The sequence below is a fragment of the Ovis canadensis genome, chromosome 13 (genome assembly GCF_042477335.2).
Source record: "Ovis canadensis isolate MfBH-ARS-UI-01 breed Bighorn chromosome 13, ARS-UI_OviCan_v2, whole genome shotgun sequence".
In the NCBI taxonomy this organism is placed as follows: Eukaryota; Metazoa; Chordata; class Mammalia; order Artiodactyla; family Bovidae; genus Ovis; species Ovis canadensis.
In genome coordinates this window covers 69,157,180-69,294,074 of record NC_091257.1, presented here as the reverse complement: position 1 = coordinate 69,294,074, position 136,895 = coordinate 69,157,180, and the positions used below count along the sequence as shown (strand labels likewise).

General features: G+C 58.8%; 7 protein-coding genes across 16 annotated transcripts; 2 read left to right on the top strand and 5 right to left on the bottom strand.

Moving 5' to 3' along the window:
• Positions 1-15,440: 15,440 nt before the first annotated feature.
• On the bottom strand, positions 15,441-58,426 carry KCNQ2 (potassium voltage-gated channel subfamily Q member 2). Of its 5 annotated transcripts, none has more exons than XM_069548890.1 (17): positions 58,131-58,426; positions 42,996-43,086; positions 41,836-41,962; positions 41,371-41,546; positions 40,412-40,537; positions 38,593-38,703; positions 37,964-38,059; positions 35,343-35,437; positions 34,288-34,317; positions 31,242-31,310; positions 30,297-30,326; positions 26,183-26,236; positions 22,559-22,782; positions 22,090-22,198; positions 21,573-21,704; positions 16,905-17,028; positions 15,441-16,172 (listed from the first exon to the last, which is right to left on the bottom strand). In XM_069548890.1, the coding sequence occupies exons 1-17, from the start codon at positions 58,424-58,426 to the stop codon at positions 15,441-15,443; spliced, it is 2,622 nt and encodes an 873-aa protein (XP_069404991.1). The 5 variants fall into 5 exon arrangements, with proteins under 5 accessions (XP_069404991.1, XP_069404990.1, XP_069404992.1 ...); XM_069548889.1 differs by lacking the exon at positions 26,183-26,236 and adding an exon at positions 19,564-19,671; XM_069548891.1 differs by lacking the exon at positions 26,183-26,236.
• An 11,791-nt stretch (positions 58,427-70,217) lies between these two features.
• EEF1A2 (eukaryotic translation elongation factor 1 alpha 2) lies at positions 70,218-78,151 on the bottom strand. Its single transcript, XM_069546695.1, has 8 exons — positions 77,942-78,151; positions 76,413-76,633; positions 74,685-74,864; positions 73,938-74,234; positions 73,420-73,570; positions 72,126-72,382; positions 71,281-71,515; positions 70,218-70,623 (listed from the first exon to the last, which is right to left on the bottom strand). Exons 2-8 carry the CDS (start codon positions 76,554-76,556, stop codon positions 70,496-70,498), a joined length of 1,392 nt encoding a protein of 463 aa, XP_069402796.1. The 5' UTR covers positions 76,557-76,633; positions 77,942-78,151; the 3' UTR covers positions 70,218-70,495.
• Positions 78,152-92,287: 14,136 nt separating this feature from the next.
• PPDPF (pancreatic progenitor cell differentiation and proliferation factor) lies at positions 92,288-94,083 on the top strand. Of its 3 annotated transcripts, none has more exons than XM_070289254.1 (5): positions 92,288-92,585; positions 93,052-93,132; positions 93,347-93,424; positions 93,506-93,602; positions 93,686-94,083. In XM_070289254.1, the coding sequence occupies exons 2-5, from the start codon at positions 93,078-93,080 to the stop codon at positions 93,801-93,803; spliced, it is 348 nt and encodes a 115-aa protein (XP_070145355.1). In that variant the 5' UTR covers positions 92,288-92,585; positions 93,052-93,077; the 3' UTR covers positions 93,804-94,083. The 3 variants fall into 3 exon arrangements, with proteins under 3 accessions (XP_070145355.1, XP_070145356.1, XP_069402795.2); XM_070289255.1 differs by having other exon boundaries at positions 92,307-92,903; XM_069546694.2 differs by having other exon boundaries at positions 92,425-92,647.
• Positions 94,084-94,352: 269 nt separating this feature from the next.
• PTK6 (protein tyrosine kinase 6) lies at positions 94,353-102,063 on the bottom strand. Its single transcript, XM_069546692.1, has 8 exons — positions 101,834-102,063; positions 100,049-100,170; positions 99,625-99,785; positions 98,985-99,138; positions 98,223-98,384; positions 97,025-97,206; positions 96,146-96,299; positions 94,353-95,960 (listed from the first exon to the last, which is right to left on the bottom strand). Exons 1-8 carry the CDS (start codon positions 102,061-102,063, stop codon positions 95,773-95,775), a joined length of 1,353 nt encoding a protein of 450 aa, XP_069402793.1. The 3' UTR covers positions 94,353-95,772.
• A 633-nt stretch (positions 102,064-102,696) lies between these two features.
• Positions 102,697-110,518, bottom strand: SRMS (src-related kinase lacking C-terminal regulatory tyrosine and N-terminal myristylation sites). The gene is made up of 8 exons (XM_069548885.1): positions 110,157-110,518; positions 107,573-107,694; positions 107,252-107,418; positions 106,297-106,438; positions 106,055-106,213; positions 105,450-105,631; positions 105,196-105,352; positions 102,697-104,960 (listed from the first exon to the last, which is right to left on the bottom strand). Exons 1-8 carry the CDS (start codon positions 110,516-110,518, stop codon positions 104,767-104,769), a joined length of 1,485 nt encoding a protein of 494 aa, XP_069404986.1. The 3' UTR covers positions 102,697-104,766.
• On the top strand, positions 110,328-114,398 carry FNDC11 (fibronectin type III domain containing 11). Of its 3 annotated transcripts, XM_069548888.1 has the most exons (3): positions 110,328-110,419; positions 110,735-110,783; positions 113,315-114,379. In XM_069548888.1, the coding sequence occupies exon 3, from the start codon at positions 113,318-113,320 to the stop codon at positions 114,317-114,319; it is 1,002 nt and encodes a 333-aa protein (XP_069404989.1). In that variant the 5' UTR covers positions 110,328-110,419; positions 110,735-110,783; positions 113,315-113,317; the 3' UTR covers positions 114,320-114,379. The 3 variants fall into 3 exon arrangements, with proteins under 3 accessions (XP_069404989.1, XP_069404988.1, XP_069404987.1); XM_069548887.1 differs by lacking the exons at positions 110,328-110,419; positions 110,735-110,783 and adding an exon at positions 110,965-111,176 and having other exon boundaries at positions 113,315-114,398; XM_069548886.1 differs by lacking the exons at positions 110,328-110,419; positions 110,735-110,783 and adding an exon at positions 110,965-111,236 and having other exon boundaries at positions 113,315-114,398.
• A 2,908-nt stretch (positions 114,399-117,306) lies between these two features.
• On the bottom strand, positions 117,307-136,668 carry GMEB2 (glucocorticoid modulatory element binding protein 2). Of its 2 annotated transcripts, none has more exons than XM_069546631.1 (10): positions 136,413-136,668; positions 129,857-130,021; positions 129,465-129,562; positions 128,786-128,913; positions 123,453-123,556; positions 122,992-123,149; positions 121,147-121,218; positions 120,742-120,879; positions 120,315-120,437; positions 117,307-119,899 (listed from the first exon to the last, which is right to left on the bottom strand). In XM_069546631.1, the coding sequence occupies exons 2-10, from the start codon at positions 129,985-129,987 to the stop codon at positions 119,241-119,243; spliced, it is 1,611 nt and encodes a 536-aa protein (XP_069402732.1). In that variant the 5' UTR covers positions 129,988-130,021; positions 136,413-136,668; the 3' UTR covers positions 117,307-119,240. The 2 variants fall into 2 exon arrangements, with proteins under 2 accessions (XP_069402732.1, XP_069402733.1); XM_069546632.1 differs by having other exon boundaries at positions 129,898-130,021; positions 136,413-136,572.
• Between the last annotated feature and the right edge of the window lie 227 nt (positions 136,669-136,895).

Sequence of the window (136,895 nt, the reverse complement as noted above, 5' to 3'; positions counted from 1 at the left end):
AGGATGGCCCTGGCAGAGGAGAGGCTCTCCATGTTCTAAAAAAACTTGGAACCCCAAGTATTAGGCAAATCCTGAGCCTCACTTGTTAAAGACTTGAAAATCTAGGTCCAGAGTGAGGGGTCCTTCGATTGTCTGTTCTCTTGTTCTCTGGAATGAGGGGTCTCCAAGGTCACAGGCTGCGCTCCTGAGGGGAGTGAAGAGCCCCAGAGCCCCCGGAAGGGGACATTCAGGCTGGAGTGGGGTCTCTGAGCCAGGCTGCTCCCCATCTCTGCTTCCGCGCCCGCAGATCATACTTCCACCTAAAGAAATGACTTGGCAAACCAGGGTGGGCAAGGCGGGCGCAAGGGGATACTGGTGATTAGGGCTCCACGTCTCACCTTCCCAGCTAGTTAGCTGTGATGCCCCTCTGCCCACAGCAACCTCTTCCCTGTCTCCTGGGGAGATGCCGGAGGTTGAGCGGCAGCGAGTGTTTGCAGATTCTTTATCTCCAGTTCCGGATTGCGGGTGCTGCCTCTCCAGCGAGCCTGATGCCTGATGCTGGGATCCGTGGGAGACTGTTGACTCAGAGAGAAGAGATTCTAACAGAATTTCTCCTCTGGGGGTTGTGACTTCTTGAGAGGCAGGCGAGGCTGGGGGAGGACGTGCCCCAGGACGGGCTCAGAGCCGGTGCTCGTCAGCCATATGTGACAAGGGCATAGAGTCACAGCAGTCCCTTCCCAAGGACACACCCAGAGGCTGATCGGGGTGCACCCATCACTGGGCCCAGACACACTGGCATCCACTCCAGGCTGCCCACAGCCAGGCCTCGTCCAGCTTCGATTCTCGCCGCCTCCACCCAAGGGGTCTCCCTTCCTGACCGTAGCCACAGCAGGATGCTGGACACTTTCCAGGGACCACACAGACCAGGACACTTTGGGACACATCCCAGAGCAGGACCCCTCCCCATCGATCATCCAAAATCTGGGACGAGCTGGTGGGGGCCTTGATGGGGGCAAATAAGCGACTTGAGGTTGCTCCCAGTGGACCCTGGCTGTGACCTAGGCTGCACAGACCCTTCCCCCGTGGGGGTGGGTGAGGAGCTCGGTCCCTGGACAACCCAGTTCCTCGGTGCTTGCCTGGTTGGCCCCCAGGTGCCCACCCTCTCCAGCCCAGTTATCTGCCTGGGATCCCACGTGCATGGCCACGACTTTCTCTGTATGCCCAAACCAGGGAGAAAACAACCGCCTGAGCCCTAAGACTAGCTTTGCTGAGAGACGTTCAAATAAGCAGGTTCCTGGTGCTAGGTGTGGATCAGGATGAGTAATCCCACGTGTGGGGGTTTCTCCTTCATCTCAGAAGCTTCTCACTTGCCCAGAAGGACACGCTTCCCCTCCCACCTCCTCTGAGCCCTGCTGGGCTTGGAAGCTCATTCATCTTTTGACACCTAGACCCTCCAGCCCCATCCCCCAGCTCACTGTTTCCATAGCAACATGCAGGTGCCTCCGTTGGTCACAGCTCATTGGACTGTGAGCTCTTTGAAGGTGGTGGGCCCTGACCTGGCTTACAAGAGCAAGGAGTTGGGGGGCTCTGTGACCCTGAACCCCCTCCCATGCAGTCCAGAGAGTGAGCATGGGTGCCAGCACTGCCTACTGGGAGCCTCCGGGCCTCTTCCGTCCTGCCAGTGACCTTGTTTATTCCAGAGTGGTTTTGATGGGCACCTGAGGTCCAGAGAGAGGGACCCTTCCCCTTTGCTACAGTGAGGGGTGGCATGCTGACCAGTGACAGCTACGCCCTCTTCTAGGAAGCCTCACAGGAGACAGAAGTCACTGCTGGGAAAGGTCCCACCTGGCCACATCCCTGAAGGAGGAAGGCCAGGTGCTGGCCTTGTGGTGCTGGGTGGGTCCTGGCCTCCCTGTCACCCAGAGCCCCCCTAGACTCAAGGATAGGACATAGCCCATTATCTGCTGCTTCAAGCCAGGGGAGGCTGAGAGTAAGAGGGGACTGGGGCTGGCCAGGAGAACTTCCAGAGCAGCTGGCTTTCCCCCTCTGGTGGGCTTTCCCTGCAGAGCAAGATGCCTTTCTTCCACCGCACTCTGAACATGCCCAGGGCCCAGCAGAGGGGCCAAGACTTGGGGAGGAGCACACCTCAGCAGGAGGCTGCCGGGTCCTGAGTAGGGTGGGCACAGCGGCAGTCCAGCTGTGGCCACCGTCCTGCTGAGCCAACCAACTTGGCAACTGATAAAATTCCCAGGGGGCCTTTCCTCGGGGTATTTGAATAATGAGGATCATCAAGGGTCGAGGATCATTTCAAACACACACAGGTGCTACATTTCAACTTTCCTTTCAACTCAGTGGGGCTGTTGGAAGGAAAGATGAATAAACCAGAGATTAGGCCCTCTTGGCCTTGTCAAGATGGGGAGGCCGAGGCGGGGGCTGCCCCCAGGACTGGGGCTCCCACCTGGCTGGAGCTCAGGCCCTGTTCACAGCAGGTGATAGACCTTGGTCCTGGATAACAGCCCTGGGTGACACAGGCAGCGGGTGCTGGGAAGGACCAGGAATCCCCCATCTGCCCCCAGGGAAGGCAACTCCCACTGTGAGGGGCTCCAGGACCCGACAGATCCTGCATTCTGAGCCCTGGTTCCCAAATTGTGCATGGGCAAGTGGACCCATGCTCCCTACCCCATGTCACCGTGGGAGCTGTCACCCAGGTGGCCCCTCCCACTGGGACAGGTGGTCTGCCCTTGTCCTGGCACCTACCCTTCCAGTGAGGGTCTTGTGGCCCTGGATGCCACATGCCCTGCCCTGGCCCCTGGGAGCAGGTGGGTGACAGGCAGGCCTCAGAGCTGTGACACACCTGTGGTTTCCGCATCACTGGTCCTGTCAGTGCCTACAGGGCTGTCTGACAAACAGAGGCCTCTCTCAGCCAAATTTTTTAAAAAGACACATAAAATATTTACCTTCCTGCTGCTGAAGAAAATGATGCATTTTTGTGTCCTCAGCAACCATACCCACTTCAGCCCTGGGACACAGACCCAACAAACTGTTTTCTGAGGCGCCTGCCTGACTGGGGGCCCCACCCTTGGTGCTCACCCCACAAGTACGGGTTTTCACTGCAGGGTCGGCCCTGCTCTTGGTGCTGTGTTTCCTCCGTGGTGAAATAATTGAAGATTTGTTTGGTGTTTTTAAATACAAATCTAGCCTGTGATGCCTGTAACTGCTTCCATAAAGAGCATCACAGAGAGCTGGAATTAGGAAGGCTCTCTCATACCCACTTCACACCCCCGCCCATCCCCCTGCCCAGCCCTCTGCACATGTTAAAGACATTGAAAGTGAAAGTGAAATAGTCACTCAGTCGTGTCCTACTCTTTGCGACCCCATGGACTATACAGCCCATGGAATTCTCTAAGCCAGAATACTGGAGTGGGTAGCCTTTCCCTTCTCCAGAGGAATCTTCCCAACCCAGGGATCAAACCCAGGTTTCCCGCATTGCAGGCAGATTCTTCACCAGCTGACCCATAAGGGAAGCCTTAAAGACATTGAACTTGAGGTTAAAGTCTTCATCAAAGAAAACTCCAGGCCCCAGGGCTTCTCTGGTAAATTCTAGTAGGTGAGCAGTGTTACGCAATCACTTTCTGAAGGAGAGGACATACTCCCACCAGTTCCCCGGTGACTCCAAAGCCAGGACCCTGCAGAATGAGGGCACCGTCTGTCATCACGGGGATCCAGCCACAGACTCAGAGGGTAACACGTCACCTCCATTCAAGCTCAACACAGGATGCAAAGCTGGCTAAACACTCAGAAAGTATTCAGTGTAATTTCGCTGGTTAACAGATGCAAGAAGAAAACCCTGTGATCATCTCAATAAACTCGGAAAAAGCATATGGCAAAATTCAGCAGCCACCCCGATGAGAAGTTCCCGATCACTAAGAAGAGACCTACTGCCCACGCTGAGTCCATGCCAAGTCCACAGCATCTCCACGCCATCAGCAGTGCACAAACACAGCACTCCACGAAGGGAGGCAGCAGGCAGCTCCCTGCTCTCCACCTGCACCCACGGAGGCCACACTCTCTCTGCCGCAGACCTGTGTCCTGAGTGCACTGTGATCCTGTGGTTGCATACCTGTGGCCACACAACAAACTACCCCAAAACCCAGTGGCCTCAAACAGTGGCACCCATTTATCACCTCACACAGCCTCAAAGGCCCGGAATCTGGATAGGACGCAGAGGGGTCAAAGATCTCAGCCAGAGGCTGGTGTTGGCACAAGCTGTGGGCCGAGCACCCTACGTGGCCCTGGGCAGACTTGGCTGGATCTGGAAGTGAGGGTTCCTGCGAGAGGAGCACCCTCACCACTCCGGTATTTTCTGTGTGGCGAGAGCATGGGGGTTCCCAGCCTCCAAGGGGCCTAGGAGGAACGTCTGGGGTGAGGGTCCAGGGCAATCCCTGGATGGGCAGGCAGCCCCTCCTCCCCTCCAAGAGGGATCCCATCCCCAAGGAGGCCACAGTCAGACTGTCAGCAGCGTACATGGGTTCCCTCCAGTCCGGGGGTGGGTTTCCCCCTCACAAGAGGAGGAGCTCGGGCAACTGCCCCACAGGTCCCACTCCCTGGGCTGATTCTGCAGGACCAAGAGGGGTCCCCAGGGGCCTGAGACCCCTCCCACGCCCAGCTGGCTCCTCCAGCTCCCTCACTCTGCTGTCTGCAAGTTCTGAGTCCTGAGGGGTGGCCCAGGTGGCCAAGGGGGAGGTCCACAGCCCCTGAGGTGGGCACAGGCTGGCAGGGAGCCAACTGCTTAGACTACATGGACCTACCTCCTTCTGAAACCAGCCTGTGGCTCCTTCGGGGTGGCTCTCAGAATTCATGGGAGCTGTGCTAGTGTCAGAGCCTGGAAGCCCACTCTGCCGTCTCCCCAGAGGGCCTTCTTTCTCGCCATCTTCTTGCACAACTCCCTCCGACTCGGAACCTCTGGCCAGGCCCTTTAGCTCCTCCAAGCCATGTGGCCCTCTCCTAAATCAGGAGGGGGCTCTAAACGCAGGCCAAGCTGCAGTGGAGGACAGACTCCCAACAGGCGGACTTGTTCTGGGAGAGGAAGGCTGGGAGCTGGGCCTTCTTGGGGTGGGAGGTACTGGGCTCTCAACAGGGGCTCTGTCCAGGCCCCTCCCACCTGTAAAGTTTTCATCTAGCCCTGCTCTGCCCACTCACCTAGCTTCTCTCCTGAGGAAGCCCCTCCCTCCCACCCCAACCCCCATCAGAAGCCTGGGGAGAGGCGAAGCTGGGGTCACAAGGCCCCGTCCCCCTGGCCCTTGTCTACAAGACGGGCGAGCCTTCCTGGCCCCGGGTGGGCAGGCACCCATTCTCCGGATGCAGGCACAGCGCAGCAGCGCCGGGAGTGTGGAGGGATGGTGCGCCCTGTGAGGCTTGGATGCTGCAGGGAGCGTGCTCCTGGGCTGGCTGGAGCCAGGGGGTGCCGGCATGTGTGGACGCCGGGATGAGAAGAAGGGAGCCACCCTGACCCGAGGCAGGTGACGTGGGACTTGGGCGCTAAAACAGTGAAGGGGCAGGTGCGCTGGGGCTTCGCCAGGGAAGATGGCCCCAGGACCAGGGCCCCTGGACTCCCTTGTTGGGGAGCTGCCGGGGGCCGGGCGGGCAGCCGTGTCCTGAGGTCAAGGCGGAAGCAGAGGTCGAGTGGAGGACCAGATCTGTGTCTAGGTGGCTGGGCCCTGAGCCTCCCCGGGCCGGGCAGGTGGGGTGGACCACAGGCAGCGATGCGGCAGATGGGAGGATTCAGTCTGAACCCGCCAGCCGCCAGAAGAAGTTAACAGAAACCAATTCCAATGCAAATGTCAAACCCACCCTGTGATGAAAAATTAGCAGCTCTGAATGTCAAGGAGGGAGTCCCAGCTCTGGCTGTCTGGCTCCAGTGAATGGCGTGGGTGGCGGATAGGGCTGAGCTGTTTTCTCCAGCTCCTGGGCCGGGGGCCGATGGAGGAGGTAGCTGGATTGGGGCTACTGTTGGTGCAGACTGACCACTGGATGGTCAGAGCACCATTGTCCTCTCAGTCCCTCTCCCAGGAGTCCAGCGGGTCCCTGAGTGGCTCAAGGGCTTAGTCACGCCTTCTCCCCTGCCTCCCCACAAGGCAGAGAACAAAGGATGCATTAAGTAGGTGCTCCATAGATATTCTTGGCCGCGTGAGCACAGCTCCTGTGAGCATGAGTCCTGCGCCCAGCGCCCTCCTGGTCCACTGGCCCATGGACACCCTGGACAGGTCCCACCCAGGGTCACTCCAGGTAGGAAGGCAGTGTCCCAAGCCACCCCCTGTGTTCCCTGCTCCCAGCCTGGCCAGGTTTCAAGGCCATGCTTGAAAACTAAACATTTTCCACCTAAAAGTGTCTGAGAAGCACAGGCCATGTGCCATCATCACCAGCGAGTCCTCCTTCTGCACGTGCAGAAGTAAAACGCCAATTGCTTGAGTTAAGCTGTTTCATCTTAAATTGAAAAAGAAATGACATTCTTGCAACTTGTAAAAGCAGATGCTGGCTGCTACAGGGCGGGGTTTCCTGAGGACCAGCAGTGTCTGGATTTGGGGCCTTTCCTGGTGTCAGACCCCAGTGAGTCTGCAGGGACTCAGGCACCCAGGCTCAAGAAGCTGGCCCTGGAGAGATGGGAGGGCCTCAGAGGAAGAGACCCATGGTGGGAGGACAGAGGGGGCTGTACACCACCCATGGGACACAGGTCTACACGAGGGAGGGGCCCAGAGGCTACGAGGAGAAGGCAGGAGTGGAGGTGGCCCAGAAGGACCATAAGGATTGGGGAAGAGCCATGGAGGAGGGAAGGCATGGGTGGTCACCCCTCCCAGAGGTACAGATGTGAGGGGGAGATTTGGACTTTTCCTTGCTGGCACTGGGGGGCCCTAGAAGGGTTCAGAGCAGAATGCTGCCAAGGACAGAGGGGCAGAATGCAGAAGGAGAGGGCACAGTCAGCCAGGCAGAGAAGACTGAGGACTCGGTGAGGGGGGCTCACATCTGCCCTCACACAGAAGAAACTTCTGGGCCTGCCCTCCACTGGGACAAGCATAAATGTGCAGCTTTTAAGCCAGCAGCCTGGTGGGCTGGTGTGGACAGCTGTGTCCCACAAATCCCCATGCCACCATTTGAGGTGCAGTCTGGGGGCTCCCAAAACACCAGGCAGTGATGACGGCTGGGTCCCTGCTCAGAAACCCCTCTTTCCCATCCATGAAAACCCTGAACTTCACCCAAGTCTCACCAGATCTTAGAGCCCTGCCCTGAAGCACCAGCCTCGGGGATGTAATAATGTCTGCAGACAAGCCCAGCATCCCTGCCTGCCTCCTGTGTTCCCAGCACAGGGCCTGAGCTGAGCTGTGTTAGGAGAAGGTCAGGGAGATTTGCTCCGTCAGCTTCCGGAAAGGGAGCTGGTGACAATAGAAAACTTGCTCTGGGCAGCAGCTTTTAACGGGAGACAGCTTCCAGGTCTGTCCATGGCTCCCTCCCAGGTCTGTGTCTGTGGCTCCCTCCCTGGGTTTCAGCTACTTAGGCAGGGCGGCGGGATGGTCTCAGCACCAGACATCCCACTTTGGACTCCTTGAGGGTCCAGGGTCAAAGCTTGCCCGGGGCCTGCTGTACCTACGGTCCATTAGGACCACTGACCCAGGATTGGATTAGGCTCTGCCTTGAGACAAAGATGCTTGACAAGCCAGTAAAGGTAGGCTGTGATCACCCATGGAGCTGTCTGACCTCTAACCTCATGCACACAGTGGCATTTCTGTCCCTACCGTCTGTGCTCCAGTAGCCATAATGAAAAGTCAGGCTTCATAAGTGGTGTCCATGGTCTGGGTTTCAGGCTCCCTGAGCTCAAGGCCGTGTCTGCCTCATTCTTGCTGCTCCAAGGACTGACACAGACCTGTTTGGTGAATGAATGAATACCCGAATGAATGAATGAGTGAATGAATATGTGAGTGAGTGAGTGAATGAATGAATGAGAGAATGAATGTTTGAATGAATGAAGGGCACCACTCCCAGAGAAGCCTTCAGTCTTGTGTGCTAAGTCACTCCAGTCGTGTCCGACTCTTTGCCACCCCATGGATTATAGCTCATCAGGCTCCTCTGTCCGTGGGATTTCCCAGGCAAGCATACTGGAGTGGGTTGCCATTTTCTCCTCCAGGGGATCTTCCAGACCCAGGGATTGAACCTCCGGCTCTTACATCTCCTGCTTTGGCAGGTGGGTTCTTTACCACTAGCACCACCAAGTCAAGTCCAATTCCGAGAACACCACCTCATGGTCTTGGGATCCCAGGAGCGGCAGGTTTGAGGGTCCAGGCAGGACTGTGGCTGCAGCCACCCCAGCTTCAAGCCCTGGATTGCAGAGCAGTAGAACAAGCACCAGGCAAGTCAGTAGACACAGGGACCCAGGCCAAAGTGTTTGGATGGAGCAGTGCCTCCTACTGTCCTGAGGCCTGAGGGCCTGGCTAGCATCCTAGCCTCTCCCCATCCAGCTTACCAGCCCTCACCCCAAGGAGCCCCCACAGCAGGAGCCCTTCCTTGAACCCTCAGGACCTTCCCCACGTGCCACAGAGTCCAGGGCCAGGCCTGGGGACGTTGGTACAGCGGAAGCCACCAGTCAGCCTTTCCAAGTTGAGGAATGATGGTCCGTGGGAGCTGACGGGGATGGCTCCCCAGATGGGCTCCGTGTCCCAGAGCTCCAGGCAGCTCTCCTCCAGGTGAGTGCTGCCACCTAGTGGCACCAGGATGCAGAGGCCCTGGGGCCCAGGAAGGGCTAGAGGGGTCATCCATCCTGGAAGGGCTTAAGGTTGGGCAGAGGCTGGACACACCTAGAGGCTGGCATTCCCCACCAGCCTTCCTACATCCATGCCTGCGCATGGCATCTGTCCACCACACGTCCTGTCACTCAGTCACCACAGCCTCCTCTGACCCTCCAAGGCCAGCACTCACACGCTGGGTCCCCTGCCCGCTTCACCTTCAGGCAATAAGAGGCGCCCCGCGTGCTAGGAACCCTGGTGGAACATGAGTCACAGACAGGGGCATGTGATCAAGGGGGCATGTGAGCTAGTGGGGGGGCTCATAAGCCATCTGGAAATGCACCACGGGACAGGGGGGACATCATCTTCCTACCCCCGGAGGGCTTGTCCAGGTGGGTGGAAGGGGCAGAACTGCGGGGGAACAAGATTTCAGGATGAGGGAGGGGCCAACGGACCGGGAGGTGCCCAAGTGGCCCTGTGGCGGACAGGCAGTGGGTGAGCTGGTGGACAGCAGGTGCCCACGGCACCCTTGGACCAGCACCCCTAGGAGGGAGAGCAGGGCCCCCAGGGGTCTGCTATGACCCCTTGTCTCTAGAGCCCTCTCCTCTGGCTCTAGCAGACAGGCAAGGACACAGCAGGACCCGGGTGGGTGAGCTGGGTGGACACAGGTGAGAACAGAAGGGGACCCTGCGCCTGCAGGCAGGAATCCAGCTGCACCTAGACCCCAGTTCTCCCCCAAACCCAAGGCTACCCCAGCCAGAACTTTCTGGAAGTCTCACAGCACAAAGGCCTCTGGTGAGTGGCCTGGGCTTGCCAGGTCTCTCCCTAAGCCCCTGCTGCAGAGCCAGGTCACCTGGGAACAGGCTGCGGAGGCAGCCGTCAAGGCCTGGTCACTGCCTCTCGGTCCATTGTCCTGCTGAGCTGCTCTTCCTACTCAGCTGACCCCCAGGAGGGTCCAGCGGAGTGGAAATTCCAGAGGGCAGTGGGCAGTATAGTTGAAAACACAGGCTCAGCTCGCCGCCACATCTCAGACCCACCTGCAGCCCATTCCTCTCACAGAGAGGAGGTATGGGGGCAGCGAAAGAGCAGGTGCCACGCCCGGCAAGAGGGCCTGGGGGACATCAGAGTCCAGGCAGGGAACCAATGGCGAGTTCTGAGTCTCCACTCACATGCAGAGCACGCACCTGAGAAAAGGGCCCCCCACACACACAGGCGCCCGCCCAGCATTTCGAGGGCCCGCTCCCAGGACTCCTGCCACTCCCAGTGGCAGAGAGAAGGGCCAGGTGGGAGGCTCGATGGACTCAGACCCCAGGCCTGGGGTCATGAGCATGTCTATTGTCTGAGCCACCAGCTTGTCCCCCACCGTTACACCAGTGACAGGACACTGACTGGGCTCAGTGCCCTGACCTCGGAGGGTGCAACCCCACCTAAGCCCTGTCACTGGCCAACAGCCCCGAGACCCGAGGAAAGAGGCCACACACTGTCCAGGTTGAATCACTGTGTTTTACTAAGTGCACAGGTCCACTGGGCATCCGACTCCTCCCCGTGGCGCTACAGCTTCCCAGAACCTCCCACGTGTGTCCCTGACACCAGATCGCGCACCCGCCATCCCCAGGCAGCCTGCACTGGGCCCTCCGGGGGGCACACACATCAGCCTGACAGTGAGTGCAGTCAGTGAGTCTCAGCTGGTCCGTAGAAAACTAGATTCTTTCCCTGGGCGGCTGTCCCTGGAAAACGGACGGCACGCAGGTCACCTGTCACGGGGGTGACAGGCCCAGGAGCAGAGGCCCGGCTGTGCTGCAGGGGCGCGGGCGCGACGGTGCTCGTCAGCACTGAAGGCATCATGACATATTCTTTGGAGCATGAACATGAACAAAAGTGCAAAGACAGCCAAGACAACAGCGCAGACAGGGCCGGGGCCGGGCCACCTTAGGAAGGCGTGGAATGGGGGCGGGGTCCCCAGGTGGGCGGGCAGGCAGAGCCCCGCAGGAGTCATGCCGTGAGGTCCCCTACCCCCCTGTACTTGCTGCAGACCTGGGCCCGCGGACCCTGGATGGAGGAGGCGGTGGGGTCGCAGGTTGGTGCCTGGCAGAAGCCAAGGGGGCAGGGGGTGACCACGGTGAATTTTCGTCAACGTGCATTAAGGCAACAACTTTATGAAACTCAGACAGAGCTGGACGTGCAGCATTCAGCAAAGTCCACACACCTGCCCAGCAACCCCAGGACTGAGGGCTGCCCCCCAGGAGGGTCCTCGCCTCTCCCGGTGCCTGATCTGCCTGTACTGAGGGTCTCTCCAGACAGGGCCATCCAGTCACACCTCCATCAGGCAAGGGGACCCATGCAAGTGTCCAAGACAAGAGCTCCTCAAGACAGAGGGGTCTCTCCTCCCACAAGCATCTTTTTCATGCTCCCTACCTCCTTCCTATACTCTCCTCCCCCCAGAATGCCCTCCGCATCTGCCCCCATCCTCACAACCCCATCCTCACAAGTCAACAGAAGCCAACGAGCTGTGTGCCCCACTTGTGCAGCTCCAGGGGCTACAGTGTCCCACCCTGGGCAGCCGGCTTTCTAAGCCCCTTGGACAGAGGATAGGTGTAAGCCCCTGATCCTAGCACATCACCTCCTTCAGGAAGCTCCCGATCGTCTCTCCCACTTAGCACTTGGTACAGGCCCAAGTGGAGCTTGCCCTGGGGGCAGGAAGCAGCTGGCCTGGGATGGCCTGTGGCTCCCCTGGGCACTAAAAGCAAGTAGCCCGGCCCTGCAGGGCCTAACATTCATCCATACAAACAGGCAGCCTGGAGTTCTGCTCAGGGGTCACAGAGGGCAGGACTGTCCACATCACTGCCCAGGGCAGTGAAGACCATGCAGGGCAGTGCGACGCGAGGAACAGTGTCTAATTTGGAGCCATGCGTACTGGGAGTCATGAAGCCATCCTGCTGCTCATAACTCCCCACCCCGCTGGTGGCGGGGTGCCCTGAACCCTCCAGGTGGGGCCTCCCTGCCGAACCAGCCCTCTTCACAGCCATTTATTCTGGGGACTTCGGTGCAGAACCAATGTTGACTCTGCAGCAAGAAATCCGGGCCAACGCCTCCACCAGCGCCTGGCATGGTCTTGACATCGGGGGAGCATGGGAATTAACACCAGCAATCTTACAAAGGCCTGTCTGCAGTCCCCACCCTCCGGGGCCTCAGAAGCATCAGCAATGTCCCAGGACCATGTTCTGTCCACAAACAGCATGACGGTGTAGCAGAAAAGAGGACACTCCCCCCCACCCTGTGTTGACATCTTAGGCCCGTGACCACCGGGGTGCCCCAGCCTAAGGAAGGGAGAAGTTAAAACAAAGTGTGAAGCTGTGAGGAGCTGCTGTCTGGTGACCGCTCCAGCTGAGAGTGTTAATTAGAGGGCAATGGCTGGCTCTTCTCATGGGGTGGACTCCCTGGCGAATCCCCCCAGAGGAGGGTGGTGCCCCCCGGAGGGTGCCGTGGTCTCCCAGGGGCAGGGGCCCGGCAGGGAGGCCCCGGAGGGAGTCCCCTGCCCCCTGGCTGGGTTCCTTCATCCTCCACGGTGGCCATGGCTCATGCTGTCACAGAAGAGGGAGGTGTGGGGCAGAGAAGGGAGAGGGTCCTGAGGCTGGGTCACATGGCTCAGGAGGGCAGAGGGAGCCACCAGAGCCCCCACATTGTAGCTGGATGCCCACAGACACCAAGACCTCCCTGGCCCAGCCTAGGCCATCTTGGCATCTGGACAGCCTCCGGGGCAGCTGAGGAGGAGGAAAAGGGTAGGTGGGAACCTGCCTGGGCTCTGGGAATCCCCCTGAGGTGCTGCCCAGAGGTCAGAAGAGCGGAACCCCACCCAGGGTCAACATCCCAGGACTGTCTCCAACTCCTGAACTCACTAATTCCTATGGACTGAAGCAGGAAGAGCCACAGCGAGTCAGACAAGGCATCTGTGCATGGGTGGGTAAGTGTGTGTGCACATGGGTGTGTATGCTTGTGCATACATGGGTGAGTGTGTGCACTCTGGTGTGTCTGGGTGAGAATGCATGTGACTCTGTGTGCAGGTGCTGTGTGTGTGGGTATGTATGCATGAGTGTGTATGTGCTGTATGTCTGCAGGCATGAGTGTGAGCACAGGCATGTGTGGAGCTGGGGGAGCCGCGTGATCAAGTAACTGAGATGCTTCTCTTGGGAAGCCCCTACCACACGTGCAGTGGGGCAGGGTGGGCCCACAGCCACGGGTCACCCAGAAAGTGCACCGACTTGCCTGGAATGCCAAGCACTCTCCTGCCATACCTCCTGAAGGTGGGGGCCCTGGGGCAGCAGATGGACATAGAGGAACACATGTTACTTAGGCCCCTGACAAGGAGCCTCTACCCCATCATCTCCTAAAACTGCACCCCGAAACAGTCCCCCAAGCAAAGATGGGGGACAGGATTTCATGGAGGAGGCGTCACAGACTCCTTGCTGAGCACAGCACGTGGAGAGTCGGGCCTCAGCCCCTCCTGTTGCAACCTCGGAGGCCCTCCCATTAGTGGTCCTGGCGCCAGCATCTGGCTTAGCAGCTCTGCAGACCAAGCTAGCCTCTCTGGTCACCAGGGACCCACAGCACAGGGCATGCGCGTGATGGGACATGTACCTCTCTCCAGGGGCCAAAGGCCCCTGCTACCAGGCCAGGGGCCCAAGCAGGCCAAGATCCGACGGGGGTGGGTCCCTGCAGCTGGCAACCTAAATTGAACCCTTCCAGAGCCAGAAAGCAACAACTGGGGGCTGGAGTGGCTGTGGATGCACTTGGTCCAGGGGCTAGCCTGTTTGTGCCCTGTCGGGGCCCTCCAGCTGGGGCCTCTCTCTCCCAAGATGGGGGGCAAAGGGCAGCTCCGCCCTCACCCAGAGGAGCTGCCACTTGCCGGGGTCTCTTCACACAGTCAACACTAAAGAGGGGCTTTGCTCACCACTGAAGGTCTGAGGTGGAGAACATGAAGCGGGCACAGAGCAGACACGCTGGGTGGGGGGGGGCCAACGAGGCACCCCCTGCCCCAGGCCACATGGAAGATCCCACAGCCAACCCTCCCTGGAGACTCGGGGGAGGCATCCTCATGCCTTGGCCCTGAACACAGACCACGGTTCTGACTCCGAGCTCGGGTCCTCCTGCACTGGGCCAGCAGACAGGTGCACATGGCTGGGACCTGGGGGTCCTGGTGTAGCGGGGGGTGGCACGCACAGAGGCTGCAGTAGACACTGCTCCCCAGGGATCTCAGAGGCCAGGACCTTAACAGCCAGGGGCATTCAACCCTCAGACACTACTTTCAAAGTCCTTCCCGGAGAGCAAGCACAGTCTCTCACTGACCAGGATGGACGGAAGCGTCCTGAGGAGACAGCTCAGGCTCTCCCTGGACCTGATATTTCAGGGGAAGTCACTACGTGGTAGGCTTTGCAGACCCAGCCCTGGTGCACAGGAAGGTCACTGCCTCAGAGGGCACTAGGTGTCCAGGCTTGCTGTCCTGTCACCCCAAATGCCAGATGCCCCTGCACACTGACAACTGGGGGCCCAGGACGGGGTCCACTCTGCCTCCTGGGGTTGGACTCCTGGCTCAAAGCGACTGCCCCTCAGGCTCAAAACGAGAAGGATGGGCACCACTGTTTCCCAGGGCCCAGGGAGGGAACAGGCATCACTGATCGCAAGACACCCAGAGGTCACAGTCAAGGGCTGGTCAGTGAGGAGAGTGGGGGTGATGGTCAGCCTAGGAGGGACAGGAGAGATCACCTACAAGGCAGCTCCTTCATCTCTACTGAAGGGTTTTCCCATTGGCTGAAGCATCGTCCAGCGGGGGTGCTGTTGGGGGGCTGATGGGGGACAGGTGAGGCAGGGTCCCTGGAGGACAGCGAGCAAATCGACTCACCACAACCGGCCCAGTCAGGACCCCAGAGCATGAGCCCAGCCAGGGGGCACCCTAGCCACTCAGCACTCCTCCCTGCAGGCAGGTCCATATCACAGCGCTGGCCACAGCGTGGTGACCAGTGTCCAGCCAGGGGAGAGGGGAGAGGACACAGGGGACACCCCCCAGCTTCCAGGTCTGGAAGGGAGACCCCAAGGACCCCCTCCAGGAGCCTATGGAGCCAGCCCCTCCCCACAAGAATCAAGTTCAGGAGGTCTGAGGCCACTCTGTTCTGGAGGGGGTCCCAAGCCTTGCCCCCATGCCCCCTTCAGGCCAGGGTCCTGAACGTGGGGCTGGCTCCTGTCACAGGACGCTCAGAACCAGGGGAAGAAGGCGACACTGACCAGCAGCTGTGGGTGGTACCCAGGATGATGGGGCAGGACAGGAATGGGGGCAGAGACAAGCCACACACCCTGGGCCTCAAAGCTGCTGAGCCTCACAAGGCAGATCTGCCCCTCGCTGCCACCCTGCCCCCAAAGAAGCCTGCACCTGGCCGCCAGGGGCCTATCCTCAGCCTTGACCCTGGCCTCTGTCATGCCCGGACCAATGGTCTGCAGAGTCCGCCGAGTGGGCACGGCCAGCCGGGCTGCCCCTTGCTGGAAAAGAATTTCTGCCAACCTTCAGTGCAAGAGACTGAGGGCCACACCTGTCCACCACCCTGCACAGGCACCCCTACTGCCTTGCTCTAAGAAAAGGGCCCCAGAGCATCTGCCTCGAGACCAGGAGGCCAGGAGTCAGGGGGAGGCTAGCAGGTGGCCTCACTTCCGGGGCCCGGCCCAGCCCATATCACCAAAGGGGCCCTCGCCCGTGGCGGAGCGCGGTGGGGGCCCGCACGGGGTGCAGAGGTCCGAGTCCGTGTCCGACTCGCCCTCCGCGATGTAGGGCCTGACTTTGGCGCACGGAGCGACCGCCGCGTAGCAGCTGTTGAGGGCATCCAGGTTCTCCTTGGACTGGGAGATGCTGAAGCCACTGAAGGAGCGCTCCAGCTCCTCGTGGTCCACGGATGGAATGGAGATGGATGTGTCACTGTCCCTCAGTGCGCCCTCGTGGGGCCTGCAGGCCGGGGCATCCTCCGGCCTCAGGAACTCCGTGCTGGCCCGGTGGCCCCCGCTGTAAGCGGACAGGGACCGCTCATGGGCGGGTGGCGGCGGGATGCGCACTAGCGAGCTGTGGTCCCCCACGGGTGAGGTGCCGTGGCCTGGGCGGGGGTGGCACTGCTGCTGCCACGAGGTGGAGGGTGGGCACTGGGCAGAGGGTGCAGGCGGGGGTGCCGCGAAGTTCTTCTGGCCCACGGAGCTGGTGGAGCGGACAAGCTTGATGATGCAGCCGCTCCGGCCACCGTGGTCCCGGCTGTCTTCGGGGCTGTGGTACGGTGGCGCCGGCTCCGGCTCCTTGGCCCCAAAGTAGGCCTCGGTTTCCGTCGGAGGGACACCCATGCGCTGCATGTAGATGTTCACCAGGAAATCCAGCTTCTTCTCCATGGACAGGACCTGTGGGAGGGGCTAGTGAGCCATGCTGGATGGTTCCCATGCTGGGGAGGGGGTTGGGGGTGGGGAGGACGGTCCCTGGAGGTGGGAAGGGCTGAATGCTTCTCATGGCGGGGGTTGGGATGCTCCTTGGAGCTGGGGAGGGCAGCAATGCTCCCTGGACAGGTGGGGACCCTAGACACTCCCCAGAGGTGGGGGGACACAGGAGGTCACCTACAAAATTGCAGAGGCAATAGAAGGCAGGACACCCCCTCCCCCGACAGCTCAGCCTCTGACTGCCCCCATCAGGGTATGTGGCCTCAGGGCTTCAGAGCATGGACACTCTTGCTTCTTTGGGCCACTCTGTGGGTTCACCCATAAAGCAAACTCCAGAGGGAAGGAATCACCCATTCCTCTCCTGAGCTCCCAGAAGCAGACCCTCAGCAAAGGGTCTTGTGTGTGGTTCCAGAGGACTTGCTCCCAAGAGAGTAGAGGAAAGTCAGACAAGGTCAGCCAAGTGGGGTGGAGAACGACCACGCAGGCCCTGCAGTAGCGCCCCCCAGGCAAGAAGTGAGCGAGCAAGCCAGTGCTTGGCCTGGGGTCTGTAGGCGCTGGCCAGCAGAAGGGAAGTGCCCCAGGCCTGGGAGTGCTCACGGGGTACCCAGGGTCCAGACACCAGAGCCCTCAGCTCCCCACAAGCTGGCGCACCCTCCCGCAGCAGCTGCACTGACACCACGGACCCCCAGCCTCTCCCACCTGCTTCTCCACCTTCCCCAGCCTCCCCATCATGCTGGGGTCCTCGGGCAGCTCCGCCTCCGCCGGGCCCTTGCCTCGGTCTTTGTCCGCCATCGCTGGGCCACGCCCCACGATCTGGTCCACTCTGCCGGAAGAGACCCACCCCGGGCGTGAGGTCGGGTGAGAGTGCCGGGGCCCAAGGCGTCTCCTCCTGGGCCAGGCCGCAGCCCCCAGTTTCAGGCTCCGGCTGAGCCAGAGCCGACTGAGGGCAGCGAGGAACCAGGACAGATAGACGCCTGGCGCCAGGTCCCTGTCCTGCTCTCTGCCACCCTCGGTGCCTGTCCCTTGACCGGCCCATCCCAGCGGGGCTGGCACATCAGCGAGGAGCAGAGAAGGAAGCCAGGGCCATGCACCCGCAGCTCCCCGCACCTTCCCCACCCCGACCCCCGCCCCCACCCCAGCTCTGCTCCTGGATAAAGTACCACTGAGGCCCCGCCCACCCGGGGGTCTGGAGGGGGCGGAGCTAAAGGTGGGCCAAGGGAACCACAGAAGCGCGGGTAGGGGGCAGGGGGCAGGGGGCGTGAGGGCTACGCTCCATGCGCCAGACGCGGGAGGGGACACACAAAAAAACACCGAAAACCGCCAACGCACAACCAGAAGGGACAGACAGAGCCACTGCCAACCAGAAGGGGTCCCTGTGCGCTCGTGCGTGTACATGTGTGTGCTTACTATGCATGCGTGTGCGTGCTTCCATGTATGTGCGCACACTTGTGTGAACGTGAGTGTGCCCTTATGTGCACACGAGTGGGGGATGCGGAACACAGCTGAGCTGGCCTCAAACAAGGGCAGCAGTCAGGAAAGCCAACAAGAGGGGAGGGAGGCCTCCTTCCTGGAGGGGCTTCTGCTTGACCACCGTGTGAGCAGGAACAGCCCCAGAGAAGGTCAGAAGGGGCCTTGAGAGGAGCAGCGTGGGTGCCTGAGTCGGAGGGGTGCAGCCACATGGACACTGGGCAAACACACTGGGGCCAGGGTGCGGCTGGCAGGACAGTGACCTGGGCACAGGCCACGAGAGCCTCATGGCCAAAGCCTCCTTCCAGGCTCCAGAGTGGGGAGGGCTGCCAGCCCCCCCAGAAGTGCCACTTGAAGCCACTGCCCCCTCCCCGGCTGCCTTCCTCATCCATAGCTGCCCTGATCGCCTGTCAGGACTCAGGGATCTGTCCTGTCTGTCGCAGGAAGCAGGAGGGGTCAGGCTTGCGTCAGCCATGGGGCAGCCTCCTCATGCTCCAGTGGGCATCATGCTTGATCATGCGGGGGGAGGGGTTTGGGGGGATGAAGGGCCCTCAGACTCCAAGCAGACGCTGTGGGGACAGAGCGGGAGGAGGGCTGTCTGGTGTTCAAGTGTCCACACAGTCCAGGCACGGGCGCTCAGCGCCTTCACCCCTGCCACATGACGGGCCATCCACCTGGCTGCTGCCCTGGGATCCTCAGCCCAGGGTCAGCCTGGGGGTGCTGCTGGTGAGTGCTCCCTGAGTCTGCACCACCCCCTCCCCTGGGCCTCGGTGAGGAGCTGGGCTTAACCCCTCGTGCCCAGTCAGCCCTTTGGCCCCGTCTTTGTGGGAGTCTGCATGTCCTCTGGCTGCAGTGGTCCGGGAGGCCTGGGGGCTCTGAGGGCTGGTAGGGCCTTCTCAGCCCCTGTGCCCTGCAGCGATGCCGGAAGGGCAGGCTGCTGTCTCGGGGCACAGCTTCCTTGGGGCTGTCCTCCGTGTCCTCTTTGTGGGACACAGGAAGGACAGGGGATGCGACAAACACTGTCTGGGCTGCCCTGGGTCAGTCCTGCTCCCCCAGAAACTCCTTTCGTATAGGAGAGCTGCCAGGCTGGGGTGCTGAGTACACTGACTCCCGGCCTCATGCAGAGAAACCCCAGCACACAGGAGTCAGACACCCAACTGGCCTTCAGGACACCCCTGGTCCTTTCTGCCAGCATGGCCAGGGTGCCTCTGCCCTCACCCCACAACCCTGCCCTGGGTGCTCTCTTAGACCTACTGGGGGCATCACAGCCATCATTTCAACTGTCCAGGGGAACAGGAAGGCTCCGATGTCTGAATTCACCACCAGTGACCCTGCTCCTGCTGCCTAACACCTACCTGCCCTCATACCCCACTCCTCTTTGACCAGGACCACCTCCTGCAGGAACCCTGACTGCGGTGACAACTAGACACAAAGCCCAGGGTTCTGGGGACCCCCTGGGCAGCCCACTCAGGTTGGGGCCTTTCCTAGTCACTCTTCACCAGACTCTAGAGGCCAGAGGACCTGCTTGGTCCATAAGCGGCACAGAGTGACCCACCGGCAGTGGTGCTAAGAGCCTGCATTGGTGCTCAGGCAGAGCTCCCGCAAGGCAGGCCCTCACGTCTGAACGCATCTGGTCCCTGGGGGGCTACCGTCTACTTGTGCCCAGGGAGTGCCCCAAAGAAGTCACACAGGTGTCACACAGCCTCCCCAGGACCACGCCAAGAGAAGCAGCTCAAGGGCCCCCGACCCAGCCTCCCGGGGCCTCAGAGGACGTCACTTTGTCAAGGACAGAAACAGCCCTGCATCCTGTTGGGCAGAGAGGGTGCTGCCGTCATGTGGCTGGAGCAAAGGGGACTGGCATTCCACACAGACAGGCGGGGCGTGTCCTGACCTAGGTGAGTACTGGGGTGACTCTCTCGGAGGGGCCGTGGGTCCTTTGCTGGGGTACTTCTTGTGCCGGGGAGTTGAAGGGGGTGGGGGGCCCACAATCATATCTATCCTGGCGAGTAAACAAGAAAAGAGACACCGGGAAAATGCATCGTGAAGCAACATGTCGGGGGCAGCAGGAACTCGCAGAGAAAAGGAGCGACCTGCTGAAGGCCGCCCTGACCCTGGAGCGCAAGGACTCTGAGCTCCAGGACCTTGGCACCGGGCGGGGCCACAAGCTTGTGGTGCCCCGTCTGCCCGGGCCAGTGTCCACATGCACGGGACACAAGGCAGCTGGCAGCTAAGTGCCAAGGGTCCCAGGAAGGACATGAAGACCCTGCCAGTGAGCGACAGACATCCAGCTCCTGCGGAGTGGGTCTGTCTCATCTGTTTTCCAGACAGAAAGGGAAGGAGAGGAGACCATCTAGGACAGAAGAGCCTGGTGAACAAAAACAGCTGCTGTGACGGATGGAGGTAGGCCACCCACTGGGACCCGGGGCGGCCTCTCACTCACACTTGCACACATGTGAACACACGTACACGCTCACACACTACACATACCTGCATGTTTGCATGCACTGACACATGTCCACACACCTGTGTACACATGCACTCTCACACATTATTTGCACGTGCACAACTGCATGGGCACACACGTTCACACAAACACACAGGTCTGCTCAATGCTCGAGGAGGACACTGAGCAGCTGAACTCCTGGCCCAAGCCTGTGGACAGGAAGGGTCAACCCCTGGCCCCACCCTAAGAGAGAGCTGGAGACCTAGACGGACCCTTCCCCTGGAATCTCAAGCAGAACCGGGCAGACACCTGCCGTGGGGCCAGAGGCTGGAGTGACCCCTAGTGCTGCCATGACCATCCAGACCCCTCCACGGCCAGGGCCTGGGCTTCAGGGCCAGAGAACTGGCAGCAGCTTCAGGGAAGGGGCCTGGCCAGCAGAGAGTGAGGCCCACGCCAGGACAGACCCATGACAGCCGTGGCATCACAGGCACCACAGACACGTGTGCTCGTTTGTGTGGACAGTGCGTGCTTCTCAGCACACGTGTACTCAGTGTGCATGTGTGTGTGCTGGCCTATGGGACATGTTTGTAGACATGAGGCTTAGGAAACAGTTATTTGTATATACGTGTGCCAACACGCATGTGCATGTGGGAGCAGACATAGTTCTGTGTGCGTGTGTGTCCGGGGTCCTCACTGCGTCTGTGTACATGTGTGTATGACTGACTCCTGGAGTGAACAAGCCAGAGACGGCAGCATCTGTGTGCGCCCTGCCCCGGCCACACCAGGCACCTGTCCAGCCCCATCGCCTACTCTGGCCATGGGAATCCCTCTGCATGGGGGGAGGGAGAACCTGCCCTCCCATTCTGGAAGAAAAGGTGCCACATGGCCTAACTGCTGCCCAACAGGCCCACGGAAACCTGCCCCTTCACCTCTCAACAGAACTACTCTCCCCAGCTCACATGGATACACATACATGCAAGGACACACACAACACACACAGATACATGCGTACACCCACACACTTCTGCAAAACATGTGTTGCACTCGTGTGCACACATGCACACGCATGCACTTTACACATACACACGTGTGCACATGTGTGCCCACGGTCCGCACACACGTGAGTACACGTGTGCATTCACAGACGTGCATGTGCACACATACACACATACATGTTTGCCCATCATGGCAAGGGCAGAGAGAAGAGACAGACAACAGAAAGATTCAAAACAGACCACACGAGGACACGGCAGAAAGCCCACGTGGGGCCAGCGTGGCGCCGGAGAGGAAGGGCCCAGACGTGGCAGCAAGCAGGGCCAGCCACTGTGTCTGCAGCCGCATCCGCCGCCACACCTCTGCCGGGAATGGGCAGCCCGCGCTGCACCGGCCCCCGAACAGCACCCGGTTTGGCCCAGAGGACCCGGCTCCGCACCCCAGGGTGGGGTGGGCCCTCTTGCCTGGACTGCAGGTTTTTGATGCGGGACAGCATGTCTAGGTGGCCGGCTGAGTACTGCTCAATCACATCCATCACGTCGTAGGGCCGCAGGCTCTCCTTGAACTTCCGCTTGGACACCAGGAACCGCATGACACTGGGGGAGTCAGACGAGGGGCTGTGAGCCCTGGGCAGAGAAGGGCCCACTGAAGGCAGCCCCCCAACAACCACCTAGCTATGGCCCTCCCAGCATCTCTAGCCCTATTGTCTGGGACACCCACCGCCCGTACTCCCTCCACCTTTGGGCCTAGCTGTGCCAAGGACCCTGTCCACTCAGGAACCCCCTGCAGCACCGCTCCTGCTGTCCATGGCACCTGGCGCCCGGGCACAGGCGATGGCCATAACAGCAGGTGCCTTGTGAGCTGCAGGGCCCGGGCTGAAGGGGTGTCCGCCGTGAGGCATCCCCCAGAGCCGTGTCTCCACCCTCGCCCCCCAGGCCCCGCGCGCACAGATGGCTTTGTGAGAGGCAGCCAGGTCCTCACCACACGGCCCGGATGCTGACTTTGAGGCCTGGGGTCAGATCCTCTGTCACAAACTCGCAGTTGCAGCTCTTATTATCGTCCACGATGTCCTCCCCTGGGAGACTTGCTTCTGGGTGGAAGGACATAGCCCGTGAGGGGCCGGGCAGCCCCCGGCGCTGTGGGGCCTGGTGCTCTGGCCCTGCAGTGCTCCAGCCCCCACTCCTGCCTTCTCAGCCTGCTTCCTTCCGCTGTGCTCCTTGGGGAGCGGCCACCATGAGAGTATAAGAGGGCATCACTGTACATGGACAGATGGGCAAAACGTGGTATGCCCACACACGGGACCCGGGGAATGTCTGCCCTAAGAGCAGGGCTGCACCGTCACCAGCGCCATGGGTGAGCATGGAGCTCGTGGTGCAGGACAAGCCCATGCAGCCCCACCTCCCGGAGCTCCAGGACAGCAGGCCTGCACCCCCAGGGCTGCCCAACCCACCTTCCGAGTTCTGCCGCGAAGCAGCACCCCTGGCCCGGAATGCCTGCCGGGCGCGGCCACGTTCCCCGAAGCTCCAGCTCTTGGGCACCTTGCTTGGACTGTCCTCCAGGCTCTGGTCGGCGCTGGGTGACCGGCGGATGGTCTGGGCCTGAGGGGACCCCTTGCCCTTGGCAGCCACGCCGCGGGGGCTGGAGAAGACACGGTCTTTCAAACTGACCTTCTGACTGCTCCCGCGAGAACCGACAGACGGACAGACACACAGAAAGACAGCAAGAGAGGTCACCCTGCAAAGAACACTCCAGCCCACTGGCTGCTGGCGGGTGGACGGGGCGCTGAGGCCATGGGGATGGGGAAGGAAGGTCACCCGGGTGAGTGGAGATGGGTCAGCCCTACCACAGACTCCCAGGGCCCACTGGGTGCTCAGCCTGGCCGGGGACCGGTCAGTGGACTCTGAAATCACTTTCAATTGCCACCCAAAGGTGCCTGAGCTCTTGCCACACTGTCCGGCCAGGCCTCCTTCTCCAAATGTCCTGGGCACCTCCTGAGGGTGCCCAGCCACTTCAGTGATTACCACACCTGCCCCGCCACCCTTGTAACTGCCCCAGGTCAGAAGGGTGAGGTCTGTAGCTGACCCCTGGGCCCCTCTGCCCAACCCTGGGGAGCTGCCTGGAGGAAGAGTTGCAGGGGAGGGGGAGGGGAAGCAGCACAGAGGCAAGGGTCTGCCCACCCCTTCTACCCAGGGTGGTACAGGCTCCCCCAAACAAGACCCATCCAGGAATAGAACATTCATGCTCTGGAGAACACTTGGGGTGCCAGCCGAGCCCTGGCCAGAGGCCTCAGGGAGGGGGCAACCATGGCCATCCAGCCACAGCCCCATAATGGGCTCCCTGCCCTCATCTCTTGGTAACCATGGAGATGGATCTGACACCCTGAGCTTGTCGGTTCTAACATCCTCCAGGCCTCATGCAGGAGACAGAAGCATGGTAGTCACAGGTCGTGGTAGTCACAGGTCAGGCCCAGGGCCAGGCGGCCACTCACTTCCTCCCACAGACCACCATCTGCCTGGAGGAGAGCGAAGTCCCTGTGAACTGTGAACCCATTCATGCCACCACACTGAGGGGCCACTGGACTTCCTGGCGTGGCCTCTGCATTGCCCTGGGGCCCAGGGCCTGGGGCCAGCCCACTCGGCCAGCCACCTAGCAGGGCCTCTGCTGCCCCTGGGAAGCAACCACCACAGCTGATCCCTCAGACAGCGCCAGCCCCATCACAGATGCCCTGGGTCAACCACCTCCCCTGACCTAAGGGGGACCCACAGCTGACACAGCGTCAGACGGCGCAGAGATGATGGGCCATGGACAAAAGACGGCCCATGGCCTGGTCCACCCAGCCCAGACACTGCAGTCCAAGCTGGTGCCCCCACCTTGCCCCCAGCCAGCTGAGACCCTCTGTGCTAGTTCTCAGGCCTGAGGCATGGAGCCCACCCGGAGGGGAGGTTCCCCCAGAGACTCTCGGTGCCCAGGGTCCCCTTGAGCACAGGAGCCAGGGCATTTGCTTGCTCAGGACACTAGCCCCAAGCCTGTAACTGCTGTGCCTGGCACGAGGCAAAGACAGGGGTGGGGGGCCGAGGGACCCCCGGAGCCAGGGCACGGGAGCCATTGTGCAGATAACCCTAGTCATTCCCAAAGGAGACCACCAGCTGGTCCAGGACAACCAAGAAGCAAGGGCCCCACCAAGCCCTTGATGGGGACCCCCAGCTGGACTTGCTGTCCTGTACATACCAGGGGTCCCTGGAACTTGGTTCCAGGCAGCTGCCTGCGAGGACAGAGCCACAGGAAGGAGCCTTCCCTGGCCTCGCCCTGGCCCTGCCGTCCCGTCCCTGACTCTCAGACTGCTCAGACCGGGGAGAAGCCTCCCGCTGGGGGACCATGGGTGGTGGTCTGGACTTTCTCAGTTATCACAACTCAGAGTCACAGGCACGCAGCCCCCCAACCACCCTGATCCTATGTCAACTCCAGGTGCTCGAGTGCCGACAGTCCTGCAGGAGTCAAGAGAGGCTCTCCCTCACCTCACAAGCCAAGGATGGAAGCAAACGCAGGGTGGGGCTCTGGCCGCCTGCCCCCAAGGAAGGGGCGGGAGGCTAGCCCACCCTCCGAGTGAAGGGCATTTACACGGGGCCAGATAGCAAGCTCAGGAAGGTCTGGGGGAGAAAGCAAGGCCCAGCCTCTCCTCTCCTGCCTGCCACCACCCCCATCCCCCATCCAAGGCAAAATCCCCAAAAAGAGAAGCCAGCCATCAACAAGGATAAGCGAGGGGGTGCCCCGGCTGAGCGCCGCTATACCCTAGTCTGCGCGGCCAAGGCCCAGCTTGGAGGGGGAGAGCCAGCATCCACCAAGAGAACCGTCTGGCCCACGGCTGGACCTTGGATGCCCAGGGAAGGTGAGGAAGATGAGGGGAGAGTTGTGAAACACACATAGCGGGGCCGAGCATGGCCTGGGCCCCTGGACCGGCTGTGGGCACCTCTGGCCCTTCCGGTTCCCAGGCAGCCTGACCACAGCCCCCGACCTGACAGGCCAACCTGTGGCCAGAAGCCCCCTGGACACAAGCTCTGGGCAAGCAGGACAGCTTCTACTGGGACCCCAAATCTCCCCTTGAAGGGCTGCAAGAGCCCCCCACCCCCGCAGGCCTTCTTCAGAACACACAGGCAGCACGGCAGGGGCAGGGGGGTCTACCCTCCAAGCCCCTCTCGGGGAGCAGGATTCGGAGCATGCATGGATGCAGGTGTGCAGGCATGCCGCCCTGGAACCCCGACCTGCTGCCCAGCCCCTCCCCACGCCCACCGCTCAACATCCCTGCTTCCGGGGCCAGCTCGGACCACATGCACACGATGACTGGTGAGTGCAGCTGCCAGCACCTGCGGGCCGCACGGGGCAGGGCGGGGCGGGCAGCAGTGGGCCCAGAGCAAGCAGGAGGACAGACACTTCCACATCCCCGAGAGCAGACAGGGCACAGAGAGAGGAAACGTGCCGGCAGTCAGGGAGCCCACTGGGCAAAGGTCGGCCCTTCCACCGTCCCGTTTCCAGTCTGCCCTAAACCAGGCCTGTACGTGGGAGGAGGGAGCCGCGGACCTCGGGCTTTCCGGTGCATCTGGTGTGCCAGGACCACAGGGAGCCCGGCACACACAGGACAGAGCCGCCTCCCGCGGGCGGGCAGCGGGTGGAGGGCAGCGCCCTCCCTTGCGTAGTAGAGGTGCTAGATGGCCCAGCCATGGGGAAGTCTCGCAGGAGAGCAATCAGACCCCGGAAGGCGCGCTTTGCGGGTTCAGACCCCCTGGCCGGCCCCTCTCCTGCTTGGAGCACAGCATCGTTGGGGCATCGTTTGGCTTGGGAGGAAGGAAGGGCGTTAGCACCGTGCCCCTGTAGCCCAGGAGGGCGCCTGGGGTCAGAGGCGGGCAGGGGCTCCACGAAGGGCTGGGAGGTGAGCTGCCAATCAGAATCGGGGCCTAGGGGGGCCGGACGGGCGCCAGCCTTTCCCTGGCGCATCTAGAACCTCTAATAAGCAGTGTTTGGAGCGGAAGGGGACAAGAGCCGTGCAGCAATGGTCGTCCGAGCGGCGTGTCCGCGGTACCTAGCGTGTCCTGGGCAGCATCCACACAGGGACTCTGCGCACCGTCTGCCTTTACTGGAAATGAGGAGAGGACAGTTAGTCCTGCGGGCGCTGGCGACCGGAGGGACCCCGGCCGGGCGCGTGGGCGTGGGGTGCGCCCGCCACAGATTTCGCATGGGAGAAAGAAGTGCGAGTGCGGAGGTCGCGCACAAAGTCCTCCGTCAGCCTGGAAGAGAAAATAGTCCCTATTTTTGGAGAGACAAAAAAATCTTTTTTTCCTCTCCAAAAATACCTTTTCCTTCCAGCATCTATTTGGGGCCATCTCTTTCAAAAGATGTATTATTTTTTGCTATATTCATGCCAACAAAAAAATAATACATGGGCTAAGGCTTTGCTGGTTCTACAGGGACAGGATTTCAGAAAGCTCACGTTTTCAGAGGAAAAACGTGCGAGTTTGGCTTCACAAACCAACCCAGACAGCGGCCTGATCAGAAGTGGCCCCCGTTTACCCAGAATGCAGTGGCCACTCTACCCAGAGGGGAGCCAAGGAGGAGGAGGCTTGGGGCCCCTGCACATGAAAGGGCCGGCCAAGGCCAGACCCTGGGTGAAGGCTATCCTGACCTGCGGCTAGCTGGTCAGGAAAGGCTGCCGGTGGTCAGCCTGCCCAAGACCCTCCACAAAGGCCAGAGCGAGCTGTGCATAAGAACCTGCACGTGTTGTTAGTTGATCAGTCATGTCCAACTCCCTGTGACCCCATGGACCATAGCCTGCCAGACTTCTCTGTCCATAGGATTCTCCAGGCAAAAATACTGGAGTGAATAGCCATTCCCTTCTCCAGGGGATGTTCCCGACCTAGAGATCGAACCCAGGTCTCCTGCTCTGCAGACAGATTCTTTACTGTCTGAGCCACAAAGCTTTTAAGCAGAAATGAAAAGAACCAGCAAGAACGTCAAGAAACCCTTCACTTCCCTGGGGTCTTGCTCTCTGCCTCCACCTTCAAAGTTGTTGCTTCTGAGATAGTGGCTCTCAAACTGCTGCGCCTGGAAACCCGGACACAGCCAACAGTGTTGACTCACAGTCACTTAAACACCAGTGGCACCTGCCACTGTCCCAGCAAGGATCTCCCCACATTAACACCAGCAAGCCAGGGTCGAGCCTCCTCAAAGAGCTCTCCCTCGGCTTCACCAGCCTCGCCCTCCGTGGAGGACCCTGCAAGCATGTGCGCTTCCCTGGTGGGACCTTCCCCAGTTACTTCAGGTTGTAGGAAAAAACTAACTAGAGGGCCACCCGGGGCAGAGGGGCACATCTTCCCAGGATTCAGACCACTCCCACCCTGGCCCAGCAGCTCACAGAACTCAAATTTAGGGCAAACGTGCTCTCCGCAAGCACACCCCTGAGGTAGCCACAGTTCCACCAGGGCCTGCCAGACAGATGAAGACCCTAAAGACTGGGACTACATGGCCAGTTCCTTGCAGGGGTCCCCAGGCCTGCACACAGAGCCCTGCCTTGCCCCGCCTGGGGGCTCCTCCCCCAGGAAAGAGCATGAGGTAGGATGGGATGTCTGCCCCCAGCTCTTTTGAAGGACCTCAGCCTTGAACAGATGAGCAGCCCAGCATTGCCCACCCACCATTTCCTACGTGACACCTCAAGCCTGGCTTCCACACACAGGAGCTTGGGGAGCGGCTCTCCAACTGCAGCGATTTCTTTAGTTTTAATGAAAATTTAAACAGCCTCACGTGGCCAGAGGCTCCTGCATGAAACCAGGAAGTCTGAGGGCAGGACAAGAGCAGGGGGAGGGGGACTGGTGGTGGCCCAGCCATCCCCCTGAACACTGCTCCTCTGCTTGGGGTGGGCAGTGAGGAGTCCCAACTCCAGCCCATCGCCTCTGGGCTCTAGGCTGGCCCTGGGGTTTCCTGCCCACATTCAGCCCGGGGGGGCCTGGGCTCAAGAGGGTGGAAGAGGTGCCCACAAACAGTCACCAACACCAGACTGGACAGACACGCACCCAAACACTGCACATGGCCCCCCACGATGAAGAGGGGGCCACACGGACGGGAGCAAAGCAGCTGGGGCGCAGGGGTTTCCCCAGGCACAGGAGTAGGCAGTCAGAAATGGGGTGGATCAAAGGGCAAGTCAGAGCCACACCCGGAGCAGCACAGCCCGAGACCCCCGCCTGCCCCCCCTCCCGCCCCCGCCAGCCCCACGCCTTGGTCTAACGCCCACACAACCACAGGGCATGTCCCCACCATGAGCCAGGACCAAGGGGTCTCCTGGCAGTGGAGGGCCCCCGCACCCACCCCGTCCACCTGCTTAGGGTCCCCTTGCCGGGCAGCCCAGGAACAGCCCACCCACAGGTGTCCAGGGCGGGACCCTTTCCTGCAGACCTACTGTGCACCGGGTGCTGCACAGGGGCTCCTGGCTGCTCCAGTCGGGGCACAGAAATGCCCTGGCTGAAAGGTATGCACCCAGGATAGGCCGGCCCTCTGTCCCAGGACCTCAGCCTCGGGCCCCCAGGGGAAGCCGCTGGTCACAGGCAGGGACACACGGACACACGGGGAGGGAGGGAGGAGCAAAAAGCGGGTTCGAGGAGGGGAGCCACAGAACGTGCCGGAGAGCCAGGGGGCTCCCGTGAATCCTCACCTGGAGTCCTGCTTTCAGGGTCAGCCACCTCATCCCCAAAGACAGAGCGGACGTGAAAGGGGCCCGAGAAGGGCAGTGACATGATTAAAGGCACTTGGGGGGGGCAGGCAAGATTTTCCAGATTGGGGGAGGGGAGGGCAAGAGAGGAGAGAGAGAGAGAGAGAGGCTGAGACGAAAGTTGTCTGGAGGGGAGAGGCACACAGGCGGCGAGCACAGGGAGCCGCAACAGGCCAGAGGGGCCACGCCGAGGGCCAGAGAGCGCCCACTGGGCAGAGCTGAGGGCAGCCGCGCCCACCTCCTCGGCCTCAGGGTCCTGGGGGCTCACAGGAGGGGCTGATGGCAGCACCAATGGGAACCAATGAAGTGGAGCAGTCTCGGGGCTCCCCAGACACCAGGCTTGCTGCTCCCGCTCCCTGCCCACCTGACCACAGCCCCGTGCCAGGCCCCTTGGTTTGTGCCCATGAGAACAGAGGTCACTGCCCAGGATAAAGCCACTCTGGTCTGGGATCTAAAGGGTCCTCTCTGCTGTTCTTTGGGCTGGTTGGAGGCAAAGCGCTGCTGATGTTTCCAGGTCAGCTCCAGTGGCCAACCCACTTCGGGGACTCAGGGGTGGGGTACATGTCCCCCTCTGATGGATGCTGAAGGAGGGCTCAGCCCAGTGCCTTCCCAGCTGAGCAGCCTTCAGTCCAGGAGGGCATGAACAAGCAGGCAGCATCTTTGGCCCATGGCCTTGGGGATGGGACTCCCCGTGCAGCTGTGGACAGGGCACCAGGGAACCCCTGAGCTCAGAGATACACAGCAGTACATGAGCAGGTTGGCGGTCACCAGACTCGAAAGCAGTGAATTGATCTGGCTTTCTTTTCAAAACTAGGAAGACAGCAGGGTGCTATCACCCTAACTCCAGCAGAGATCACCCCCGGGAGTCCTCATTTGGGGTCCCAGTCTCAAATTCACCTGAACCAAACAGAACTGCAGGGGCCTAGACAGACACGGGTAGTGGGGTACGGGTGCCCACCAAGGGGGTGTGAGGTGGGGCAGGAGACCCTGCCCAAAAGGAACCCTCTCCCACTCCTCCATCCTCCAGAAACCTCCACAAACCAAGACCTGCCAGGGTGGTGTGAAGACCTCCCCTCAGAACAGTGCCCCCCGCACTGCCTGACCCTGACCCGCAGTGTTTGGGGCACCCCGTGGTAGTGTCCGCCTGGGCCACCCTTGACTCAGAGTAGCCCAGACCCTGTGCCTGGAGCCAGTGGGACCGCTCCCCTGGAAGCCCCCCCACCTCCCGCCCAAGGGGCTGCAATCACAAGCGGGCAGACAGGAGCTGTCCCTGAGCTCGGGGGCCTGGAAGCAGGCACAGACCCAGGTGCCCACATCACCACCGGGCAGGGGTCATTGCACAGTGGCATCGGGGAGCATGCACAGGTCCCGCGGCAGCACGAGCTCCACGGGACACGCAGAAAAGAGCAGAGGCGGCAGAAGGCAGGCGGGCACTGACCTGGGAGATGGCTCCGGCTGGGGCTCCTTCCTGCAAACAGAAGCAGAGGATGTCAGAAGCCGGCCCAGCGGTTGGACCCCACGCAGGGCCGGGCTGATGCACAATGCTCCCATGGGCCAGGGCTGCATGTGAGGGGTGCAGAAACAGCCCACACACCCCCAAGAGCTCCCTGGGGGCCCAAGGAGGCAGGTCCTGGAGGGACAGCAAATCTGGAAGGGGTCACGAGGAGTTTTGAGACTGAGGGTGCTATGGCCCCATGTTTATGGACACTTGGTTTAATCAGCATCACCAATATTAACAAACTTTGAAAGAGGAAGTGTGAAGAAAGCTCTGGAGCTGTCGAATTCCACAGTCGATGCTCAGGACAGCTAAGGTCCTTCACTTAACCACATCCACGAGGAGTCTTCCAGATAAGGTCATGTTCACAGGCCCCAGGACACAGATGAATCTTTTCAGGGGGGCATCATCCAACCCTCTCCAGACGACCCACTGCTGAGAGCTCTTCAAACAGCCCTGGGCACTGGGCCCAGCAGGCATCCTCCCCTCCTCTCCCACTGGCCAGTCCGTGTCCTCGGCAAGCCCGTCTGTGTCAAGTGCTCCAGGAGTCGCAGGTTTTGTAGTCGTGAAGGAACCAGCAGGTGCTACCCACGTGTCTCCACCTGATGCTCCAGGGTTGAACTCTTCCTCTGACCTATGGCCAGAGCAGCAGCCTCCCCGCCCCATGTGGAGCACCACCCCCACCCTGTGCCCACCCCCAAACCAGCTGCCCTCAGGATGGGAGCCAAGACTGGTCAGCAACAGGGAAAAACTGCCAGCAGCACCAGGGCCTGCGGCAACAGGATGTGAACATCCTGAACCATCCAGGGCCTTAGCCCAGCCTGGGCACCCCTACTGGCCCTCATGGAACCATAGGGGATTAGAGCCGATGTGGATGCCCCTGCCCACCTGAAGGTAAGTCCAGACTTGCTCTTGAGGTTCCGCAGCAGCTCCAGCTGGTTGAGAGGCGGGATCAGTCTGCAGCAAGAGGACAGGTGAGTGAGCCCCCAACCCACCAGAGCCCCAGGGACCCCCATACCAACTCTCACCGGTGTCCACATCTCACATGGGGACACAGGCCATGACCTGTCACAGGCAGAAACAGGAGTAGATGGCGGCGGCAGACCCCTGGGGAGCCCATGCCTCCACCTCTGCGGCCCAGGCACTTTCTGTATTCCTCTGGGTTCACTTTCCCTGGGCACGTTGGCCCTGGGAGTGGATGGTGCCCAGGCCATCCCTAGAAGGGACGCCTATGTGGAGCAGGTCCCACAGGGCACCAGAAAATGGGGGGTGCCCCTCCCCCTTCCCAATCCCTGAACACCCCTTGGATTTGCAGCACAGTTGATAACGCAGCCCCCAACATCCTAGGACTCCCAGACCCTTCTCTCTCTGAGCCACTCTCTCTGCCAAAGCTGAGCAAGGCGGAGGTCCCAGGAAAGGACTGTGCTGGGCAGAGCCCGCTGGGCAGAGCCCACTGGGCGGCGCCCACTGGGTGGCTCCTGGGTAACTGGCCTGGCCCTACTCTGACCCCCATTTCCCAGATGGAGTCCCACCCACCAGGACAGCTGCATGCCTGGCCTGCCTGCCAATCCAGCATTCAGAGCTGTGGCCACCAGCAAGGAAGCCAGAGGTGAATCAAGTCCCTCTGGGATGCCAGGCAGTGGTCTGTATACATGGGAGGCTCCCGGGGAAGCCCATGCTCCCACCTCCAGCTGCAGGAGCCTCACCCAGAGACTTGGGTCCCCATGCTGTCTGGGGACACTTTTGTCCCTCCCCCTCCCCCACTCCCCACTCCCCACCCAGTTCCTGGACACTTTCAACCCTCAGCTTCCATCTTGCCCATCAGTCACCCTGTCAGCTTCCAGGCACTGGTCTCTCCTTCCCAACTCAGCCTCCACCTGCTCTGATACCCACCTGCTCTGTGACCCCCACTTTCTGTGAACTCCCACCTGCTCTGATACCCCCACCTGCTCTGTGACCCCACACTGTCTGTGAATGCACACCTGCTCTGACACCCCACCTGCTCTGACACCCCCACTGTCTGTGACATCCCCACTGAGCCCCAGGCCCCCAAACCCCATCCTGAGCCTCAGGCCTTCTTGACCCTGGGGACCCCTGACCCTCCCAGGCAACTGTGTCCAAGCCTCCCCTGGGCATCCTCACTCTGTCCCGCAGTACCACCATTCCCCACACACCCTGGCTCCAGCCCCTACCCACTCCCGACCCTTCCACGTACCCCATGTCCCCGCTCCCCGGATGCCCATCCTCCTCTGACTCATTCTAGTCCTTCTGCTCAGACTCCCCACTGTCTCCAAAACAGGAAGATCTCTGACCCCCCTGTACCTGCAGCCCTGACTGCCCACCAGTCAGTTTCCAACTTGGCTCTGGTCTCTTCCAACTCCTCCCCTGCCCAGCCATGCCCCTAGCACCCAAAGGAATGCCCCTCCCCCAGCCCTGCCCTGGTCATTGCCATCCCAGGGGAGCAGGTGTGGCCCCACCTCTCTGTTCCCTCTGCAGCCCCAGCCCCGCCAGGCCTGGATCCTGGGAACGCTTGCCCTCCTTTTTCCCCTCCCCACTCCTCTCCAAGGCTGTCCCCTGTCCTCTTAGGTCCAGACCAAGCAGGAGGCCTGGGCAGTTCAGTCGGCTCAAGACATGGGTACAGCAGAGTCCCAGGAGTGGACACTGGGGCAGAGCTGGTCTCCCCACCACCTTGAGCACCCACCATGGCCTGGAGCAGAGACCCCGGGCAGCTGGACCCAGTCAGCCCCCACACGTGGGTCAAGGGCAGGGACACGCAGTTAGGACGCCATGCCTTGGACACAGAGCGGCAGGGGACAGAACACAGACGGGCAAGGACGTGCAGGCACCACACACTCGAGGGCCACGCACACACAGTCCAGTCGTGGGGGACGAGGGTGCAGCGGGCGACGGGGGTGGGACACACGGGAGCGAGCAGTGTTAGTCTAGGGGTCAGCCGGCTGCAGAGGACACCACCAGTCCCCAAGGCTGGGGCTGGGCAGGGGTGTCTCCCCAGATGTCAGTGGATGTGGTGCTGCTGGAGTAGGTGAACCAAGGGGCTGCTGGTCTGGGAGGAGGCTGTCAGGGTCTGAAGCAGGGTCCCCCCACCTGGAGCCCCAAGAGTCCCGGGTCAGCAGCCGGGAAGGACACTGCTCCCTCTCCACCCCGCCTCTGGGGGAAGGGTCAGGCCCTCCTGCCTGCGGAGCCTGGCCCTGCCTGGCCCCCTCTTCCCTTCTGGGAGCAGAGGATTAACTCTGACAGGTTCCCACAGAGGGCACCAAGGGAGGATGAGAGAGCACCCTGCTCTGCAGGGCAGAGTACGGTGCCATCACTCTGAGGGGAAAGGCAGGGCCTACAAAGGGCACAGGGAACCCTTCCTGGAGCAGCTCGGCACCCCGGTCTAGACAGGGGAACCCAGGAAGCGAGCTGTCCGGTGCAGACACGGTCAGTGGGGCTACATGGATGGGCCACAGGACCCTCTGTCCACGGCCTCGAGTCTCACTCTCACTGCAGTGGGAAGACTTGGGGTTGGGGGAGTGGATGCAGACAGAGAGAGAGAGATCCCAAGCCCAGAGCAATCTGCCAGGACTGGGGGCTAACTGGGGGTGCCCCAAACTGGGACGGCCAATACCCCGCCTCCACTACCTCTGCACTGGGCACAAGTGGGGCCCCGGGGGCAGGGTGGAGGCGCAGGGGCAGGACCCCAGCCACTGAGACGGGCAGGAAGCAGAACAAGGGACAGAAAACACCTGGACAGACAGATCCAGCACAAGAAAGCAGCTTGGGGGGGCCGTCAGGAGAGGGGGCCAGGGGAGCGAGGAGGGGGCGTGTGGCTCCAGGTAGGGGCCACAGGCCGGGCAGGGCTGGCTCAGGGGTCCCAGGACAGTCCCCAACAGAACAGAATCACACCACACGCTTTCCGCCCATGCAGTCCTACCTGGAGGCCCCGTAGGTTTGAGTTTGCGAGCTTTCAAGTGTTTTTCACACACACACAAAGGGAAAGGAACAAAAGATTGTAAAAGAACGGGAGAAGAAAAAGGAAATGAAAAAAATAGTCAAGGAAAGTGGGGGAAACAACAGAACAAAGAAAATTAGCACGAGGGTCGGTCCTGCCTCAAGGACTGGGGACACGGGGCCTGGGGTGAGAGCGAGTGCCCTTGGGCCCCGGCACCCCAAGACTGAGTGTCCCCGAAAGTGCGGTGGGTCAAATGCTGGACAGGGGAGTGGGCAGCCCTGTCTCCCAGGTGACAGATCCCGGGAGAGGCTGGTGGGGACCTGCAGGAGGACTCTGCCCCGGTGAGGGCTCTGTTGGGTGGACACCCAGGGGCAGGTAAGGGGACTCTTCTGGCTGAGAGGACCCAGAGTTCAGCATTCACCGGAGGGCACCTGACCTTCATGGACTCCAGCCAGGCCCCTACCCTTCTCACCTCAGACCTCATTCTGACCCTGGGCCTGGCACCAACACACCCCAGGGGCAAAGCCTGGAAAGGTGCCCACTGTCCATGCGGCCCCCAGGACCCTCTCTCCCCCGCAGGGATCCTGGGGGTGTCTGCACCTTGTCCTGTTGGGGCCTCTCTGTAGTCCAGGGGTCTCTCCTTCCTCAACAGAGACTCTGGCCCTTGCTGGGGGTCAGAGGGTCAAGGTTATCCTTTTGCTTCTAAACACAGGGGCCCCCACCAGCGAGGCTGCACCAGGCCATGGTCCGTGGAAGCAGCCACATTTACCTCCGTGAGCTCAGGGGGCCGTGTCCACCAGACTCACACACTACAGCCCTGACAGCAAGGACACTAAGCAGGGGGCGGAATGAAGGTGAAAAATAAAAGCCGCAAACTATAAAACAGAGAACAAAGTTAATAAAATAAACCACACACGGTTCGTTTTTGAAAAGTACATGTTTTAAAGAAAAAGAAAAAGCAAACAAAATGATGAGCAACTGAAAGTGGGGATTCAGAACAAATGGGGCACACAGGCCACGTGGTGGGGCAGAGGCACCTGTACATGGGGACCGTCACCGTGCGCTCGTAGTACTGCCACGTGGAGTGCAGGTCCGTGCGCGACAAGTTGGTGGCATAGAACCTCCAGGCGGACTGTGGAGAGGACGGGGGTCAGGCAGGCGCTAGGGGCCCTCCCGCCTCTCCTGGGGCTTCGCCCCCACGCATCCCTGTGCACTGGCCTCTGGACAGCAGCCCAGTGTCACTCCCACCCCCATGGGCCACAGTCACCTCTGCAGAGTGGAGTTGGACCCAGCAGTGAGTCTGCACGGAACTCCAGTTCTTTCCCTTCCATTTGTCCCACCAAATGCCTGGCAGCCATCACTCGGCATCCTGGTCACCTTCCTGCCCTCCTCGGGGGACAGGAGGTGAAGGCCAGAGCCAAGGACATGGGCCACATCCTCCACTGTAAGGCTGAACCCCTGCAGGGCACAGGCCTGCCCCTTACACCAGCCTTGGCCAGGCCTGGCCTCTGCTCCCAACTCTTGTTAATCAGAGTAAAATACACATAACGTAAAACTCACCCTTTTAAAAGGGCACAGTTGATTGGCGCTAAGCTCGTTCCTGATGCTGTGCAAACGTCCCCTTGACAAACACCACACTTTCACCACCTCAAGACCAAGGGCCCCCAACCCACCAGCATGACTCCCCACTCCCTCCACCCCTGGCCTGCCATCCCTGATCTGCACCAGTCTCTGTGGTTCCCCACTCTGGACACTTCCTAGCAATAGAAATTTCAGTGCCAGGCCTCCTGGGTCTGGCTCCCTCTGTTTAGCACATCCCCAAGGCCTGTCCCTGGTGAAGCCCATGTCCGAGGCTTGTTCTTTTTAAGGCCAGACATATTCAAGCATGGGGCTTCCCAGGGGGCTCAGTGGTAGAGAATCTGCTGCAATGCAGGAGATGCAGGTGCAATCCCTAGGAAGATCCCCTGGAAAAGGAGATGGCAACCGACTCCAGTATTGTTGCCTGGGAAACCACATGGACAGAGGAGCCCGATGGGCTACAGTCCATGGGGTTACAAAGAGTCAGACACGACTGAGTGACTAAACAACAAGATTCAAGCTTGTGGACGGACCACATCTTCTCACCCTTTCACTGGCTGAGGCGGTGTTTCAACCTTTGGCTCCTGTGAATGGTGCCATTGTGAACACCTGCGTGAAAGTTTTTGGCTAAACACCTGTTTCCAGTTCTGTTGGGTGTTCACCTACGAGTGGGATTGCTGGGTCGTGTGACAGGTTTAACCTTTGGAGGAGCCACTAAACTGTCTTCTACAGCAGCCACACCATTTCACACCCACTCCCACAGCGACGTATGAGGGTTCTGACGTCACATCCTCATCAACACTTTTTTTAAATCATGACCCATCCTGGTGGACATGAAGGAATTTTGATTTGCATTTCCCCCGTGAAGAACGACGCTGAACATCTTTTCACATCCTTATAGGCCATCTGGTACATCTTCTTTGGAGAGATGTCTACTTAAATCCTTTGCCCATTTCTTAGTTGGGTAGTTTGTTTGTCATTGAGCTGTGAGTCTTTCATGTATTCTGGATACCAGATCGCTATCAGATATCTGATGTGCAAATATTTTCTCCCATCCTGTGGGTTATCTTTTCACTCTCTAAGGAGACAGTTCAAATAGTGCCCTTGGATGCACAAAAGTTTTTCTTTCATTTCTCGTGCTTTTGGTGTCATATCTAAGAAACCAAAGTCTCAGAGGCTGACTTCCTACCGCATGAAGTCAGGTGAGGTAAGCACTTACGGTCTTCTCCAGTCACTTCTGAGCCTGCGTTCAGTGCTGGGCGTGTGTGGCCTCGTGGAGCCCCCAGTGTTTGGGGTCCTTCCCTAATTCCTCCCCATCTCCAGCCCTCCCCCAGTAACTCGGAGCTTCTCAGAGAGGAGGGGGTTGCAGGAAAGTGCTGTCTGTTCAGGCCACGCTCCTTCCCTAACATTGTAACCACTGGGAGTGCTCTGACTTTGGTGTGGGACTATTGTCAGTGGGGGGGTGGGCATTTTTGTTCTTCTTTACACTCTTTTGCATTTAAAAGAAGCAGTCATTTGCAGTTCTCACAGTGAAAGACAGGTATACATATACACACAAAAGTAGGCTGCAGCCTGGGCAAGACAACATCTTTAAAAAAGAAAGCCATGTGAGGGACCAGGCCAGTGCCCAGCCTGTAGTAAAGGCCAGTCAATGCCAAAGGTCCATTGGATCCCCGGTACTTGGGAAGGGCTGCAGGAGCCTCAGCCCCTCGGGCAGCCTGTGCCTGGCCCGCACTTTCAGGTGGGTGGTACAAGCTGGGCAGCATGGACATGGCTCTGCCACCTACCTGCATGGGGGTCACTGAACCCGATCCCGCAAGTGCAAGGCAGTGTCGGAGCTGTGAGGGGACAGCTCAGGGGCACCAGTGACAGCCTGGCCCAGGGCCTATAGACTGCTGGCCTTGATGCTACCTGTGCCATAGGTGCCGGGCCACTGCAAGCAACTAAGCGGTTCTCAGCACAGACTTGAATTCCCCGACAGGAGACAAACATGCAGTGGGGCTTCGCTCCAACACCGTGGGCCCAGGCCAGAGGTCCCATGGGTCCATGTGGGGCCCACATGGGGGCTATCTGGACGCACCTGGATCAGACCTGCTGCGGGGTTCCGCCTCTTCTCAAAGTGCTTCTGACGGTGCTGCTCTTGAACTTTCAGGGCAAAGCCAGACCCCAAAATGCCCTGCAAGTCACTAGGGTCAGATAGCACCCGGGGACCAGAGCCCCCGCCACCTTGCCTGCACACTCCTGGCTCCCCCTTCTCGCCCCCACCCCCAGCCCCTAGTCACCAGGAGACAGACTGAGGGGCTTCATCCTCACAGGAGCCTGGCAGGGCCCACTCTGAACACATCTGGGCACAAAGGTTACCGTCCTTCCCATTCTGTCTACACTACAATGAGTGGGGTGTGAGGCCCGGAGTCTCAGAGAAGACCACCCGACAGCAGCACCAGCTCCCCCACGCCCTGCACAGCTGCAGGTGGAGGGCTAACAGGGCCCCCATGCCTTCTGCAGGAGACCTGCCAGAGACGTGTCACCCACAGCACCGCTCCTGGCCACAGGCACCCAACTGGTCAATCCCAGGGCTAGGAGGCGCTGGGGACCCACAGATGCAGTGAGAGGGGGACCATGCCCTGCCCCTTGTGACCCCAAGGAGAGCAGTGGTCACTGAGGAGGCCAGACTCCGTCCCCAGCAAAGGCAGGAAGGGCAGGACTCACGGCAGGAAGAGCGAAGAAGGAGACACCGATGAGGGTGAAGGTCGCTGCCAGGAGCCTCCCGTTCCAGGTCTGGGGGTACTTGTCCCCATAGCCAATGGTTGTCAGGGTGATCTGTGAACAGACAGCCCATCCTCAGCCAGACCTGGCAGGAGCCAGGGCCCCCTCCGAGGCCTCAGGGCAGCTGGACAGACCCCTGCCCCATGCTACCCACATGGGGCCCATGAGGCCAGGGTCACCCCCAGCCACCCTTCCCCGCTCAAGAAGCAAAATGAAACTCTCCAACAGGGGGTGGGGGGACAGAGTGTTCAGCCTCCACTCTCATTTTACACCTGAATTGGGCAGGGCAGGTTCACCCAGGAGGGCCGACCTCCAGCCGGACGGGCAGCCAGGAGGCTCCAACAAAGCCGGAGCCTGAGAGATGATAGGGCCAAGGGACCCTCTGAGGACGCTCAGGGGTCATCTGGGGGCCTTTGGAGGGGGGCCTTGTGAGCTGAGGCCAGAGAGGGAGGGGCTCAGCTGCCAGGTGGGGCATGGAATTGGGGCACCTCCACACACAGGGTCTCACGAACTTCTCCCTCAGAAGGTCATGTACTCCCCAAACAAGGGAAGACTTGGGGGCGTGGGGGGATTGCTGGGGGCTCGGCCCTCGGGGCCAGCATTCAAGGCCAGTGTTCACGGCCAGCATTTGGGAGGCCGGCTTGACAGCAAGGTGGTGGGGGGACTCCCCCAGTGCCCATGAAGCCCCTCCAAGGACCACCAGCCCACACAGAAGAACCAGGGCATCTCAAGTGGAATGGTTCCCAAGAATGATGGGGTGGAGCCAATCTCATCCCATCACAGAGCAGAGGGAACCTTTAAAGTCTTTAGTTCACAGAGAAGGGACTTCCCTGGAGGTCTCTTGGTCAAGACTCGGCAATGAAAGTGCCGAGGGCCCGGGTTCAGTCTCTGGTCTGGGAACTAAGACCCCCACACACCAAGAAACACAGCCAACAATGAAACACTAAAATAAAAATAAAGTTCACAGAGGAAACCCCCGGTGTAGGTGGGAAATACACAGAAGGGGTTGCCTGTCTGAGTGTCCAGCACCCCCAGAAGAGCTCACAAAGGAGAGGCACTCCGGCTCCCACCTGGGGGCGTCCATGGAAACATACAAGGAGGAGCCAGACGGAGGCCCTGGCTCGAGCAATTGGGGTCAAGGTCTGCGGGGCCCTCCGGAGGGCAGCCCAGGAAGCCTTTTCTTGGGAGAGGCCATTGCACCGTGACAGGAGAGGGGCCCTCAAGGGGCCCAGGAGGTAGGTGGCCGTGAGCATGGGCCAGAAGTTCACCAGCTCTGGATGGAGTCCCTCTCGTCAGGAGCAGCCTGGGAGGTTGAGTCAGGGGGTCTAGTTCCCCTTTTTCAAACTCTCCTCCATCAACATGACAGGCAGCACCGCCCCTTCCCCTCCACCACAGAGATCACACAGGTTGGTCAGCAGAGAAGGAAAGTGACCAGCCATGACTGGGCATAGGCTCGAAGGGCCAGGCTTCTTGCCACCCCACATAGACCAGTGCATCTCCCATCACGGCCCACCTGGGATGCCACCTCCATGTGGCATTCTGGTCAGAAGCAGCCAGCCGGTGGCCCCAGAGAGATGTCTCCAGCCAAGTCAGGCAGGAGAACTGAGGGTCTGCTGCCCAGGCCTGGGCAGTCAGGGGCACACCATGGGGAGGTGTGGGGGGATCTCAGACCATGGGCAGGAGGGACCCCAGGCAGGGCATGCCCGGCAAGCACATCCTTGCTGAAGGCCCTTCTCCTTGGCCCCAGAGGCCAGACACTCACCAGGCCCCACCAGAGTGCGTCCGCGTAGGTATCAAAGTGATCATTCTCCCCCTTCTCCGCCAAGTACACCAGAAATGAGGCCAGGATGAGGCAGAGGAAGCCAATGTACCAGGCAGTGACCAACTCCTGAAAGAGATGGCCATGTCACAGCCACCAAATTGGCACCCAGCCCAACCTGCCCAGGAGCACGGGGCCCCATCTGGCTCGAGGTTCACTGAGCTCTGGGTCCCCTGGGCTTCCAGGGCAGGTACGCCTCCCAAGAGCCGGCTGCAGAGTCCCCGGGAGCCCCAAGCCTGGGCAGACAGGAGAGGCAGCTGGTTTTCCAGCCCCAGCCCCAGCCCTGGGTGGTCCCACACCTGTGTACATCCTCACCCCTAGAGGATGGCAGGCAGGGATGGCCCAGAGCCGCATCCACCCAGGAAGGGAGTAGTCCTGAACGGCTGTTAGGCAGGCAGGCTGGAGAATGTTGGGCCTGCTGGGGCCCTACCCAAACTTCCCTGAGGCTGAGGGAGACTCCCACTTTGTCTTATCAGCCAAGGCCCAGCCTCGGGGCCTCAGACAGGAAGGACAGTGGGGAGGAGGCTGGGGGCCAATAAGCCCACCCACCAGCAGGACAGCCTTTCCGCACAGCCTGGCAGGGTGGGATCTGGGCTTGTGGAGCTCCTGGGAACACAGGTGGGGATTGGGAAGGACCTGGGACTGCTGCCACCTCGCAGGTCCCACAGCCAGTGGCCACCACAAGCCTCAGCTTAATGGGCAAGTGACTGGGGGATGGGCACTAATCCAGTACACCCCCCACCATGGAGCCAGCTGGTTCTGGGTGGGACCCAAGTGGACCAGGCCTGGCAGAAAAGCTGGGGAGACAAGGTCAAAGGTAAAGTCATGGGAAGACGCCCAGAGGAAACGAGGGGCTATGTCATGCCTGGCCAGCCCTCCCCACCCTGGCCTGGCGCCCTCACCTTGCTGTGCGCATAGACCACGGAGCCCAGCAGCTTCCAGGTGCCGCCCCGCCGGTCCATTCGGATCATGCGCAGGATCTGCAGGAAGCGCAGGCTCCGGAGCGCCGATGTGGCAAACACATTGCCCTGGGAACCAGCAGCCAGCACGGCGATGGATGCGATGAGCACCATGATGTCTGCGGGAGATGGCGGAGCTGGGGGGCGGGCCCTCTGCTGCAGAAGGGTGGCCCCCACCAGGGCTCCAGGAGGATGGACAGATGGACGCACACAAAGTGCCAGCATGGCCTGGTTCCACAGTCCACCCAGCCCAACCCTTCCCTAGGCACGGCCGCCCAGCACCTCATTACCCTGCACTCAGGCCGCATCAACCACGGGCTTTGATGCCAAGAGGGCAGGTGGGAAGAAACTTCCAGAAAGAGCTGGTCCTACATTTGTGCCTGCCCACCTACCCCCACTGGGCCTCACCAATCACACAGAAGGGCTTCCGGGCAAACTTGAGCCGCCCTCTCCAGCCGCGGTACCGACAACAGCAACCCGCAGCCCAGATCCGCACGAAGTACTCCACACCGAACACCACGATGGTCACGATTTCCTACGGGCAACACTGCAGCTGAGCCACTAGAGTGGGCGGAGGGCTGTCTTGCGTAGCTGGTGTGGGGCCCCCATCCTGTGTAGGTGGCGTGCATGCATGGACCTGTGTAGCCGGTGTGGGTGTGGGGTCCCTGTCCTGCGTAGCCACCATGAATGCGGGGTCCTGTCCTGTGTAGCTGGTGTGGGGCCCCGTTCTGTGTAGCCAGTATGAGTGCAGGGTCCCATCCTGTGTAGCTCTCATGCATGTGGGGTCCCCGTCCTGTGTAGCTAGTGTGGGGCCCCCATCCTGTGTAGCTGGCATCCTGTGTAGCTGGCGTGTGTGCATGGACCTGTGTATCCGGTATGAGTGTGGGGTCCCCGTCCTGTGTAGCTGGTGTGCGTGCAGGGCACAGAGGGCAGAGCTGATGGAGGGTCTCAGGTAACTGCGAATTTGGGGGGTGCTCTCAGGCCTGGGGCAGCTCCAGGACACAGGACAGGGGGGAGGAGGACCCCCTAGAGGTGCATCTGGATGCAGGATCAGTCTCCCTGCAGCCCTGCCTCCCATCACCAACAGCAACACAGAAATTACCCTGCAGTTGCCATGGCGCCCACCCCTACCCGTCACAGGAGTGCTGTGAGCTTCACAACCCCCACTCCACGCCCACATCTGCCGGGAAACACCCCACACTCCGAGGTGGAGGGAGCCACCAGAGCCTGCATGCTCCAGTGAGAACGGAAGGTGGGAAAGGGCAAAGGACCAGTGGGGGTGGGGCTGTCAGGCACTGTGATGACACAGGGTGGGAAACAGGCCGGGAACGGGGTGCTGGGGTGTGTGGGGAGGGGCCGGTGGAAACTGAGGAAGCTGCAGTATCACCAACGTCAGGAGGGGAGGCTGGGAGGAACTGAAGGGCTACCAAGAAGAACAGTGGGTGCCAGGAGGGTGGGGGTCCCTGCCAATGGGGGATGTGGAAGGTCAGACTAACAGGATCAAGGACAGGCTGCCGCCCGCGGCCTTAAGTGCCATCGGGCCCTCCGTGCCATCCTGCGGGACCCACCAGGATGTAGAGTGCACCCTCAGAGCTCTTCTCGTACTCCTTGATGGTGGAGAACACGGACAGCACAAGGCAGGAGAAGACCAGCAGGAACCTGGGGACCAAGCAGAAGGTGGTCAGCCAGGCCAGGCACCCAGAGCAGGGGACACCCGCCCCCCAGGGCTCCATGGCGATGACCAGCCTCATCTGCTCTCCAGGACACCCACCACGTGTCCCTTGTCTCCTCCCAGAGCTCTCGGAGCAGACAAGGGGCACTGTCTCCTGGGTCACTGGGCAAGTGCCACAGCCCACCCCCAAGCAAGGCACCCCAGGCACAGTCCCCCATCCCTGCCCACAACTGTCCTTGCTAGGCTCACAGGCAAACACTGCCTGTCCCCTAGTTCGCAGCGGCTTCACCCATGCGGTCCAGCATCCTTGACCACCAGAACACACCTGCAGGCAGTGTTGGGAGGGGGCACAGAGAACTGGTCAGTTTCCAGAACCAGGAACTGCTGGGCAGCAGGCGTCCAGCCAAAGGGGACAGGGTGGGGCTGGGATCCCAGGGAGCAGAGACCCTGAGGGCTGCTGACAGGGGTCTAGGGTTCCTGAGGTGCTCTCCCACTTTATCACCACCTGGGAAACCGCATGCACCCAGCTCCACCTTCCCCGGGCATCGAGACCACTGGCTTCCTTGGTGGCAGAGGTGGGGTGGGGAATAAGACCCTCAGAGCCAACACCACGTGGTCCAAACTCAGCCTGGCCACGGTGACAGTGACGTGGGCCCGGCCTGCCCAGTCTGGCCAGAATCACTGGGGGGTGCTCAGCGCCAAGGCCTACTGAGCCTCAGCCAGATCCAGGGTCACCTCTGGTGGTCCTGCCCACATGCCCGGAAGAGGTCTGGCAACAAGGCCCAGAGAGACATAGGCCACCTCCCTCACAGGGCTGACCCAGCCCCTCCTCAGACCACGGCCCCCTGAAGACAGCTCCATCATCGTCCCTGGCCCCATCCGTGTCCCTGGCTCCATCACCACCCCCAGCTCTATCTGAAGGCCGCTGGCACAGACAAAAGGCATGCGGGGAAACGGTCACATTTCAAAACCGCAATTAATTTCCTTTGCTCATTAGCCAATTTATTCAATTAGCTGAGCCCAGGGACAAAAATGTCCAGATGTCTCATGTGCCTTATATCCACAAATCTCTGCCCTCAACTCTGCCGGTGAGAAGGCACCCACATGCCCAGAGAGGGTCTGCCAGGGTTGGATGAGATCCCAGGGCAGTGGGTCAGGATGCCAAGCAAGGCCTGGGTGGTAGGAGAGACTGAGGTGGGTCGCCCACCTCAGACGGGGCACTGGAACCCAGTTCAGCTCAGGTACCGGGACTTGGGAGCTGGGGAACACACAACCCAGTGGGCTTCCCTGGGGAGGTGTCCGTCACACTGCAGGGTGAAGAGCTGGCGGGGCCAACAGAGAAGGGAAGGTGTTCCCGACAGAGGGAAGAGTAAGTGGGGTGGCCCTGGAGGGGGTAAGGGGTGGACAGTGAGTCTGGGACCCAGCAGAGGGCGAGTCTGACCAGACTAGAGATCAGGGTCCCCAGGGTGCCTGACGTCATCCTGTCGGGGAGGCAGGGCCCAGGGCCGCACCCACGAGCACCAGCTCCTTGTGCTGCAAAAGAACACTCCTCTAGAGAACAAAGAAAAGGCCAGCACTCTGGCTTCCTCAAGGTGGCTCTGCCAGCACCTCAGAACATTCCAGAATGTCCCCCTCTTCCTGGCAGACAGAGGCCAGGCTGTCAGGAGCCCCACCAGCAGCTCAGGAGACAAACCTGCAGCCCAAGGTGGGAACCTCACAGAGTTCTTCTCCCCTCCCCCAGAAAGTGCCGGCCACACTCCCAGTTTTGTTTCTGATGTTTTGGGACAGATGGCCACAGATGGCACCGCCAGGGGGTGCAGGGGAGGCAGCGGGACAGACGCTTGGAAAAAGGCTGGCACGCCCACTCGGCAATAAGGAGGAAGCAGAGGAGGGCAGCAGACGCCCCCAGGGAGCAAGCACCCCTTATACCGTGCTGCCAGGTCCAGGTGGGGTCCCCACAGATCTAGAGGGACACCTCCAAAGTGCAATGATGCCTCCGAAGTCCTCAGCCACTCGCAGGCAGCTGGCTGATGGGAGCACTTACTCCAGGCCTCTCCTGTCTGCAGGCACCTCAGTGACTGGTGGTCATACCCACCCAGCACCCAGCTGCAGCCTGGCACCTGAGACTTCCATCGCCCATGCCCATCTAGAGACAGGGAGGCAGAGGCCCCACAAGCCCAGGAGGGGGCTTTGCCTCTGGCCTCCTGGTTTCAGACACTGCATCCTTGGTGACAAGGGGCACTTCAATGGGGCCTGGCCCCCCACTGGAGCTGGTGGGGGTCAGGGGCTAGCTCAGATGCAGGTGCCGCCCTCCCACAGGACAACACGGGTAACTACCCCTACCCCTGTGGCCATCGCAAGGTGCCCACTGCAGTTATGCTGGGGCCCTGGGCACCGGGGCATCCTGGAGATGCTGGGGAATCTGAGCGAGGCCTTCATGACCTGGGTTCTGGCCTCCGGCAGACTCCTCAGAGCTGGCAGCTGTGTCTCAGAACTCCCTCTGCCCCACTGCTCCTCAGGAGAGGAGTTGCAGAGGTGCGGGGCAGACACCGCCAACAACACCGGGGCCCTGGGAGGCCAGCTGTGTCCTGGGCATTGACTCCCAGGCCCCAGAGTCTGCTTCCTCCCAGACAGACTGGTGAGCGGGTCCACCCCACCCCCCGCACACTGGGAGACCAGCCCGTCTGCTGCAAGGTTCAGCTTAATGCCCAGCACCATCCTGCACCTCTCCTTGCCACCTGACCAAGGCCCCAAGCCCTGGAGGAGGAGAGTCCTCACGCCCTCCAGCCCAGGAACTATCCAGGCTGGAGGGAAAGAAAGGAGCGGTGGCAGGAGGTGTCCACAAAGGCAGTACGTGGTGGCTAATTATGATAATGAATTCAATGTCAGGATGCTTCCCTGGCAGGAGTTGCCATGGAGACAAGCATCTTGAGCAGTTGGTCCCAGCCCCAGACTCCAGAGGCTGTGATGGGGGTCAGGCAAGGGGCGGGGCAGGCAGGCAAAGCGGACCTTGCTCACCACCCAGAGAGTGAGCATCAGCCAAAACCACCACAGCCCAGGTGCACGGCTGGGCCTGCACCACCCAGAGCACCCAGTCTACCAGCAGCCACAGCGGGGCTTGGGGGTGGGGCTGGCCCCAGCCCTGCAGGATCCGAAGCAACAGAAGAGACCCAAGGTTGGCCCCCCCTCAAGGTTGTCCCCGAAACCCAGACTCCCCCATCTCCAAAGACTGAGTCAAAAGGTAGCTGGGATTACTCACCTCTTTCTACATATTTAATGAGATAGGCGTACGTGCTCAATCATGTCTGACCCTGTGTGACCCCATGGACTACAGCTAGCCAGGCTCCTCTGTCCATGGGATTCTCCAGGCAAGAATACGGGAGTGGGTTGCCATGCCCTCCTCCAGGGGGTCTTCCTGACCCAGGGATCGAACCTGCGTCTCTTATGTCTCCTGCACTGGCAGGTGGGTTCTTTACCACAAGCACCCCCTGGGAAGCCCCTAATGAGATAACCCTCTCATAAGCAGGTGGCATGGTTGGGAGGAAAAATAGTTGCGTTGCTATCGCTCATTTGCTCGCCCCCAGGCCCCAGAGCTGGGAGAGGAGAGTGGGAAGGGGTCACTGACATTGAGCCCCACCCCCAGGCTGGAATCCACAGCATGTCTGCTATGCTCCAGGCACTCAACAACTGACAGACGAGGAAGGTGTGAGTCCATTTTACAGATGAGAGCACAGAGGGAGCACAGAGGCTGTGAAGCTGCTCACTGCAGCCGTGGGGGCCAAGCCTGAGCTCCCCTTCCACTGGTGGGGTCCCCAGAATCTTCCATTCTGTTAAGACTGTGCCTCCCTGGGGGCCGGGTGATCCAGGAGCCAGGAGAGGCCGGGGGAGGGGGAGCCACCAGTGTGAGGTCCCTGGGGAACCTCCCGCTGCCTCGTCCTTCAGGACTGCAGCCGGCGCCGCAGCCTGGAATCTAATTTCACTGCCTAATAAACTGCTCTGCCTCCAGGATCCACTGCCACGTCCAATCTCTGGGAGCAACAGGAAGCCTGGATTCCTGACAGCTGTTCAAGGTGCAAAGCAGATGCAGGGAACCACTCGTCATCCTGCCAGGGTTGGAGGGAGCTGGAGGTTCCACGCAGACCTCTTCCGTGGAGCCCGGGCCACCAATGGGGCAGCGCCCAGCCCACTGCAGCCCAGGAGAACAGAAGGCACTTGGAAGCACCACCTGAGCCTAAGGCCATGGGGGTGAAGGAGGTGGGCACTGGGAGCCTCGCAAACAGCATGAGCTCAATCAGCTGACAGGCCCCGACCCAGGAATCTCAGACCCTGGGAAGGTCTGGCTTCAGACTCAGCATTCAAGGCCTCTACAAATGACCTTGGCCTCCCTTGTCCTGGCCCCCAACGCCTTCCCCTGCTCCCTGCTGGACCAGAGGTTTCTCCACATCCACAGCAACCCCCACATCCAGCCCTCTCTCTCCCAACACGCAGGAAGGCATATTCGGGGGACCACTTATGCTCCACTGGCCAGTACCTCGGATGGCCCTTGTCCTCCAAAGCCTCAGCCACAGGGTGAATCTGGTGACCATCTGGTCCTACCCTTCCCAAGCATTGTCCCCTGACCACATACCAGTCAGAAGCCCCAGATTCCAAGGGACCCCCCCAGTACCCCCAAAAGAGTAGACATCTGTGGTGAAGCCCCAGGGGCTCCGGGAGCTACAGGAAGGGCTGTCCCCTGGGGCCAGGCCAGACAGGAAGACCCCTGGGGCCCTGGCAGGAAACCCACTGGCTCAGCACCCATGGAGGCCACTTCCCCAGCCCCCCCCATCTCGTCTCCAAAATGGCCGCTCCACACGGGACTACTCTCCACTAGTCACCTGTCCGCATCCAGACCCAGCACTAGACAAAGGCCCACCTGAGTGCCCTCCTCCATCCCATGTCAAACAGGTTTTGGGGTATTTTATGTTTGTGTGTTTATTTTAGCCACACAGCATGCAGGATCTTAGTTCCCTGCGTAGGGGTTGAACCCGTGCCCCTTGCAGTGGAAGCTTTCAATCCTAACCACTGGACGGCCTTGGAATTTCCCCTCCATCCCCCATCAGAGTCCACCCACCGCCAGCCTGCACACATGGATGGGTCCCCTCATCATCCCCAGCCTCCTTAGACACAACAGTGCCCACCAGGCTCACAGCCCCCATCAGGGGTCCTCCCTGCCAAGACCCCATGTTAGGCCTGCTCCACCAGACTCTTCCTCCAATGTGTCCTGACTGCAACCCACCTCTCTGTTCCCCATTCCCAGCACCCGACACCCCACCAAGACACCTGGAGGAGTGCCCATCTCCTCCTGCCAGCTCCCCTGCTCCAGGGCCTTTGCACGCTTTCCTCCACTGCCTGGCACTCTCTGCTGCATGCCCAGTGCAGGGCTACCCCCTCCTCATGCCCAGGTGCCGTGCTCAGCGTCACCTTCCGTAAGAGGCTCCCGCCTCCCTCCAGTTTCTCTCCTGGCGCCCCCGATCATCCTGGTGCTGGCTCTCCTCAACTGCTCTGCTCATCCGTTCCCTCAGTGTGCAGCCAGAACCCGCACACGGGGTGGGCCCACATCCTGACAAAGAGCAAGGTCAGCTCTAGCCCACAGCCTCCATCAGACAAGGCTCGATAGTGCAGACCCGCCAGTTTGGGAGCAAGGAGGCAAGAAGGGGCCACAGACAGAGGCCCAATGGACCCAGAGGCTTCTGAAGGCAGAGGGTGGGGGTCATGGGACCAGGAGAGTACGGCACACCCCACGGAGCCTGGCCACACATGAGTTTACAGGCGGCAAACGCATTCATTAAAAACACAGGAAATGTTTGCATGTGTTCACACAGAGCCATGAACTCAAGTGTTCACAGCAGCTCCAGACACCCCAAACTGAGGGGGACGCCCCACAGGTCATCAGCAGATGCACAGTGGGCAGCTGGCCCCTCTGCAGTGGAACATGCTTGGCCTTTAAGGGGCGCAAAGCACTGACCCAGGTCACAACCTGGATGAACCTTAACACATGACACTCAGTGAAGGAAGCCAGATGCAAAAGTCACACAGTATGTGATCTGCTCCCAAGAAATGTCCAGAACAGGAGCTAAGACCCCAGGGGCTGGAGGTGGGGAGACAGACTGGATGGGCTTGGGTGTCTTAGACGGGGACAAACATGTCCCAAGACCAGAGATAGCTGGTGGCTGCCCCTCACTGTGAACCCAAAAAACACCCCCAATTGGCCACTCTGGAGTGACTAATTGTACATTCTGTGAGTTTCACCTCGATTACAGAAGAAAGACGGGCAGGTTGTCAGGCTCTGAAGAAGCAGATGAAGCCCCATCCACGTGCTTGTGCCCAAGCCAGCCTTCTCACCTGGGCCTCAGCTTCCCTCTGAGAAAGTCTCAGACAGCCCACCCCTTCCCACACACTGCTTCCAGCACCCCTGCCAGCAGGGAACCTGACCCATCCTTAGAGGAAAGACACTGCTCTGAGGCCTCTGGGGGCAAGAAGGGCCCCAGCCTCCCCTAGAGAAGCTTCAGCACCCACTCGCAGGGAGCAGGCAGCCACTAGCTGGTTGATATCCTCAGTCGTGGGAGAGGGTCCCCTCCAGGTGTGTTTTCTTCCATAGTCTTCACTGAGTTCTGTCCTTGTAAGGCCCAGACTCCCCTAGGCCCAGCTCACTCTGCGGGCCCCATCTGGAGGTGTGCCCCCAGGCCTGACACACACTCCCCCAACACAGGCACCTTTGGGGAACTGCCCTGATCAGGCAGTCAGCATGGCTGACTCTGGCCCCTACAGGTCCCACAGCCCCACCACGTGGAAGCCTGGGCAGGAGTGGGATGGGGAGGGGTCCCCCAAGGGCACACTGCAGTGGACAGGTTACTGGGCTCAGAACACAGGGCAGACACCAGCTTTTGGGGGAGAGGGGCTCCCCCAATGAGGGGGTCAGTTTGGACTACACCCCTGGTATCCAACATCCCCTTTGTGAGCACAGGAGCCAATTGGGGCTCAGGGCACCCCACCCAGTGTTCTCCTGACTCAGGATCTCTCACAGAGTCACCCCCCGCCTACTGCCCCCAGGTTGACGAGATGGCCAGGCTTGCTCCCCCAGACTCTTCCTGGAGACCCTCCAAGCAGCTTTCAGGCTGGTCCCCCCACCACACTCCCACAGCTCCCAGCTCACTGGTTCTTTACAGACACCCCCAGTGTCCTCTCAGCCTTCACTTCATGCCTCCAGCAACAGAGGGCTCACCCTCGGGCAGGACCTCACTTTAACAAGCCCCCTCCTGGGCCAGCCCTGGTCCTGACCCCAGGGCCCCTCCCCAGACCAGCACCCAGAGCCACCAAGGGCACAGGGTAAGGGATCAGGGACAGGGCCACCTTTTCCCCCACTCCGGAGAGATGGGGAGCCTTGATGACAGAGACAAAGTCCAACATTTGCCCAATTGAGGCTTGTCTGACTCCACGCGTAAATCCCCACTGCTCACGGTCAGCATGGAGGAGGGTGACAGAGTCTGAATCTGATCTCCTTTGAGAAACACAGATGCTCGGAAACAGATCAGGAATGACAAACGCGCCTCCTCGGGTTTTCTGCATCTTCTCCGTCTCCTACAGCAGACGTGTGCAGTATTCAGAATCAGAAAGGATAATGCACCATAACCAAGTGTTTCTCTAAGAGGCCACCAGCCCCCTCTCTCAGACCACGCGGTGCTGTCTGCCCACTGCATGGCCTGAAACACTGGGTTTCCATCCAGAAGATATTAATTCAGCTCTCAGCTAATTAAACTGCAGATTGGAGAGAACCATTTGGAGAACGTTAACCAAGGAGGAAAGAGCCCTCTAAGCACAAACAGCTGAATCTGGAGACAGAAGCAAGTGGTCCAGACAAAGGGTGGCCATGCGTCTGCCTCAGGAGCCCCTTCCCCGCGACAGCCACTCGTGGGCAAAGCCCTCACTCTCCACGGTCCTGCACAGAGTTCACAGGGAGAAACGGCCAAGGGTTCCTGATCAGGACCATGGCCAGCGCCCTGTCCGGCCCTTCAGTCACACAGGACCCAGCCTCCCATCCCAACCCTAACCCCTGCCCCCACAACCAGAGGCTGAGCTCTAAACGCTCCCACTTCTTGTTCCTCCAGTGAAAGTCAGAAACCCTGCATCAGACTGGCTGGAAGGCCGTCCCAGTACTGCCAGTACATCCTACATCAAGGCTCCGTCTCCCCTGTGGATACGGCCCAGCAGGACTGCCAGTCCTTCAGGGCCCTGCTTGCAGGAACAGAAACAGATCACCAGGTGCTTGCCCAGGCTCCCCCAACTTCCACACCCTCCATGACCCCACTTCCTCCCCCAAAGCCTGGGATCCCAGGAGAAACTGGCCTTTTTCCTCAGACAAACCCTTCAAGTATTTTTCCAAGTGTTAAATGGAAAAGCAAACTCAAAAGTTCTAAGCTCTCTAGCTGGGCCAAGACTGAGGCTCCAAGGAGGGAAGGGGGCCAGACAGGACCTAGAGGAGGAAGGGGCCTGGGTAGGGGCCGCACGCAGCAGACTGCCACGAACAGCCTGGGAGCTGAGATCTGCTACCACCGCGGATGGCCAAGGGATCGCTGAGGACAGTTTCCAACAACTCCTCATAGGACTTTCTGGAGCAAACATGTTCTGCACAGTTACAAAATTATTCCAGGTAATCCAAAAAAATTAAAGAACTAATTGTATTCAAGACAGCAGGCAGAGCCTAAGAACACTCAGATCTGAGTACATCCTGAGGGTGAAGGTCAGACTCAGGGATGGAAGCTGGAACACACCCAACCTCCCATTTCAACTGAATGAAGCCACCATGGCCTCTACAAGGAGCTGCTGGGAAAGGCCTGCCTGTCTGGTGTCCTCTTCCTTTGGCCAATCCCAGGTGCTGGGCAGTGGGACCAAGACTCTGGGCAGCTGGTGGCCAAGGAGAAGTGAGAGTCCCCTCACAGGCAGACCTTCCTCAGACCAGGGGTCTCAGCATGTCCTTGGACCTGCTAGAGAAGCTGAGGGCCCTGCCCATCACCTGCCTGGCTGAGTGCTGGTGGCCCCACTCACCAGTACATGGCCTTGGATCTGTTCATAAGACAGGCTCACCTGGGCTTGCACCCCAGTGTCATGACACCTGAAAAAGCCCTGTTCTCCCTCCAAAGGGCACCATCCTGCCTGTTCCCAGGGGAACCCCTTTCCATGATAGAACACACACTTCCCACACCCAGGCCTTCACAACGGGGAACTCTGGGGCCTGCCACCCCCACAGGCTCTGACTGGGCTGCGGAGGAAGCCACCCAAACTCAGAGCAAATTGGGGGGTGTGGGCTGCGGCTCTGCAGCAACCCCTCAGGAGGATCAAGAGTCCCACAGCCGACCCATCCAGGGGCTGGAGATGCATGTGTCCCAACCCGGCTTCCTCCTGGATAAATGGAAAGCTTGGTGCCGCCCAACTTCAAACAACAGACTTCAGCCTCTAACTCCAGACCATTTATGTGCAAAACAGCCCCCGGACCACCCGCCTCCAACTCTCCCCAAGGCTGCCCTGATTCACCGAGGATCAGACAGCCTTTAGAAATAGTCATCTCTCTGCCCCAGACCCCTCCCGCACATACCCACGTCATCAAAAGAGGTCTCGGGGCTCACCATCACCCCACCAGCTCTCAGGGAAGTGAGAACATTCACTGGGCAATGGCACCCCACAAAAGCGGAGGGAGGGGGGCAGCTTTGTCAAACCCTCCCCAACGTGGAAGGCGGAGTCCCCAGGGGACAATGTGAGACTGCAGGCCCCTCTTCTTCCAACCTCAGCTCTCACCAAACTGGCGCAGCCTTGCTGGCCGGGTGGGCTGCAGCCGGGAGGGCACAGGTGAGGCCTGTTTCCTGGGGCTACAGAGCTGTCAGAAAGCACAGCCGGGCACCTGGGGCAGTGCCAGCTGAAGGTGGGCTCTAAGTTACCATACAGCAGCTCATCGCCACATAGCCCACAGGGAAACCTGAAGTCCCCTTTATGGTCTGAGGTCCATGGCTACAATCTGTCCACCGTGGTGCTTTTCAAACCAAAACCGTGTGGCTTCCTCACTTGGTGGTACCAGGTGCTAGGACCACTTAGTGATGAAAGGAAGACCTCCCCCACCATCTGGGCAGCGGCAGAACAAGCGAGGTCCTCTAGGGAATGGGCAGTTCGCCTGGACAAACACGCAGCGTCAGCCTGGGCCCTGGGTCTAATCGTGCAGCCATGTTCACAGCAGCCCTGAACCTCTGTCCAGACCAGCCCCTGGCCAATGGGACTGAGAACATGCTAGACTGGGCTAAGGGAAGCTGAGGGCGGACGGCCCAGAGTGCTGTCCCAGACGTGCCCACCTCCATCTGCCCGGAATTCCTCCTGCAGAGCAACTCATGATGTAGCCAGGACCCCGTGACCATCACACACGCCAGGCACTGTGTTGAGTGATTCACAGGAGACAAGCCCAGAACCATGTCCCCATGTCACAGACACAGACACGCAGGGCCCTGCTCCAGGAGCAGCTGCAGGGGCAGGATCCCTACCAGGCTCGCCTGGAGCCCCCATGCCCACTGCCCACCCACCTTCACCCACACATGTCCTCAGAACCATCACTGATTATAACCTCAAGCTGTGCCTAAGAGGGGTGTGGGGACGACAAGGTGACATCTGGTACTAATGCATGTGCCCACCCAGGAAAGAGCCTGCATTTATACTCAAGAATGTTTTCAGTGACCTGCCTACCAGCTAACCCAGCAGCACAGTTTGTAGTAACGAGGTATTGGACACAGACCAATGTCCCTTACACGCTTCACCCCTGGAAGGGCAGCAGCTTCCAGTGACCCGCCCCCTGCCCCCCTCCCTGTCCTCCTCACACGCCTTGGTATGGAGGCTCAGCCCTCCCCATGGTTTCCTCCACCTCCCTGGCCCTCAGCACCTCCCATGAAAGGCCCAGAGTACCCCTGGTCCCCTGGACACTGTTCCTTCTCCAGTAGGTTCAGAACCCCACTCCCAAGGGTAGGGGCAGCCTGGTGGGCTCACTAGGGGTGTACTCAGAAGGTAGTGTGAGCAACACCCAGGAGCAGAAGTGGCCTCTGCTTAGCCGGAGCGCTGGGATTAACAGAGTCTGAACATTCATTGACTGACTCAAACAAACGGGGGAAGACACCCCCTTAGACACTCTCTCCACCACTGAACTCAGTCTATGCTCTCAGAAATGACCCGGTCCTTCTACAGACACTCCAGGGTGAGGCGTTTTCAGGTGCGGTACCCATTCAAGGGTCCCCTCCTGCCGCAAGAATCTCCACAAAGCCAAGTTGTGAAGTTTGACTTGTACTGATTTCTAACAAAACAGAGGTCTTTCTTTGTTCTGATCTGTGAAACTGTCAAGAACAGAGCTTTCAACTGACTGTTACCTTGAAGACACAGACTGTCTGCGGGGCATCACGGCCCAGTGTAATTAGACACCATGATTAAAAAACATTTCATGGTTGTGGGAGGGAAATCCTACAAGGAGGCCTGAGGTCTCCAGACAGGCGGCCAGAGACAATCTGCCAAGCCCTGGTCTCCCTGGAAACCACAATCCTCCCACCTTCTCACCTTTGGGGAAATTTCCATAAGATTCTCCAACTCTCCAATCAATAGTCACTTCCTCCCCAGGACGGTGGGGTAGTCTGGGAGCTGGAAGGAGCTGAGGACATGGCCATTCAGACTCCAGCTTCCTCTCAAAGCAAAGCCCTGGTCACTCGCCCTAGGCCCACACTCATCCCCAAAGGCAGTCAGGGCGAGGAGAAGAGTGACCGGCCCGTGGGGTCCAGCCTTGCCTACTGAGGACATACAGATGAGAAGGGGCAGCAGGCAGCCCGCACGTGACCAGATGTGGAGCCAACTGGGTTATCCAAGGCCATGCAGGAGACGAGTATATGGCCTCAAGGTCCCAGACCCTCATCCCACTGCCCCCAGCCACAGGCCCAAACTGTCGCAGGCCACCGGAGGTCTAGCTGACGCCATCTGAGGATAGAGGGGGCTCGGTGTACCAGCCCAAGAGAAGGCAACTCACAGCAGTGAGCTAGTCAGATAAGCCCTGGTCTCCAGGGGTCAGTCCCTGTCCTGCATCGCCAGCATTCTCCATCTGCCTATTTAAAACACCATTTCATTGGCAACTCCTAGTGGCTTTCGGACGTTGGAAGTTAGCCAATCTGCACCCCAGCTCTGGGCAGAGACCCCTTCTGGCGTGAGTGGGGCAACTCCGGAATTCTACCCCTTGCCTCGGTCTCCTCACCAGTGAAAATGGGGCCACAAAATGAGAAAAACCTGAGACCGGCAGACTGCAGGCCCACAAGATGTGTGGTTCCCCTCTCCTCCTAACTCAGGCCTCAAGCAGGTTCCCCTCAACACCAGCCTGCCCGCCCAGGGGAAGGAGTCATGTGGGGAGGGGTCAGCCGGCCCAGGGACCGCTCTCCCTCCAGCCCAAGCAGAGGAAGGGACCTCGAGGCTGGGAGAGGCGGCCTGCCCTCCGCCTGGTCTGAGATCCCTCCGTACTCAGGGAAGCCTCCTGCCTTCAGAAGTGTTTCTGGGGCTGCTCCTAGGCAGAGGCAGTGATGGCCATAGCTCCGGGCCTAGAGGCACGTTCAAAGAGATAGCCCCTTCCGCAAAGGGTGGGAGAGAGGGGGACGGGACCTGGCCTGATGCCCACCAAGCCGGCAGGGCCACAAGGCAGCCGCCTCCTTCCCCTCCTCTGATGCTCAGAGGGTCCGGCACACCCCTGCCTTCCAGAAGCCAGGCTTTGGTGGCAAAAGGCAGAGGAAGGTGGCCTAGGAAGGCAACGCTGTCCACCCCACCACAATGCTCCCTGCCCCCATGGCTCCCCCAGGCCCAGCGCAGGAGGGGCTTGAACTGGCTTAATTAATGAATCAACAAACCAAACTGAGGAGTGTCGGTCCCTGCTGGGGGCGTGGGGGGAGGCTGGCAGTGTGCACAGGGGAGGCCACACCCTCGGGGACCGGAATGAGGGCAGAAAAGGTCTCCTGAGACTGATGGCCTGGGCCCCAAGGATGGGCGGGGCCTAGGGACAGTGGTGGATTCCATGCTCAGGGACTGGGTGATGGCTGATGAACAAGACAGGACAGAGATGTTGCTGTTCAGGGAGTATCCCGGGGCCAGGTGAGGGGAGGCCCCACACAGTTCACCTCCACAGTGCCTTGGGGGAGGGGCAGCTGGGCCGCTTTACTGCCTCGGAGCCCCCATGTGCTGCAGGCTCACTTGTCCTGACTTAGGGACACTTGAGAAGGAGGCAACAGAGACCCCACCCTGGGAGTGGCTACCTGGACCCCAGCCCCACACACTATCCCTACAGCTTTGGAAGCAGGAAGCACAGACGGCTGACTGCTTCAGGCTGGGCATGGAGGGGCCAATAGAGGGGCCCTGGGAAGCCCTGCCAGCTGGGACCTTAGTGTCAAAGCACAGAAAACCCTCCAGTAGCCCCACTGTAGGTCAAACAGGAGTGAGGGCACCGTGGGCTGTGTCCATGGATCAGAGGTCACCTCAGGCCAGGACCTGCCGGCCAGAGCCGGCCCCCAGGACCCCCTTGAGCCCCAGCCCAGCAGGAGAGAAGACGGGGCTCTTCCAAGGGTGAGGAGCACACCTGGGCACATCCGCCCAAGGGGATTACCAGGGCGGAGCCACCTCCCCAGGGTCGGCAGGGCTGATGCGGTGCCAGGGAAGCCTCTGGGGACAGTGCCCAGGAGGTCTCCAGGGCCGTGGTGACCCCCAGGACACCCACTCCTCAGCAGCTGGGCACTTCCCTCCCAGGGTCTTCTCTCCCTCCCACGGAGGGTCCATACAGAGCACACACTCACAGGCACAGCACACTGCGTCTGTTCTAGGTGGGCCCTCAGTTGGTCGGAGATGGTTTCCCAGAATCCACCCCTCACTCCCATCCCAAAATGCCTCTTCTCACAAAATGGCCGAGTCCCGGCCCCAGGCTGGCTGGGATGGGAGAGAGAGCCTGCAGGCTCAGAAGCCGTGCACGCCACCGGCATGGGTACACACACACACACACACAGGCACAAACGCCACACACATGCAAACACCCATGTGCACACGCTGGCCCCTGGCCACCAGCCCTGCCTCAGGAGCCAGGAGCTCCCTGAACAGTGGGCCTGGGGACACCGGCAGCCCCTCCACAGCCAGGGCGGGTGGCCCCAGGATGGTGGCACCCCTTCTTCTGGGGGTCCGCTCTGCCAATGAGGGGGTCCAGAGACCAGAATGTGCACAGGGGCCTCAGGCATACACTTGCTCCTCCTGCTGCTGAGAGGGGTCAGGGCCGCGCTGCGTGGAGGGAGAGTGGGGGTGCAGGACAGCTCAGGGATGGGTGCAGGTCCACGGGACAGGACAGCCAGCTAGCTGCCCTGGGCCTAGGGCTGGGGAGGAGAGTAAGATTTGGACCCCTCCCCATTTCCGCGATCCAGGCGCTCAGCCTGGACCAAGAGCAAGCGGCTTGGGGGGATGGGAACGGTAAGCCAGCCCCTCCCCCATTTCCCTTTCTTTGGGCGAACCCATCTAGAGGGGGCCTCTCAGGAGTCCAGATCCAGTGGCAGGACGGGCAGCGCTGCGCTTCCTCCCAAACCGGCCCTTTGTTCCGTACAGCGACCGTGGGGAGGGGCCTCTGGGGCTGAGGAGGGGAAGCTGGGGCGATGCAAGGCTCCCCATCCTGCGGGGGAGGGGCTGATGCAACCCAACCAGGCCGCGGGCGGGCGGGCGGGGGAGTGGGACAGACGCCCCCGCCCGGACCTGAACGCCGGATCTTAGAACTCCTTTCAACCCTATGTCTCCAAAATCGCTCTCCGACCTCCGTCCCCCGCTTGAACCAAGGGACCCCAGGCACACGGTGTGACCGACGCGGGCGCCCGGACACAGACGGAGGCCCTTGTCCCCTGCAGCTGCGCGCCCGCGGGCCACCAGCGGCCGATTGGCCCGGTGCCCCGCGACCCGCGCCCCCGCCCGGGTGGGCACTCACACGTAGGCGTGGTAGATGAACGCCCAGCCGCGCGGCCGCTCCAGCACGTTGTAGAGGAAATTTTGCAGCTTGCGGTAGAAGGCGTTGCGCTTGGGGGGCTTCCCAGCGCCCGCGCCACCCGCACGCGGCTTGCTCAGGATGCTGCCGCGCTTGGGGGCCTCGGAGCCGGCGATGAGCAACGCGCCGTCCCGGGTGGAGTCGGGCGCGCCTGGGTCCAGCCCCACGAAGCCCACCTTGAGCTTCTTCTCCCCGCTCGGGCCAGGGTACACGCCGCCGTTACGCGACTTCTGCACCATGGTGCCGGGCGGCGCCCGGGCGGGCGCGGGTTCAGCGAGGGCGGCGCGCGGGGGGCGGCGCGGGCCCGAGCCCAGGTCCCCGGCCCGGGAGCCGCATGGCCGAGGTGGCGGTGGCGGCGGCGGTGGCGGCGGTTCCGCGCTCCTGCCGGGCCCGGGCCGCGCGCGGGGACGTTGCGGCCACCTAGCTCCGCGCGCGCCTGGGCGCCTGGCCCGAGGCCGCGCCGGCTCCGCCCGCCGCCTCGCCCCGCCCCCCGTTAACTCCTGCGCCGCCGGGAAGGGAGGGGAGGGGAGGAGGGGGGAAAGAGACGAGGGAGGACCGGCCTGGGCCGCTGAGACCAGCCCTTCCCGCTCCTGCGGCCACGTGTGCCCTGACGAGGGAATCTGGACCCCTGGTCCCCTCTGGGAGGGCGGAACCAGGCAATCACACCGCCTGACCAGAGCCCCCAGCTCTCCCTGGCCCCAGCTGAATTTTAACCGGCTGACCTGGACTGGACACCTTGGAGCTGGGGAGACAGGAGCTCTTGCCAGGCTCTCTGTTATAAAGCCCAGTCCCCAAGGACCTTGTGCTCCTGGCCTCTAGATGAACCAGGCATTCCAACAGAAGCTGTAGACTCCAGGCCCTTGGGTGAGCAGGGAGGCATCTAGGACTGCCTTAGAGGTGGCCTGAACTGGACCTTGGAGAGCAGACCCAGGAACGCACACAGCATGGGAAAGGCTGGGTTTGCAGAGACCTCAGGGCAGGAAAAGGGGCGTTGATGGTCAGGAAAGTGAGGCCCGGGGCGGGGGGGCCCGGGGGGGCCTGGAAGCCCCCCAAGGGGCCTGGGTTTTGTTCTGTAGATTCCAGAGGGGCCTGCGGCAGGAGCAGCAGTTGGAGAGTCAGCCCCAGAGCAAGACCTAGGCCTCAGGCCACTGGGGACATTGATGCCACAATCCAGGCCAAAGGAGGGCAGGCTTGGGACACAGACAGCAGGGTGTCCCTTGGGAGGAGTTAGCAGAGTTGGCTTCCCCTAGCCATGGATGTCCCAGGGAGTGGGGCAGTGTTGCTGGAAGACCAAGGGGCTCACTCCTCAGCCCCCGAGGGTCCCCTGCACGCTCAGTGCTGCCAGCTTCTCACCAGCCCCCTGGGAGCCCGCTCTGCACACCTGGGATGTTGATGGCTGCACGTGGGCCTCCTGACCACATTCAGACTCCTCCTACATTCACTGGGCAGTGTGGGATCCACCAAGTGAACAGCCTGTTTAATAGTTGGTGCGTCCTCAACAGTAACTTGGGGCTCCTAAAACAGCAGGACCCCTGGGGCCAAGTCACCCATGTTGTTTGCCCTTTGGGTTCCAAAACCAGTGGCTTGATTTTGGGGATTTTTTCACTTGGGCAGAAAACAAAATGGACAGTGCAGGCACAGTGCTTAGTCATCTAGAATGTGGAAGGGGGGACTGCAGCGCATGCCGTGCACACAAGTGCATGCCAGGGGCCACATTCCTGACCCCTACCTCCCTGCCTCTGTGCCTGGTCACTGGCTCTGACTGCCAGCATTAGGTGGGTTCACCCCCACTGAGCCCAGGATGAGGGAAGAGGAGGAGGACCTGGATTACAAAAGGGAGGAAGGGACCATTGCATCATGCATGCACTGGGTCTTCTCACCTGGGGGACACTCATGCTCAGTGCTCAGAAACCAGACGAAGCGCCTGTGACTCAAATCTGCATGCTCCATGAGGGCTGACCCAGCCCATCCTGTTGAGGGGAGGCCTCCCAGACCCTGAGGTTCCACCTGAGCTAGGCACAGTCCCTCCCAAGGGGTGCCCCTCCCTTGGGTTGGATGGGAGAGCAGAGTGGGCTCATGGTTGGGGGGTTCACAGAGGTGCAGGTGCATAGAGACAGAAGCAAGCTTGGGCTCTGCGTCCGAGACCCTGGGCAGGAACAGAGGCCAGAGGGGCCCAGCTGCCTTCACCACCTCCTGGGGTGCTGAGCGGGAGCACCACCCTCCCAGCTGAAAGGGGACCAGGCTCAAGTGCAGGCCCGTGCTGCTCAAGTGCAGGCCCAGTGGTGTTGGTACCAACTGCTTCACTGCATCTCTCGGAGCTCTGGAAGGTGAACCCTGTGTTGAGGTTTGAAAGCCTCTGCTTCTGCTGTTCAGGGCTCCTTCCTGTAATCATTTGTGCTTTCAGTTTTGAGTCTTGCACAAGTAGACTGCACGCCGTCCAGTGCTCCCAGCCCTGCCACCCAGACAAAACAGGTCATTGGAAACAGTCAGTTGGGGTGAATTTCATGCAGGCGACAAGAATTCCATTTATTTAAAAATAGATGGGAAAAGCTTTCAGGCTCAAGCCATCTTTGCCAAGACTGCACTGACAGGATCCAGAGAAGAGGAGTGGAAAAATTCAGATGCACACGATGCCCAGCTCCAGTTTGGGGAGAAAGCTTTCTCCTGCACTCTTGAGCCAGGCGCTGTCCTTTCAGCACCACCTCAGAGCCTCCTGAGACCAACGAATATTTTTGCCCTCTCTCTTGGCTTCCTCCTCCCATCCCCCACATCACTGGTTACACTGAGCTGTCATATTCCCATCGGGGAGCTCAGCACACAGGGCTATGACCCTGTTTCCTGGCCAGGCTCCCCTGCCTTTGGGTGCGTCTCATCCACCATTGTGTCCCTCAGAGCCTGGCACATGTGAGGCCTGCATCGGGAGTGGGGACATCACAGCTGCCAGTGGCAGAGCCCATCTAGAAGCAGGTCTGGATCATCCCCTCTTTGGGAACCTTCATGGTGACCCTTCCCATGGCTCAGATCACAGCCTCAGCATTTCCCAGGAACTCACTTCTCCACTAGACTTGGGGTAGTGACTCTAGCTTCACAGACTTAACATCAGACAGTGGGGCCTGAAGACATCAGAGCATAGGGGAGCAAGTGGAGAGGAAGCCGGGTTTCCCCTGGCTGTCCATCCTGGCCAAGGGCCATAAGCATCGAGGTCCTGCAGGCCGTCCCCAGGGGAGGTGGCTGTGGTACCCTGCTGTGGGAGCCCTTTTTGTTGAGCCCCATCTTGCTTTGTTGACACCCTGTGGTCACAAAAAATGCATGCCCTGAGGGTTCTTGCCTTCAGCCCCTGGGTCCATGGCCAGCAACCACATGGATGTGGGGGGTAGACACTGAAAAGCAGCGTTTCCTACTTCACCACCACCCCTTTTCCTCCAGGAGAAAAGGAGCAAGTTCCCTCCCAACCACAATGCCTTCAGAAAAACAGATGGTTCCTCCGAGGCCCAGAGGGAGAGCTCCACCAGGCCAAGAAGCAAGACTTAATTTGGGAAAACGAGGAGAGACAGGTTCTCAATCATACAACCTGGGCCTGAGCTGCTGTCGTCTCAGCGCCTTGATCTGGGGCAACAGGCAGTGCCTGCCGAGACAGAGTCCAGTCCCCCACCCCCACCCCCACTACTTGCAAGGAATTTTCCGTTATTTAGAGGAAGGGCTGTGTTATTTCTCCAGCTCATGGAAGGAACAAGGAAGTGAGGGAAAGATTCAAGACATGGAAGAATTGATTTTTTTTTAAACATCTTACGCACTAAAGTCAATATAAATTTAATTATAGGTTCTTTTGAAGGGTCAGATCTCTCAACAAGCTTCCCTGGCCCCTGGCAACCCAGCTAATTGCATGCAGGAGCTGACTTGTGTACTTCAGCCACCAATAACACCTTGATACCAGGAGTCCACAGTCACCTGTGGCAGCGGGAAAAGATCAGGCAGCAGAGTTGGCCCTGGACACGTACAGATGGGCAGAAATCAACACGGAGATTCTGGGAGGGGCTGGTAGGCTGTGCACTTTGTCATCGCCAGCCCATAGCTTCCTTAGAAGGCATCCCACATTCCCCTTCTCACGCCTCCAGGCAAATGAGGAGTCTGTAACCCCTGTCCCCATTCAAGTTCATGTGTTCTTGTTTGGAAGTGTGACCCAGGCCCCCTGGGTTCTCTGCGTGTCAATGCTCCCATGGCAAGTTGATCCCCACTTTCCTCGCCATGCCCTTTTCATCTGGGTGATCAACTCACTCCCCACCCTTCCAGCTCCTCACCCTGGGCACACGATGCTCCAAGGATGCTCAAGCAGGTGAAGCGGGCTTCAGTATACTGTTCCCTCTGCCAGGAATGCTGTTCCCTCCATTAGCACCAGAAAGTCCCTGCTTGTGGGTCTCCCCTGAGGTGTGACCCCAACCCCCACTCAGCTCTGGTTCACAGTCACAATCGGAAACTGTGCCACTTATTAGCTCGCCTCCTGTTCATCCCCTGCCCACCCAGACAGGGAGCTCAAGAAGAGGGCAGTGCCACACTCACATCCCTGTGTGCGTCTGCACACACACAAACACACACACAGCTCTGTACACACACACAGCTCTGTGCACACACGCACATCCTCCCCCCCACACACAGAGCCCCACACACACACACAGCCCTCTGCATACACACAGCCCAGTGCACACACTCACATCCTCCCACACACACTCACATCTTAGTGCACACAATCACAGCCTCTGCCCCACCCACAGGAGGTGATGAATGAGTGAACAGTCACTTTTCTCTAGAACTGGAAGTTGCTTGGAGCCTCCAGCCAGGATGTGCCCTTGATGACTGGCCTGGGGCTTGTGTGGCTGGGGGGCGGCCCGTAGACCGTGGGTGGATGTGCACTGGAGTGCAATGCCGTGGAGACAGGCTCCCTACCAGCAGAGTGGTCAGCCGCCCTGCCCACACACAGGCGTCGGCATCTGGGTCCTGGCTGCCTGCCCACTGCCAGCCCTGGCTCGCTTGAGTGCCTGGCTTGATTGGCCAGATGTCCAGTAGGCTTTGGACAGAGCTGTCCAGCCTGGGGCAGGGCCTGTGGGCTGTCAGAGTCCCTTCCTACAGCCCCCTCACCCAGGACAAGGTCACCACACTGTAAGCCAGGGAGATGGGACAGAAAGGCTGCATTCCTGGACCAGCAAACAAGGACACACCTGCCTAGACAGAGCTGGCGCCCTCAGCCCACACTGAGAGCTCTGGCGGGGTGGCCCTTGATGAATTACTCCACCAGAAATAAAGTCCACCCCATGGCACTGCCAGAGGCAACCTCACGGGCTTCTCTCAACTGTGTGACCTTGGGCAGATGAAAGGATCTTTGCAGGAGTTCTCACTGATCAAGTGAAGAGCCATGGCTCCCACCTTACAGGGCTGCTGGGGACTCTGAACAGAGATGACCTTGTAAAGCATCACCCAGCACAGAGCAGCATCCACGAAATAGCAGGGAGATGCATGGCAACCCCAGTCCTGGCTTACAAGCACTCTCTTTCTTGGTTTCTTATAGACCCTCCCCTGTGGAGGGTCTCCCAGCTCAGATACACTGATCCTGTCCCCTCCTGGTGTCCACTCACAGAGACAAGATCCAGTTAGGCCAGTCACTCTTGCCTAGGGCAGGTGCTACTGGTATCTAGTGGGGGCAGAGGATAGGACAGGCTCCCCACCCCCACAACAGAGAATTCCCTACCCCCTGATATTGCTAGCACTGAGGTTAAGACACCTTGATTTAGGGACTTCCTAGTGATCTGGTGGCTAGGAGTCCACCCTGCAATGCAGGGTACATGGGTTTGATCCCTGGTCCAGGAAGATCCCGCATGCTGCAGGGCAAATGAGCCCGCGAGCTGCAACTACCAAAAGCCATCCACGCTAGAACCAGTACTCTGCAATAAGAGAAGCCACCACCATAGGCCCACGTACTACAACTAGAGAAAGCCTGTATGCAGCAACGAAGACCCAGGACAGCCAAAAATAAATAAATAAATAAATTTTAAAAAGATACCATGATTTAGTTTAACAAGATTTCCTCTTAAGTTGCAAATATTTCTGGGAAGCTAGCCATTCACTCCTTAGTATGAAATAGTGCCAACAAATGAATTCTCTCCTTAAAGCTCCTAATAATACCTAAGCCAAGGAATGAGAATGCTCATGGCAAAGAGGCAGGAGTCTGGGGTGTTGGGGAGGAGAGCTGCTTTCCCCCAGGAGGGGCTTTGGACAGGGCAAGCATCTCTGGGGGGCACATTGGCCAAGTGGCCACAGAACAGTCACTGTTGGAGTTCCACAAAGTAACCTTGGGTTTTCTACCTAACGACAGTCTCTACCTTCACACCATCACAGAGCACTGCAGTCTTTGCTTCTGTTTCACGGCTCTTGTCGGTAGCTGGGCACAGTGCTGGACCTCTCTGCCCCTCAGTTTCCCAGCCTGTGCATGGCGAGTAATCAGAGTAAACACACCACAGGATTGTTATGACCATGCACAGAGTTAAGATTTGCAAAGCGCTAGAACAATGCCTGCCATGAGTAAGCGTTATATAAGCTTTAAAGTAAAACTAAGTGAGTCGATTCCAGGGCTGGCTCTGCAAACTCTCCTTTCCAATGTGTGCCACCTTCCTCAACACGGGGACGAGGACCCTGGGTGTTGGGAAACACACTGGAAAGAACAACATGAAAGGATACAGGAGGCACAGAGCGTCCCAGGAGCCCCACCCCCACCCCAGCAGGGGCAGCCGCAGCCTTCCAAGAGAGCTGAGGTCTGCGGGAGCACCATCCAGCCCAGACCCCAGCCCTTCTGGTGTGTGGAGCACCCTTCCAGGCCTTGCCTACTCTGTGAAACAAGAGGTCTGCTCAGAGGCCAGAGATGGACGAGGAGACTCATGAACTCCAACACAGGATGCAGAAACATGGCCGTGCCCCCTCCCCAACTCTCCCCATCTGGCTCAACTTTACCACCCCATCCCCCCACCTTCGAAGCAGCTGAGCCCTGGACCCAGTCAGCCAGCTAGACAGACCTAGCTTCAAACAGCAGCTGGCACCATTCTTGCCACCAGAGCCCTGGGTGGGCTCTCTGGCTCAGAGAGCTGGCCCTTCAGGCACTCAGGGCTGGCGCTAGCCCAGCCACAGCACTATGCCCCCAGAGTTGCCAGCATCCCTGAGGAGATGGTTTTCAGAAGCTGGGACCACTTTGCCAAGCCTCTTTAGAGAGACAATCCAGAGACTGTGATCTGGTCTCTGCCCCGCTGACCCTTCTAGGCCCACCCACCCTGCCACGGTAGACCCCAGACAGGCAGAGCCTGGACGCCATCACCTCCAGAGACTGATCTGGTCTCTGCCCCTCTGACCCTTCCAAGCCCATCCACTCTGCCAGGGCAGACCCCAGAGAGGCAGAGCCTGGACACTGTCACCTCCCCCAGCCCTGCCTCAGGCCCTGCTCTGCACACAGTCCAGGGCCAGATCTTGGTGTGAGCTGACTGGACCTCCATGCTGCGCGGGTTCCCAGCCACAAGTCCACATCTGAGTTGGCCCCCGGCCTTCCTCTACCTCCTCCCCAGCTGACTTCTACCGAAAGCAGCAGCTCCTCCAGACACAAAGCTCCATTCCTCCATGACCCACCCAGACCCACCCCAGCAGAGTTGGGAGCAGCCAGCCCAGCCACTTGGCTGGTTTCTCCCTGCATGGCTGCAGGGCCGGGAAAATTGCCCAGCACTGCCGCCATCCAGCCACCCACGGCGCCCCCAGGAGCTCAGATCTGATTATAGGCAGCCAGCCAGGAGTGCAGGTAGAGCCAACTTAGCCTGTGTAGGTGTACACACACAGTCGTGTACACACACAGTCATGTACATATGTGTGCACGCACATGCGCGCTCCCTCAAGCATGCACGAGATGCACGCCCGCATACACGCCGGCTCCCATGGGCTCCAGGACAGCCCACCACGTTCCCCTCACACCCCACACAGCTACACACAGGCCCACAAGCTTCACATCCGGGTCACATTCACACACGTGTGCACAGCTGGGTACACATACCAGGGACATTCATGCAGTCTGGCACAACCACGGCCCCATTCAGAGACACATCAGGGCACCCAGGAGGAGACACACCCACAGCCATCTCCGGGGACAGTCTGAGGCTGCTCCCAGGACTGTCACCACCTGGGTCACTCAGGTCCCTGGGGGAGAGAGGGAAGGTGCTTTCTGCCTTAAGGGGAGGTGTTGGGAACCCTGAGGAGGCTAGGGCAGGAGATAGATCAGATTTGGCCAGCTCAGCAGGACCCTGCTGCCCCAAGGACTCATGAATTTTTTAGAGGCATCCAAAGTGCAGACTGAAGCTGCCAGTCAGGTCCTGGTGGTTCCTGCTTTCAATTATTCACCAGCCCAGCAAAGGGTGGGAGACCAGCCCCAGGCCTCAGCTTCAGGGACCACTCACCAAACCCAGGCTGCAGGCACCAGCCCCATGGCCAACAGGAAGGCTGCTGTCTGAGTCCCCACATTGTCCAGGGAAGCCTGGGTATCTAGGCTTGGTGTAAGTGCTGGTCTGTGTCCCTTCCTTGGGCCCCAGCCCGGAGGCTGTACCACCATCCCCATCCCAGGGTGCACTGTCTGGGCTGTGGTACCCACCCCGTACACCCACCCCCCTGTCCAACCACCCACCGCCTCTGAAGCTGACGCACCGCCCCACCTACCCAGTGGACTCCATCCCCTCCTCTGCTCCCCTGCCCCAAACTGCAGAGGGAAAGGGCCCACCTACCATCTAAACAAAGGGAGGGCCCTCCATTTCACCCTACCGCCTCAGCTCAAACTCAGATGACCACACCAGGAACTGGACAGCAGAGGAGGCAGGTAAGGAGGCGGCTGCATGACGCCCGCAAGCGCCTGACCTTAGGGGGTCGTCCACCCACTGCCTGCTTTCACCCAGTTCCCATCAGGTGGAGAGGGCAGCAACCTGACCCTTGCCAGCTGCACTGCTGCCCAGATCAAAGGTTCTCAAAATTCCATCCAGACACCCCGGGGCCCAAGAACCCTCCAGAAGGCCCTCAGGGTTAAACTATTTACTCAGTAACACCACTGCTTGTCTTTGTCCCTCAGGCCCCCCTCCTGCAGTGAGTGGGGTTTTCAGAGCCACATGCTGTGTGAGGACTGCGCTGTGTGACCCTGAGTTTTAAATATTCCTGCTTTCATCTCTGGTGCACTGAGTCCCTGGCTGCGACCTCAGCAGCATCCGACCCTGTGAAGGTCTGAGAACTGACTCCCAGGGTAATGCAGGGGTCAGCCGTCTCACCCAGCCACCCCTCCTCGCTGCCGGTCCCCGGGTGTGGCCAGTGCCTCCCCCTGAAGCCCCTTCCGCTAAGTGGAATAGCCCGGAGACTCAGGCCCCTGCCTACCCCAGCTCTGCAGGGTGCTGACCCACCCCCAAGGTCAGCAGAAAAGTCCTGGGAGATGCGCTGCATGTGCTGCCCCCACGTGGACACGTGGAGGTACTGCACCTCCGGATCAGCAAGGTCTGCATCTCGGCCCCTAACCTGGAGCAGGGCACCAGGGCTGCAGCGAGGCACAGGGCCCTGCCAGGAATCATATGAGGAGCTGGCACCTTCCTGGGCCTGCCTTAATCTCTGCATCCCCAAGGGAGCCCAAGGCACTGAGACCCTCCAAGAAACCCCACCCTCCACCATGGCAGAGACCCCCAACTGGCTCAGACTCTGTGGGAATGGGATACTGCTCCCACCTCTGTCCTCGAACTATCCTGAGAGCCCACCAGCCTAGAACGATCTGTGTCCCCATTCCAGAAACACTCACCTGGGGGGCAAGCACTGTGGCCCAAGGACAGCTGTCCGGGGAGCAGGACAGGCTTATAGCCCCCAGCCTTGGCATCTGGATGACCAGAGTTTGTAACAGCCACTGGGACCAGAGGGTGAGGGCCCCCACAGGGACCACGCTCGGGGGCTTCCTTTGACCCCAGCCAGGGGCTGGTTTCATTCTTAGCCTGTCTCAAGCTGACAGGTTTTTCCTGCTTGACCCCAATTCTAACTGGGCCAAGTGTGTCAGGACACTTCCTGGGACAGACAGCCTACAGGGTCAGCCCAGGCTGGCCTGAGGGACGGGCCACATCTCAGGAGAGCGGCAGGAGGAGTCCACTTTCCTCTGCTGGGCTGCCAGGTAAAATGCACCAAGTTTGAATCTCAGGTGAGCAACAAATACTTTTTCGGTGTAAATAGTGTATGGGACATATTCATGTTAAAAATTATCCACTGTTTCTCTGAAATCCGTATTTGACTAGGGAAGCTGTGTCTGTGGGTTTCCCTAGTGGCTGAGACGGTAAAGAATCTGCCTGCAATGCAGGAGACCCAGGTTTGATCCCTGGGTTGGGAAGATCCCCTGCAGGAGGAAGCGGCTACCCACTTCAGTATTCTTGCCTGGAGAATCCCATGGACAGAGGAGCCTGGTGGGCTACAGTCCATGGGGTCGCAGAGTTGGACACGACTAAGCAACTAACTCTCTCTCACTCTCTGTGTTTGAATTTGCCTACTCGGGCTGCCTTCCTTGGAGGCCTCTGGCGGTCAGCCCAGATGGTTCCTGGGAGGTCTGCATGACACCAGGACAGGAAAGTGTGTCCCCATGCAGCCTGACTAATCTGGTCATCCTTTATCTGGTCCTACTCTCCCTTCATGTGGCCTCTGGGGACCGAGCCCCACTTTGGGACTTGGCGTGAAGACACCACAGCCCCTCTGTAGACCCCCCTGGACTCCATGCACTGCTCTGTCCCACTGGCCCCTCACTGGGCTGCATAATTTCCATTCCCAGCCGGGGTGGTGGGCTGGATATGCTCCCAAAGTTCAGGAGCCTCAGGCCTTAGGCCCTGGAACCTGTGACATAACAAGTGAGAAGAAAGCATTTTGCAGAGGTGACTAAATTAAGGATATTGAGCTGAGATAATCATGGATTATCCGGTAGTGGGGAGGGTCTTCAGTGCACTTCCTTGTAAGTGGGAGGCAGAGGAGGTTTGACTCAGAGAAGAGGAGGCCATGTGATCACGGTCACAGAGGCTGGGGGCATGTGGCCATAGGCCAAGGGACTTCAGCAGCCCCCAGAGGCTTCTAGAGGTGGGACCCTCCCCTAGATCCTCTGGAGCAAGCAGGCCGGCCCATGCTGGGTCTCGTCCCAGGGGTACTGGACTGTGAGAGAGTCCACTTCTGTGGTTTTAAGCTGCCAGCTTGGGGCCCATTTGTTGCTGTGGCCCCAGGGGACTCTTACACTGGGGGACCCCAAGGCTGGTGGCTGCTCACCCTGGAAGGGACAACCCGCAGCCCAGTTCCAGTGCACAGATGCAAGTGTGCACTGCGCCCGTGGTGATTGGCTCAGCCCCTCCTGAGCTCTGTAGGCAGTGCCAACACCCCCTGGGGCTGGGGGCTGCTTTCTCGGGCAGGGCTTGCTGGGCAGGGAGTGATCCTGCCGTTCCTCCCCCCTCCCCCCCTCACTGACCACGGTCAGGGCTTGCTCTGGGGTTTCTGGGGCCACAGTTCCTGGCTGTTTTATGAGCCCCACTGAGGAGCAGGGTGGATGTGGCACAAGTGACTGGCTTGCGGGGATGGGGTATAAGAGCAGACTTATAAGAGCTTGAAAACCCAGGAGAACAAGGTGTGTGTGACAATCACTCGCGCAGGAGGAGTCTTCTGCTCATCCCTTTGTCAGAGAGACCCCCCAAAAAACATTCAACCCCCTTCTGCGGATCCGAAGTGACCCATTCTTTGTCCTGGATGCCCCTACTAGGGGAATGCCAAAGCCTCCTCACCAGCTGGACTCCGAATTCAGCGACCCACCGCCCACCTGGTTAGCGTGGGTGGACGCCTGGGCATGTAGCCAGCAGGGGTGATGGGCGCCGGGCTGGACGCGGTGGCAGCTTGGAGGGGGGGGGCAGGAAGGGTCCTAAGGAGCGCCCTCGCGCAGAGCAGATCGCCCACCCCGCCAGCAGCAGACGCACACGGTTCTGGGGTCGCTCAGTTTATTGGTAAAACGGGCACTGAGCGTGACAAAGGCTGGACGCGGAAGCCGGGGCGGCGGGGACGCTTTTCCTCTTAAAGAACTTCCACTGGACCTTGATGGCGAGCATCCAGTCGCTGACGGAGAGCCTCTTACAAGCGGAGGTGCAGACATGCGCCTGGCGGGGGGGCGGGGCGCCGGGACCGCGCCGGGGACGGAGCCGGGGGTGGGGGCGGGGGCGGGGCGCGGCGCCGCCGGGGAGGGTCGCGCCGCGGGCGCCCGCGCTTCACTTGCCCGCCTTCTGCGCCTTCTGCGCCGACTTGGTGACTTTGCCGGCGCCGCCGCTCTTCTTCTCCACGTTCTTGATGACGCCCACGGCCACTGTCTGCCGCATGTCGCGCACGGCGAAGCGGCCTGCGGGGAGGAAGAGTGAGGCGCAGGCCCGGATGCAGCGCGCAGGCGCACTCGCGCCCGCAGCATCCTCCCCCAGCCCCGGCCCTAGGGCGGGACCCTGGCACGGAGCTCTCTGAGCCTGTTTGACTGTTTCCCGGGTGGAGGCAGGGGGCAGTAAGGTGCTAGGCTCCCTTCTCCTTAGATGGCAGGAATAGCACATATGGGAATCCGCCAAAGCGCCGTTGTGGGAATTAAATGGCATGTAAACAGTCCTTAGAGCAGCCTGGTGCAGAATACAGTTCACCGTTTAAGGTATTCTGACGATGGCAAGCAACCTTGCACAGGCAGCTCTCTGATATAGATCTGTGGGTCATCCCTGGGGTATCGGTGGGGCAGGCCAGCTGGAGGCCAGCAGTCAGTCCTCATTCTGCCAAGCTGTGGGCCTTGAGTGGGTCCCCTAGGGGACTTCATCTGCAAAGGAGGATACCATCCCCTGCCCACCCAGTGGGGCCACCTATGCTCCATGAGACAAAGACCAAGGCTGGGTCTCCTCTAAGCTCTAAGCCGCAGCAGGAAAGTCCAGGACCCTCCGTCCACCCCACCCCCACAGCAGTCCTCTGCCCTTGGCCTGGACTGGCCGCCACCTGATGGCTGCCCCTTCCCCATCAACCAGCTCACCAAGAGGTGGGTACTGGGAGAAGCTCTCCACACACATAGGCTTCCCCGGGACCATCTCCACAATGGCTGCATCACCGGACTTCAGGGACTTGGGGTTGTCCTCCAACTTCTTGCCAGAGCGCCGGTCAATCTTCTCCTTCAACTCAGCAAACTTGCAGGCGATGTGGGCTGTGTGGCAGTCAATGACTGGTGAGTAGCCAGCGCTGATCTGCCCAGGGTGGTTCAGAATGATGACCTGTGGGCAGAGGTACATGAGGCCATCAAGCATGCCCAGGTGGGCACCAGGGGAGGGCCCTGAGCTGGAGAAGGCTCTGCCCACCCCAGGTCCCTGGGGCCCAGATGCTGTCCATGAAGGAAGGTCAGAATAGGGAAAATCCAGGCTCCCAGACCTGAACCCTAAGGTCCTCTTTGAGCATCTGAAAGGCCACAAGAGATAAATAATGACAAGGGCATAGTTTGAAAGGGCAGCACCAGAGCAGAGGCAGGGCATGACAAAAGTACACCTCAATTATTACATTTCAGTTATATCTCAGTAAAGCCAATTAAAAAATCCTACTCATGTACAGAGGTGACCAAAGAGGGCACAGTAAGCATGTAGAGAACAAAGTACCACAGGCCTGTTCCAGCAGTAAACTGAGAACAGCCTTTTCAGGACCAGAGCGGGGACTCAGTGAGGCTAGGAGCACCCTGCCCGCTCTTCCTGCCTGCAAAGGAAGGTTCCCTGTCCTTGGGGACCTGCTCTGCAAAGCGAGGATCTCAGTCCTCCCTGGCACCCAGCAGCCCCCTTGCTGAGGATAGCCCTGGTACTGCCTGGGGTAGGCCCTGCTGGCCACCGGGCTGCCCACCTGGGACGTGAACTGGGCGGCTTCCTGGGGTGGGTCAGACTTGCTGTCCCCACACACGTTGCCCCGGCGGATGTCCTTGACTGACACGTTCTTCACGTTGAAGCCGACATTGTCCCCAGGCAGGGCCTCGCTCAGAGCCTCGTGGTGCATCTCCACTGACTTCACCTCCGTGGTGATGTTCACGGGTGCAAAGGTCACCACCATGCCAGGCCGCAGGATCCCTGTCTCCACTCGGCCCACAGGCACGGTGCCAATGCCTAGGCCGAGAGGAAGGGGGCTGTGAGGGCACGCTGAGGCCAGGGGTGCCCTGTCCTCCCTAGCAGGCAGGGAGTGGCCATGTGGTGGGAGGGAGGGGATGGGAGGCCCTGGGCAAGGCGGACCCTGGGACCTACAGACAGAGGTGGAGATCTTTCTCCTGCCCCATCTGGAGTAAAAGGGCCTGAGGAAGCAAGTTCCCAGAACACAGGGAACACAGGCAGGAGAGGCCCCATCTCTACCCCCAGGGGCAAGTGTCCCAACAGGAGGCAGCATGGGGCCCTCCTTGTGAGACAGCATCATTAAGCGGGCTGTGGACCAGCCCCCCCGGGGTGGCCCACCTGGCACTGGTGCTGCCATCTCAGGGGTGAGTCCCAAGGGGGCATGGTGCCCCCACACTTCTCAGGATCTGCTTACGCCGTGTGGCCAAACAGTGGGGGTGTGATGCCCCCCCAAGACAGGGGGCAGGGGGCTCGAGCCTGGCTTCCCTGGCTGTGGCAGAGGCTCCTGCGGCATTAAGGAGGCTGATGGCTGTGCTCTGTGCTGGGTGAGTGTGATACTCCACCTGCACCCAGGTCCTCAGCATCTCTGGCCACAGCCTCCTGGCTGGGAGTCCCCCACTGTGGCCCCCTGTGGGCCTCACACTTGTTTATGTGTTTGCATCATTGTGTGACCAGCTCTTCTCATTCCTAGAGTGGATGGTGTCTCCTGCAAGACGGAGACTTCCAGGTGGAGGGTGATAAATGACTTTCCCTGTGCCACTGGTGCTGGCATAGGGCTGACACTTATTTGGAGGGAGGAAGACCCCGGCAGTCTTGGGATAGATGGATGAGCAGATGGATGGATGGATGGATGGATGGATGAAGACAGGTGGATGAATGGTCCCCCAGAAAGTGTGCAGCATGGTGGGAGGGGCAGAAATAACTGGGCCCTGGATGCTCCTGGTCTGGGGCCGGTTCTCAGGAGGGGGTCTGAGGGCAGAGCTGGCCAGGTGGGCAGGGGCAATGCAGCGGGCAGTGGCCATGTGGACCTCACTCACCGCCAATCTTGTACACATCCTGCAGTGGCAGACGCAGGGGCTTGTCTGTGGGGCGTGTGGGGGGCAGGATGGTGTCCAGGGCCTCCAGAAGGGACACGCCACTGGCATTCCCTTCCTTCCTCTCCACTTTCCAGCCCTTGAACCAGGGCATCTGGGCAGGAAGAAGAAGGCACCTTCATAGCGCCCACCTCCCCCAACCCCATGCACCCCACAGCCAGAAGTGGGCAGATTAGCCTGGGCCCCTGCGGCCACTGCCCCCACAGTGTCAATCTGGGGCTGTCCCTGGCCAGAGAAGGGGCTGCAGCAGAAGGGGCCAGCCTCCTGGGGAAACTGAGCTGAGGGCAGAGTGCCTGTACCCAAGGAGGCTGTAGTTCCAGCCCAACACCCACAGAAGGCTAGTACAACAGTCATAGGGCTGAGGGCAGCCTGGGGACAGCTCCCTGACCCCCCACTGGCCATCTGTGCTCGTCCTGACCCAGGGCCCTTGGAGAGCAGCCCTGCCACTGCCGGGCACTCACGTTGGGTGAGGGCTCCAGCATGTTGTCGCCGTGCCAGCCTGAGATGGGCACGAAGGGTACGGTGGCCGGGTTGTAGCCGATCTTCTTGATGTAGGCGCTGACCTCCTTGACAATTTCATCATAGCGCTTCTCGCTGTAGGCGGGCTCCGTGGAGTCCATCTTGTTCACCCCCACGATGAGCTGCTTCACGCCCAGCGTGTAGGCCAGCAGCGCGTGCTCCCGGGTCTGCCCATTCTTAGAGATGCCTGCCTCAAACTCACCCACTCCTGCAGCCACGATCAGCACGGCGCAGTCCGCCTGTCCGGAAGGTCAGGCAGGGTGAGCTTGGGCCCCTCAGGGCAGTGGACATGGGCCTGGGCAGTCACCTGGGGATAGAACCTGGGGGTCTCGCCCTTAGAGGCAGTGTGTGTCTGTGTGAATGCCCTGGCGATGTTGAATTGTCTGGGGCGGGGAGGTGGTGCATTTCTGCCTACATTCAGTGTCCCCATCCTGGCCTCTGTGTCCACTTGTCTGTGAAGTCGGCCTTGACAGTGGCCAGCTGACCTTATAGGCACTCTTGTCTGGCTGAGATGCTGGGGCGCTTACTCAATTCTTTGAGGGGTGAGTGGTGACAAAGGTGAGGGGTCTCATGCCCTGGTGAGGAAGCAGAGGAAATCCAACCACCGCTCATTCTAGGGCCCCCAGGGTCTCCTAAATGGTGTCCTTGCCCCACCTCCAGATCCCCCAGACCCCCGAAGCCCTGCCCACCTGGGATGTGCCTGTGATCATGTTCTTGATGAAGTCGCGGTGGCCTGGGGCGTCGATGATGGTGATGTAGTATTTGGTGGTCTCAAATTTCCAGAGGGAGATGTCGATGGTGATGCCGCGTTCCCGCTCTGCCTTCAGCTTGTCCAGTACCCAGGCATACTTGAAGGAGCCCTTCCCCATCTGGAGGGGCGGAGGCGTGGCTCAGGACGACCCGGACCCAACGGCCTGGTCACGGGTCCCCCTGGGCCATAGGAGCAGCATTTCACAGCAGAGAGGGCCCTTGCTCCTGCCGAGACCGGGGACTCTGGACCCAGCTCTGGAACTGGGCGGGGGACACCCAGACCTCATCCCTGCCTGCCCAGACCAGCCTCCTGCAGTCACAACGGGCGCCATCTGAGCATCCACCAGTAGGGGGCGCAAGGGCCTGGGAGCCGCCCTGGGAGAGAAGTGGCGGGCGGTTTCAAGCCCTCCCCTGGCTGAGGGCTCCCCTTTATCTGAAGCCAGAGTCTCCCCTCCCCCAGATAGATTTCTGTGTCAGCCGACGACACCACTGGGTTTCACACTGTCCAACCAAAAAACCCCTCTGTGATTTTTTTTTTAAGAAAGAAAGAAATCAGATGAGGTCGCAAGGAAGGGCCTGGCTTTCCAGCTCTTTCTACAGATAAAGCTCCCCAGTGGCTCTGAGGCTCCTCCCCCAACCCCCGCCTCACCTGAGCAGGGGAAGCAAAGCCGGGCCACCCTCTGCCAACACCTGCGCCGCGTGCACAGCAAGACCCCCACGCTCAGGGCCAGGGCTGAGGTCAGGACTGTGTGTTCACTGTCCAGCTGGGCAAGACCCCCTGCCAGGGCTGTGCAATGACCGAGCTTTGCCCTCCAGGAAGGCTACCCAGACAGACACCCTGCAAACACCCTCAGCGTGCCCCCCCAATACCAACCCAGCAGGGAGGGAAAGACACAGCTTTGGGGCCCAAGAGCACCCCCATCCCCTCGGAGAACAGGGTTCAGCCCAGGCCAGCAACTGCCCCCTCCTGAGCCCTGGCACCAGTCATCCAGGTGAGACCCTTCACAGCTTCCCTGGACAGAGGGCTTCTCCCAGAGCTCAGGGGTGAAGGTAGGGGGCACAGAGAGCAGACCTCTACTTCATAGACACCTCCCACACATGGGTCTCAGAACTCGAGAGGATCAGCCTCCAGAAATGGGGGTTCAGCCATCAGGGCCCCTCCCATCCTCGCTAGGTGACAAAGACCCCCCTAAAAAAGAGTGCCACCCTGGATGAGTGGCCTGCCCTAGCCCAGCACGAGAAAATGGAGCTGATGGGCTGAGTGCCCATCAATTGGCTATTAATAGCCACTCTGAGTCCTGGCCCTGCCCTGGGACAAGCGAGGACAGCACCACCCACAGCCCCAGACTCAGCCCTGGGGCTACAGAAACCCAACAGTTGGGGCTCAGAGACAGAGACCAGTACTGGGAGAAGTGCGCCTCCCCCTGGCCCAGGGCAGGTCTAGCAGGTTGGTCTACCTCCTCCACAGGCACCTCCTCAGAGAGAGGCGCCCCTGCTCCCCTACCCCCCGCCTCTACCATCTGGATGCTCTGACATACATGTCCTCTTGCCCTGGAGGAGACCATCCAAGCTTCGTGCTCCAGGGTCAGGGAAGTGCCAGCGGGCTACCATGTGGGACCCCAGCCTCACGGTGGAGGCAAAGCGGAGAAAGCTCCCCCAGGGCTCACCTCAGCCGCCTCCTTCTCGAACTTCTCGATGGTCCTCTTGTCGATGCCCCCGCATTTGTAGATGAGGTGGCCAGTCGTGGTGGACTTGCCCGAGTCCACGTGGCCGATGACCACTATGTTGATGTGGGTCTTCTCCTTGCCCATTCTGCCTGGGGCGTGGGGAGGGGCTGGCACGACCTGGGGTGCTCTGGCTCAGGGTGAGGGGACGCTGAGCAGTGAGTCTGTGGGTTGAGGCAGGGGCACAGGTGATGGGGGACCTCCGGGAGTAGCCCAGCAGACACTGCCCTGCCCAGGTTGGGAGCACACCCTGCCCCACAGAACAAGATCCTAAGGCTAGAGCCAAGTCTCTGCATTTAGCTGAGCAGAGCCCAGGGGTAAGCCCAAAGAGCCCAACAGCTGGAAATGTCTGAGTGTCGTGGCTACAAACCACCCCTACCCCCGAGAGAGGTTATCCCCCCTCTGGAGAAACACCAGGCTGGTGAGCCCCATGACCAGTCAGGAGCCTGTTGATGAGTCACCCTGCCCAGCTCTCCAATGCCCTGTCCCGGGTGTTTGCTCCCCCACCCACGGTCTCGGGCTGGGACACTGCACCCAATCCCAGCACCCCCCCACCCCCCGCCGAGCTGTCACAGTGGAGAGATGGTCAGGGCTTCCCACTCCCCTCCTCGAGCAGCGATGGCGCCATCTTCCTCTCATCCCTGCCCGGCAGGCTGGCACGGGGAGACAGGCTGGCCGAGACCTCAGGCAGGGTGATGCAGTGCCCAGATCAGGGGCCCAGAATAGCTCAGGCCCTCCCCAGATCTGGACAGGGGGCAGACAGTAGGACAGGGAGGTGGGGGTCCCTGCTCTGTCCAAAGGGTGAATTTGGCCCTAGCAGCCAAGCTCAGCAAATGACAGACAGATGCCCTCAGCCTGATGGGGGCAGGGGGCTATCCCCTCCCCCTCCCCTCATCACAGAGTCGCAGCCCCTGCTCCATCTTGGAGGTCAATGGGGAAACCTAGGTAGCCCAGGAGGTGACAGGCAGCTGGGGGAGGGAAAGCTGGAGAAAAAGGTGCACCCTAGGGTGCGGATACCAAGTGGACATCGCCAGCGCGGGTGGGGGCGGGGTGGCAAGGACCCCTCAGGTCTGACCTGCTGCCGCTCTCCCGCTACATGGCGGGTACCCGCAGCACCCACCCTCACCAGCCCCCAGCACTGACGACCCTTCCTCAACCCGGCAGGGCCCTAGGCAGTCCCAAGGTCACGGCTGCAGGTCGATCGCCACTGTCCAGGAGACTCGTCCGCGCCTCAGCCGCCGCGTAAACAAGCGATACCACGGTGCCCCCACCCCACCCAATGCCGCCCCGGGGACTGACCCCGGTGCCGGTGCTAGCGCGCTGGGCAGGCGGCAGATCTCCGCAGGGAGGAGCGCAGCCTCGCCAGGAGCCGGGACGGGCCAGTCTATGCCCCCAGGACTGGTCCCCGGGGAAGGGACCCTCTGCGGAAAGCTGGGGGCGGGGATGGGGACCCGGAGGCCCAGCGTCCTTACCCAGAGCCGAGGTCTCAGCCAGAGGGACTGGCGGCGCCGGCGCCGGCGGTTTTATCTCTCCAGGAGGGGGGTCCACCTATCGCCCGAGCAGGCGCAGTGCACCGCGCCCCTGCAGTACGGCAATGCGGTACCGGCGCGGGCGGGGCCGGGGGCGGGGACGCGAGGGATGCAGGGTCCGCGGGCGCGCGCGAGCGCGACAGGGACGCGAGAGGAGGATGCGGCGAGGAAGCGAGCTACAAAGGCGGAGACGAGACGCACCCGGAGGGAGCGCAAGCAGCGAGAGAAAAACAGGCGGAGGCGGCAGAGAACCGCCACGAGAAGGGGAGAAGGAGGCAGAAAAGAGGGAGGGCGAGATGGAGAGAGGGACCAGGAGAGAAAGAGCTGGAGGCAGAGGACAGATAAAGCCAGAATGAAACGCCAGGCTCAGGCCCGCAGGGAGAGAGGATGGGTGTGCCAAGCACAAGACAGGAAGACATTCGGATCATAAGAGGAGGTCCCAGGGACGGGCACAGTCCTCAGGGACCCGGCAGGCGGGGGCGGGGTGGGAGCACACCAGGTCGAGGGTGGGTGCTGAGGCCGGGGTCTGGGCGGCTGTAGCGTCCGCCCCTGGTTTACAATAGACCTGTGTTCTGAGGTGTCTCCCCAGGGTGTCCTAAGGGGTGCAGGCCCCCCTGGTGGGACTCTAGAATCTTGCCCTCTGCCCCCACATGCTTGCCGCAGAGGCATGCCCCAGCAGGCCCCCAAAGCCAGACTTTTCCCTATTGGGCCCCATGGTTCCCCGTGACCTTGGAACTGTGGCCTCCAGGGTCCCCTCAGCTTGGCCAAGTGGCCTAAGGCTCCAACACCAGGTTCTGAGGCCCCTGGAAAGAACTGTTCTCCACCCTGGACCCCTCTGTGTGGAGCGTACACTTGAAGTCTGCCCCCCAGAGCCCACTGAGACCTTCAAGGGCTGCCCTGGTCTGCATACATGGGCAGGGCTCCTAAGGACACAGAGCTGACACGAAAACAAGGCTCCCAAAGAGAGTCCCGGGCCGTGGCCCTGGCGGGGTCAGAGTGCCAGGCCTCAGGGAAGTGGGGTGGTCACAGACCAGGGCAGTGACCAAAACGGGTTTCAGGGAGGGGGAGGGATCAGTGAAGACCACAGTCACGGCCCCTTCTAGGGACCCCCGACCTTGTCAGCTCACCCGTGATCACATTTCCCCATGGCCATCTCTCCCATCTCCCTCACATCCTGAGGACACTCAGGTTAGGGTTGGGTCTGGGAGAAGGTCAGGCAGGGTCTCAGAAACGTGTGGTGGGAGCAGAGGCCCGGGCTCAGCACCTTAGGATGGGGCAGTGCCCATGAGGAGCCCCCAGCAATGGGACCCCAAGCAGACCAGGAAGTAGAGATGGGCTGGGGGCCAAGCAAGTCTCCTTTGCCCGCAGTAAGGGTTTCTCAGGCGGGGGAAGGGGCCCTTCTGTCATGCTGTCCCTGTGTCCTCGAGTAGGCAATGGTTGGCAAGTGACCCGGCACTTCCTCGCGCTGCTGATTCCATCAAACAGGAGCCAGGAATTAAAAATAAACGCCTGCAGGGAAAGCGCAGCCCAGCCCGCCCAGCTGAGCTGGTCTCTAGGCTTAAGGTGTCCCTTCCTGCTGAAGGTTAGGTGGCATCTGGGAGACTGTGACTGGCCAAGGCTGAGATGGGACAGGCAGGGCAGGAGGCCAGGGTCCCTGTGAATACCACCCCCAACTTCCTCCAGGGGACCTCCAACTGCCTGCAACCTCAGAGGGTGTTTATCAGACACCCCCCACACAGGTCCGCACCTCTCTGCTTCAGGCTCACCCACAGCTGTCAGCTGGCAGGCACCAAACCGCACTGGGGTGCCCGTGCCAGGGGCCAGCCAGTGCTGGAACCCCATCCTGCTTGGAGCAGTGGCCACCACTGCTGGAAGGCAGCATCCTTCCCAAGGGTCTGCTGGCTGACCCCAGGGAGGAGTCTCCAGTGGCTTCTCCAAGAGGCCTCTGTGTCCTCAGCTGTACCACCTGCAGAGCCCTGGGCGTCCCCGGAGATTCAGCGTCTGGAGACACTGGGCTCACACAGTAGTGAGACACAGGGAGGTATGATGCTAAATAACACCCAGCGGCAGAGTGGAGCACTAACCACTGCATGGTACAACTCACTGGCAAACAGCTGCTAACTATTGCATAGTGTTTAATGCCTACTAACTACTGATTCATACTTAATAACCACGAAATAGTACTGAATAACTAATCACTGACTAGTACTGAATAACCACAAAATACTAAGCAGTACTAAACACTACATGATGTACTAGACAGCCACAGTCACCCAGCCTTGCATGGTGGGGCTCCCAGGCAGCCTGAGGGTCCATGGATCAAGAATCAACCGGGCACAGAGAGGCAAAGCACAGTGCCTGAGGTCACACAGCAAGGAGAGCAGAGCTTGCAGATAGCTTGGAAGACCTGAGCCAGGTCAGTGCTGCTTCTGGACAAGCCCATCCAGGTCCCACCTGTGCTCTGCTCCTCCCAAGTCAGGCTCCGCCCCCGTAGCCTCCCTTTCCCACATCTGAGCCATTGGTGCCCCCAGTAGCAGCCAAGGTTATGGGTGGGGGATAGCAAGGAAGGGGCTCCAGCTAAGGAGGTTGGTGCTGCCTCCCAAGGCAGCTTCTGGGGAGCAGACAGAAAGAGGGGTACAGGCCCTGCCTCTTCAACCGCCCCCAGCTCCCAGGCCCAGTGAGCTGTTTGGGGCGACACACGCAGCCCCCTCTTTGGCAGGCGGGGTTTTCACCAGCCTAGGGAAAGAAGATCCAGCTAAAATTAACCGTTATCAAGCTGTCAGCCCTGGAAATAAACCCGCCTCCCATTGGCTGCGGGTGATGTCACCGCCGGGTTAATAATAACCTGCAAATGCAGAGCATTCCACCTGTGCGGTGCGCCTTCCTGGGGGGCCGCTGCCGCAACAGGTGCGGATGGCCACCCGGGTGATGGTCGAGAATAGCGGCCTGGGCGGGGCGGGGAGAGGGTGGGCCGCGTGGTGTCTCAGAACGACTTCACCCCCTGCCCTTGGGCTACACTGGCTGCCCTCTGACCCCTGGGCATCGGTGAGCATCCTCACGTGCGGGGTCAGTCGCACCTGTCTCCCGGTCTAGCTGGGCAGTGGGACCCTGGACGGCCTCGGGGACACGTTCCCCGCCCCCAGCTCTTCAGGCCGGGTACTCAGGGGACCGAGATGCCCTCGAGGCCGCAAATTAAGTGTCTCCATGGTGAGGAGGCGTTCTCTGCAACCAGCTCCCCGCAGAAGAGCAAAGTCACGGCCCCTAATCAGAGAAGGGGCGGGGCCGGGGCGGGGCCAGGGCACGTGTACGCCAGCAAGACCCCAAGACCGCCGAGGCCCCACCAGCCTGCCAGCCCTGGGCTGGGTCTCCGGGCCTAGTGAAAGAAAGGGGGCGGCGGGTTGGAGGGGGTCGGGGTGACTTGCTGGACAATGCAGGCCCCCAAACACATCACCTGCCAAACCGAGCGTGTCTGGGAGGATGGGACTGACCTGAGTCAGCCAGAACAGCTTAGAGAGGGAGACACCACCCCTTAGAGAGGGGGAGGGCAGCCAGCCCGCCCCGCCCCCACCCACACTGGGGCTAAGGGAGCTGTCCGCCCGCCCATCGGTACAACAGCAGCAGCAGGAAGCCGTAACCATGGTGATGGAGTCTTCAGACTCCTCCCCCCCAGGCCCTCAGACTCCTCCCCCCAAGCCCTCACTCCCCAGGAACCTAGGCGGCCCCGCCTGCACTAGAGCAGCACCCCTGCTTCGGGGAAACAGAAGAGGGGGTTCCGGTGGGCTGGGCCCCTGGCTCTGGGCCACTGCGAAGGGGAGGAGATCCAGCTTGGTGCTAGGAAGAGGGAGTGGCCAGGTCCCCCCATTCAGTTCACTGCAGGTTGAGAGGCCAACAGAGAGATGGAGAGATCAGCCAGATCCTAATCCAGAGATCTTGGGTTAAGAAGATGCAGCACTGCCGTGGGCCAGGGACACAGGGAGAACCAGGGGAGGGTCTGCAGGCCCAACGACCCGTCATGGTCAGTGTTCTCTGGGCCCAGGTGGGCACGTGCTCTGTCATGGACTCCTCTCACACCTGGATGGGTTACCCTGGATCCCTGCCCTGGTGTGGGGGAGAGGGAGGTCTCAGCCCTAAGCCAGTCTCCCAATCCCAGGTTCAGAAATTTCCCTGGGGAACAGGAAGCTCCTTAGCAACCCTGGAGCCCTCGTTTTCTGCTTTTGAATAGAGCTCCCCTCAATTGCACAGTTGGGAATAACCTGCTTAGGGAGCTGGGGGCCTCAGGAGATGTTAGAATGACTGATGCAGGAGCACAGGGGAAGAACTGGGCACTGAGGGAGACAGGGCTCCAGCCTGTCCTTGAACCACTTAGAGAAACTGCACGAAGCACAGTTGTGCTTGACCACCAGGTCAAGAAATAAAACACTCTGTTGTACCCTCAAAAGCACCCCTACTTGGGCTTCTCCTGCCAGACATCACTTTGCAGGCTCTTAAGCTTTGCGTGAATGGTCCATGTAGCTTCTGTTCTTTTTTCTGGCGTCTTTCACCAGCCACCACATGTGTGACTTGCACCTGTGCTCCTGCATCTGGGAGGTGTTTGTTTCTTCACTGCTGTGTAGCATTCCATTTTCACTGCTGTGTAGTATTCCAGTTCCAGTTCTGAGCTGCCGAAAATGATCCTGCCTGCCACTTGTGTGAGCATTCCTGTCTGCTATAGGCCACATGGGTAGGGTTTTGAGCCATGTGTATGTGTGTACATTATTCCAGTCATTTGTGTACTGCCTCCTGGCTGGTAAATTCATCCTTTGATACTTGCTCTGGGACAGTGGATAAAATTATGGTAAGCATTTCTCCTCCTCAGTGAGCAGATCCACTTTTACAAAGCAGGCAGTGAAGGGTGAATTTACCTCCAAGAAAAAACTAAATGACAGCTAGTGTTTTCCCTTGACAGGGAGGAAATTTTACTATTTTTTTGCATGTCTAGCGACTTTTACCAGACCACCTTCACTGCCTCCTGAGAAATCTGTATGCAGGTCAAGAAGCAACAGTTAGAACCAGACATAGAACAACAGACTGGTTTCAAATTGGGAAAGTAGTACGTCAAGGCTGTATATTGTCACCCTGCTCATTTAATCTATATGCAGAGTACATCATGCAAAATGCTGGGCTGGATGAAGCACAGGCTGGAATCAAGATTTCTTGGAGAAATATCAATAACCTCAGATATGCAGATGATACAATCCTTATGGCAGAAAGCGAAGAGGAACTAAAGAGCCTCTTGATGAAAATGAAAGAGGAGAGTGAAAAAGTTGGCTTAAAATTCAACATTCAAAAAACTAAGATCATGGCATCCGGTCCCATCACTTCATGACAAATAGATGGGGAACCAGTGGAAACAGTGGTAGACTTTATGTTCTTGGGCTCCAAAATCACTGAAGATGGTGACTGCAGCTGTGAAATGAAAAGATGCTTGCTCCTTGGAAGAAAAGCTATGGCCAACCTAGAAAACATATTAAAAAGCAGAGACATTACTTTGCTGACAAAGGTCCATCTAGTCAAAGCTATGGTTTTTCCAGTAGTCATGTATGGATATGAGAGTTGGACCATAAAGAAGGCTGAGTGCTGAAGAATTGATGCTTTTGAACCATGGTGTTGGAGAAGACTCTTAGAGTCCCTTGGACTGCAAGGTGATCAAAGCAGTCAATCCTAAAGGAAATCAGTCCTGAATATTCATTGGATGGACTGATGCTGAAGCTGAAGCTCCAATACTTTGGCCACCTGATGTGAAGAACTGACTCAGTGGAAAAGATTCTGATGCTGAGAAAGATTGAAGGCGGGAGGAGAAGGGGATGACAGAGGATGAGATGGTTGGATGGCATCACCAACTTGATGGACATGAATTTGAGCAAGCTCCAGGTAATGGACTGGGAAGCCTGGCATGCTGCAGTCCGTGGCGTCACAAAGAGTCAGACACAACTGAGTGAACTGAACTGAGTGATTTTTGGCTGAATAATGAACATTCTGTAAAGACTCTGGATTCTGTTACCTTCCTTAGAATACTGTTGGTTCTCATTTTAGCAGCCATTCCATTACTGGATTTTGGTGGGCTTGTTTTCATGCTTTGTTTGTGTCAATCTGGGAACCCCAAAGTGCCTCCCAAGACCCTACACTCACTCGATAAGATTCAGTTTCCAGTTTTGTTCCCCCAGAGCTCTTTATGGAGCTCACTTTTATCTCTTCTTAGATGGAGCCTAGAGTAGGCATTGCTCTCAGTATAATCTTTTCTCCTAAAAAATAAGTGAGCACTCTCTTCACTCTGGCCAGGCCCAAGTGCCAATGCCACCTGGCAAGGCTGGTCTTCCGGTGTTTTTGTTTCAATCTCAGCTCCTGGTGGACACAGTCTGAAGAGTCCTTCAAGGAGTCATACCCTGGAATAACCTTTCCCCTTGAGGGCAGAAGGAACCTGTGGCCACGTGTAGCCAGCAGCACATGACAAAGGTAATGCACTGTCATGCTCCTGATTGGTCTGCAGTGTTTAAGACTTGGTCTTTGCAGACTGGAGCAGGAGGTTCCCCTCTTGGCCTTGAAGAAGTGAGCTTCCAGGTTGTGAGAGGCCAGGGGCCATGTGTCAGGAACTGTGGGTTGCCTCTCAAAGCTGAGCATGGCTCCTGTTATCCGCCACCGAAAAAGCAGGAACTTCAGTACTACAGCCCCAGACAACTCTGGCAACCACCACGTGACCTTCAAATACATTCCCCCAAGCCCCTGAAGGAAACACAGGCACCTTGATTGTACCCTTTTTTTAAAATATAAACTTATTTATTTTAATTGGAGGTTAATTACTTTACAATATTGTATTGGTTTTGCCATACATCAACATGAATCTGCCACAGGTATACACGTGTTCCCCATCCTGAACCCCCCTCCCTCCTCCCTCCCCGTACCATCCCTCTGGGTTGTCCCAGTGCACCAGCCCCAAGCATCCAGTATCCTGCATCGAACCTGGACTGGCGATTTGTTTCATATGATATTCTACATGCTTCAATGCCATTCTCCCAAATCATCCCACCCTCTCCCTGCCCTTTTAAAATCCTGAGCAGAAGACCCAATGAAGGCACACCCACTATTTCCACCTGGGCTTGGGGACTTCCCTGGTCCAGTGGTTAGGACTCTGTGCTTCCACTGCAGGGGGCACAGGTTCAATCCCTGGTCAGGGAAAAAAGATCTCAAAAGCTGTGTGCTGCAGCCAAAGCGGGGGGGGGGGGGGAGGGGGGAATGGTTAAGATGGTAAATTGTTATGTGTATTTTACAGCAGTAAAACAATTTGGGGGGGGGGAATGTGCTGATGCATGCTACAATGTGGATAACCCTTGAAAACAGTATGCTGAGTGAAAGAAGGCATCAGTAAAAGGCCAGGCAAAGACTGTATGATTCCACTCACATGAAATGTCCAGAACGAGTAAAATCATAGAGACAGAAAATGGATCAGTGGTCACCAGGGACTAGGGGAGGGGCAAAGGGAGGGAGTTGCTTAATGGATAAAATGGGTTTCCTTTTGGGGTGATGAAATGTGGAGGGATGGTTACACAACTGTCAATGTATTAAATGGTTGCCGCTGAGCTGCCCACTCTAAAGTGGTTAGTTTATGGGAATTTTACCTCAATAAAAAGATTTGGGTATTGCTATTTCTCTATATTGTTTTTCAAACATATTTTAGTTATCATAGTTCATCTGTGTTAGATTTAGGACCTACATCTTCAAAGACCTTGCTGAGATTTTTACTGGAATTGCATTAAATATGTACATCAGTTTGGAGGAAACAGACATCTCTACTGTGTTGAGTCTCCATTATTCAGGCCTTCTCTGGTTTCTGTCACTAGCATTTAATTTTTGGCATACAAATCTTATCAGGTTTATACCTAAGTGTTTCATGGCAGAGTGTGGCTATTATATATGGTGTTTTTTAACTTTCTGCTTCTAGTTGTAAATCATTAGTAAATCAGGAGTACAACTGGTTTTTGTGTGTTGACTGTGTCTGGCTAAATCTCTTTCGCTCATTAGGTTTTTTTGTATATTCCTTGATGACAACCACCACGGTATCTTGGAGAGGGACAGTTTTATTTCTCACTTTCAATCTGGATGCCTTTTCTTTCTCTTGCCTCATTGCACCCGCTAAGACTTCTGGTAGACATCGAATAATTGTGGTGAGAGTGGACATCTTTGCTGCCTGCCTGGTGCTGGGAAAAGACCCTGTCTTTCTCCATCAAGGACCACATTGGCCTACTTGCCAGGAGTTGGTTGAAGACATTTTCTTTCTTTCTTTTTAAAAAATTATTTATGAGTTACTTTTGGCTGCAGTGGATCTTCATTGCTGCCCCTGGGCTTTTCTCTAGTTGCAGAGAGGAGAGCGGGGGCTACACTGTAGTTGCAGTAAATGGGCTTCTCTTTGCGGTGACTTATTGCAGAGCAGGGGCTCTGGGGGCGTGGGCTCAGTAGTTGTGATGCACAAGCTTAGTTGCCCTGAGGCATGTGGGATCTTTCCAGACCGGGGATGGAACCTGTGTCCCCTGCATTGGCAGGGGAATTCTTAACCACTGGACCAGGGAACTCCCAAGGACCTCCTTTTCTATTTCTTGTATGGTTTCAATCATAACTGGGTTTGTCAACCTCATTCTCCATCACTTGACACAAATGCTCACAGTTGTGTGTTGGTGCATTTTTACATCAGTTGCTTTAAAGCCTTCGTTGGTCACTATAGCATCTGCCATCCCAGTAAACCTGTTTGCCGGGTGTCATTTCTCATGCCAACTGGGGTTCTCCTGGTGCTTCTTCACTGAGGAATCTTAGATCTTATCCCAAAGCTCGGTATTCTTGATGAATAAACACTTTGTGAGTTGTTTAATGTCTTGGATGGAATTCCAGGGCATTGCCATGCTTGTTCCTAGTTTTTTATTTGCTTCTTAGGGGAAAATCTTCTTGACCTCCTCACTCCTTCATGCTGGAAATCTGTCATGTCTTTACGCAATTCACCCTGTCATCAGATATATTTCTTAAATGCCTACAACTGGGCCAAGTCTTTCTTAGTTACTGGGGACAGAACAGGTGCAAGTTCAGCCCTCCCAGATTTTACTTAACCAGCAAAAAAAAAAACAATTAGGTTGTTTTCAGTAGCAAAAAGTGCTATAAATAGTGACTTTTAATAAGCACCTGCTATGTGCTAGGTCCTGGTGCTTTCCTGTTTTACCAACAAGGATACTAAGGACAAGTGGATGAGTGATCATCTGGCCACACAAAGTGCCCGCCACATAGTAGGCATTCATTACGTATTAGTCAGTAGTTTTATTTCTTCTGCAAGTGGTGACATCACTTACAGGAGCTCCAGCTAGTGCTGAAACCTGGCATAGCTGGGCCCCAGGGAAGAGGGCATTCTGACCTGAAGGGCAGGGGCAGGGCCTGGGCTGGAGTCCTACTGGGGAGCCCGTTCTCCAGGGGCAGAAGGAGAAGCCCTGAGGGCCCCAGCTCTGCTCAGCCTTTGACAGAGCGCTCACCTCACACCCAAACACCTGTGGCAAGAGCGACAACACAGGGCCCATGACAGCAGCAGCCTGGGGTTTGAGCCAGCCCCTTGCCGCCCTGTCTGGTCTTCACAGAACACCTGTCAGGAAGGTGCTGCTCCTATCAGTCTGCGCAGGAAAGGATGGGGCTCAGGAACCCCATGAGTCCCTGCTGCTCAGCCGGGACCCCAACCCCAGGCCCAAGTCTTGCCCCAAACCCAGGGAGCCATGGCCATCAGCTGTCCTGTTCCCTCTACAGTGAGGATGTCCCGCGTGTTACTGTCTCTGGCCTCCCTACGGCTTTCATGCCACCACTTCCCCAAGTGGCTGGAGGCTCAGGCACTGCGTCCTGACCCCACACTCAGCCTGCCCACTCTGAGCACCGGACGAGCCCCCGAGCACTCGGGCCACCATCCCCAAGGGATGGTAGAAGGCCCGGGCCAGCCCCTCCTAAGCCTAGCCCCTGTCACACCCACTCTAAAGTTAGAGCAGCCCCAGCCCAGGCCTCAAGGCCCAGAGCCTGTGTTCCCCCAATGCTGGAGCCGCACCCAGGGATGTCAGCAACACAAGGACCTTGAGGTCCACTCGGCACCTCTGGGAATCCCAGACAGAGGTGTCGCCCATCTGGGGATCAGGCCATGCTGTTCACAGGCTGGGGCAAGACTAGATGGAGGCCGAGATCCCTACCCCTGTCCCCGCTCTAACCAGGACATGTCACCATCCACTCAGGGGCCCTGAGGCCAGCTATGGGGAGTGATTGGCAGAACCCCTACCTTCCTGGCTTAGTAAATGCAGCCTTTACATTATTGCTTAAAAAAAAAAGAAAAAAAAAAAACTACCCTTTTTTTGGATTATCCCACTCTTGCAATCATTGGTGAGATTGAGACTGGGGTGGATGGGGGCAGGCTGGCCAGTGGGCCGCTGAAAGGTAGCTTGGGAAGCTGGGGGAAGCCCCCACCAGAGTTCCTTCAGGGAAGGCCTCAGTGCCTAGCTGGGAGCGGCCCCCACTACCCCCTCCTCTAGGGCTGGCCCGGGCTGCAAAGCTATCATGCCCAAGGGCTCAATTTCCTGGTTGGCTGCCTGGGCCTCAATGCAGTTCAACAGTAATGATCTCTCCTCGCTCCAGGACTCCTGATGGGCCCCATTGCAGCCCCTCTGGGCCAACCACCTGAGTTGACACCACCCCTCACCCAGTCCTGCATCCCTCAGCTCCCTCCCAGGGTGCTGGTCACCAACACACATCCTGACCCCACCCTCTGTCTCAGCAGCTACTCCCAAGACACTCCTACAGGAGGGAGTCCCAAACAGGAACCAGCCACAGCAAGTCACATCCAAGTGCCCTGCCAGCCCAGGTTCCTAGATCTGGGCTGCCAAAGGTGACCCCAGGGCATTGCTGGCCTTGACCTCAGCCCCCCAGGTACAGGCTCAAAGGCTCTGACCAGTGAGGGGTATCATATGGCCTGATCAGACTGAGCAGAGCCCTGTTGGCTAGAGCCAGGGTCCAGGGGCGGAGAGAATGGAGCCGAGTTGAGGACCACTGAGCTCTGGATGTGGGAAATGAGCAACAGCCTCTTGCGGTGGGGGGGGGTGGGGGGCGGTCTCAGCCCTGTCCTGGAAAGAGGGCAGCCTGAGAATTCCTCCCGGTCTCTCCCTTGAGGGTCTGAAGCTTCCTGTCACCCTGGGAGCTGAGCTCTGCTTGGTGGTGGGGACCCCATGGTTTCTTGAGGCCAGGAGAAGGGGTTTCAGGACCCACCAACCCTGCACATCTTCCCTTCTCCTCTAGCCCTCCTACGCAGCTGCCCAGGCCTGAGCCAGGCCCAGGGAGCCCCAGGGACGCAGGGGTCTGGGTCCCTCAGGGAACAGATGGGGATATGGCTGCATCAGGGCCATCCCAGGGGCCTGGCACTGTTTGGGATCCCCAAGGAGGAGAGGCTGCCGAGGTCCCAGGGGCAGGACTGGAAGGCTGTGAGGCCTGCCTGGAGTAACTAAAGTGCCACATGCTCACCCACCCCTGTGGACTTGCTGGGACATCTCATCCTCTACTCCCCACCAGGAGGCAGGACTCAACTTCAACCTCCCCACCCCCACAAGTCTGGGCTTCCCAGGTGGCACTAGTGGTTAAAAAAAAAAAAAAAAGAAACCTGCCTGCCAATGCTGGAGACACAAGAAATGCAGGTTCAATCCCACGTGGGGAAGATCCCCTGGAGGAGGAAATGTCAACCCACGCTAGCATTCTTCCTCAAGAATCCCATGGACAGAGGAGCCTGGTGGACTACAGTTCATAGGGTCGCAAAGAGTCAGACATGACTGTAGCAACTTAGCACGCGCACACACACCCACAGCCCAGTGCACCAGGGCTCCCTCTGGCCCCAGGGCCTCTGCATCTCTATGCTGGTGCTAAGGCAGCACTGTCTCAGCTTCAGAGGACTGAGCCTGGAGAGGGCAGTGTCTCCCACTCACCACCCCCGGCGCACACGTGGGTTATCCACGAGCTCTGGGTGGTAGAAGCCACAGCAGCAAGGTCAGCACCAGCCTCCAGCTCTGAGCACCTCCCAGCAGAAGCCTGGTGACCCCCTGCCCCTAAGCTCTCTCTGCTCAGACCCCACCATGGAATGGATCTGCCTCAGGGGTTCCACTCCTCACACTCTGAGGGTACTCTGAGGGAGTACCCTCTCCCCCAGGGGTACTCTGTGTGCCTCCTGGGCCCCCAGGAATGGCAGCAGTTCTCAGTTTCCTAGCTGTGCCCCGTCCTGAGCAGGCCCGGGATCCAGAGCAGGCACCTTGCCAAATCCTAGCCCCACTTTCTGATCATATGAGCTGTCCATGGTCCTGGGCGGGCCCCTCATGCTGGCCTCTCCAGCTTTTGTCCCAGGAACCCCGGTTCTGTTGGAGGCACAAGCGACGGGCACCCACGAGATGCCCACACACTTGGACACCGACTACAGGGATGCAGGAGTCCAAGGAAGGTACAGGGCCCAGTGGTGAGGGTCCTTCACACCAGATGGAGGGGCTAGACCAGATGGAGGCCAAAAGCCCTACCCCTTTCTCCACTCTAACCAGGACATGCCACCATCCACTCAGGGGCCCTGAGGCCAGCTATGGGGAGTGACTGGCAGAACTCTACCTTTCTGGCTTATTAAATGCAGCCTTTACACTATCACTTAAAAAAAAAAAACTACCCTTTTTTCGGATTACTCACTCTTAAAATCATTGGTGAGTTTGAGACTGGGGTGGATGGGGGCAGGCTGGCCAGTGGGCTGCTGAAAGGTGGCCTGGGAAGGTGAGCGAGAGCGAGACAAGCATGGGTCTTGCCTGAACATTCCACCCTCTTGGTGCCAACTGCACTGACCTTATCAATGATCCTTCAGTGAGCAGTAGGCATGCCTGGCTGCCACTCCCATCGCAGGTCTTCCATGGACCCCTGTCCAGGCCCAGAGGAGCCCCTGCTCTTGCCCAGCAGCTCTGAGCACTGGGCTCCACCTCATCTCCTTCTTGCTCAGCCCTCAGCTTAAGCCTGACACCCCCTCTCCTGTTCCCCACCACCACCAAGTGTGGCTACTCTCTTAACTAGCCCCTCTGCTGGAAGGGGCACCTACCTGATTCACCACCAATCCTTGTGTCCAAGCAAGCCCATGTACTCACAGCAGGTGCTCAGCCCACCAGAGTGCCCGGTAGACAGAATGGCCCAAGGTCCAGTCAGGGCACCTGTCTCTTTCCCAGCCCACAGGACCAAACTGTCCAGCCAGGGCTAGCACCAAAGACCCAGGAGGAGAACAGGGAGGCTTCCCCTTCAAGGGCAGTTGGGGCCTGGGGCCTGGGGCCTGGAGGAGGCTGAGGGTGGGGGAGAAGGCTACTTTCCACACCGGAAAGAAAATCCTCCTTCTCGGTTGCAGAGCCAGGGTGTGGCCCAGACTCCACAGGGAACATGCTGGGGCTGCCCAAACTAGGGATCTCACAGCTACTGGAGACGTCCCCAAACAGAGCTCTCTACTCACCCCCACTGACATAAGCACCCTGCCCCATCTGTCTGCCCTACTTTCCACTCTCCTCGCCAACCTAGGCTTGCCAACCAGCTGGACACAGGCTGGAGCTGGGAACGCAGAATTGGTTCTGGAGCCCCTGGCACCGTGCAGTGAACATGGGTGGGCTCCCCAGCTTCCCACCCACAATGAAGTCGCTGAAGAGCTGGAAGGCCCCTGGCACACAGCTCGTTCCGGGTACCACCAGGCCAACAGCTGGGGGAGGGCATGCACCAGTGGGGGCCCACATCTGGTTGAGGGCTGGGCACTCACTAGCCAACACCCTGTTATCTGTCCAGGGTGAGAGTGGGGAGGACCCCATTATGAGCCAAGGCCAGAGCAGACGGGCATTGCGGGGGCACGACTGGGGCTCAGCCCTGGGCTGTGGACAGCAGCAAAAACAGACTGGAAGTGCAGGGGCCACTGTCCAGCACACCTGCCGCCTCCGATAAGCCAGAAAGGTGCAAACAGGCTGGACTAGCAGGGAGCCTGGGTCCCAAATGATGGGGCCCAGGAAGCGGGGATGGGAGGTGGGACAGAGACAGGGCCTGTTTTCAGGCTGGGGCGGCGGTTATTTAACCACCTCAAGCCAACACCAGGCTAGGATGCGCTGCCCGGCAATCCAAGTTAGACAGACAACAGGGCTGAACTTCCTCCAGGGCGGACCAGCAAGGGCCACGCCACTGGGGCGGGGTGGGGCGGGGCCAAGCTGAGCTTGGGGCGGGGCCTAGTTGGCCTCGCAGCCAATTAGGCGGGGCGGGACCGGAGCCTAGCAAGGGAGGGACCGGAGCCTACCTGGGGCGGGGCCGATATCAGGGCGGAGTCTCACCGGGCTGGGGCGGGGCCGAGAGCGGGGCTGTACCACCTTATAAGGGGGACGCGTCCGCGCGTGCGCGCCCTCACGTCTGGTTTGCGGAGTGGCAGACTGCTTTTTCTTACGCAGATGGGCTCTGTGGCCTAGCGCCCCCGTGCCCACCGTCCGTGATCTCACGCCGAGGCCCTCGAGGGGTCGCCGCCGAGGTGGGGCCCGGGCGGCGCGTGGATGAAGTCGAGCGGCCTGAATGGGCGGCCGGGGGCGGCCGGTGCGCGACGGCTGGCGGGGCTGACCGCCGGGCGACCGGGAAGTCGGAAGGGCGCGGGTGGGCAGGAGGCGACGGATAGGACCAGGGGCACGGAGCTAGGGGCGCGCCAGCCACAGGTAGGGCCGCTTTCCGGAGCCCCAGGCCTGCGGCCCAGCGCACAAAGCGCCTTTGTTGTCCCTCGCGGCCGGTTCGGGCTGGTTGGAGCCGCCCGCGCGGAGAGGGCGGGCCGAGAGTTCCGGATCCCCTCCTCGACTTGGTAAACAAACCCGGCCTCCGCCCCTCCCGGGAGCCCAAGAGGCTGACCTGACCCTGGGGTCCGAGTGGGTCGACTCAGCCCGGGTGGGGAGCGCCCTTCTGTGGAGGCAGCAGTGACCGAAGGGGCTCTCCGACCCCCGCGTGCGCAGGTTTCCACCAGCCCGCAAGCAAGAGCATGGCAGCCATCCCCTCCAGCGGCTCGCTCGTGGCCACCCACGACTACTACCGGCGTAAGTCAGCCCCTTGCCCGCGCCCCAGGCGTCTTGAGCTCCCCCGCCTAGAGCTTGTGGGGTCAGCTCCAGTTGCTTGAGAACCTGTATCCGGGTGGGTAGTGAGCTGCTAAGGACCCTTGACACTGGGCTGCGCTGCCGGTGAAGCTAGTGCTTGGCCGGGTGGACTTGAGGCCCGGTACCCCGTGGAGCTGAGCGGACCTCTTCTCTCCAGGCCGCTTGGGCTCCACTTCCAGTAACAGCTCCTGTGGAAGTGCCGAGTACCCTGGGGAAGCCATCCCCCACCACCCAGGTGAGTGCAGTGACTCCTCTGTTCCCAGGTCTGTGCCCAGGGAGTGACAGCAGCACCCTGACTTTGCCTTGCTCCTCTTAGGTCTCCCCAAAGCAGACCCCGGACACTGGTGGGCTAGCTTCTTCTTCGGGAAGTCCACTCTCCCGTTCATGGCCACAGTGCTGGAGTCTCCAGAGCAGTGAGTGTGCCTTTCTGGGGACCAGTGTGGGGGGAGGGGCGGGGACAAGTGGAAACAGCTTCTGACTTCCTGCTCTCCCCCAGCTCGGAGTCTGCCCAGGCCTCCACCAGCACGATCACCTGTGACCTGGCTCGGGAAGCTGTGGGGAAGCAGCAGCCCAGCGGCCAGCCTGGCAAAACCAACTGCAGGCCCCCGTCCTGAGTCACCACCACCAGCTGCCAGGCTTCCTTCCAAGGCGCTAGGCTCATCAGAGCCCTCTTCCTCCCCCTCCCCTGTACCCTCCCTTCCCCTCCTTTCCCCAAGACCAAGCAGGCTGCAGTCAGGGGAAGCAGTTTGGTTTTTAATATCAAAACAGCAAAACACCAAAAAGGAAGTTGAGAGAATACCACTCTCTGCTATCCGAGCCACACGAACGCGCCTTCCTCACACCCCATGACCCTGTGCCTTGCACCAAGTGGACAATAAACTCCAGGAGTGAGCAGCCTGGTGTGTGTGTGTGTGAGAGAGAGAGAGAGAGAGCCGTGTGCTCCCCCACCCCCGAGGGAGAGGTCACTAACCCTCAACCTTCTCATTCCCAGGTGTGAGAGAGCTGGCCATGCTCCCTGGGCCTTCCTGGAACCCCTCCTAGGGGGTGTCCTCTGAGATCTGGCCCAGGTTCATGTGGGCAGACAGCTCCAGTGAGTGTGGAGCCTTGCATCTGAGAAGGGGTGGGGTGCCTGGCTATTTTGGGAAATCAGGGAGAGCAGGCAGTCCAAGAATTGGAGCAGAAGCTTCCAAGGCAGCTGCCGAGGTCAGAGCCCTCTATGTGATTCCACCCCTGGCCCCTCCTGCTGCTGCTATAGGAGGCCGGTGGGGTCTCTACCTTGGGGTCAGAGGGATGCCGGTGCCCCCTGGAGGACCTTGAGGAGGCAGTCCTCAAACTTTTCTCCCACATGTCTTCTGTTATGGGTGTTACCTCCCCTTTTCTCTTGTAGGACACACTCTGGACAGGGCCCCCAATCCCCAGAGTGGATCTGAGGCCCCTGGCACCCCACTGAGGCAGACAGGAAGCAAGTGTGGGAGGCTCCTGTGGGTCCCTCTCACCAGGGAATCCCAGCTTTGGGCAGAGTCTGACTCCAGGACTGTGTGGTGTTGCGGGAGAGGGGTCCTCATCCTCTGCCAGCCTCCTGGGATAGGCCTGAGGGGGGTGGGCTGGTGGTGTCCACATTCAGGGCCAGCAGAGTTTGACTGGGGTGTGGGGTCAGGAGAGGGCAGTTCAGTGAGGCAGTGGACAGAGCTTTGGTGTGAAGTCAGAGGCTTAGAGGGGTGGCCTCCCCTGCTTCAAGGGCCGGACTCTGCTGGAGGGGCCCATCCTCCTCTGGCCACCCCTCCCCAACTCCATTCTAAGTCACATGAGTCCATCCCGAGGCATTTGGGTGGCTAATAGCCCCTAAAGCCTACACCATCTGTCCTGCCTGTCCTCTGTGTGTCCAGGCAGGTTGCAGGCTTGGGGGGCAGGCTCTCCTGTGGTCGCAGGGAAGGCTGGTGGTCAGTGCTAAGGCTGAGTGGGGGGTCCACCTCAAGGATTAGCATGCCCCCCACCCAGTCCTGGCCACATTGTCCAGATGAGACCCCGACACCCCAGGGCAGGTGTTGCCAGGGCAGGTGGACAGGAACAGCACTGGCCCCGGGGAGCAGGTGTCCGTGCCTATCTCTGCAGAGGACTGGGAAATCATGCCCCCTCAAGTCTGAGGCTCAGGCAGGGCCAGGGGCCAGAGGGGGTGCAGCCAAAGCCTAGGTCCCCACCACACGGCCAGGGAGGCTTGACCCTGGTCCTGCTAGTTGGTGGGCTTCAAGTCAGGACCAGGGACAGGTCCATTTTGAGGAAAGGGGTGATCTGGCTCCTGGAGCCTCCAGAGCAGACGTTGGCTGTGGGGTGCCTGGCATTTTGCAGGTGCTGGCGTCGGGGAAAGGGACAGTCCCAGCTCCAGGCTGCATTGGGGAAGGCGTAGGCCCAGGCCTGCCAGAGCCCCTTCCCAGGAGTGTCCAGCTGGTTCTGGGAGTGGTCCATACCTTCAGCAAATCCTCAGTGAATCAGGGTGGCCCACAGCCATGATCTGAGGTCCCTCAGGCCTTGCCTCACTCATGAGGGCTGGCCTGGCCTCTGGGCATCTGTAGGGAGGCTGTGAGCTCAGAGCGGGTTCTCGTACCTGGTTAAGCTGGAGAGCTTCTCCCACAGCCCTTTGAAGTAGGGTCTCTGCTCAGGGTCCTTGTGCCAGCAGGAGAGCATCAGCTTGTGTGTGGTGGGCGGGCACTCTGGGGGGCGGGGCATGCGGTAGCCGCTCTCCACCCTCAGGAAGGCCTCCTGGTTGGACATGCCTACGGTGGATGGTACAAAGAGGCTCTGGAGGCAGGAGGCCAGTACCCTCTGCACACCTGGCACTCCTACCGCCCTCTTTTGGCTGGTGGCCCTGGAAGATACCCAGTGAGTGGTGCAGGGTGGTGTGACAAGGAGGCAGCCCCCTACTGCCCTAATGACAGTCTGCAATGCTGGGGCCCAGTACCTGGATAGGGCGTCTGACCCCTGCTGAAAATCTCATGGAGGAGAACCCCGAAGGACCAGACGTCAGACTTGATGGAGTAATGCCCTCGGGAGAGTGCCTCTGGGGCAGTCCACTTATAAGGGATGTTGTGGTCATAGGAGAGATAGATGTCCTCCTGCAATCAGACACATGCTGGGGGTGGGCCTGGGGGCCACCCCTGCAGCAGGGATAGGCCAGAGGAGCCAGGCATGTGGTGGGCAACTGTGCAGTCAGGACCCACACCATGTCATGGCTTCCTGGGAGCTGAGCTGGCAGACCGTGCCTAGATACCCACAGGCCATGCCCCGGAAAACCACAGTCGCAGAACCCAGTGGAAAGCCTCCCAGAACAAGGGGCAGAGAATCCCTGAAAGTGAGCTTCCAGTGAGCTTCAAAAAGACTTTGGCAGGGGCAGCAGATTAACAGCCAAGCTAGGGGGATGCAGGGTCTGCTTGAGGAGCAGTCAGGAATGGCTAACACTTAGCTCTGGGTGTCATGACTGAAGGAACCCTCTCAACTTCTCAGTGTGTTAATGGGAGTCCTGGAAGTGCTTGTGTTGCCAGCCTGCTGGGCCAGGTGCCTCCCCTACACCCCGCTTGCCTATGCGCCCTGCCCTGCTGTTGCCACCCACCTGCTCAGCAGGGACTTCCGTGTTTGCAGCTTCTGGGCAGAGCTGTCCTCCTAGACTCGTCCAAGCGCCTGCACTGCCCTCCCAGAAGCCTCCTAACCCTGTCAAGGGACAGCTTGGGCTCCATAGCCCATATCTCACCTGAGAACGGGAAGGCCACAGGAACTTCCAGTGGCTCGTGCCCTCACTGCCCATGCCCCGTCCCCTCAGCTCTCTACCCTGCCCCACCCCTACCTTGATGAGCCTGGCCAGCCCGAAGTCCCCAACTTTGCAGATATTGTTTTCCCCCACGAGGATGTTCCTGGCAGCCAGGTCCCGGTGGATGTAGTTCTGCGATTCCAGGTAGCACATGCCCTCAGCCACCTGTGCTGCAATGTCCATCAGCTCCGAAATGGGCAGGGCTTTCTCATCAGAGTCTGCAGAGGCCAGGGGAGGCCAGGGTGAACAGGACCAGCCAGGGCCAAGTCCTCTCTGCAGACTCGTGTGCTCAGGGGAGGGGTTGGGGCAAAGGGCAGATGGCCTGATTTCAAATTGGAACTGTGGAGCCACTGCAGGCCTTGTAGAGGCTGATACAGTCAGCACATAACCCTTTGGAATTTCCTTCTGGGAATCAACACTGAAGAGGTAAGAACGCAGACATATGTACACAGATGTTCAGCCCAGCATTATTTACATGAAAACCTTAGAAGGTGTCAACAACAGGCACCTAAGTGGACATGGCACATCCACGTGGTGGCTCACAGACTACCAGGATTTCATTTCTGATGAACATTTAGTGATATGGGAAACTGCTTGCAATTATCACATGGAAAGTATTCCCAATGTTGCTATATTAAAATAGACCCCCTGATGTGCACACATGCATACTGGGTGTAGTTTATCCTGCGTGCACACTTCTTTCTTTTGCAGCATCTCTGCAGTCAGGCCACGTCTGCACACAGTGGCGCCTCTGCTCACTGGCTGTGGTTGTCTGGTCTGGGTGTTAAGTGACGGCTCTTGTTATAGATGATGAGGTATGTGCGTCAATGAGACACACGGCGTGCGAGTGTGTGTGGGTGTGTGGCTGTGTAAGCATGTTCACAAACACCAGAAGAAGGGACAGTGTCTTCTAGGAAGAGAGAACAGCAGTGAGACTAGGCTGTGTGTCCCAGTAGCAGGAGGGGTGGGCAGCCACACCAAGGCTTTGACTAAAGAGGCCTCAGTTCACTGTGGGTGCAGGAGTGATGGGAGGCTTTTCTTGTCTTTGATCTTATCTGTATTTTGTCAACGAGTGGTACATTCATCACAAGATATTTTAAATCCTTTTGTAAGCAGAAAAGTGCTGAGGAACCCCCCAGAACCCCAGGCTGTCCTGTGCGTGGTGGGGGGTACACATCTGTGCACGTCTCCAGTTCCCTCCAGCGGGCACAGTCACTCTGGTGCCCCCACTCACCCCTCAGCAGCTCCAGCAGGCTCCCCTTCGGCATGAGCTCCGTGACAATGTACACCGGGTCCCCCACGGACGCCACTGCGTACAGAGCCAGGATGTGCTTGTGCCGCAGCTTCTTCATGGCCTGGATCTCCGACTGGAACGTGTGCTGGTGCAGAAGGTCGGCTGTGGGGGTGGGCGGCCTCGCTGGGTGTGGCCCCTGGAGAAGCTGGGGGCCCTCAGCCTGCCCCTGCACCCAGCCACACCAGCAGCAGCTCAGGAAATGTGGACACCCTTCCAGATACCCCATCTCCCAGGCCAGGATGCCAGGTCAGACCCAGCCTCATCCCCACTGTTCACATGGGGGTCTACTATGCCCACCAGCAGCTCTCCCCACACCCCAGGCACCACAGACACCCCCATGGGGTTTACCGCTGCCCAGCTTGATGTGGAGCTAGAACTCCCCCTAGATGTGCTCCCTTGCAGCCCTGGGTCCCCGGTTCCTGAAGTGGGTGATCTGAACCTCTGGTGGTTCATCTAAGAAGAGTCTAGATGAACCTTTTCAGATCTCTGGTGATTACTTATTCTAAGGGCTTTTCTTCCATTTACATTAAGAATTTAAAATTTCCTGTCAGGATAAGTGCACTTGGGCAGCAGCATGAAAGCAGAAAGCCACCCAGACGCCGCACTGGGTGCCGCACATGGTCCAGATCAGGGTGCTGAGTGGTGGGTGGGCTGTCAGGGCCCAAGGCTGCTGGGCCACCCGACCCCCACTGGCCCACTGACCTCGGGCGATCACCTTGATGGCCACTCGGACCTTGTCCTTCCAGAGCCCTTCAAAGACCTCCCCGAAGTAGCCGAAGCCCAGCTTCCTGCAGAGCGTGAACTCCTCCCGTGGCCTCTCCCAGTCATCACAGTGGGGCAGGGGCTCTGGCTCGTGCTGCAGGGACATGGGCGGGGGCACCCGTCCACATGAAGTCAGCCTCAGCCACGTCCTGCTGGGGAGGGTCCTGGTGTCCAGCATGTAGCCGGGCTCACAGAGGCTGCCCCCAGCCAAGCTGACCCCTTCTGTGTCCAGCAGACAAAAAGCACCCTCCACCTGCTCTGAACCAGTGACACTGACCTGATTGCCATTCAGACAAAAGTCCTGTCTGTCTGCTGGCCAGGGCATATGGCCGGAGAGACTCAGGACATGGCAGGAACACAGCTGACCTCTTGCTGACCCGGGGGTGAGAGTGCCCACCCTCCCCCCATGCCCGGCTCTGTACAAACACAGCTGGCTGACTGCCAGAGTCCCCAGAGAGTGTCCCCAAGGGTCCCCAGGCAGTTGAGGCAAAGACCCACACCCATCTCCACTGGAGGGTTCGCACCCCTGTAAGGGGCAGTGGGGAGGCCAGGGTCTGGCATGGGGATCAGGGGCCCCTACCTTCCTGCAGGGTGAGGTCAGCCACAGGCCGTGGGACAGGCTCTGGACCTTGTGGTGGTCCACGAGCTCGGACAGGCCAGGGAAGGACACAGCCTCGTTGAGGTGCAGCCGGCCGGCCCGCCACCAGATCTTGTAGTGGCGCACGGTCTGCTGGTCCCGCACTGCACAGAGTGGGGCACTCATGAGCAGGTGCCAAGAAAGTAAGGACCCAACAGGACCTCGGGACAGGAGCCCAGACCTTGGGGCCCTCGCCCACCAAGGGTCAGAGCTCCCAGGGCAAGGTCTAGACGTCCCAGGGCGGGGGAGAGGATAGGCCAGAGGGGCTGAGCTCTACATGCACGGAGGGTTTAGGGACCAGAAGTCTGGAAGTCAGGCCCGGGGGTGGGGAGGCGGCTGTGGAGCGGGGAGGGCAGGAAGTGGGTACCCGAGAGGACATAATCGGCGCCTGGCTTCTCACTGACGCGGATCAGGAAGGACCCCTGCTCGTTGCCCATGGCCTGCAGTCGGTGCAGAGCTTCCGAGCGAGAGATTCGGCCAAAGAACCACCTGCAGGATGGGGGTACCCTGAGCAGAGCAGATCCCCCCAGTGCCCCTGCCTTGAGTCCCAGCCCCCACCTGACCTGACCCTCTGCCTCCTTGAGTTGTGTTCCAGCCCAAACCCACAGATGCCCTCTGACACTCACTGACCCAGAGCACCCTTCTTTGCCCATTGCCAACCCCAAATGTCCCAAGTGGTCAATTTTGGATACCAGGAAAGGCCTGGAGATCCAGAAGTGGGAAAGGCCCCCCACCACTCTGCCTGGGGCATCCCCTGTCTGTGGGGATAGAGCCCCCCATCCTATGGGTGCAGCGACCCATCCCCAACTTCAGATGTGACTCTGCAGCCATGCACTTGGACCCATCTTGTTTGGGTTTTTTGTGGGGTTGTTTTTTTTTTTTCATTTTGGCCTTGCCAGACAACATGCAGGGTATGGGATCTTAGTTCCCCAACCAGGGATGGAACCCACACCCCTGCAATGGCAGCGCGGCATCTGAAACACTGGACCACCAGGGAAGTTCCTGGGCTACACTGTCCTGTGACCCTGTGGTACCTTCTCCCTCTGGGGCCACAGACACATGGTGCTCAAAAGCCCTGGGATCTGAGGATTCACACGTACCAGCACACACCCATTCTCACACCCCGACTCCCAGCACCAGAGCAGGGACCAGCCTGGACTCTGGAGGGCAAGGTGGGGCCAGTGGGACTCCCCAGGGAACCTCTGCTGCAAGCCGCTCTGCCCTTTGTACCCTCAACCCCTCAGGCCCTGTTGAAATGTGAGCACCCGCACAAGAGGACCACTGCCCAGCACTGAGCCCTGTGGGGTTCACAGCCCACTCCCACCCACCTGCCCAGCACCTCTGGAGTCTCTCCCCTTTGCTCCCAACCCCACCTCCTTGCCTTCTTCCACTTCTCAAATGTGCTGTGTTCCCAGGGACTCGGGGCCTTTGCCCTGGCCATGCTGATCCCGCCTGAGGCCATCCAGTGTGTGCTGTGTCCCTCCAGGAAGACACAGTAGGCACTCCATCAGTGGGGCGCATGGCGCACAGGGACTGCCTACCCAGAGTCCATAGAACCTCCTCGGGTCGTGAGCAGCCCAGGCCAGGCCACTCCTGTGGCCCAAGATTCCTGGGCAGCCCCTCAGGACTGTAGACACCTCCCAGAGCTATCTCGCCAGTGACAGGCAGTCATGCTGGCACAGGAAGCATGTCTGTGGCCCACACTCCGGCTGGCCTGTCTCAACAGCCTTCCCACTCCCTCTGATGAGACCACATGTCTGATTTCAGGTATTTGGAAGGGGAGCAAAGCTTCACTCCCCAGAAGGCCCAGAGTTTGCCCTCTCTGGGTCCCACACCGTGCACTGACCATGGGGAAGCCCAGGGGAGGGACCACAGCCTCAGGACCCCCTCCCCGGAAGTCACACACAGACACCCAGCCAGGGATCCCAAGACCAGGATGGTAGGCCCGGCCTCTCGGGGGGACAGGGGTAGGGATATGGAGCCATGGGTTCCCAATCTGTGGCTGCCCAAGGCGCCTGCCCGCACCCAGAGGCCAGCCACGGAGGCACAGAGCTCTGTCCCCACAGACTCTTTTCCCAAGCTCAAGAGGGGCTGCATAGCCCAGGGATGGGGGTGCCTTGGAGTGACCCACCAGGGCCACAGGGACACTCACGGCTCCAACTCCACCGTCTCTTTCTCAGCCAGGTAGTTGTGGGGCACGTAGCCTTCAGCCAGGGCCCGGCCCGCCCCATCCAGCCGCACGGCCCACCACCACTCCTCCTCCTTTCTGGCCACGTGGAAGAGGTCCCCTGCCCGGAAGCTCAGCTCCTCAGCAGTCCGAGCCTCAAAGTCCCAGAGGCCCACATACTGGGGGCCCAGGGGAGCCTGGCCCTTGGATCCCATGGCTGGTGCAGCAGCAAAACTGGGCCGTCTGGCCTTGCCACCTTCTCCGGTCCAGCTGGGAGCAGCATGTGGGCACGGCTGTTCCCAGCAGTCTGTCCCTGCCCCACTGAGCCACCACCCATATCCCTGTGATGAGGCAGCCGTGCCAGCCACACCTATGCCACCAGGGACAGCCCCGCTCGGGCCTTCTCAGGCACCCTAGGCTCCACCCTGAGGGCCACCCCCTGGGCCAGGTCAGTCTGGGCACTAACTGACCAGTTAACACCTGCCGAGAAAGCTGCCCACCAAGTGGTCACAGGTGCCACTGGCCACGTGGCCAGACCTAAGCGCCAGGAGAGGGGAGAGGGGAGTCACTGATCAGGCAGGAGGTGTGGGACTTGGAGCTGGAGGGGCGGGACAAGGCACGCCCTCCCCCAAACCCCCCGGACTGTTGTGGCTGAGCCTGGATCCCAGGATGGCCAGTTCCCAGCAGCGTCCCCACCAGAAGCCCAGGGCTGCTTCTCTGCCTGCCCCCGGAAGAGCTCCCCCGAGGCCCAGGCACCTCCTCCCCGGCCAGAGGCTGGGGTGCCAGGGACTCTGCCCGATGGGAGGGCTGTGAGGACAATGAGCAGGGACTCACACACTCAATCCTGCTTGTGGGCGTTTTCCCTTTTATTGAGAAGAGACTAGGCACCATCCGCCTCTCTGAGATCAAGAACAAGCCTGCTTGGTTCTGACCAAGGAGGACCCAGAGGGGACGGACAGATGGCTGGGCGGTGAGAAGTTCTGAAGCCCCCACCCCTGCACACCTACCCCCTCACCGTTGGCCAGAACTCTCTGACCCCCTTGCCCTTGGGCCCCGCCCCTGAGCTCTGTCCAGAGGGCCTCCGGTTCTGCCCATCACACCAGCAAATGGGAGGGATCTGAGGCTGAGGCCTGGGCCCTCACTAGGGCATCAGCATCAAACCTGTTTAGCTTGTGCTGATGACATGCCCCTGGGAAACGCCGGTGACCCCCACGCACACCTGCCTCTCCTGTCACCCCACCCAGCATGCTCCTCCCTGCCCAGGATGCCTGCCAGCCCCAGTTCCCACACACCCCAGGAAACGAAGAAGGTGAGTCCTTCAACACGGCTGGAGCCCGAGCCCCACAGGCTTCTTGGTCTGGGAACCACCTGAGCCAGAGGAGCCCAGCCCTCACCCTCGGGCACCCCAGCTCTCCCAGGAGAGGGTAGAGAGGGGTCAGGGGCTGAATGCCAGGGCAGAGCTGAGGCCCAGCTGCCTGGTGTCCCAAAAGCCTCGGGCCAAACCCTCTTGCCCCCTCCCCCATCTGCCTGGTTGAGGATGGTGATGCTGGGGACCATGTCTCAGGCTCTGACCCACAACCAAAGTGATTGGGGCCCTGAAGTGGCCTGTTCTCACTTCCCCTCTCCACTCAAGGGATCCCTCACCCTCCAGGGCCCCCTCCCCTCCCCTCTGGGAAGTCTCCTGCCCCAGTTTCTCTAACCCTGCACAGACTGTTTCTCTGAGCATCTGAGCAGCCCCTGGGGCGGGAGGGTCACTTATCTGCACCCTAGGGTCCCAGCTTCCCATGATGCCTCTGCCCCTTCTGTCCCACAGGCCTCTGGAGCACAGCTGCCAGCCTGGGGCTCCCAGGATGACAGTCGGGAACCCTTAGGGTGGACCCCACCTGCCCAATCCCTGTCCATGTCCATTTCATGGGACTGGAGCCGGCAGGGTGAGGTGAAGCCAACAGCGCACGTCCTGTGACGAAGCCGTGCTTGAGATCAGCCCCAGGGCAGCAGTTGCACCTGGAAACTGGCTGCTTCCTGTCACAGGAGGGCCAGTGGTCACCAGGTGCCCAGACGCCAGAGCATCAGTGTCTGCCCCACCCCAACCCTGCACAGTCAGCCAGCACCCAGGACCCCAGCTCTGAGGCATGATGCCTCCCTGACCTTTGCCCCACCCACAGAGAACCACCCAGAGCGTCACGCAGTCACCTAGTCACCAGTCTGAGCTTCCTGTGGTCTGACAACTCCCTCCCTCCCTCTCTCTCTGCTCCAGCCCCAGGGGCATGGGAAAGGCTCTTTAGCTGGCCTCTGCAGCCTCCCCCACCATCCTGTTCCTGCTCACAGCCCAGGGGGTGTGCTGCCTCTGAATCCCCGGATGTGGATGCCAAGATGCCCTGGGGTGGAGGTGGGCACGTGAGGTCCAGTTCTTCCTCGGGCACGATCCACCAGATGGTGGGCTGAGCCGTCAGGCCCAGGTGGCCCACAAGAGGGAGCAGCTATGCCAGTCTGTGTGCCAAGTGGGGCCAGCGCCCTGGGCCTGCCAAAGCCCTAGCACTGGCAGCTGCAAGAAGGCCACAGCAACCCATCGAGGCTCCTGACTGTGGGAGGGGGCTCGATGAGGCAGGCACGGGCAGGAGGCCTCTCTGCCCAGTGTCTCCCTGAGGTCAGGGCGAATGTGGGCTCTGTCTGGGCTTCTCTGCTGAGACCCTCCCTCTCTGGGGAATACTAGTCACCCTGGTGGAGGACGCCGGTCCCTCTCCTGTCTGAGCGGGTGTCCGCGTGTGTCTGCCTCGTGTGCACAAGCTTTGTGTGTCAGCACGTGTCAGGGTGTGAGGCCCACAGCCAGAGGCTCTGTGGGCTGGCACCAGTTCTGGGCAGCAGGTATTGCTGGCAAACACTGTCCTGTGAGAGGGGTCCCTGGGCAGGAGCCCGGGTCATGTGAGGGTGGGGCGGTGGCGCCTGCTCGTGGTGCCCAGCTTCTCCCGCAGTGTGATGAAGTCTGGCCGCTCTTCCGGGCAGCGCCTCCAGCACCCCAGCATGAGCGCGTAGACCTCAGCCGGGCAGGCGGCCGGGCGCGGGAGCCGGTACCCCCGTGAGATCTGCTGTAGAGTCTCGTGGTTGCTCATCCCTGGGGAGAGGCAGGAAGAGAGGCTGGGCAGGTGCTTCTTCCCTTGGCCTGGGAGTCACCCTGGAGCCCACCTCCAGCCCTGGGCAGACCCTGCCAAGCAGGCAGCCTCCAGGCTTGGTACCCCTTCCAGGCTCAGCAATCCCCGGGCAGGGGGTGACTCCTCCTCCAAGCTGGCTCCCATGCTTCCTTCCTTGGACTACCCTTGCCTCCTGCCTTGTGCTGCCAGGAGACCCACCTTCGTAGGGACACCGGCCATATGTGAAGACCTCGTAGAGCAGTACCCCAAAGGACCAGACATCAGACTTGGGCGAGTACACGCAATAGCTGGCTGCCTCAGGAGCCGTCCACTTGACGGGGATCTTGGAGCCGCTGCGCAGGGAGTAGACGTCATCCTGGGCAAGGGGAGACCAGTGGCGCAATGGGTGGAGAGGCAGCCTCCCCCCTAGCCCCTGAGTCGCCCAGCAGCCCATGGCCGGAGCCCACGCTGACCTTGAGCAGCCGGGCCAAGCCAAAGTCAGCCACCTTGCAGGCCAGGTCATCACCCACGAGCACGTTCCTGGCAGCCAGGTCCCTATGCACGATGCGCTGCTCCTCCAGGTAGCTCATGCCCTCGGCCACCTGACAGGCAAAGGTCAGCAGGAAGGGTGGGCTCAGGGCCTGGCCTTCGGGGCCTGCAGGCAGGGCCGACAGTCAGGCGGCAGGCGTCTGCCCTAGTCACTGCCCTCCGCACTTTGGGGTCCCCAGCTCTAAGTCAGGTTGAGGACAGCACTGCCTGCCAAGGCCGGAGGGGGACACTGGTGTTGTGGTTCTGTGTCAGCCTGACCCTGGTTCCCAACCAGAAATAGAAACAGACCAAAGTGGGGGAGGGCTGCACCCAGGGTCTGATGGGGTCCATGCCAGAACTAGTGACCTAGTGTAGGATTAGTGACCCAGAGGGGCCCCACCTGGAACTGCAGTGTCCAGACCCCGCCCAGCCTCACTCATGTCCAGAACCAACCCCGGCCATATGGGCCTTAACAATCGGCATTCAATAAAAAGGCCTGGAGGACCATCAGGAAGGGTGAGGGCATCCCCATCCCCACTGTGACACTCACTGCCCAGGAAGGCCTGCAGGCTGCCCTTGCACATGAGCTCTGTGACGATGTACACGGGCTCACCCGCCGAGCACACCGCATGAAGCCGGATGAGGCGCTCATGCCGCAGGCTCTTGAGCGTTTGGATCTCCTGGGCCAGGTCGGCGAGCTTCACGTCGCCTGTGGGACAGGGCAGCATTCCAGGATCTGCCATAACCACCACCACCCACTGCTACCACCCTGGGCTCTGGGGTCCCACCCACCTGGTCTGATGACCTTGACTGCCACGGGCATGGAGCCCAGCCACAGGCCTTCCCACACCTCCCCGAAGTAGCCTTCGCCCAGCTTCCTCCGCAGGGTGAACTCCGAGTGGGGCCGCTCCCACTCGTCCTGCTCAAGGGACTTCTGCAGGGGTGGGAGCACTCAGGTCCTCTGCCTGTGGCTCCTTGGGCAGAGTGCACGGCTTCTCCTGGGGCCCTGGGCCTCCAGCTCTCTGCCCCTGTGCCCCAGCACACACTTGCCTCCGACCCTGCTCAGGGCCAGGGGCCTAGGTGCTGACCTCTGGAGGCCTGACCCTAATTGCTTCCGGACCTAAGTGGCACCTTTGCCGGTGCAGGCATCCATCCACACTCATTACTGTCCCATCCAGGCTGTCATTAAGGGACCAGAAGAACCAGATGGCTGCTCGGCCCCTGGCAGGACTGCTTGACTGGGACCATCACAGATACCATGGCTCCAGCACAGGTGTGGCCGTCCCGACAGGCATCTCTTCCCACGGCCTCCACGCTGGCCTGGGGCGGCTGTGGGTGCCATCCCTGGACGCCTTCCCCAACTTGCCTCCCCCCCCCACCCTCCTGGTTGCTCCATGGCAGAGCTGGGCAGGGAGGGAGGGCATCTCACAGGCCTCATTCCCCTCCCTGCTCAGAGAAGAGAATCCCATAGGGATGAACCTGTGAGAGCAGACCCTGCCCTGCGACCAGGGCAGGGTCGCAGGCAGAGTGCAGAGGAGTCACAGGAGCTTCACCCAGGGTTGGGCTAAGCCAGCCGGACACATGCTGAGGAGTGTCACGGGCCTGGCGAGGGGCAGCCTGGCGGAAGGGGTGGGGATGGGCCCACCTGGGGTGGGCAGGGCAGAGGGGGACAGGCGCAGCTGGGGCGGGCAGGGCAGGAGGGGGACGGGCCCACCTGGGGCATGCACAGAGGAAGGGATGGGCCCACCTGGGGTGCGCAGGGCTGCAGCAGTGGGCTCTGGATCAGCTTCCAGTTGGCCTTGTAATATGCCAGCAGCTCATCCAGACTGGGGAAGAGCTGGTCCTTCTGCAGGTAGAGGCTGCCGTCGACCGCCGTGGAGATGCGGTAGTGGCAGACTTTGGTCTGGGACCGGACTGGGAGGGCGCAGAGATGGAGACCCCATCTTGGCTGCAGCCCTGACCCTCCCACCATCTCAACCAGGCCACCCATACCATTGGCCCCAAAGTGGGCTGGGGGCTGGCACTGCCTGGGGAAGCCACCACCCCAAGGTCAAGGGCACCCTGGTACCTGACAGTGAGAAGTCCCCACGGCTGCTCTCACTGGGCCGGACGAGGAAGGCCCCTGGCGCATTTGGGGGGGACAGCAGCAGCTGCTGGGCCTGGGTTCGGCTGATGCCACTGAAGTACCAGCTGCAAAGGGCGGACACAGCAGTCCCCATACTGGCTCAGCCCTGAGACACCCATGATTCCCATGGGTCAGGCCCCAGATGCCCACTCCATGCAGGAGGTAAAGAGAGGAACCTGGTGCCTGGTACTGGGGACCCAGTCCGGGGTCTGCACATGCCCCAGCCCCAGGGCCCAGTCTCTGGAGTCCTTGGGGACTGGGCACAAGGTGGGGGCACCCAAAGAAAGGACCAGATAGACAACCTGGGAGGGGCTGCTGCTGGAACCTGGGGTGAGAATGGGGCCTGGAAGAACAAGGGCAGAGACAGGCCTACCCTGGCACAGATAGACATCGGAGCCCACTCTGGGGCTCTATGGGGAGGGGGCCAGCAAACAACATGGCCAGAGTGAGCAGTGGGGCTGAGCTGAGGATGAGGCAGGACAGGGTGGGGTAGGGTGATGGTGGGAGGGGCAGAGGTTTGTTAGGAGGTAAAATCAGTGGACATCTGGGGAAGGGTCAGGGACCTGTGGACGTGGTTCCCCCAGACAGGCCCTGGGTGGATGGCAAGCCGGAGACACACTGATTTGGAACCAGGAGGCCCAGCCCCAGGCATCTGCGGGCTCCATCCACTGAGGGACCCCTGCAGCCAGCCCCTGCCTCGGGAACCCTCTACCCAGGAGAGACTCTTATGCGGGGAGGGGCTATAGAGGACAGTCCCAGGTCAGCAGTGCTTCCATCTCCCCCGCCCCTGTACCCACATCAGGGCCTGGGGGGCAGGGCTGAACCCCCATGTACACCCAGACTTCTGATATGTTCTTGGACTCTAGGCCCTGGTTGCGGAGCAATAGGCGAGATAAGCCTGGGATATCCTAGCATCTTGTAAAGTTGAGGGATCTCCTCCTGCCTGGCTGGCCCAGGGGACAGGCAGCCAGGTGTCCAAGGGTAATGACACAGCAAGTGTGGCAGCCCTTTCATCTGCAGCCCAGACAAACAGTCATTAGCTAGTCCTCCAAGCAGCCCTTCCCCTCCCCTGGACCCTGCCCACCTCCAGGAGCTGCTGACCCAGTCTGTCCTCCGCCTGGAGGGACTGTGGGCCCCCTTCCCATCAGAATGGCTTGGGGTGGGGCTGGAGTCCCCTCCGAAGGCACCTTCCTGTGACTCAGGCTTTCTCCCAGATCTACATCTCCAGGAGACAGTGGGTGCCCCAGGGGTCCCCAGGATGCCGGAGGTAGCCTGAGTGACATGAGACCTGCTGCTGGTCTGCAGAGACCCAGCTGGGTACAGGACCTGGGGCCCATGTCAGGGCACGGTCTGGGCACCCTCCCTTTGCTAGCCCTGTTCACCAGCCAGTTTCTGGCCTTTCTCAGCCGGCATGTCACCTCTGTGGCACCAGGACTGGGAAGAGGTGCCTCTGCCCCAAGGGTTCCCCAGGTGCCCCCTCCTTCTAGAAGGTAGGGATGACAATGGCCAAGACATTCAGAGGAAAGACAGGTAGGGGCCATGCCCGGGGTTTGGGTCAAAGGCCCGTGTACTCTGTCCATAGCCATATGGTGGGGACCTGCCCGGCACCGGCACACACTGTGTCCTGTGGACCCTGAGCCTGGGCCAAGAGGTCAGGGAGAGGAACGGGCAGGGACTCTGGCAGGAGTGGTTAGGTGGGGCCGCGAGCCGGCTGGACGGTGTGTGCATACTGCACCCACCACGCCTGCCTGCTGGCACACGGGGATTCAGACCTGGTGTCCAGCAGTGTTTGCTCTGAGGAGCCTTCTGGGAGAGTATCCAGCCTCTGCTCCCTGCCATGACCACACAACTGGCATGCAAACAGCCAAGGGTCCATGCCAGCCACTCCCCACCTGTGGCCTGCCCTGGCCCTAGGGGCCTTAGGCACTCAGTGGAATGGGTGGGCTCTCCCATCTGTACCCACCCCCTAAACGAGCCTCTTTGGGAGCAATCCCAAAGACCAGGGCCATGTCTGCCCCATGCCTGGCCCAGAGCAGGAGGGAGGAGGCCAGGTGAATGTGGACAGGTGAGGGGGTGGACAAAGGCACAGCTCTGACCCAGCTTATCACCCCTTCCACACTGAGGTCACTATCTCACCCCTCACAGCACAAGAACGGCCTCTCTGCTCACCCATGTCCTCACCACCTCACTGCATCCTAGTCCTCAGCCCCCCGCCCCCAAGCAATGACCACTGAGCAAACACTGCTGTACACCAGGTCTGAATCCCCATGTGCCAGCAGACAGGTGTGGAGGGTCCCGTATGCACACACCGTCCAGCCGGCTCCCGGCCCCACCTAACCACTCCTGCCAGAGTCCCTGCCTGTGCCTCTCCTAGCGGAATCAGGCGCCGGTCTTGTACACCATCCCGGCACCACACCTGCGGAACTTGCTAACCTCTGGATGGCGGGGGCTGAGGAGTGATGCTGGATGTGCAGGCCTCAAACTACCCTGCACTTATTACTAACTCCCTAGAGCAGGTGGTACTCACGGCTGGTCTGAGAGCGTCTCAGGAGCCACCTTGGCCACGTAGGTGATGGGCACCAGGCCAGTGCAGGGCCAGCCCGAGAGCTTGCGGGCCAGAATGCAGCCGCCCTCCTCCCTGAGGGCGTGGAGCCTGTCCCCGCGGCTGACGCTCAGCTCCTCCGCGCGCTGCGCCGTGAAGTCGCACAGCGCCCTGAAGAGCTGCGCGGGCGCCGGGGGGCTGCAAGGCTCCGCGGTACTGGGCTCCTCTGCGGCGGGCTCCAGCTCCAGGTCAGCCTCGGGGTCTGGGAACCGCGGTGCGCCGGCCGGCCAGATCTTGTCCCAGAAAAAGGACAAGAAGGCCAGCCTCTTCCTGAGGAAGGTCTCCATGCCTGGTTCTGCAGGGGGCGGAGGGGGCGCAGTGGCGGAGCTCTGGGACCCCGACGGGGAGACACTGGAGGGGCGGTGGGACGGCGAGCGCTGGGGCGGGGTTGGGGGGGACAGACGCTACAGAGGCCCCCGCCAGCTCCCTGCGGTGCTCAGAGCAGCGCTGGGTGGCCCTCCAGCGCCGGCCACACGACAGCCGTTCCTCTCCTCGACCTTTAGGTTGTCTCGCCGGCAGGACTGGTCCCCAACTGCTCCAAGTCTCGTGAAGGTGGGGCGGGCTCAGTCCCGGGACAAGCGTCAGGGAGGGACTATGGGGCGGGGTCCCGACGTGGGGCCGTGGTGGGCGGGGCCTCAGGGTGGGGCCATGGTGGGCGGGGTCTCGGTGGGGCATGGTGGGCGGGGTCTCATGGGCTGTGAATGGTGTAGCTTGGGGAGGTCCCTGTCGGGAAGGGGCAGTCTGCATTTTGACGGTCAAGGTCACTCTCATGGTGTGATCTTGTAGGACAGTTCTGCAAGCTGGTCCCCTCGGGAAACGGGCAGAGGATACTTGGGATCTCTGTGTTATTTCTTGCTGCTGAATCTCAAAATTGAAAGTTTAATTTTAAGAAAATAGCTGAGAACGAGAAATTTTAAAAAAAGGATGAAGTCAGAGATGGCAGAGGTGAGGACCTGCCTGACCCAGAAGAGGAGGGTAGACTGCCCTGTCCCCTACATTCTCTCTGTGAGTGGGCCGCACGGGTGGACGGTCTTTCTCTCACTGCTTTTCATTCCCTTCCCCACTTTCCAGCTCCCCGCCTCTCCCTCAACTTTGAGACAGCATCCCCTTTCCAAATAATTCAACTCTTGCTTCTCAGACCCCTAAATAACGACATAACAGATACAACTTACAGACTAAGCGCACCCCCCACCCCCAACACGGTGACGGGCGCTTAGCCCGGCAAACCCTCTTCCCATGAGTGAGGTCACTAGGAGGGGTGGGGGAGGGGCACCGTGGAAAGGGAGGCTCTGCCAGGGGAGGGGAATTCAGAGACAGACATCCTATGCTGGAAGGTACCCACCATTGACCTACAAGGGGGTGGAGGTAAGGGCCCTCCCTTGACTGCAGGAGGCTTCCAGGTCGTGACGGGGGAACGCGCCCTGGCAATCTTCCCAAGTCGAGGGGGCCCAATCCCCACACTATAGGCTCTCCGCCCACCCCGCCCTCTGGGCAGAGCGTCACAAAGACCCGCGGTCCCCATGGCAACCCGCGGGAAGCCGCGGTGCGAGGCTAGGCGCCCCTGGTTCCGTGCACAGTAGGCAGCGCTGCTCCGGGAGGCAGGGCAAGTGGGCGCGCCGGGAGGCGGGCTAGGGGGGTGAAGGACGAGGGGAGTGTGGCGGAGGTGGGAAGGCGGGGTCTGGTGGGGGTCGGTTGAGGGGAAGTGGGCCCAGGGCCAGGGGACTGTAGGGGGTCCCGGAGGCGGAGGAGGGTGTAGGTCTGGGTAGCGGGCCAGGGCAGGCAGCTTCTTTTCCTGAGTTTAACAGCAACCTCTCCTGGCTTTTTCCATGGAGAAACTGGGGCCGTCTGGAAGCACCTCTGACCTGTAGTCCTACCTGGAGCTAAAGCTCCCTCCAGAGGCGGCTTGAATCTGTCCCAACCTTGGGCTACTGGGCTACTGAAGGACGCAGGCCAGCAATCCTAGTCCTGGTCTGTTGCACCTCAGCCCAGACACTGGTGCTGCTGTGCCCAGTGTTGGGTCTGCCGCCTCTGTCCCAGGAAGGTCCTGGCATCTGGGGAGGGAGACCGACTTGGGTCCCAACCTCACTCTGCCCCTTGGGCCTCTCACTCAGCCTCTCAGCTCCCGTTTGTAACTCATCCAACTTTCTGGGTGCTGGACAACCTCAGACCTCCCAGTGAAACCACGGGGTCTGTCTCACTGTCCTTGGGGGTGGCTGGGACCTGGGGCAGCAGCCAGGAATGCTGACCCCCTTTCTCCAAGGAGCCCCAGCCTTGTGGTCAGGACCTGCCAGGCTTGGGAGCACAGCTATGCCCAGCTCTGGGGCGCTCTGGACCCTCCTACAGAGGGGAACCTAGGTGGAGGAGGGGTGCAGAAGGAGATAGACTCTGGGGTCTACACTGGGCTCAAAGCCTGGATTGAGAGCAAACTACCAAGTGTTCTGGGCTCAGGCACCCCATCTGTGAGCAGGGGCACCGTTCAGGGGCTTTTCTTATGGGCTCAGGAGGCTCCGTAATGAGGAACAGGCATGATTACTCCTCAGAGCTGAGGCCACCTTGCCTTCTGGGCTGGCCCTGGGCCTCTGCCCTGCACCTGCAGTGGGGTGTGGACAGTCTGCAGGACAGTGGGGTCCCCAGCTGGGGTCTGGTGATGCTCAGACAGGATCACTCTGAATCCTGTCGACAGCTCCAGAGGAGCAGTGTAAACCCCATTCCAGATGGGGCTACACAGCTAGGCAGTGGCTGGATTTTCCAAAGCACAGGCCCAGTGCCCCTGTCTCAGCCCTTCCCTGTGTCATCACAAAAGACCATCAGTAGAGTGTCGGCCCTACAATGTCCACTTTTATCCAGATCTTCCGCCTGCCCACCTGGCCCTCCAAGCAGCCTCTGTCCAGAGAGATGAGCCCTCCTCACAAGCCTCCTCCCGCTCCCACCCCCACCCCCACCCCCGGAGGCCAGAGAGCCCAGCATGGGGGCCAGTGGGACTGAAGTCACACACAAACACTGCCCTGAGTGGGCCCCGGGTGGGCGGCAGAGGCCAGTCTGAGCATTCCGTTCACGTCCTGCCCTCTGCCCCCTGCTCCTAGACCATGAACTTCCAGGTGACAGGCCTGGGCCTGGACAAAATGAAGCTGGACAGTCCCCAGTCCTTCCTGGAACAGGAGGAGGTAGAGGAGGCCGAGGATGGGCAGCTGCTGGAGCCCGAGGCTTGGCGAACCTATGTGGAGCGCCGCAACACTCTGCAAGAGTTCCTGACCTCAGACCTGAGCCCCCACTTGCTCAAGCGCCACCATGCCCGCATGGAGCTCCTGAAGAAGTGCTCCTACTACATTGAGATCCTCCCCAAGCACCTGGCTCTGGGCGACCAGAACCCACTGGTGCTGCCCACCACCATGTTCCAGCTCATTGACCCATGGAAGTTCCAGCGCATGAAGAAGGTGGGCGCTGCCCAGACCAAGATCCAGCTCCTGCTGCTTGGGGACCTGCTGGAGCAGCTGGACCATGGCCGCTCCGAGCTGGATGCCCTGCTCGAGTCGCCAGACCCTCGGCCCTTCCTGGCAGGCTGGGGGCTCGTGGAGCAGCGCCTGGCGGACCTGTCGGCTGTCATGGACAGCTTCCTGGCCATGATGGTGCCAGGGCGCCTACACGTCAAGCACCGCCTAGTGTCTGACATTGGCGCCACCAAGATTCCCCACATCCGGCTCATGCTGAGCACCAAGATGCCCGTCATGTTTGACCGCAAGGAGTCGGTGGCCCACCAGGACTGGGTCAGCCTGCGCTGGTTTGTCACCATCCAGCAGGCTGTGCCAGAGCAGTTTGAGCTGCGCTACAAGCTGCTGGACCCACGGACACAGCAGGAGTGCATGCAGTGTGGCATTATCCCCGTGGCCGCCTGCGCCTTTGACATCCGAAACCTGTTGCCCAACCGTGCCTACAAGTTCACTGTCAAGAGGGCGGAGAGCTACACGCTGGTGTATGAGCCCTGGAGGGACAGCCTCACCCTGCACACCCGACCAGGGACCCCTGAAGGGCCCGCCCCCAGTAGGCTGGGCAAGCTGGGCCCGTCCCTGATCGCACCTTCCGAGAGATGATTTTCTAGTATTTATCCACTAATAAAGAGGAGTATAAACACACATACACAATTAAAGAAACAGACTTACTTACGTTTTAGAGGTGGTGGCAGCCACATGAGTGTTTTTTCCTGACTCAGCACAGCCCACCCATGAGTCCCGCCCCCTCCAGCTCCTGCTCTCTTTTCCGGCGGGGAGCCCCAGGCTGGCCTTTGCAGGACACTGACCCCTGTAACAAGAAGCCTCAGCTTGCCTGGCACATGGCTGCCACCATCAGCGGTGAGAACGGCTCCAAGGCTCTGGCACCTCCGCCCCAGCCCCTCCCATGTGCCCCCAGCTCCTTCCTATCACAGTGAGCAGCCATGTGACCTGGGAACAGGCTCTGGCCACCTTTCTTGCCTCCTAGGCTGGGGTTTCCCAAGGCAGGTGGATACCCCCAAGTCCTGCCCAAACCTCATTGGAGGCAGTCATGGCCCCATTACTATCTCACCTGTCAAGGCCAGGGGGCCCAACAAGAGCACATTTTATTTTGTTTTTAATGAAAAGTATTGTATTCTCCCCAAAAGAAGCTGAAGTTCATCTGCAGCCCCATCCTTAGGTGGATGAGGATCCTAACAAGGGAGACTGGCAGGGTACCCTGCCCAGATCCAGGCCAGTGGGCAACTGAGAGAGTCTGCCCTTGCCTGCCAGTGGTCAGCTCGGTCAGCAGCTTGCTTGCTGCCTGTGCACATACCCACTTCGGGAAGGTGAGGAGGATGCCGGCGGCTACCTGCTCTGGCAACTTGGCCCTGCTCAGGTCCAGGAGGGACGGCATAGTGTACCCTGGCTATGGCTGAAGAAGACTGTTCACAGCAAAAGGCCCAGAGCCGTCCCCAGTACATGGCCAACCAGCCTTCTGTCGCCCACCGTTCACACCAGAGCAGCCACTAGGACTTCAGGCCTCTGGAAGGATATGGTGTAGCCAGGGCAAGGGGGTCAGAAACAGAGCCCCTGCCCCACTGAAAAGCAGTTTGGTGAGAGAGGGGACCTCAACTGGGTAAGAGAGCCCAGCACCACCCTCCCTTCCCAGGTATGGACAGTGTCTTCTGCAGGGTTGGGGTGTCTTCACCTAGGGCTCCCCTCCCAGATCTCTCCAGGCGCCTGCTTGCTGCCACGTGCCAGCCAAGGGTTCAGCTAGATTGTCACGTGGTCTGTGGCATCATGCGGCTATGTCAGGGGGAGGGGAACTCCCTCCTGGGTGTCCTGCAGATGGAGTCACCCCAAGGCTTCCAGGGATCCAGAGCAGTGGAGGGTGGGGCATGGGGACGAGAAGCCTAGAGGGGAGAGGAGCAGGGGCCAGCCAGGGGACCAGAGATGGGGGTTTACGCTGGTCATACTGATCCAGAGCCCAGCACACTGGGGTGAGAGCTCGCCAAGGGAGGAATGCATGGGTTCTGAGTCCTGGCACATCTAGGGGCCTTCCAGGGTCCATGCCTCCTTCCCATGGCCCCTCCTAGCACCTTCCTCATGGTGCCAGTGCAGGTGCCAGGTTGTAAGTGATCCACAGCACCCTCCCACTGCAACCCTGGAGGTCAGGGCACAGGTCTGTGCCTGCCCCGCCCCTCGTGCCTGTGACTTTCTGCCTCACCAGCTTCTCTCTCCTCTAGATCCATTCGCTGCCCTGCACTCACAACCCCAGGCTTCAAACTGAGCCTGGGTGAAAGCACAGCCCTCACCATGGTGAGGCCTACTGTCCACCCTCTGCCCATGACCCTGTCTGATACCACCTCTGCAAGCAGTTGCCTGACTACGGAACTGCGGTCCTCGGGGATGCAATGCCTCTTCCTACTGGAAGCCCTCCCTGATTCCAGGCTGAGGAGGGCTTGGCTCCATGCCTCAGTGATCCGGAGGGGCTGCAGCCCCAATTGACTGAGCCCTACCACGCCAGGCTTGATGCCCGTGGACCCTGTCAGATGGGCTGTGCCTCAATCCAGCTGCACATCCCTCCTGACCATGCAGACTGGAGACCAAAGCCCCTGCACACCGTCTGCCGAGACTGGGGTTCCAGTTGGGGCCTCATGGCCAGAGCTCATGTCCTTCCTGGACACACAGGGAGGCTCACTCCTGAGACCAGAGGTTCATGTCCACCACACTCCTGGCCTCTGGGCCTCGAATCTCTGCCTGCAACTTGCCTGCCACCTACCAGGGGAGGTCCACTCCGGGCCACGTGGCTCAATAGGTGTCCGCAGGACCTGCAGCGTTAGGAGGGGATTGGTCTCTGACAGAACGTTTCCCGCATGGTGGATGCTGGGCTGCTGGGGAGATGTTCCTGTCTAAAGAACATGTAGAGCACTGGACACAGCGACTGCCAGCATCAGGAGTGGCGCTGGGTGGATGACAGGGGTCCCAGGATGACCACCCCTGCACCTGCAGTCAACTCGTCTTAAAAGGGCACCAAGACACAGAAAGGGCAACCTTCCCAACTGAGGGTCCTCGGACAGATAAACAAAGTCCCTGACTCACCCTCTCAAAAATTAACTCAAGAGGATCATCTCAATGTCAAAGCTAAACTATATTTTCTACAAAACACATGAAATCTTCACAGCCTTGGGGTAGGCAAATGTTTCTTTAAGAACATGAAAAGCCCTAAAAAAGTCAATAAACTGGATTTCATAAATATCCAAAATGCCTGCTCTTCAACAGATGTCAGTGAAAATAAAACACAAGGTGTTGACTGAAAGAAAATATTCGAAGTACACAAATCTGAGGAATTGTAGTTTCTTAATCTTAAAATTCAGTAACTTGAGACCTCTTTGGCAGCCCAGTGGTTGACTCCGTGCTTCCCCTGAAGTGGGCACTGACTTCGCCCCTGGTTGGGGAATTGAGATCCACTATCAGTTTGGAACTGTAAAGAAAGAAGCCGTAGGCGCCCTGAGTCAGTGTCCTCACCTGGTCCCAGTGCTGGGTGCAGGAGTCCCTGGTGGAAATCCATCCACTCACAGCCCTTCATCAGAAGACACAGACACAGGTTACGAAAAATGTTTTTATTTGAAATCAAAGTACCAAGCAGATACTTGCAAAACACCGTACAAAGTAGAACTCAGAGGTGTCCCTTGCCCAGGCTGCCTCCGAGCCCCCCAGATCCAATTCTGCCTCCTGGAGCCCGAGCCTGGGACAGGCCCCGCATGCCTGGTGGGGGGAAGGGTGGGGCGCTGACAGCGAGATGGCCCGATCCCCACACCGGGCTGAGGGTTCCTGGAAGACAGTGGGCCCCTTCCCCCACCTGGAGCTAGGCCCCCAGGCACCGTGTCTGGAAGCAGCCGTCACGGTTCTGTCTATATGGCTCTGAAACGAACTTTCCACCCAGTGCTCCGTGGCCGGCAGGCAGAGGCAGCTTTAAGGGCGTAGCAGGTCTGAATGGTCAAGGTTCCAAGCACAAGATGCCCAGTTTCACTAGCAACATGTTCTGATATGATCTGAGCTGGACGCAGGACTGGCTGGGGTGTCCCGTCCACAGGCTCAACTGTGTGTATCAGAGATGCGCCTGGAAGAGGAGCGTCTAACAAGGAAGTGACACTGTGCTGAAACCAGCACGCCCGAAACAGCAGCCGACCAGACATGACAGAAACAAAACAGCCTCAGTGAGGGCGCTGAGGTGGGTCCAGGGGACCTGACGGACGGAAGGACGGATGGACGGAGCCCAGTTCCCTTCAAAGTGCGAGGCAGGCAGAGGCTTCTCTCTGGGTCTCCGCAGGTGTCAGATGGACAGGAGGCCCAGGGTGGCCGTGGTATCCCCCACTGCAGTGGCTCAAGGCCTGCAGAGCAGCCCTTCCCTGGTCTTTCCAAGTCCAAGACCAGAAAAGCAGAGGGCCGGCCAGCCCACAGGCACCCTCCCCACGAGCACCTGGGTGCCACCTCACCCATGCTGGTCCCAGACGCCTTGCGGCACCAGTGTCAGCCAGTGGAGCACAGCCCACCTCTAGGGGGGCCCCACTAGCATGGAGCTGAGCCCGGAGTTGAACACCAGACCACGAGCCCCAACCCGAGGCGTGTCCCCACTGAACATGGAGTGACCCCTCTACAGGCTCTGGTCGTTCTCTCTCTGTGTCCTCCCCAGGAAAAGCCACAGGGCACACCCACCTCTTGCCCCCGGGGCTGTCCCAACTGTCCCTGTGTACAAGACACTCTTGAACCCAGAGCAGATCAGGGACCCCAGGCACTCTGCCTCGTTTAGGTTGAAAACACGATAAACCTGACTCTTTGTTGGAGCCTACTAAGGGGTTTACTTAGGAACACCCACAGAGCATGTGCAACGGCCCCTGAACATCTGCGGGCAGGGGTGGGAGGCGTTCTGGCCTGTGCTGCTTGGACCCCTGGGTCCCTCTGGCCAGGCAGGTGTCCCAGGGCCTGAACCCTGACCCCCGGGTGCCCTGGAGGCCCCTGAGCCACGTGCAGGCCTGAAGCACCACTGATGCTTATGCCAGAGATGGGAAAGCAGAGTGCTAGCCACACTAAACCTACAGAAAACTGTGGGAAGAAACCAAATCCATAGGATCCACGGGTTTCCACACTTGGGGACAGTTCCCAAGACACGTGTTAGTAAAGGGCTCCCCAGCTACGGGCCGAGGCCCTGCCCCTGCCCTGCCTCTGCCGCCAGCTGCACTGGGCCCCTGGCCCCCAACCTGGCTCCTCACCAAGGCCCCACGTGTAAACAGTATTAATAAGCAACAGATGGAAAAATATATTTCCCAAGAAAACAGGGGAGGAGGCTCAGAGCTCAGAGCCCCACATCCCAGGCTGCTGCCACGTCCCTCGCCTCTCCTCTCTTCTCCGTCTGTTTTGGCGTTTCCTCTCTTTGGTTCAGCAGCCCCACGTGGCCCACGGGCACCGGCGCTGTGCCCCCACAGCCTGAGGAGAGGTGGCCAGCCCAGCGCCCACGTGGGGCCTCACCTTCCATTGGCTGCTACTTGTGCTCATGGCCTTCCGCCATGGCGGCCACCTCGATGGTGGCCGTGTGCTCCTCAGGTCCTGGGGCAGCCACGGCACTCTCGACAGTCCCCGTGGGCACCGTCACGATGGTGCTGCCCCCGGGCGATACCTGGGCCACGTTCTGCAGGGTGGGGCCCAGGCCGGGTAGGGTGAGCAGCTGCAGTGGGCTCACCACCTTGACCACAGTGCTGCCGTCCTGCATGGCGGCTGTACTCAGGACAGTGAGGCTGGACGCGTCCGGGTGGATTTCCACCGTGTTGGGGAAGGTGGTGCCAGAGGAAGCCAGCACCGTGTAGCCGCCAAGCAGTGGCGAGGCGGGGGAGCTGGCCGGAGCGACCTGGGGCGCAGCCTTGCCCAGCACGGGGGAGGGCAGGGTGGACACCACTTTGCCCAGCGGCACACTGGTAAGCTGGGAGACGGGCACGCCGGGGGTCAGGGCAATCTGGGCAGATTGGGCGAGCACCTGTGAGGCGATGGCGGCTGGCCCAGATGTGGCCCTTGCGAGCCGCGGTCGCTTCACAGGGGGCGGCAGGGAGACCGGAGTGAGAGTCATGAGCACGTTGCTGAGGTGCTGTGACTTGTGCTTGAGCTCCTTGGCCCGCCGGCGGTGCTCGTCACACTGCTGCTCCAGGGCTGCGGGGCAGGCACAGGGCATCAGACCACCCACCACCAGACAAGGACCTGCACTGGCCTGGGGCCTGACCTTGCATGCGCGTGGGGACGCTGTCTGCAGGGCCTTCTCTGCAGGGGACTCGCTGCTCTGAAGAAGCAGCAGAGAACAGCTGGCTTGAGCTGCCTGACTGGGTCAGCCTTCCCTGTTCTGTCACATGCTCTGCTCACGCTAACGTTTGCAGGCAAACTGCCTGGTTACAGAACCAGCCTGCCTCACATACACCCACAGGCACCTCCCAGGAAGGTGCCACCTCACAGTGGGGAGGGTGAATTGGTGAATTGCGGGGAGGTCTAGCTGGGGCTGTCCCAGTGTCACCCACCCCATGCCTGCCTCCGCACACCCAAGCACCTGTGGGCACAGCTGAGGCCAGTGTACCTGCCAGGTCGCGGGCATACTGCTCCCGAGAACGGTCCATCTGACACTTGTGGCTGGCCAGCACCTTCTTCACCAGGTCCAGCATGCCGAAGTTTTGGACGATGTTATTGAGGAGGACGGCATCTACACGGGCAGGGCAGGCAAACAATGAGAATGGGCCGGCCCATAGCAGGTCTGGGGCACTCCATGCCACCTGCTGAGGTGTGGGACCAGGCGCAGCAGGTCCTGATCCTAGGGCTTGGCTTCCTCCCAGCACCAAGGAGGGATCCAGAGGGAGCAAGCTAACTGCCCACCCCTGCCGATGCTGCTGGGCCAGCTCGGAGCTGGAAGAAGCAGGCTACACTCACTGGCATCCTGAGGCCACCCCCACCACGCCGAACCAGAAGAGGCCTTGGGGCCCATGGACCAGGGCAAACGGACAGCTCACCTCGGAGCTGCAGGGGTGGGTCCTGCACCCGCTGCTGTAGGCCCTTCATGGTCTCCACCAGCTCCTGGTGGAACTCCTGTATGACCTCGTCCAGCAGGCCTGCATCCTTCAGCCCCCGCCAGAAGGCGAACGTATCATCTGAGATGGAAGGAGGGGCTCAGAGATGGGGAGTCCTGCACAGACAGCCCTTCTGGTTCTATCACAGGGAGGAGTAAAGAACTGCCAGGAGGACACAGCTCTGAGGGAGCCGTCTGAGTGTCCCCAGGCCCAACCACAAGTGGGAGTCCAGTGGGTCAGCCCCGTGCATCCACCAAGACAATGCCCGGCAGCCCACAAGTCCCCCGGGCAAAGCCAGCAGCAGGTGGGAGCCCCACCCCCCAGCAAGAAGCCCAGGGAGGCCCGCACCTCCAACGGCTGTGGTCCAGTCCCCCGGGTCCTCACAGGTCTCGATGGTGATGGTCGCAGGAGCCCCATTCACTGCAACCAAGATGAGCCTGGTGAGCCTTGCTGGCAATAGGCCAGCACTCCACCCACCACAGTACCCCCCCTCATACCCCCCGTTTTCAAAAAATTAATTAACGTGTATATGCACAACAGAGGATCCACACATTACACATCCACTGCTAAATATGGACAAAGGAGGAGCTAGAAAACGTCTCCTCAGAGCTGTCCCCAAGTCCTCAATACTCTGCTGTCTCTGTCAGTTATGATGAGCCTTCATGCCTGCCAGCCAGGGGCCACAGGCCAGCCTTCCCGCCTGGCCTGTTCTCAGCAACCCCTCAAGTCTCTGTCTCATTGACACTATCGTCTGTCTCAACAGCTACCACGTTTCCTTCTTGTAAATCAGAAGAGGTGGAACTTTGAGAGGTGTAAGCCACCCAGGCTGGTTCACCTCTGTCTCCAGTATCTTCAGAGTCCTGGACACGGTATGGATCTGGCCCTTTGGGGCTTAGGAACAAGACCAGCATCCTAACTTCTGGGTGAGTTTTCTGACCTCATGCCGGCCTTTTCCACATCCAACAAAGACATCGGCTGGGGAACGTCAGATGTTTGAAATAGCTTTTTCATAGTCTGGACTGACACAGAACCTTTAACTACATAATAGGTGACTCTGGTGGTCTGAGGACTCTGACTGAAGAAACCACCACGGAGGTAAGTTTAAGTAAAGCGACAGACTGTCCAAACCATCTAGAGACAACAGAATTCTCAGAGCTGAACCCCAAACCCCACGTGGCCTTTACCGGGCATGGCACTGACTGGAGACTCAGTGTTCAGAGGCTTCTTGGAGACCAGCCACTGCGGCCGCCTTTTACAAGGCAGAGAAGTGCTGTCCCAGGGCCAGGCCACCACCCAATAACTGCAAACAGTGACCACTGGATGAGGAAAGAGTCGACAAGGGCCAGCCCCAACTGCTGGCAGCCTGCACGTTCCTGGATCTCCCAGAGGACTCCCCAACGGAGCCGGCTGCCAGTCTGGGCAGGTAGGGTGCAGCGACTTATTCAGGGTGAACTCCAGGAGCTCTCTTTGCCCCCGAGCCTCCCCTCCAGCTTCCCAAGTACAGGACAAGGCCCCTCGACCAACCACTGTCTGGTCAGCCGTGAGGACAGTCCCTGGCCACATGGCAGCAGGCCCAGAGTGACAAGCGGAGGAACAGCTGAGGGGCAATCCAATTCCCATCTTGGGAAAGGTGGCACCACCAAGTCATCAGTGGGCAACATGAACAGGGAAACTGGGACCTGATTTCATTCCAACTTGTTTTAAAAAGAATCTCTGTGCTCAAACATCTGGAAATAATCCCAGGGAACATGAAGGCCTTCTACCAGTTAAACACATCAGCTTATCTACTATAAACACATCAGCAACTCAAGTGGCAGGGAGCACACACAAGCCCAGACCAGTGCTGAGGGGAGAGGCTCCAGGGCAAGGGCAGAGGATGCTCCCCAAACGGGCAGGGCAAGGGCAGAGGATGCTCCCCAAACAGGCAAAGCTGGAGGTGGGCACTGGACACTGGCCCTGTTAATCTTCATGCTCTTCTCCACCTATGAATCATTGTATTTTATAATAAGAATGGCTTAAGAAAATAAAGTCCTTCAGTCTTCCCTGTGGGTAGAACAGCAATGCAGCTAGATTTCCTCGGTGAGGAAGGAGGAGGTGGGCGCAAACCACTGAGGCCCAGAAGGGACAGCCAAGTTGACTGGAGGCCCCATGCAAGGAGCCAGCAGCGGAGGGAGCCCAACACATGGTACCTACCGTCAGCGGTGGCTGGTGTGAGTGGGATGTACTCAGTGGGCGTGGGGCTGCCCAGGGATGCGCGTGCCCCAGAGAGGTCAATCTTGGTGCTGCGGCAAGTGTTGGAGCAGACCCTGTCATGCTGGTAGAAGTCCAGCTCCCCGGAGTCCATGATCTTCCTGCACGGAGGAGGACGGGCGTCACACAGGGTGACAAGGCTGCGGAGGCTCAGGGCTTGCCTGTGCTCCACCCCAGCACCATTCTCTCAGCAGCGTGGGGATGCCTGTGTGTGGCTCTGTCCATGAGGAGTGCGACCACAGCGGCTGGTACCCAGAGGGAGGCAGCTATCCCAGAGACTTCAGTCAGCACTGAGGGCTGGCCCTCTTTGAGAGAGTGGCCACAGTACTCCCTGATGGAGGGTCCCTGGCCAGTCCTGTGTAGGCCCCACTCCCTCCGCCCCACCCTACCCCTGCCCCGTCCACCTAAGCATGATGCCGTTCATTCGGATGGCTCGCTTCCAGTCCTTCAGGGTGGACTTGCCGGCCAGGTGCACAAACTCCTTGGGGCTGATGACATGTTCATCGTACTGTGGACAGAAGAGCAGAGCAGGGTCAAGATGGAGCCTCCCCGATGCCCTCTCTCTTGCCTGACCCTCTGTCCAGGGCCAGCCTGGGAAAGAGGGTGGATGGCAGGGCAGCCACTGTGGAAGCACATTCAGGATTTAGCCACTGGCAATCTTGACTGAGGTGGGAGGAAGAACCACCCAGGTGAGCCACGCCTGATCCTTGAGCTGCAAGGCCTGAGTGAGGTGCTGGCCCTATCCTGCTCCAGTGGATGGTCAGGTGCTGCCCCTAGCAGGGAAGGAGCTGGGTGCTTGGTGATCTCCTCAACCACATACCCAGTGCCTGGGACCCAGGGAGTCCACCCCACTCTGAAACACAGGGCGCTCTCTCCCTCCGGACAGCAAGCAGCGAACTTTCCTGTACGTAACTTATTCCACAAATAACATTCACATACAGCCCATCAAGTAACAAGAGACACAGCCACAGGGTCAGCTGTGAATACCCCTTCAGCCCACCTGGCCCAGCCCTAACAGCACCCTTCATGGCACAAAAGCACATGCCCGATTCAAGTCAGGGAACTGCCCTCCCTCCTTGCGCGTCTGCTAGTTTCACCCAAATGTGGCCTGAGAAGGTGAAGTATCCGACTCAGTCTTGTAGAACAAGCGTGCACTGAAACCAAAGAACCAACACACAACTGCATTTACTTAGCACACAGGGGGGATGGACATGTCACAGCAGCAGCAGAGGCAGAAACAAAAGCTCCAACGTGGCCTGAACACATGGCTGGACCTGACCAGGGTGCTGGATGCCCCGGGGCCTCCCCTCCCCAGGGCCTCCCCTCCCAGGGCAGCTGCCCTGAGGGGCCCTGCAGTCTGTGTCGGGTCGGGCCCAGGTTACCCTGCCACTGGAGCAAAACTGCCTCAGCTCACGTACAAGCCACACCTGCTCTGTCACGCTCCACAAAGTGTACATACTCTACAAATTGAAGGCTTGCAAACACCCTGTTTCAAGCAAGGCTATTGGTGCTGTTTTTCAATAGCAGTTGCTCAATTCAGGTCTCTGTGTCACATTCTGGTAATTCTCCTAATATTCCAAACTTTTTCATTAGTTACGGTGATCTGTGATCAGTGATCTTCAGTGCTACTACCACGACTCTGAGAGCTCAGATGATGGTTACCATTTTTAGCAATAAAGCTAAAGGCATGTACATTGGTTTTAGATATAATGTTATGACACCACTAACAGAGCATGATTCAGTGTAAATATACTTTTTATATGTGCAGGGAAAACAAAAAATGTGTGTGACTCTCTATTGCAAGGTGGCCTTCTCCAAGGCTGCCTGCGACCAGCCTGGGAAGCCCTCTTCATGGAAGCAACTGTCCTGATTTCCTGAGCCTAAACACTGTCCCTCCAAGCCAGGAAGCCATTCTATCCCTTGCCTTGGTTGGTTGGGAGCTGCCTCTGAGCCCAGGAAGGCAGGGATAGTCAGCACTCTCTCTGGCCAGTCCCCAGGCACAGGAAGTCCATGGTGGACCCAAAGAGCCCCTCAACTATGTGATGCCTTCTCTGACCCTGCCCCCACCTGACATTGTAGCACCACCTGATGGCCTGCCTCTCCCTTACATCCTGCCACCCCTTTCTGTCCCGCCTCCCTCTGAGGAACCAGGTTCTCCTCTACTGGTGGGGCAGGTGTGCTCCACACTCAGGGTGGGCTAACTGGTCCCACTCCCACCCGTCTGACTGTACTGACTGTCCTGTCTCTCCTCTCCCTAACCTAGAGGAGCATCTCAAATTGACCATGCCTTCCTGACCTCAACATTTGTGAAGCATGCAGGTCTGTGTTTCTGCAGACAAAGAAAGCGTCCCTCAGTTTGTGTCTGTCTGATATCTTCCTGAGCGGAACCAGGTTGTGCATTTGTGTCAGGAAATGCCACAGAACCCCTGCCCATTCCATCAGGAGGCTGTGGCAGAGACTGGCCCAACACTGACACCCAAACATCACCACTCATTTAGCAGGTGATCTGCAGGCTTCACCCTCTGTAAGCAGCACCTTAGTGATGGGGGTACTTGGAGACCAGCTTCCCCTGACTAGATGCAACACCTCCTCATGGCGCTCTGGCTCCGGCACCCCATCTATGTTTGCTAGTTGGCCTAAGAGTTTTAGCTCTTTCTTGTTTGATGTAAATAAATGACATGAAATATACTGCAATAAATATGGGCAGATAGATTCTTATTTTTACTTGAATTATAATCCATGACCATCATTCATTATTTTGATGCTAAAATGTCCCAGAGCCAGTGGAAGGTCCTTTGCCCTGGCACCTAGTATAGATTTTAAAATGTGAAATTTTGAATGTATTTGTTCAGTTTGGGATGTATTAAGTTTCTTAAACTGCGGGTGGCTTTCTTTCCTGGGTTATGAAAGTTCTCAGACCCTCTCTCCTCTCAGAAGTCACATAGATAGGTTAGGCTTTCCTGTGCTTCCATTTTCCCTTGAGACATTTCGCTAGGTAGTTGTCTCAATAACTTCTTCTGTCTTCTAGTTCACTAATTATCTCTTCAACTGTGTCTTAGTTCAGTTCAGTTCAGTTGCTCAGCCGTGTCCGACTCTTTGCGACCCCATGAATTGCAGCAAGCCAGGCCTCCCTGTCCATCACCAGCTCCCGGAGTTCACTCAAGACTCACGTCCATCGAGTCAGTGATGCCATCCAGCCATCTCATCCTCTGTCGTCCCCTTCTCCTCCTGCCCCCAATCCCTCCCAACATCAGAGTCTTTTCCAATGAGTCAACTCTTCGCATGAGGTGGCCAAAGTACTGGAGTTTCAGCTTTAGCATCATTCCTTCCAAAGAAATCCCAGGGCTGATCTCCTTCAGAATGGATTGGTTGGATCTCCTTGCAGTCCAAGGGACTCTCAAGAGTCTTCTCCAACACCACAATTCAAAAAGCATCAATTCTTTGGCGCTCAGCCTTCTTCACAGTCCAACTCTCACATCCATACATGACCACAGGAAAAATCATAGCCTTGACTAGACAGACCTTAATCGGCAAAGTAATGTCTCTGCTTTTGAATATACTATCTAGGTTGGTCATAACTTTTCTTAGAAGGAGAAAGCGTCTTTTAATTTCATGGCTGCAGTCACCATCCGCAGTGATTTTGGAGCCCAAAAAAATAAAGTCCGACATTGTTTCCACTGTTTCCGCATCTATTTCCCATGAAGTGATGGGATCGGATGCCATGATCTTCATTTTCTGAATGTTGAGCTTTAAGCCAACTTTTTCACTCTCCACTTTCACTTTCATCAAGAGGCTTTTTAGTTCCTCTTCACTTTCTGCCATAAGGGTGGTGTTATCTGCATATCTGAGGTTATTGATATTTCTCCCAGCAATCTTGATTTCAGCTTGTGTTTCTTCCAGCCCAGCATTTCTCATGATGTACTCTGCATGTAAGTTAAATAAGCAGGGTGACAATATACAGCCTTGACGTAGTCCTTTTCCTATCTGAAACTAGTCTGTTGTTCCATGTCCAGTTCTAACTGTTGCTTCCTGACCTGCATACATGCTACTGGAGATCAGTGGAGAAATAACTCCAGAAAGAATGAAGGGATGGAGCCAAAGCAAAAATAATACCCACCTGTGGATGTGACTGGTGATAGAAGCAAGGTCCGATGCTATAAAGAGCAATATTGCATAGGAACCTGGAATGTCAGGTCCATGAATCAAGACAAATTGGAAGTGGTCAAACAAGAGATGGCAAGAGTGAATGTCAACATTCTAGGAATCAGCGAACTAAAATGGACTTGAACGGGTGAATTTAACTCAGATGACCATTATATTTACTACTGCGGGCAGGAATCCCTCAGAAGAAATAGAGTAGCCATCATGGTCAACAAAAGAGTCCGAAATGCAGTACTTGGATGCAATCTCAAAAACAACAGAATGATCTCTGTTTGTTTCCAAGGCAAACCATTTAATATCACAGTAATCCAAGTTTATGCCCCAACGAGTAATGCTGAAGAAGCTGAACGGTTCTATGAAGACCTACAAGACCTTTTAGAACTAACACCCAAAAAAGATGTCCTTTTCAATTGTGTCTAATCAGCTGTAAATCCACCCACTTAGTGTTCGATTTTAATTGTTTTTCATGTCTAGTTTTTTTCATATCTGCTTATGCTTTATTCACGTTTGAGTCTCTTTTTTATTTCTTGAAGTAACTAAACATACTTATTTTCTATTTTGTGTCTCAGAATTCCAACCTGTAGCGTTTGTGGGCCTTACTTTGCTGTCTGTGATTTCTGTGTGCACTCACTCAGGCGCTTCGTTTCCTTGTGTGCTCAGGGTTATGTTCTGCATTACTGTGAGCTGCTCCTTTTTTTAGAACTTTGTCTACCAAAGTTACTTGAAACCTGAGATAAAGGTGAGTTCTCTGAAAAAGGATTTCTCATTTGTTTTTGTCAGATTCCTGGGGGAGCTCTGAGCCAGGAACCATTCGACAACTAAACTCTTAGCTAAAGGTATTCACACTGTACAGGCCACATGTGACTCCTCAGGAGGGTCCCTATTCCACCTAGTGTTGATGTGGGAGGGGCGTTTTCCTTGTCCTAGAGGTAGGGGGGCTGGGAGGGTGTGATCAGCATGTTTTCTAGCCCCCAAAATTGAAGGTGGAGACCTCTGGAAGTAGCAGCATCACAGGGACAATCCCTACCCCAACAACACACCCCAACTGGGAGTCCTGAGCTTTGGCTCCTCATCTCCTGACCACAAGGCTGAGAAACCAGTGTCAGGCAAAAGTTGGCTGCCCTCTACAATCCACCTTTACTCAGGCCCCGGGCCTACTTCCTCCTCTTTTGCCAGCTTAAGGAGGCATCTTCTAGATGCCTTAAGTGGCATTTTTAGCTCTTTTCAGCACAAGGTGAGTGGGTACCTAAGCTACCATGCTGCAGGAAAAGCAGACCTCTCTCCTGTCCACCTTACCCACGAGTGCTAATGAGTCTCTGCAAAGCAGCTCCCTTGTTTAACTGCCCAACAGAGTCACTCCAGGAACGAACTCACTACCCTGAGGCTTTCTCATGCCCTGGTGATAGCCTGTTTGTCCCTGAAGCCTCCTTGTCCTCTGTTCTCCCAAACATGGGATTTCTGCCTCCTGAACTCCCCACCAAGGTCACACACCTGCCATTGGGGTCTCCTTTTGTCTGCTTTGTAGCTGCGGCCCTGGGAGCCCCTCCCTGAAACCTGGCTGCATGGGAACTCTCACCTGCACACACTTCACATTGATGCCGGGGCACACAAACTTCCTCCAGATCAGGTTGGCCCTGCTGTCCCCGCAGGTGATGGGGTAAACGATCTCTGCCTCCAGGCTCTCCTCCTCTTCAGCCATCTTCACTTCTCACCAGGTGTGTTGACAGGGAAAGGGGCAACACAGAAAATCAGTTACAACTTCTCCAAAGCATTTCCTGCAAAAGTACAAGGTTAACTACCTTGAAAGAGAAATCAGAATCCAGGAGAGACTGAGACAAGACAAAGGTGGGCAGAGGGCATTTCTCCTCAGCCCAAAGTAAAGACCAACTGATGGAAATAAAACTTCACCCAAACACTTACAGAGAAACCTATTTGTAATATTTGGAAGGGCTCTGAGGCCTTTAATGTTAGGCTACAGAAAAAGGCCAAAGGCGGTAAGAGTCTGCATTGCTGATCACAGACAGCTACACTAACCAGGACTGCAAACCGAGCTCTCCCTGCTAGCCACAGTCCAGCGCCACACCTGGGGATCCTGGAGCCAGGGCCTCCGTGACGCCTCAGGCCCACCTCTGGAGAGGAGCCCCAGGAGGGCCTCGGGAACCTTTGCTCCCTTACTCAAGGGAGGACAGTCCCCTCAGGCAAAACCACTTCTGGAGCGGCCTGCGGGCGCCACTGCCAGAAGGCAGGCTCCCTACCTAACACGGCCTCCTTGAGTTGCGAGGATGCCGTGAATGCGGCCGCAGCAGCCGCCGCGGCATTTTCCGTCTCCATGTTGTCCTCCGTCAGGTCACCGCTGGGGACAAAAGGGAAGGAGATAGAGGGGACATCAGCACCTCTGCAACAGCCAGCCCCTTGCTCCACTACCATTTCTGCCTTGCTTTCCAGTCTAGCCAGAGGTCATGGCACCACTGACCCCACACATGTCTCTCCTCACTTCACCTAGGAAACCTGGTTCCCAACTGGCCTGACCCTTAAGAGGAGAAGCTACCGTGCATTTGGGGACATGAAGCTTCGGCAGCGGGAGAAGAGACACAGCCCTCAGCTCACCTGAGCCCCTCCGCCACTGCCCCCCCAAGCCTATCCTCACCCGTGCGGGGCAAGGTTGGTGGTGACCAGCACAGTCTTCACCTCTTCCACACCACTGCCATCCGCCGCCGTGTCAGGCGTCGTCACCACCACCACCTCCTCCATGTGGACACTCACATCGGGGGTGGCCATGGCTCAGCGGACAGGAGACGCCAGGGCCCCGGGCCTGCAGGGCAACAGAGCAGGCACAGGGTCTGCATGGGGACCTTGCTACCTTCTGATGGTGGAGTGAGCACAGGGCGGAAGCCCCAGCAGAACTGTGGAGCTGCACCAGGCCCAAAAGCCCCACGGTTACACTTGGGCGCTGGGGAGGAGCCAGGATGCAGGTGGATGCCTCTGGAGGAGGGTCCTGTAGGAATCCAGGGCTTCGCACAGAAGGCCCTTGGGAACCCCCTGTCTCTGGTCTGGGAGACCCTCCCTGGTGTTACTTTGTCTTTGCCTCTTGGCCCTCCAGTGAGCCTCAGCCCTCTAATCTCTGTGATGGTCGTGGTCAGGCAGGCACTGAGAACTCTGGGGGCCTGGAGGCAACTCACTGCTCCACTGCTCTCTACCCTCTGATGCTTGGCTCAGGGCAGGCCAGGTACTGAGGTGTCACAGAACAGGGGAAGAAAGGCAGCTCTGGGGGTTGGAGTGTGCAAGAGACTGCGGAGAGTGGAGAGGTGGAGAGGGCCTGACCCCAGCTGTGTGTGAAGGCTCCAGTCACTCCTCACCTGTCTGTGTGCAGACCTGGCCCGAAACGGTCAGCCAAAGCTTTCGAGGACTGACCTCCAGGGTCACCCACTGCCCAGGTCTCAGACCAGCCTCGGATGGCACCTGAGGGACAGAGGCCCCGGCACAGGCTGAAGGCTTAGCTGACCCAAGACAGCGTCTGCCCACAGGAGGGGCTCAGACCTGCAGCGCAGGTCTGCTTCTTGCTAGAACAAAATGCTCCATTCTCCACAGGATCTCACAATACTCAAAGGATCCAGACGACGATCCAGAATTATCTACCACACAAAGAAGCAGGAAAGTCTGACCAAAATTAGGGCAAAAATAATACAAAGACGCCCAGTCCGAGGTGACCACTGGAACCCCCAGTGGCCTGAGCTGCGAGCACTCCTACTCCATGAGTGGAGCCTGCTGTCCTGACCGGGTCAGCACAGGAACCAAGGTCACAGCCATGTGGAAATTTGAAAATAAAAAATATAATAACAAATAGAAACCCACCTTGTGGGCTCAATATCAGAATGGAAGTGAGAGAGGAAAGAGATACAACAATGAAAATATAGAGCAGTACAAAAGATCTAATGTGAACAACAGAAAGAAGATGGAAAACAAAATGAACGGAGCTTCTGGGAATGCAGAACAAAAGAAGGTGGCCATCTGTATCACCAGAGTCCCAGGGGAAAGAAGACCGTGCCGAGCTGAAAAACAACTCGGAAGAAATAACAGCTGAACACTTCCCAAGGGTAGTGAAAAATATAAACTTACACACTCAAGAAGTCCAACAAACTTCAAGCAGAATAAACTCAAAGAAATCTATGCCGAGAGCATAATCAAATTGCTGAAAACGGATGACAAAGTAAGAATGTTACAAAAACAGCAGATAAAAAGGTACGTATTTCCCACATGAGAACAGCAACCTGAAGGCCTTCGGGACTCTCCCCAGAACCACAGAACCAGAGGCAGGGACTTCCTTAACATGCTGAAAGGAAAGAGCCTCAGGCCCGCATTCTGTGGCAGGGAGACGATCCTTCAGAAATGAAGGCACAATAGAGACACTTTCAGATTAAGGAAACTTAAGACAACTGGCCACAAGCAGATCTGCTCTAAAAGCAGTGTTAACAGGGTCCTTCAGACAGACGGAGATTACAGCAGAGGGAGGCCTGAAGCTTCAGGAATGGAGGAAGGCAACCCGTGTGGTAAATATCTGGTAAAACTCAATAAACAGTTTTCCCCTTCAGTTCTTTTTACTTATGTATTTAGCTGTGTCAGGTCTCAGCTGTGGCATGCACGATCTTTCATTGCCACGCACAGACTCTCTAGTCGCAGCATGCAGGTTTAGTTGCCCGGAGGCAGGTGGGATCTTAGTTCCCCAACCAGGGACTGAATCTGTTGCTTGCATTGCAAGATGGATTCTTAACTACTGGACCACCAGGGGAGTCCCCAAAATTAAGTCTTAGTTTAAAAATATAAAACACAACACCAAAAGTGACCCCAATGTAAACTACGGACTCTGCTTGATGATGAGTCACCTGGGCTTTGTGGACTGCAACAAACGTACTGCTCTGGTGAGGATGCTGGCAAGGACGGAGGCTGGGGAGTGGGTATATGGGAACTCCGGAGGTTCCTGTTCAATTGTGCTGTGAACATAAACCTGCCCCAAAATGAGGTATGTACATTACAACAGAATGAATAGAGAGGACAGTAGAAAATGAAAATAACAAGCTATAGGTGGAAGAAAATACTTGCAAATCACATCCGACAAAGAAAGTGCCTGCAGAATACTGAAAGAACTCAACATTCCAATTTAAAAGTAGGCAGACTATGTGAACAGACACTTCAGCAAAAGAGAAGTCCAAATAAGCACACAGAAAGCTGCTCGACATCATTAACCCATAGGAAAATGCAAACTAAAACCACAAGAATACTATTGCACACCTATTAGAACAGCTTAAAAAGCACCAACAAAAAGCTGATGATACAAAGACTGGGAGAATGTGAAGCAACCGGAATTCTCACACATAGCTGCGTGGTGCAGCCACACTAAGAAGGGTCTGGATATTTCCATAAAGTTAAATACATTCCTCCTACATGACCCAGCAAACCCACTCCTAAGTATCTGCTCCAGAGAAACGAAAACTTGTACACACAATGTTATGACAGCTTTATTCATGACTGTCAGAAACTGGAAAGAACTCAAATGACCTTCAATAGATGGACATAGGAAGACGTTCCATGGGGAACAGGGACAGTCTCTTTGAAGCACGGAGCTGGGAAAACCAGACCTCTGCAGGCAACAAAATGAGGCTGGACCTTCACTTACACCACAGACAAAAATTAACACAAGACGGATCAAAGATCCAAACATAAGAGCTTATACTGTAAAACCCTCAGAAGAAAGCAGAGGAGAAAGTCCTCCTGACAAAATTTTGTAATGACATCTTTCTTTCTTTGTTTTTACTTTCTGGATACAGTGGTACAGTTTGTGGGATTTTACTTCCCAGAGACTGAACCCAGGCACTCGGCAGTGACAGCAGAGTCCTGCCCACTGGACTGCCAGGGGATTCCCTAGCAATATGACACCAAAAGCACAAGGAACAAAAAACAGGTTAATTAGCCTCCACTGAAATTAAAAACTATTGTGCACCAAAGGATACTCCTGGGAGACTGAAAAGGCGACCCACACACTGGAAGGCAGTGTCTGCGCAGCACATGTCCACCAAGGGATTAACGCCCAGGATACAACTCAACGACAACAAAACGACCAGAACCATGGGCCAAGTATCATTTGAAGGAGACATTTCTCTAAAGGAAATCTGCAAACAGCCTGTCAGCCATGGAACAGATGCTCAACACCCTTAATCATTGGGGAAATGCACACGAAAACCACAAGGAGATACCACTTCATACCCATCAGGATGGTTATTAAAACAAACGGAAATTAAGTGTGGTCAGGATATGGAGAGACTGGCACCATCCTGCACTGGTGGCAGACCAACAAAATGGTGACGCCCTTGTGGAAAGCAGCCTGGTAGTTCCTCAGGAAGTCACACGTACAGGGACTTCCTTGGCGGTCCACTGGTTAGGACTCTACACTTCCACTGCAGGCAGCACGAGTTTGATCCCTGGTCTTAATTCCTGGTCAGGGAATTAAGATCCTCATGTCATGAGGTTTAAAAGGAAAAAAAAATCACTTTAAAATCGCCCTTATCACCTGAAACTAACACAACCTTGTTTGTTAATCGGCTATAGCCCAATAAAGTTTTTTAAAAAATTGCCCTGAAAGTAATGTTGTTCTGTGGTACTTGGCTTTCATGGAGGCACCTCTGCTTTCACCAGGTAGGCTCTGAGAAGCCCAAAAAGCCACATTTGACCCCAAAGCTGCAGAAAGGCAAGGGCCCACCTTCAGCGAGCAGCTGTCCACACCCACACCTCAAAACTGTATGGAGCACTAAACAGTGAAAACCCACAAAGTGGAATTTCTGCCTCTCCAATGGCAACTATATTAAGTTCTCAAAATTCCTCTTTCCCAATTAATTTTGAAGTAAAGAAAACATGACAAAATATTTCTAAAACAGCATTTTGGGGCATAAATATATAAAAACAGATTAAAAATGTGTGAGTGCACAGTTAGTACATCAGATTCAGATCTAGCTTTCCATGTCTTCAAAAAAATCAAATATTTTCCTTTGATAAAAATATGACCAGAAACAGCAGAGGGCCTAGGTCACACAGCAATGGCCCACAGACACAGTTTCTTTGATCCTCACCTTGTTTCAAAATATTTAATTAGCTGCAACTTTTTCAAAGTTTACAGGCTTCACATTTTAGAAATCCAGATTTCCAGTGTCTCTTGAAGAATGTCAGAAGTAGCCATTCCTGGAGGTGGCCCTCTAGCCCTGCTTTTCCTTGAGAATCTGGGCTTCCTCGCCCTGCCTTCCTAGGGGGTGAGGGGGGCACAAGCACTAGCTGTCCAGTCTTGACCACACCCTTCAGTTACCCTGGCCAGGCCGCATCAGGCTCTTAAGTGAGCCACCTGTATGTGTAAGTTTCTCCCCTGTCCAGTATGTCTTCCCAAAGTCTTAAGATACTTCCTACAAAGAAGTAACTTCTGACCAGTCTGCTTAATGTTTGTTACACTGGGGATTTATTTAATCCACTTGGTTTTATCCTAAACAGACTGGTGCACACTGTTGTACTCGGTTGTGCATGGTTGGTGGGAATGTAAATTGTGCAGCCATTATGAAAACAGTACCAGGTTCCTCAAAAGACTAAAAATAGAACTGTCATATGATCAGCAACCCCACTTCTGGGTGTATATATGAAAGAACACAAATCAGGATCTCCAAGAGGCACCTGCACCCCTTGTTCACTAAAGGATTATTTACAGCAGTCAAGATACAGGAGTAACTTCAATGTCCATTGACAGATGAATGGATAAAAGTTTGATATACACACACAATGGAATATAACTTAGCCTTTAAAAAAAAAATTCTGCCATTTGTGACATGGATGAATGTGGAGGACATTATTCTATGTGAAATAAGCCAGACACAGGACAAAATACTGCATCATACCACTTCCTGGAAAATCCCATAGACAGAGGAGCCTGGAGTGCTACAGTCCATGGGGTCACAAAAGAATCCAACCCAACTTAGTAACTAAACAATCACCACTTACATGAGGAGTCTAAACAGTCAAACTTAGAGAAGCAGAGTGTGGAATGATGGTTGCAAGCATTTGGCGAAGAGGGACCAGGACAGAGTACAAAGCTTCAGATATGCAGAATGAGTAAATCCTGGAGGTCTGAGATACTGCATGAAGTGAAGTTGCTCAGTCGTGTCCAACTCTTTGCGACCCAATGGACTGTAACCTACCAGACTCCTCAGTCCATGGGATTTTCCAGGCAAGAATGCTGGAGTGGGTTGCCGTTTCCTTCTCCAGGAGATCTTCCCCACCCAGGGATTGAACCCGGGTCTCCCACATTGTAGGCAGACGCTTTATCGTCTGAGCGGTGAGGGAAGTCCTGAGATACTGCATAGTGCCTAGTTAACAACACTATATACTTAAATTTTTGCTAGGTAAGCATTCCTACCACAAAGTAATAATGAAAGCAGGAAATTTTTGCTGATTGACAATTTAACGGCACAGATCGTAGTTTCACAGGCGTACATGAAACTCATAAAGTTGTATAGTTGTTATGCAGTTTTTTTTTTTTTAATGAAAAAAAGACTGATGTAACTGAAATTTGTATTTGAAGTGTTAGCAAAGAAAGATAACCTTGGCTGTCTGGAAGAACACTAAATCACAAAGTTAGGCAAGTATGTAACAGGTCATTACTGGCAATGGACCCCTACGAAGAGGTTCACGTGGCTCTGGTTCTCACCAAGGATTCTGCAGGCATAAGGCCCCCACAGAAAGGGACGTATCAACGTGGCCCTAAGGGTAGAGGGTTACCATGAGGCCCTCATGGGAAGCGGGGATTATCCCTGCGGCCCCCAGGAGAGAGAGGGATATCCCCGCGGCCCCCACGGGATGAGGGGGCATCCCCGCGAGCCCCACAGCAAGGGGAGTATCCACGAGGCTCCCACGGAAACGGGGCGATCCACACGGCCCCCACCCAAAGCCCTCCCCAGCGCCCGCCGCCCGCCGCCTTCCGGCAAGATGGAGGCCGCGCCGCCGCCGACGCGCCTGACGCGGACCCGTGACGCCCGTGACGCCCGCCGCGCGCCGCCGCCCCTCCCCCGCTCCCCTCCCCCCGCCGTAACGTCCTGACGCTCCGCAGGGACCCCTGACTGGACGGCGGCGCGCGGCGGAGCGAGAGGCCTCGCCGCGGGGGGGCGGCGGGCGCTTACCTGAGCCGCGGCCGGGCCTGCGCGGGCGCCGATGGGCGGGCGGGGGTAGCGGGCGGCGGCGGCAGGCGGGCGGCGGCGGCGGCCTCGGGCTCCGCTCCTTGTTGGGGATTCGGCGGCGGCGGCGGCGGCGGCGGCCCGGGCGCGCGCTTCCTAGTGACGCAGACGGCGGGGCCGCGCACGCACGGGCAAGGGCGAGCCCGGGGATTTATTTGGCGCTCGGCGTGGAAGCGGGCGGTGCAGAGAAATAAGGCCCGGCGAGGCCGGGCGCGCGTGCGCCTGGGTGTGGGTTGGGCCGGACGTGGATGTCCTGCCCTTTCCCAGGGCTGCGGGTCACGCTGCCCCCCCGCCCCCTCCGCCGGCTGGCTCACCTGCCTGGCACGGAGGAAACAAGACCCGGGAAAGGATGCGTAGGAAGACTCGTTTAGGGTTGGCGAGAAATGTGAGTGACCTGCCCGTGTGTGAAAGGGTCTCCCCAGAGGCAGG

Bases quoted from the DNA above. Each gene is read 5' to 3' on its own strand.
- SRMS (XM_069548885.1), bottom strand. From the start codon at position 110,518: ATGGAGACCTTCCTCAGGAAGAGGCTGGCCTTCTTGTCCTTTTTCTGG. The intron at 107,695-110,156 runs GTGAGTACCACC...CGCCCTTTGCAG, and splicing joins GAGACGCTCTCAGACCAGCC to CTGGTACTTCAGTGGCATCA. The intron at 105,353-105,449 runs GTCAGCGTGGGC...CCCCTTGCCCAG, and splicing joins GCTTGGCCCGGCTGCTCAAG to GATGACGTCTACTCCCTGCG.
- PTK6 (XM_069546692.1), bottom strand. From the start codon at position 102,063: ATGGGATCCAAGGGCCAGGCTCCCCTGGGCCCCCAGTATGTGGGCCTC. The intron at 99,786-100,048 runs GTACCCACTTCC...CACTCTGTGCAG, and splicing joins CGCCGATTATGTCCTCTCGG to TGCGGGACCAGCAGACCGTG. The intron at 98,385-98,984 runs GTCAGTGGGCCA...CCACCCCCACAG, and splicing joins CATCAAGGTGATCGCCCGAG to CCGACCTTCTGCACCAGCAC.
- PPDPF (XM_069546694.2), top strand. From the start codon at position 92,608: ATGAAGTCGAGCGGCCTGAATGGGCGGCCGGGGGCGGCCG. The intron at 92,648-93,051 runs GTGCGCGACGGC...CCGCGTGCGCAG, and splicing joins TGGGCGGCCGGGGGCGGCCG to GTTTCCACCAGCCCGCAAGC. The intron at 93,133-93,346 runs GTAAGTCAGCCC...TCTTCTCTCCAG, and splicing joins CACCCACGACTACTACCGGC to GCCGCTTGGGCTCCACTTCC.
- KCNQ2 (XM_069548889.1), bottom strand. From the start codon at position 58,426: ATGGTGCAGAAGTCGCGTAACGGCGGCGTGTACCCTGGCCCGAGCGGG. The intron at 35,438-37,963 runs GTGCGTCCAGAT...TCCTCTCCACAG, and splicing joins CCGCAGCAGGTCTGATCCAG to TCCGCCTGGAGGTTCTATGC. The intron at 22,783-30,296 runs GTCAGTGCCCGC...TCGCGGGAGCAG, and splicing joins CAGCCGGAGCCATCTCCCAG to TCAGAAGGTCAGTTTGAAAG.
- EEF1A2 (XM_069546695.1), bottom strand. From the start codon at position 76,556: ATGGGCAAGGAGAAGACCCACATCAACATAGTGGTCATCGGCCACGTG. The intron at 73,571-73,937 runs GTGAGTGCCCGG...CTTCCTGCCCAG, and splicing joins TGCTGGAGCCCTCACCCAAC to ATGCCCTGGTTCAAGGGCTG. The intron at 71,516-72,125 runs GTGGGCAGCCCG...CTCTGCCCACAG, and splicing joins CCGCCCAGTTCACGTCCCAG to GTCATCATTCTGAACCACCC.
- GMEB2 (XM_069546631.1), bottom strand. From the start codon at position 129,987: ATGGCCACCCCCGATGTGAGTGTCCACATGGAGGAGGTGGTGGTGGTG. The intron at 121,219-122,991 runs GTAGGTACCATG...TCTTGGTTGCAG, and splicing joins CACACCAGCCACCGCTGACG to TGAATGGGGCTCCTGCGACC. The intron at 120,880-121,146 runs GTGCGGGCCTCC...CTTCCATCTCAG, and splicing joins CTGGACCACAGCCGTTGGAG to ATGATACGTTCGCCTTCTGG.
- FNDC11 (XM_069548886.1), top strand. From the start codon at position 111,156: ATGAAGTCAGAGATGGCAGAGGTGAGGACCTGCCTGACCCAGAAGAGG. The intron at 111,237-113,314 runs GTGAGTGGGCCG...CCCTGCTCCTAG, and splicing joins CTGTCCCCTACATTCTCTCT to ACCATGAACTTCCAGGTGAC.